At 44.4% G+C, this 143,367-nt stretch overlaps 1 protein-coding gene across 1 annotated transcript; it reads left to right on the top strand.

The window, feature by feature from the left end:
- The first annotated feature begins 41,684 nt into the window (after window positions 1-41,684).
- On the top strand, window positions 41,685-112,931 carry DNAAF9 (dynein axonemal assembly factor 9). Its single transcript, XM_084286500.1, has 37 exons — window positions 41,685-41,792; window positions 51,414-51,493; window positions 57,132-57,251; window positions 58,051-58,175; window positions 62,127-62,223; window positions 63,534-63,640; window positions 66,004-66,081; window positions 68,122-68,220; window positions 68,811-68,866; window positions 70,033-70,168; window positions 71,840-71,921; window positions 72,807-72,843; window positions 74,318-74,405; window positions 74,852-74,928; window positions 75,196-75,240; window positions 75,693-75,738; window positions 76,076-76,187; window positions 77,247-77,317; window positions 78,071-78,121; window positions 78,951-79,038; window positions 82,660-82,763; window positions 86,052-86,198; window positions 89,525-89,613; window positions 89,843-89,941; window positions 90,213-90,330; window positions 91,656-91,744; window positions 93,063-93,221; window positions 95,860-95,985; window positions 97,873-97,910; window positions 102,988-103,123; window positions 103,478-103,564; window positions 104,696-104,802; window positions 105,502-105,576; window positions 105,736-105,938; window positions 107,576-107,641; window positions 108,286-108,379; window positions 109,877-112,931. Exons 1-37 carry the CDS (start codon window positions 41,698-41,700, stop codon window positions 109,987-109,989), a joined length of 3,540 nt encoding a protein of 1,179 aa, XP_084142626.1. The 5' UTR covers window positions 41,685-41,697; the 3' UTR covers window positions 109,990-112,931.
- Window positions 112,932-143,367: the final 30,436 nt, after the last annotated feature.

Here is a 143,367-nt window from a genome sequence, read left to right as displayed (position 1 = left end):
CCTCCTTGGATGGGATCCCAAACCCTCCTCGTCCCCAAACCGAGCAGCCCCAGCTCTCTCGGCCTCTCCTCGCAGCAGAGGTGCCCCAGGCCCTGCTCAAGGGCCCGATGTTGGGTTCTTGTCACTATGTCCAAGTGTCTCTGGCACTGAGGAGCCTAAAACTGGGCACAGGGCTCCAGGTGTGGCCTCAGCAGCTGTGACGTGCAGCCCGGCTGCCTCTGACTCATGCTCCGGCCATGGGAACACCTTCCTTCCCTAATCAGCCCCCGGCACCACCTGGGGACAGGGGTGTCCCCGCACTGCCAGCCCCCGGGGGACCGCAGGGAGGTCAGGCTCCAAGTCCCAGTTCTCCTTTTTCCTCCCTCCAGCTCGCCATGGGGCTGACCCTGACTCTTGGGAAGGACACCTGGGCGTTCTTCACCCTTTGGGAGAAGGTGCTCATCTCATTTTCTCAGCTGCTTGAGGTCTTCACCCTCTTTTCCCCAAGGAATCACCAGTGGAAGGAGGCACCAGCCCTCCACAAGCTCCCCCTCAATGTGGCTCTGCAGGAAAACACCCTGCTGAAAGGCAGCCAGTGCAAGCCCTCTCCCCAGCCAGCTCCTCAATCTTCCTGAAAAAAACACCCCAAGCTTTTCTCCATCAGTGGCACACTTGTCTCAAAGCCTTCATATCTTTTTTTTTTTTATAATACCAACAGATTAGGGGTAATGCTCCTGAATTTGCTCTCTGCCATCCTGCAGCTTCTAGCTCCCATCTTTGCCCAGGCGGCTGCCGAGCAGCAGCAGTTTCACACCAGGCTGACCCCCAGCTCCGGCTGAGCTGCTTCCTTCTCATCATCCAAGCAAAAAGGAACCAGATCTGACCGGGGCTAGGCTGCTGCTTTCCTTGGGTGAAATTATGCTGGTTTAAACCAGCTTAATTATGGGCTGGGGGCGGTGTTTGCAGAAGGGACGTAAGCCCTGTCGTTCAACCACCTTGGGCTCATTTGGATGCAAAGGTCCTCTGGGATTTGGAGCTTAGTGTGTACACACATTTTATTAATTTACACTTCACCCCAACTTTTACAGGCGTGATTAACAGCGTAAATGAGCCGGCTGACTTCCGTGGGAGTGCCTGGACGTGTGGTTGAACTTCTGCCCGCAGCTTGACAAGAGTGAAACTTCCACATGGCCTTGCCCGTGCCCTGGTGAAACAGCACGCAAGGAACTTGGGTCCAGATTGCATCAACTCCTCCTGCTTCCTCCTATCGTGGCAGGCCAAACCAGTACGCAGCTACTGATTTTAAACCCAGGTTTGGAACCAGTTCTCCAAACGCCTCTCGCACCCCGGTGCAAAGATAGTTGTGCAAAGCATAATTGGTGTAATAAAGCCCGGGATAATAACAGCATGGGAGCAGGTGTTTCATTAGAAGCGGCATGAACATCACCGGAGAGTAGGAAATGACTAAAAGTTACAGGGGAGGAAGCACAATTATGTGCAGAGCACACAGGGTGTACGGGGATGTGTTTTACGCGTGGAGCAAACAGAAATGGGGAATCGCAGAAAAATTGAGGTTGGAAGGCATCGCCTGGTCCAACCCTGTCCCCTTCCTCCCAGCAGCTCAGAGCACCTTGGAGCAACGTTCAGGGCTTGAAAATAAATGGCCAGTCACCACCTCTGACCACTAAACCAAGATTAATAGTTTCATGCCACTTAACTCCAGCACAGCCGTGGATGCCTAAATATTACAGGGCTTAACTAAGGATTAAACCAATTTTATGAGTGAAAGAAACTTGGAAGGAAGAACACTCGCTCCTCGCTTGTTTCAGGCAGCGTAACTCTCTCGTGGGTTTGGGGAGGCATGGGCAGGAGGAATAAATTGGGGACAGACCCATGACAGTTTTCACTGAGGGGGGTTGGTCCTTGCAAAATTTGGGGTGAAAGGGTAAAGGAGTTGAGTGAGAAAAGAAAGGGAAGGTGAGAAGAATAGGGAATGGATGCGACCCCGGTGCTCTGTTCTGTCTGGGATTTATGGGCTCCAGTTCGTGGAGTTGGAGGCAAGAAGGGACTGTGGGATCATCGAGGCTGGCCCCGTGCCTCCATCCCAATGCCCCTGCCCTGTGCATGGTGCTCCCACCCCACTGTAGCCCCCGAGGGTCTCGCATCCCCGTGCCCTGGAGCTGCTGGAAAATCTCAGCGCCATGGCACAGTCTGGGGGGATTTCCACTGCGAGTGGAGCCCTGTGCAGCTGTGCAAGGAAGCAGAACGTTTGGCTCAAGAATATTGCTCTATAGTCCCTTGGGTTTCTTGGGAGGAAACAGTGCTTCATTACGATCCAAAAAGGTCGAGGGGGTGTTTTTTTTTTTTTTCTTTCAGTTTAATGTTGGTAAAATGCTTAATATTATTAAAGCTGTTGTGATTTTTACAAGAAATATAATATATTTCTGCTTTTCTTCTGCTCCTTTCAGCAGCACTATTGTAAGTGGCCAGTCTTAAGCAAAAGCAACAGAGGAGGAAAAGTGGAAGGGGCAGAGGAATGGGAAAATCCCAGCCCCGTTCAGCACGTCGAAGAACCGCTTTCCCCTGACGTACATCTGGGTGTTCGAGGCCTTTGGGAGGTGAGGAGACTCCTAATAAAATAGAAAAAGGTATTTTGGAAGGAGTGGAACTGCCTCGTGCCACAGCTCTGGGCTGTTTGGTGACAGCCTCTGCTCCGTGAGCACACGCGGGCGGCTGCTGCTGCCGCGGTGCTCGAGAATGTGACTGGGAAACAGCAGGCTCTCCAGCAACAAGATGCTCCCAAGAGGGGTCTTTAGAGCAGCGTTGTGTGTTTTAGAAACAAGGTTGGCTGGAAGCTTTATCCGGGGATCTGTGAGTCAGCTTATGCTTGGTGCTGGGAGATAAATATGCTATTTAGGTGCGTGCAATAATACCCAACTCAAAGGAACAGCTTAGAGCCTCAGACAATCGATACGACCAGCACGTTTGCTAACTGCATGCAGAGATCAGCGTTAAGAAGCTGTTGTGGTTAAGCCCTGAACAGTCAGGGAGAGCCAAGAAAATGCATTCCTTGGCTGAACTGTGTTCCAGCAATGAGTAGGCGGCGACAGCCTTTGCAAAGTCATGAACGCTGTCCTTGCTCCAGCCCAGAAGTGCTTGCTGCATCTGCTCCAGGTTATTTGATATTTTTTTCGATACTGCTGCCTCTGTCTCAGAGGCTGGGACTCATCTCCGCCGGCATGAGACGTCGGCAGCACAGATGCCTCCATCTGAGGTTTTCTCTGTGGTCGATAGGGAACCGTGGACTTTCCAGCGTGGGGTTTTCCCGAGCTGCTTTACACAGAGGTCTGTCTACGCTGCACCCCGTGGGGCTGGAGGGGCTGTTTGGATAATAAGCAGAGCTCCACGTGGCAGATAGCTGCTGGTGCCCGCATGGATCCCACTCATTCCTACATGAGGATGAGCTGTTACAGCTGCCCCATGGCACAGCCCGAGCTCCAGAGCTCCTGATTCGGATACCTCAGGCTGCTCTTGGTTATTCCTCTTTGGCCAGGGACTGTGCTCTTTGCAGTCCTCAGAGCTGTTCCTTCAAATTCCTTTTTGCCTGGATTTTGGCTCAGAAGCAGTTCACCAGATGCTTTATCAGTGCCATGTCTCACTTCTAAATTTGCTCACTTCTGAGCAACTCCAAGGTGCAATTATACAATTGTACGGATTTAAGGGGCCTTGGGAGGTCTCTAGGCCATCCCCTGTCCCATAACAAGCCTGTCGCACTGTTACACACCTGGGATCTGCTCAGTCAGTGGTCGCTGAGAGCTGGCATTGCCCACACTTTGAGCTGGAGTCAAGTCCTTAGTGGTGATGGTTTCATGGGCACCTTGTTCTGGTGTCCCTGCTGGAGCAGGGAGCAGGACCAGATGACCTCCAGAGGTCCCTTCCAAGCTCAGCCAGTCTGGGAGTCTGGGATTCTGTCCTACAAAAGCCAAAGGTGGCTCCTGAGAGCTTGTACGTGCCTGTGTGGGGCTGGGGAAGAGGGCTGGACTGCTGCTCCTAGGAAGAAGGTTTGGGAAAGCCCAGAGCAGCCCCACCAGCAGGCAGGGGTGGTCTCTCAGGCCAGGAGTGTTGATTTTCAGCATGTTCCAGACCCACAAACACGCCTATTATAATCCACCACATGCCAATATGCTCGTGACTGGTCCTTGAGCTGACCCGAAGCCCCCTACAGAAGGGCTCCCAACGAGAAGAAGCCAGCCCGACTTCTCTCAGATTGTCCCATATAACTGTCACTGATGGCCACGTGTTTCATTTAAAATGCTATCGAATCACAGCTCGTAATGAGAATGTGCACACTGCATCCTTCCATGAGTCGTGCGGGAGATCGATGTGTTTCTAGTGGCAATGTGTTGGCAAACACAGCGTTGAATTTTTCCATTATCAAGCGTAATCCAGCTGGTGGCCAAAACGCTCCCGTGCTCCCTTCTGCAGGGACACAAAATGTGCAGATTTTGCAGTGGAATTTCTATTTACATCCAGCTTTCCATACGGGCGCTTCTAAAGGTCCACTCAGCTTCGTTGTCACTCCCTAGTGGATTACTCGCTAAGTCCCAATTATTTTCCTCTGTCAATTAACTAATGCATTATGTAATTATTTAACCACAGGCGAGGACCAGAGGTTTGGTGCCGGAGATGCTAAAGCAGCACCAAGCACAGCAAAGCCTTTCTTCTGCAGCAAGCTGGTAGCCAAGTGGCAAGCAGGACTCAGCAGAAGGAGGAGGTGAGCAGGAGGACGAGCATAAAATTCAAAATCTACAAATTTCGGACTGTGGTTTATAATCTTCAGCAAGGGGTGGCCTTCCAGGCAATAGTGGGGAGAGAGTTAAGGAAAAAAAAAAAAAAAAAAACAGACCAAAATGCCAAACACTGCGGGTTGCAAGAGGATGCAGCTAAACGGGGAAAGGAATTAAAGCTGAAAAGAAGGAGCTGTTGTTTGGTAGGGGCTCAGACGGCGAGGCAGGGGATGAACGGAGTCACGAGGGCGATGTGTTTGGGGGATGAGCTGGAGGACAGCCCCAGCAGTGGTGTTTTGCAGAAGAGTCCCCATGTGCTGGCGGAGAGGGGCCATAAATAACCCAGCCCCTCCAGCCAGCGTGCGTCCCCTCGGCTTGCACGGAAATCTCGTGTAAAGTGGCTCCTTCTCATAATTATTTTTATCATCTTTTTTGCTCTCTCTTTGCTCAGGGATGAGAGGTCTACCTCTGGGGCAAATGTAGCAAAAAAAAATAATTAAATTAAAATTAAGAAAAAAAGAAAGAAATGATTCACCTCTAGGCAAATCTCAAGCTAAGGGATGAGGAACAGGAGGGGGAAATAACCAAGCTGGTGACACTGGGAGCTGGGGGTGGGAGCGAGGGGTTAAGAGCAGGGATTATTGCGCAGGAGTAATTTTAACGACGCACAACAAGCACCCTGCTAGAATTAAGTGCTGAAAACTAACAACCTACCACGAAGAGATGGCATTCTGGGCTCCACAGTGCTCGTACAGCAGTCTCAATAATGGTGTCAAACCGGGATGTTCACTGGGGGATTAATGAGGAGTTAGAGCACGAAAGCTCCCCACCAGAAGGTAATCTCCAGGAAATGTCTGCGAGCTCGATTGTTATTACTTAAATAAACAGCGAATGGCATTGTTGAATATAAAAATGTTTACATTGTCTTATAAAAATGTCAGACGAGAGGTGAAGGGGAAGTGTTTTACAGCACACATCCAGATGGCAACCTTTTTTTCCACATCCTTTGCCTTAGTTTTAGCACCCCAAGCTCCTTAATTTGCACAGGGATACCATGCCATGATCAGTGAGTGCCTGGTGTCTGCCCGAGAGAGTGGCTATTTCTGCAAGAGCTGTTCTGTGACAGCCACTAATACATCGTTCCCATTTCTCTATGCTCTGTCTCCTCGTGTGAAAACACCTTCTTCTTCTGCTTGAGCCCACAGAGCATGAAGATCTCCTGGCTGATGGTTGGAGAAGTTTCGGGAGCTGCTGGAGGACACAGGTTGGGACTGCTGAGTTGTCCCAGCCTGGTATCTTCAAGGTAGAGGCTTGAAGATTAAAAAGCCTGAGGGAAGGGAGCTCATCTTGTGTTGGGGTGAGCACCTCTGGTGATTAAATGCTCCGCTGCCCGTTTTTAGAGGATTTACCTTGTGTGAGATGATGCTGTACAAGTCACCTGCCTGCCTGATGGATGACAAAGGGGCATGCAAGTGCTCTCCCGTGTCAGTGAACTCTCTCCATAGCCACGGAGATAATGAACTTGTTTTAACCTCTGCTCCCCAGGGCTCGGTTCCGTTACGTGAGCCTGATATCCTCCGTGCCTCCCCAGGCATCCTGCTATGCCTGAAAAGCCTCTCAGCAGTGCCTGGGGTCTTCTCCAGCAGGTCTGCAAGGCAGCGCTGGAGAAGAGTGATGGTTTCTAACACCTGACCCTTGAGATCCTCAGCCCAGGACTTGTGGACTTGCCTCCTTATGCCAGGCCATAAGACTCCTTCTCTCTGTGCCTTGCACGCAGCCTTCCCCAGCTGACCCCAGTTCAAGCCATTTCTCCCTGTATCAGCTGCAGGAGGGGATTTCCATGCAGCACTCAAATCAAGTGCACTGTAGCATCACGTTTTTGGGAACAAAGCTTTCCGTGGCAGGAGATGCCTTCGAGAAGACCTCAGCTTCCACCAGCTCCCACCAGCAGCCTCCTGGAGAAACCGTTTTCTCCCCAAAAGCCACGCAGGAAGAGGAGGGGTTATAGGGAGGCCAGGTGGAAATTTGGTGTCATTCTGGCATAGCCAGAAGGAAAAAAAAGAAGGGAGTAGGAAGGAGAAGCTTATTGAATTCATGCTCTTTGCTTTCCAGCATGCAGCTGCTTAGCTCCTGACCTCTCTGCCCCTCTCATAGCGCTCACCCTGCTCCGGTCTCAGCTGTACCCAAACATCAAACATGCAACCACGGCCAGGGCAGCAGGCAGGGAACTTCAGGGCTTTATGTCTGGCTTTGGAGCCCTGTTACTTTCTCTGGTCCCCAGCTGGATCTATTTTTGGTGCCGTGGCTCCTGCACACCTCTGAGCACTGCTGATTGCCTGCTCGGGCTGTCGGAGGCAGAAGCACAGTGTGTCTGCCTCCAGCAGCTGAATTGGCCCGAGCTTTACAAAGCTAATCAGCCATGAAAATGCCCCTCCTTGCCATCCTGGAAGAATTGACTTTAATGATGAGAGACATTCCTTTTCCAGCCTGGTCAAAAGGGTAGGAGGCCTTCTGGGGAGATTTCAGCTGTCCTGAGCATCCCACAGCCAGAGAGCTCAGGCCTCCGAGCTTTCCCTTAACCCTCTCCTACTCTGGAGTCGGGAATTGCTGGAGTTTAACTGCTGGATTAACACAAGACCTGTGCACCTGGGGGCTGAGGTTGTCCTGTGTTGTAAAGTCCCCTGGCACCAAGGTGGCCAGAGGGGAGCAGTGGCATGAAGGCAAATGGCTGGAGAGGGATATTTCTTGCTTGAGGACGGCTTTATGTTATTAGTAATATTAATAATGATATTAACTGGCTTTGCAGCAGCATCCAAGGCTGTGACCATGAAGGGAAGGCGGGCCCAGGCTGGCTGTGCCCCTCTGCAGGAGGTAAGGGGCTGCCATCTGGGGTTGGCAAGGCAAGCTGCAGTTTTGGGGGTTTTGGGGGGTTGCTGTGGTCAGCTGTGACCTCCCGGCTTGGTTTGGAGGTGGCTCAAAGTGTAGGACCAGCAATCACATCCTCATGATCTCTTCCCGCTGACTATCCATCTTATAGATAGCAAGAACCCTGACCGAAGTACTCATATCTCAAGAGAGCAGGGAGGAAAGGACTGACATGTCTGCAAGCAGTGCTGGGGCATAAATCCTTGTGCTGCTCCTCCTTTTCCCTCTGCGCTCCTCAGGTACAGCAATTAACGCAGCGATGGGAGAAAAACGATGAATTCAGCACCACCCGAAGACAAATCTTTCCAATTCCTCTGCAAGTTCTGCCTGCCGGCCTGGCTCGAGCTAGCAGGGTCAGGAATTTATGGCACAGCCGAGCTCGCAGGGACTGCACGGAGGGATTGCTTCTCTGTGCTGGAGATCAGTCACCCGCTGCTGTGGGTCAGGAGGGAATATTCCCCATACAGATGAGTTTGTGTTACATACAGACGAGTCCCTGAAGGACTCAGCAGCAGAACAAGACTCTGTCCAAGCAGTTCATCCCACATCTAGTGTGGCATTTAACAGGAAGGGAGGGGTTCGATTTCCACCACCAAATCTTTCCGATATTGGCTGGAAAGGAGACAATTACTCACAACGACAGCTTTGTAATCTAGGGAGGCCGCTAAACTCATCACAAAGCTAACAGACACTGCATGGAAATGATGCTCGGCCGCTGCCCAGCCATTGTGGATTCGGGTCCATCCCCAGCCCCGATGATTTCTCGCAGTGATTTATTCAAGCCCATGTCGGGTTGCTCGAGAGTTAGGTCTGCACGCCAAATCCGTTGCTCCCGTGCCTCATTTTTTATCACAGGGCCATCCATCCTGCAGAGACGCCATCTCTTTATCCTGGCACAACGTTGCCTGGAGCATGTCGCCACTTGATTTTTCATTCGCGGGTCATCTGGCTTTGTTTATCGTTCGCTGGGAGGGAAGCATGTGTTCAGCCGTTTGGGTTAATTAATAGATGGTGTCGCTCCTCAGGGAGCGAGACGGGGGAACGCATGTCGGGAGGAGATGCATGGGTCAGAGGAGCACGCAGCAACATGTGCTCATAAATTTTGCATCCCTGCATCTCTCCGCCTGCAGCGCAGTGTTCTCGGCTCTCCAGGGCTTTAGGCAGTTCAACCAAGGAGACAAAAGCCTGCGTTTATCTCAAATTCCCCGTGTGAGCCCGTGTGCTGGCAGAAAATCAGTGCTAGAGAGTGGGAGGTAGCTGCACGTCCTCCTGCTCTAACCAGCAGCCTTTCTGTGTCTGGGCACAGCATCTTTCATCTGTTGGTGTCGGGGGAATATCTGCCACCTCCATGCTTCCCTTCGCTCCAGACGTTGTGGTGTTTTCCCCTGAAATACCAGCGATGGACCACAGAGCAATGGAAAACACCAAAGAGACCCTCAGGGAAAGCCCGGTGCCATCAGGCAGGAAACGAGAGCCTTTTCTAGAGAGCTTTTGGGGAAGCAGTTAGCAAAACAAGTGCTTCGCTAGCTGTAGGGAGCTTAAAGAAGGCTGCAGGGAGACTGGCCAAGCTTTGATCTGCTGGTGTGATGACCAGAAAGGTTGCAGCGTGGTCAGATGAAAGCGCTTTTCCCTTGAAAGCCCTGACACTACTCACCCCATCCCATGGAAGGACAAAATAGCTGAGGTATTTCTGGTCCAAGAGATAGAGAGCAGGGCCGACATCAAAGTTCAGGGTTAGATCAGGGTTAGGGCTTTGAGCATGAAGATGGTGACTGCACCAGCTCCTGCTCCTGTGTTTAAACACCCTCATGGTGCAATTTTTTTTTTTTCCTTATAGCCAGTTGGGTTTCCTTTTCCTGCACCTTGCAGCTTCTTCCTTTCCTGGGCACCTCCAGGATGACCTTCATCTGTCATCCTCCCCACCGCCAAGACAGTGGACGGCTTTCCAAGGGGGTTGACCAGAAGACCCCCAGAGGTCCTTTCCAACCACAGCAATTCCACGATCCCTCTAAAATTTATTTGTATTTGGTCAGTTCTAGAGATCTGTTAGCTATCACTGTCGTTGTGAGCCTATCTTCAATCCAGAGAGGTGAAAGCAAGGAATTGATGCATCAGCATATCCCTGACACCATGTCAGGGTGCAAAAACCGTCCCCATGCCCTTCAGCTCCCCCATGGAGCCATCCATCCCCCATACTTCTGCCCCGAACAGCACTGACAAATCACTCCTCCACCTTCCACCACCTTCTTGGTGGACACTTCACTGTGAAAGGACACATCCCTGGGTGATGTGAGCTCTGGAAGCTGAGCCACTGCTCCAGCTACCTGCTTTCATAAAGGCTCTTAGTAAATGCTAACAACCAGCCTCAAAGCAGGATTGGAGTTCCCATCCCATGCAGGCTGTGGTTGGAGAGGAATTTGTAGCTGTGCAGGCTTTGCCTCAGCTCTCCATGCTTTTAAGGTGGCCTGACTGGGAAATTGAGGGGTTTTAAGTCCAGTCTAGGACTGAGTGTCATAGAACCATAGAACCACAGAATCACAGAATTACAGAATCACAGAATCACAGAATGGTTTGGGTTGGAAAGGATCTTAAAGATTGTCTCATTCCAACCCCCCTGCCATGGACAGGGACCCCTCCCACTAGATCAGTATGGGATCAAGGCTCAAAGCCCCATACAGCCAGTCTTTGAACAGTTCCAGGGATGGGGCATCCACAGCTCCTCTGGGCAGCCTGTTCCAGGGCCTCACCACCCACATAGTAAAGAATTTCTTCCTTGTATCCAACCTAAATCTACCCTTTTTTCGTTTAAAACCATTACTTCTTGTCCTATCACTACACTGCCTGACAGAGTCCCTCCCCAGGATCCTCCTGCCCCACCCCAGGAGCATCTTTGGGCTTTTTAAGATTAAAAAATAAATAAATAAAAAATCAGAATTTGCCGGCAGGGCTCTGGCTGGCTCACTGAATTGGTTGGGAAGAGCATTGCCAGGTGAAGCCAACTGCTCATGGAAGCTTTTGGGCTCCATGAGCAATAAAAAATCCTCACGAGGACTCAGCCAGCAAGGGCTTTAGCAAAGGGAGAGAGCTCGCTTCCCCGAGGGGTATCACTGCTGGCAGCGAGGCCCGTGTGCGCCTCAGCAGCCCGATGTGACTTGAAGACGCAGAAGAAGGAGATCTGCTGGGAAAGAAGAAGCTATTTTCGTTTGGAGGTCACAAAAACAGCATTTGTGACCACAGCCGCCTTGCAAACAGAGGCCCCTTATTGTTTGCAGAGACACCCTTGGCAACCTTTCTTAGCAGCCTGGATAGGAACCAAGAAGGGCTTTGTGAAGCCTTATAAAGGGGCATTATGAGCTGGGGGGCCCCACGGGCAGCGGGATGTGCCGGGGAGCTTCTCCCTGAGGGATGCAGGATTCACCAGGAGATGTTTTATCCTGGAGCCAGCCCTTCCCCTATCTCCCATGTGCTGGGGATGGGTCTGTTGCTCCTACCTCTTTGCTCAGGACTTCCTCCTGGTCAGCAGAGAGGATCTTTGTGACGGCTGAGCAATTTATGAGGTGATTTGACCTGCAATTTGGCTGGAACCCACTGCAGCACGACCGTGCGAGTGCTGAAATGGGGGCGAAAGTTTCTGGGCTGCTCTGCTGCGGAGGATCTGGTGGTCGGATGGCCCAGCCCAAGAAAATCCCAACTTTCCTGTGAGAATGGCAAAACAAACAAAAACAGCTGGTGAAATCCAGTCTTTGTATCTTAATTTTCACAGAATTGTAGGGGTTGGAAGGGACCTCAAGAGATCATTGGGTCCAACCCCCAAATGGTGTACTAACGCTTATGCTCCAACCCCAGGTTACGTCTAGAAAGGATTTTTGTTCCCTTTGGTCACTCAATGCCAGGAGTAAGGACTAATAGCCAGGAATTGCTGTTCTTCAGGGAAGGACATCTCCAGGAGGGCATCCCAGGAGGGATGCTGTAAAGATCAGGGCTGTTTTCCTGTCTGTATCTAGGGGTGTCTCACTGAGCCAGGATCAGCATGAAGGAAGTGATGTTGTGGCAGCTCCCAAATCCTGTTTACGTGCTTGTCCCAGCACAAGGACACATCTCGTTAGCAGTGGTGTGAGCAAACAAACCTTTCAGGAGGAAGGGGTTGGTTTATGTGGCAGCCACAGCCAGCACTGCTGCTTCTGCAGGTGAACTTGGGGCAGAGATACTCCAGGTCAGCAACCAGGCATAAAAATTCAGCTGAGGTACTCTCTAACGGGTATTTTTGAGGGACAGAACAGCAGCAGGGAGCCTTCCAGCTGTGCTGGCCCACAAACCTTACAGAGTGAGGCCACAAACCCCGGTTCTGTTCCTCCTGCTCCCCTGGTGTCATGGCAAGGCCCAGCCTGATGCCAGCCCTCCTGGTACACAACGAGAAGGCCGTGACCATAGGAGGGACCCTCTCTGGTGGCACAAAAGAGCTGTGTGTCTGTCTTTTGGCTCAAATGTGCAGGCTGAGGAATCCATGACCTGCCAGGTGCCTGTCACACCATGACGGGGCCCGCATTTGGGTCCCCCGATGCACGTGGTGGTCAGGGGCGTGAGGCCTTGGAGAAGAGGAGCACATCGGTGGCTCTCTGCTCATATCGGGGGGCCCCTTGAGAAGATGGGGAGGTGGCACGAGCCCTTCTGCAGGTCCCTTGTGAAAGGACAGACACCCAGGGCCTCTTCACCCTCAGATCCCGGCTCTGCATGGCCTGGCAGGGTGAGATGCCCAGGGACTCCATCCCTGGTGCCCTGGATGTGGGCTCCATCTCCTGGCTGCTCTGCAAACCCCACCACCCTCCTCCCCAGCACTGCTGCTCTGCAGGGATCTCACCAGCAAGGACATCGCCACCTGGGCAATGCTGTCTCTACCCAGACTATTTACAAATTCAAAGCAATTTATTTTTTTTTGGCAGGAGAAACCCCTTCAGAATTAAATTTGGGATAGTAACTGGTGAAAAGCCCGGTTTCACTGGGGAAGTCACCAGCCTGCCCCAGGGACTGACCCTGCTGCTCTGCAGGATGCTTTCTACCCCAACCTACAATCAAAGGGAGCGGTTTTAGGGTCCCCTACAGTCCACGTGGAAGCACTTGAATTTAAACCACTTCTGCCTTGCCATAACAAGGCTGTTTGGTATCTTGACGTGGACCTCTCGTGGTCTGTCCTGATGAAGCCATTTGGCTGAGTGTGAGGCACTGAAGCATTCACCAAGGCAATACATGGAAAGAGCTTAAGCTGATACTGCCAGATGTTCACCCAGAAATGAGAAAATCAGGGCATCAGAGCATTTCTCTCTCATTACTCACAAAAAAAAGAGACCTATGTCCGCAGAGAGATGGAGCAGAGCATCCCTCAGCTCCGACCCCCCTGGGTGCTTCACAAGAGCGTGCCTGGTTTTGCTTCAAATGAAACATTCTTGTCCAGCCTAGACATACATGAGATTTTGATTTTGAGGAGTTATGATAAGAAATTAAAAACAAGAGCACGATTTTCTGTCTGGTGCTTGGAAAGCACGCAAGTGCTGCCAACAAGAAATCAGTGATGCAGGGGTCGCATAGATGAGAGAGCTGGGAGTAACGTGATTAATAGAAGGCTGGCAAAGAAGATGCCTTTTCTAACAGCCAGGAGCAACTCTCCAAGAAAAGGATGAGAGTCCCAGCATGGGGAAATTGCAGTTTTCAGTAGGCACAACTCCAGAAAGCCTCCTGCTGAGGATGGTCCCTGCAACCCACACCGGCAGGCAAAGCAGCCGCCGGAGCTCATCCGCCGCTTGCCGTCTGCAATTTCCCCAATTTTCACACATTCTCCAGACTTGTAAGACTGGCTCGGAAAGTGATGTGAAGTTGCAAGATTAATTGCTTTGAAAGCACAAAAGGAACAGAAAATGCCTGAAGGCACTGGGACAGATAATATGTTGTATTCATAAAGGTTTAAATAATTTATTACCAGCAGCTGTATAAAGTTATTCTGTCCCCTTCCACTACTTCTCTTCAAGGACGACTGGAGGCAGCTCGATTCCTGCTCAAGGAGTGCAAATCAAAGGATTCCTTGATTCCTTCTAGGTGGAGTCATATTTTATTAACCAAAGAAACCTGTTTGCTGCTGCGAAATTAAAACCTCTTCTACCAAGTTCAGGGCTCATGAAGAATTCCAGATTAATACCCCAGAAATTGAAGACTGCATTTGCCTTGGCTCTTGCAGGGCAAAGCAAGCCTGCTCAGGGGAAGGAGTTAAGCACGCCTTTAAAATTAAGCATGTGCCTAAGTGACCTCCTGAATCTGAGCCCGAAAGAGCAGGGATGCTGCAGGACTCACCTGTGCTACAGAGTCTCCTGTCATCTGAGAAGGAGGGATGTCTGTCTATGGTTATCCCTTTGAACATCGGTGCCTTACAGGCAATTCCTGCAACAGGGAATTTGGTGTCTTCCACAAAATCCTGTTCACATACAGCCCTAAATCTGCTGATCAGCCACAGAAAAAAATATCAGCATTCCTTAAAGGATGGAGGCATGGAAGGGAAGATTATTAGGTTGGAAAGGTGAGGAGAAAAATAGAAGCGCCCTACAAGTGAGCCTAGAGCAGTTTCTGTTTGCATTTTGTGTTTTATCGTGTTTAGAGGCATTTCTTTCAGAAATATCACCCTGGACGTGAAGCAGAGAGCTGGATATTGCTGTGGATGGTGTGGAGGAATGAAGTCAGCTGGAATGTGCCTGGGCCAAGGGCTTGTCCTTGCTTAATGGTTTTAATTTGAGCTCCGGTGATTTGCTCCTGTTTGACATCCGTGACTGCACTAAGGAGCGATGAGCACAGAGCAGGGATGGCCAGGGAAACAGGACCTTTTGTCCTTCTCTTTTTAAAAGAAAATGAATGAAATTAAAACTGATGAGAAGCAGGAAGAGGGATGAAGGCCAAGGGCTCAGGCAGGGATGTTGAGTGCACTGGGAGAAGACCAAGCTGAGCACCACTCCTGGGACCTGTCTCTGCATTCACTTTCAGGACATGCCACCAAGTTTTGCCCAGGTTGATCAAAGTTGAGGGGTGGGAGGTCCCTTGACCTGATGGGACCATGGATCAAGTGAGATTATGGATGCCTGGCACAAAATCAGCACAAGGGAGGGTTCAACAGCACAGCCCGTTGTTGTGGGGTGATGTGAAGGCCAACGCTTCCCATGGGTTCAAAAATTGGCTGGCCAACTCCACTAAACCCTACTAAACGCCACTAAAATTTAGGAGCTGGAGTCAATGATCCTTGTGGGTCCCTTCCAACTCGGGTGTGGATGTTCACAGGATCTTCCATTCTTAAACCTGGGAGCTCAAAGTGCATATCGGGTCAGCCAAATCCCGTGTCCCGATTTTTTTGGGGGGGTCCAGTTACACAAACACAATGATCCCTTTCAGCCTCAAAATCTGTGCCTAAAACTAACAAGAACCATCCTTTTAACTGTCAAAGATCTGGCCCACGGAGAATAATAACTGCTTTACACTGAGACTGCTTCAGCTCAGAGAAGCCAGAAATTATATGAATAATTTATGAAACCAGACAGGACACAGAGGGAAAAAAATGATATATATATATATATATATTTTTTTTTTTTTTCTGATTCTGCTTGACAGAGGAAGAGGCGAAGAGCAAGGCTTCCCTAAATTAAGGGAGGCTGAAGTCTCTGAAGCTGGGCTTGGGTCAGCGTGACTTACCATGACCATGTTACAAGTGACTCAAGAACTCAGCTGGCTGAGGGGAAATCCAGACGGATTAAATCAACAGAAGAATGAAAAAAATTAAAAAAAAAAAATCAATAGCATTCCTTTCACGGGCAGAAACCTGCAGGAAACACAATCCTTAGATATTGTACCCATGTATCAACCTGGTTTTGCATAGACTTGTCCAAGCTGATGCTCTTCATGTTGAGGGACAGACTGAAAGGTCACCCCTTCCTTCACCACCTGACCTTCAGACCAGGGAAAAAATACCTTTCTTGGTGCCAAACAGTGAGATTTAGGGGAAAAAAAAAGAAAAAGGGAGAGGGAAATTACCATCAAGAGTCAACTGGTGCAGCTGAGCTAACTCTGGAGGTGTCTCCACTGTGTCCCACAGGGGAGGATGGGCTTGGCTGTTAGGCTGAGCTCTGAAACTGCTCACTGTGCCAGTGAGCCGCCTCATTTCCATGGAAATAACGTGTTCATCACAATTTTTTCTGCTGTTGCTGCTTGTGGGCTCCTCGTGAGACGCTTCCCTGACCTCTCCAGGCCTCTTCTTTCTTTTGCTGCAATTACTATCCTCATTCATATCCTCGTGGTCTTGTAGGGCAGCATAAAGACCTTGGCATTAAATATTTCATTACCAGGCAGTGCAAGATATTAACAGGGACAGCTAATAGTAAATGTTCTCTTTGTGATGGAAAATGAACTAATCTATGACACACTGTCTTGCTTGTTTCCACGAGGGAAGGGAAAAGTCAGGGCGATAGCCCTCCAGCCTGCATTCAAATGCCCGGTACAAATAAAACTTAAATCCAGAGAGAAGGGCTTGCTCAAAGACTTTGTGTGTTATAGAAATGTCTGCATAAATAAAGATAGGCCACTGTGTCTATACAACAATGAGGATTTCTGATTACATCTTAACAAGTCCCATTTAAGCCCAGGCTGGCTGAAAAGGCATGGAGAACTAGATTCAGCATTGTCTAGGAAGAAGACACAAAATTTCTAGTCTCTTCTCTTCCCTTTCCCTTCATGCTACTTGCCTGCCTTGCAGTCATTTAATTAATTTGATTAATTAGTCCAATTCTGCACCGTGTCTAAACCTTTCATTAAAGAAGAGGTGGCTCCTGCTTAGTCTTTCTCTAAGCCTCCTTTTTTTTTTTTTTAATTGAGGTCTGAAAACTCTCTTAGCACTCACTATGCTGGTATAGGAACCATGGTGGAAGCCCTCCTGGACCAAGGAGGGGAAGGGATGGAGTAGGGACAGGGGGGTGGAATGGGGTCCTGTGGCCTCTCTGCTGCTGTGGCCCTGACCCCAGCAGCAAGGATGCTCCAGGAGCAGTGAGGATGCTCCACAGGCAAGAAGGATTGTCCAAGAGCATTGAGGATGCTCCATGAGCAACGAGGATGCTCCACATGCAGCAAGGATGCTCCACGGGCAGTGAGGATGCTCCACCAGCACCATCTCCAGATGCAGCTGAGGAGCCACATGGTGCTAGCAGTATTTGAGGTGGCTTTGCCTCCACATAGCAGCTTTATTGGCTTAAAAGAAATACAGACATTGAGTCAGGGACAGATCCTGCTGCTAGCATCCCACCCAGGCTGTCAAATTCCCCCAAAGAGGGGAAAGGAGCGAGCTTTATCTTTGCTAGGGGTGAGCATCTCGGATGGACCAGGGACATTTTTATATAAAATGCAACCAAACCCGAGATGTTCCTGGTTAAACCTCTGGATAAAAATCATCCTCCGGTCCCTAGCACTGAAAGGGAGTGGAGAACAGCTGGGCAGAACGGATGTGCCTTGAATTTCTCTCTTCTGATCTGCTCCCTCTCCGCTTTGGAGACACAGAGAGGTCAAAGCTGCAATCGCAGGGAACCTTTATTCTGTGCTAATTGAGAGCCACCACCTCGTTAGATCGAAGACACAAGCCTCTTTCTTCCCTTCTCCTCTTTTATGTCCCAGACCAGTTTTTCTGTCTCCGGGACTGGTGAAGTGCTAATTGCTCCAGAGGCACCAAGCAGTCTGCTCCTGGGAAAGCTCCTCGGCTTCAGCTCCAGAGGGCTCAGGTGCATCTATATGTTAATGTATTCGCAGCCCAGGAGACAAAACAGCTGGGAAGGGACTGAAGGGGAAAGAGGAATTTCATTTTCATTGATTTGGGAAGGCAAAACACTTAGCACGGAAAGACAAAGGTGGTGTTTGTTGCTTTTTGGTGTTTTTTTTTTTTTTTTTTTTTCTTCTTCTTTTTGAGTTAACAGCACTGAAAACCAGAGATAAAATATGCAATTACTGGGTTCAAATTCCATTTCAATCCCTTTTTTTTTCTCACCTAGAGAATGTCTGATGGCTGACATGCAGATAGGGATGGTTGCTGTGGTTTTCACCCAAATATGTCACCCGCCTCTGCAGCTCTTTGCTTCTTTGTTTGTCACTTCCAATATTTCTTCCTTCTCTTTCAGGGCCAAAGCTTTCAGGACTCCTTCTTCGCTGCCTGTCACTGCTCTCAGATCATCCCTCCTCCCATCTGGGTTGACGTGAACACTGCTGTGATGTCCAGGGGCTCTCCTCTGCGCTAAACCGAGTCCGGACAGAGTCCTGTCCGTGGCTGAAACCTCCTGGCTGCATCAGTGCAGAGGCAGAGAGGCTGGAAACGCTCGTGTCTGCTCACTGCCCCTGCTGCACAACATGTCGGGCGGCTGATAAGCAGCACCCGTAATGGGAAGGAATTGAATTTTCACTCGCATTGGCTGCAATCACCTCTGTAAGCAAATTCGACAGGCAGCTTTCAAGCCAGCCATCCTTCCTTGGGTGAGCAAGACGAGGAGGCTGCAAAAATGCTCATTTACCTTCTTTTAGCCTAGAAAACAGATTCAGACCTCTTGTGTTTTCCTTCCCCGACTCCTTTACAGTTCACAACCCCGTTGTTTTGGCCTCTTTGTAGACCACACATGTCAGAAAGGCCTTGTCCCTGGTGGCCAGGGAGCACAAAGCTGAAACATAAGAGATGAAGGTGAAGAGATGAAGGTGCCTGCTCACATCTGTCCTTATTTTCTTCTTGAGGAGCATCTCTGCAAGTACGGACTGTAATTCTCTGTATCAAGGATGCCACCAAGATTCTCTGTCATCCAAAGGCCCTTTGCCATCCGTTTTCCTCCCCACTGCGGCCTTCTCTGCTTCTCTCCCCTCCCGTTCACAACCCCACGGATTGCCATCCGCCTTCCCATCTGCTTCTTTTCCCCACAAACTTTGTACACTTCTGTATTCACTGATCAAAGGGGCTTTTGTGGGTTAATTTATTTCTTATTCACGGGGACTCTCTCCCATGCTTTTGGTACACCAACCAAGTATGTTGGGCCCTGTTCCCCTCCCTTCCCACCGGCGGTGACTCAGGCCGTCTGCGTGGCAGGGTCCTTTTCCATCCTGATGCTGCCTGTGTGTGTGTGTGCGAGCATCCACACCATTAATTTGCAGAACTGCAATGCAGGTAGGATTGAAATTGTTCAAAAAAAAAAAAAAATCAAGACTGTAGAATTGTTTTTTTCTTTCCAGCTCTTTCTAATAGGAAAGAAATAAAGAGGGGCTGCTGCAACAACAGCCCTAAGAGTATGCCCATGGGGAGAAGCCTTGCTGGTTGCTCTTTAACCAATTTGGGGATAACGAATTTTTTGCACTGTCACAGATGTCTGCTGAGCCCATACAGGGCCATCATGTTGGGGACATGGTGGGATGCATCGCTTCTGGATGAAGCCGAGGACTCCGCAGTCTCATGGCACTGAGAGCTCCCTGCATTGTTTCCAAAGGCTGGAGATCAGAAACCCAATTTTCCAGCCCCCTTCCCAGCCCATTGTTACATCTCAGATGAAATAAATGCAGGGTCTTGTTCCTCCTCAGCAAAATGCCTGTGGTGTTTTGCTCCAGCCCGATGTGTAAATCGGCTGTAATCACCAGTGGGTTATATGGGGGGGGACGGACATGATTCCCACACGAAGAGATGCCACGCTTCCAAATCAGGTTCTCTGAATCAGAGAAAACATTGCAACCTCTCCTGGAGAGCATCACTGAAAATCCCCCGAACCTTCTGGTCAATCAAAATGTTCTTCTTCTATTTTGACTCTTTTTTCTTTTTTCAGTCCATAAGATGCCGAAATAAAAAGCCCTTCTGAGATGAAAAATGAAAAGGCTTCACACTTGAATGTTAAAACGTTCTGGTTTGCTACCTTTAAAACAATTGTGTGGGTTTTTTATACTTTTTTTTTAAAGCTGGGATTTAATTAAATATTCAGTCTCGGGAAGCTTACCTCTTTGATTTGCCTCTGCAAGTTTTTCAAGCTCCTCTCTTAAGAACTGCTAACTGCAGAAAATATGGAGCTGAAGGATTTTCTTTGTGTTACGCACATACAGGCTGCATTTTATTCCTCAAAATTAAGGGCAAATCCACTGCAGGCAGAGGGACTGCACAACCCCTCGCACAGCCCCATCTTTCCACCAAACCCAGCAGGTCCAGGGGATGTTTGGGTGGGAAATGAGGAGACATTTCTGCTCAAAAAGAGCAGTCAGGGACGTGGGGCTGGGCACCCTGCTGGGGGGCCACATCCCGGGCTGTTTGGTGCTTGTAGGAGATGGAGGAGTCGTGAAATCCGGGCTGCTGCTGCTGCTGGGGCTGAGCATTTCTCTGTGCACAGCCAGCAGGTGACTCACTTCAAATTGCCCAATTTGCCCTTTTCGCAGCGAAACATCTCCTGGCTGATTTAAATATAAGGCAAATGGTTCGGGGCCTCAGAAACAGCCTTTGGGGCAGGGGAGGATTTGGTGCCATGCTGACAGATGCTAAAGATCACTTTCCGGTAATATTTACGGAGGGAATGAAGCAATTAAAATAACCAATCTGCGGCCGTTATCTCTCACTGGACAATGTCCCAGCAGCAAAAATCCCTTATTCCATGGGAAAAACCCCTTGGAAGATGCTGTCTGCTTGGGCCTCTGAGGCACTGCCTAACTGGAGCCTCTGGTTGCCCTCATGGTGCAGTGGGAACAAAATGCTCTTTTGAATCCTGGCTCTCTAGGGTTTTGAAACCTGAATCTGTTGTCCATGCATGCTCAGAGGGTGTGGGCATCCCCACACAGTGCTAGAGGCAAGGAGCTGCCCGGAGCCCTCGCAGAATCACAGAAGAGCTGAAGTTGGAAGGGGCCTCTGGAGGCCCAAATCCACCGCTCAGGCCGGGCCACCTAGAGCAGGGTGCCCAGAACCATGTCCAGGCTTCATTTCTTGTCAGATGGAGAAGCGATGGAGAATCTCTCCCTGTCTTGAGCTGTTCCTAACCATAATTCATGTTACTGACACGTGGTGGTCTACGAGTCAGGCAAATGGTGTGGCCGTCGGCCTACTCCACAACCGTAGGCAGCAGTACCCAGGTTGAAGTGTTGAAGGGGGGAAAATGAGATTGCAAAGGTGCTCCCAACCTGCTCACATGGGCAATGAGACACGAGATAAAGCTCGGATGGGTTGGAAACCAAAGGTGAGACCTCAGTGACAACAGGGGGGCTACATCCCACTTCACGGAGGGGCTGAGCAATAGCACAGGGAGAGCTCCGGTTAGCTGCATCAGAAATCTGCAGGAAGAAAACAGATTGGAAGTCGGCTGTCACGATGAATTTGCCTTATGTTGCACTTATCACACTGTTGACACTATATAAATAATAACGTTTTATGATTTATTTATGAACATGCCTGGAGGTGACCTCCAGCTGTAGACTTGCGAAGCCGTAATAATCAGACAGCCATTTAGATATCGATCTCTCGGAGAAAAAAAGAAATCTGTGGAGCTGGCACCAGAGGAAATTAAAAAGACTGGCTGATTTTCTTGGAGACACTACTGCATGGAGAAGAAGGCCGGGGATCTTCCATCATGACAGTCATGGGAAAATCAGTTTTGGGAAAGCATCTTGGGGCTGGGGAGGTGGTCAGGGATCTCTGGGTGTTACAGATTAAAGGAAGAAGATGCTGGTCTCTGTGGACAAAATACAGGCAGTAAGGGATAAATTATCATAGACTGGAAATTTCCAGCCAAGTGGTGCCTAAGAACCAAGGCCTAAGGGCATGGGAGAAGTGCTCACAGCTTGTGTGCACCCTTCTGCCTCCCTCCCTTGGAGCAATGGGAACCCCAAGATCTTCTGGCACCAGACCTCCCATCACTTTCCTCCAGCACCCTCAGAGAAGGCAAATGCAGTAGGTCTCCACTATAAAAAATAAAAAAGAATGGAGATTCAGATGTGGGGACCCGAAGAGAAATCCACCTCATTTTGCTTGGAATTAAGTGAAGACCCCACACACCTACGCAGAAGTCTCGAGGCTCCCAATTTGTTTCAGTTTCCCTGTCAGCGTGGTTGCAAATCAGGCTAAGCTGGGAAGCTGCCAATGTTTGTTTTCCTGTAGATCCACGAAACCGTCCTCGTGGGAAACCCTGGGACCTCCTGGAGATAAGACAGGAGCCACGAGGGCTGTAGGACTCACCCCTGTCCTTCCTGCCCGTGCACTCCTCACCCAAATCCACCTTGCAAAAAAATCTGCCCCTGGACAACAGCCAGGGATGGCATCTGCTGGGCCACCAGCCAGTGCCTCCTCCAGGCAGACCAGTCTCCCCAGTTCTCCCAGTTCCTCGCGTTGATGAGTACTGACAGCTCAGGTCTCCTCTCTGCTGCTCCCGCGGAGGTGGGGAAGCAAGACTTCCTGCAGATTATTTATAGGGCACGTCGTTATTTGTGTGCCACTTCTCTTGCTGCTGTCAGCGGCCTCACAGCATTTCGACATCACCAGTTGAGGGGTGGCTCCGTGATGGATCTTCCTGTGCATGTCCCTAGCAAGACGGCAGCTTTGTTTGGCCCGTGTGAGTGTAAAACAAAACAAAATGGAAAAAAAAAAAAAAGAGTTTCATTTCAGAGCTCCTTCACTGGCTTCCTGCATTGTTTTCTTTTTATAATCACAACCAGCGTTTATCCCAGAGTGTGAAATCTCCAGCTCCCCTGATCTCAGTGAGTTATTCTCCATCGAACTCATCTGTCCACGAGAAAATCTCAGCACACATAAATCAAAACAGATTTCACTCTGCCGTCAGTCCCTCTGTACCCAGCAGGTACTGGGGTTTTATTTCCCTTTATGTTTTATGCCCTGTTATTAATGGGAGAATAAAAAAAAATGCACTTTAGCTTTTGCAGATGCCAGCTAGTGAAGAGGCATAAAAACAGAAAATGAAAGATTAAGCATGCTTATTTATGTAACGTTATTTTCTGTCTGGGGGTTATTTACCAAAACAATAACTCTCTAAAACTATCACCCTAAAAGATACACAGAAGTTTATTTAATCACTAACTTAAACTTCCAGATGTTTTGCTGATGCATGCTTAAAATCTCCGCGAGTAACCCATGTTTTATTTTACTTCTAAGCAGAGAGGACAGGATTTCTAGTCCTCAGTGGTATCAGCAGGGCTATTATTTAGGACAATTTATTATTTAATGCTGCTTTAAAATTGCTCTTGTTCCTGCAAAATACACAGAATGACACGTTCCGAAATGCAACATAAAAGGCCACAAATTACCCTGACCGGAGGGTGGATTTGTCTGCGTTTTGTGAGAGCGAGGGGAATGACAAATAGCTGGTCCTCGGTAAATCTGCCCAGAACTGCACTCAATCTGCTTGGCCGCACTGAACGAGAGGCCCCAAACCCAGCAAAGCTGCAGGGAGGGCTCCCAGGGATAGGAAGGAGCAAAGGGAAGAAAAGGTGCCGGGGGAAAAGTTTTCCTTTAGGTTGGTAAGAAATAGGAGAGGGGGTGTTGTATGCAAGACCTTTGCGAGCACTTGTGAGCCTGACAAAGCCATTTTTTCCTCTCCGCTTCCCTCCCTCGTCCTCTGTTTGGGTTTATTTTTTGCACTGAGGTGCAAAAGGTCCTGGCTGTGCCGCTGCTGTCCCAGTTTACCAGGGCTTGTGGCTTCGTGAGAACTACAAAACAGGTCTCCAAAGCCACTGGAGCACCTCACAGAGCCGTAGGCGAGGCGAGGTGCATGGTTCGGGGTGGTGGGCTCCGTCCCCAGAGGGTCCAGGGCTGAGTCCCACCAACCAATCCATCTTTTTCCCCCTCTCCAAGCAACACGCTCTAAAAACTTCTCCAGCCTTCAAGGGAAATGCGATTCATTTCATTTCTTCTCTGGTCCTGCAGGACATTCGGTAAAGAGGCAGCTCCTCCAAAAATCCCTCGCTGCCCGTTCTCCATCCCCTCTTAGATCGGAGCATCAGGGAGTGCCCCTAGAAAGCACTGGAAGGGGAAAAACTCCATCTGGGGCCCCTTCCTCCAAAATTATTAGCCCCTGTAAAGCAACCATGTAGAATACCCTGTATTTTTCACAGGTGACATTACATAGCCCTTCCCAAGAAGGACTTGTGTGTATGGCTGTGTGTTCGTACCCATGCTTCCAGGACCAAGTGATCTCGTTATCTCTCTAGCTAATTAAGAGGCTGACTGTGGCAGCTTGCATCCAGCCACTGCACGCTCAGCACTACTTTTACGGATCGATTTTTCCCTCTTTGCTTCTGGGGTTGGTGAGCACAGCAGAGCTTCGAGCGGGTCAAACTCACGCTCCACATCCCCAGAGAGGCTAATGAAATTCGACCACGGGATATAGGCTGCCCAACATTAAGTATGGGGCATTGCAGCTCCTCCTGGTACAGTGCTAAACAAACAAGGAGGGAAAAGGCTTAGAAAGAAAGGAAAAGCCCTACCCAGACAGCACATTTCAGGTTCCCACTGCACACAGCCGGTGAATTCAGCCTGGTGTGCAGCTGGGTGTCGGCAGCGACCCCAAACTCTCCGTGTGAGGGTAAGAATCAAGCACAGAGCTCTGCGAGTGAGGTGCAGACACAGCACCAAACTGCAGCCGTGTGCTCAGTCCTGGTGTGTTTTGTGGTGGCTTTTTAAGGGCCTGAAGTGAGCCGGGTGCTTCCTGCTGGCTCTGCTCACATCAGAGGAGGTCGGGAGCTTTGTTGTAAGGAAACCAAAGCACGCCGCCTCCTATCATCAAGAATTTGGCACATGATGTTGGCATAGATGCTGTTATCTACCTATTTCTAGAAAAAAACAGACACCAATGACAGCATTAGTTCTCTGAAGACGGGGTGACGGGGAGAGCTGCAGAGATGTGCCTGCAGTAGGAACTTCATCTCTGTGCAGCAGGGAGTGATGAAGTTGCCTTAACCTTACAACTCCCCTGTTTCCTTCGATTCAAACAGACCAAGGAAAGCTCATCTAGCAGTGGAGGGGGGCACGTGGCCGTGATTTGCCACCTGTCAAGCATGCTGAGACTCTTGGATGGCTGATACTAGCGTGGCAACCATGATAGTTGATGGCTCTGTGCGGTTATTGGACCTCAGAAATGTGGATAACCCATTTCTTATCTGCACGGCTGGCCCCCTTCACATGCACTCCCATCTCTCCCGGGAGTGCTTCTCAGATTGCAAAGCTCTCAGCAGCTTCCAAGTGAGCCATTGTAAGGTATTAAATCTGGCAGTGCAACTCTTTTTTCTTCCTCCTCTAGAGACAGGCATCTAGTTCAGGTGAGAGCAGAATCCCTAAAAGACCGGGATTTATTTTGTTCAGTGCCGGGCTCCTGGGAGCCAAGGACTTTGCAGTCATTTGCAATTAGCTGCGGAGGGAAACGCTGGCTTTCTTCCCGTGGGAGCACAGTGATCCTAACAGGACCGGGCATCACTTTGTGTAGCACGTGCAGCCTCTGACCCTATTTGGGATCGTGATTTATAGGATCGTGCACGTCCCCTGATTTACAGAGCAGCTGTCTGGAAGCTCCTTACAGACAGTTCAGGGCTGTTTTTTTTTTTCCTCCCCTCGCATTTACACAGGATTTACTAGGCTGGGGGGAGCTGCCTCTAACAGACAGGGACACAGAGCCTTAAAATCATATTCAGACATAATTTGTACATGGATGGATGGATGGATGGATAGGTCAAGAGCATTAAACACACGCATGTGATATAAAGAAGTGTAATTATAACTTGCTGGAGTAAAGTGTACAATTCACTCACTGCCTCCCCTGGATTTTGTGGTTATCCCAAACTCCTGCCTTTAAGATAAACGCTCCTAAAATGTCAAACGGTGTCTGCATGTGGATATAATTAAAATCCAAGCATGAAAACACAATTATTTGAAACTTGTTTCTTCCAGCTTCCCAGCCTTCTGAGGCCAGGCTGCGGAGAGCCTAGTGAGATCTGATTTAAAATGCTTATTCACTGTATCATGAGCTCTTGGCAGGTTATTATTAATTTTAATGACTTTTGTTTTCCTAGAGGAAGCTTGCCTTGGTTTTGGCAGCTATGAGCCCTGCTCACAGCAGCCTGGGTGTAGTTGGGGTAGAGATCCCGGCAGCAGAGGAAAAAGGGAAATGCACGGGCAGGTTACAAAGGCCGAGTAGAAAATCTGTCTGAGCCCGCAGGAGGAAAAAGTATGGAGAATCCTTTCTCTGCCTGTCCAGCAGAGACCAGACCTTTCTTCAGGGTCCCGGTGTCTCCAGCAGATGACACGAGGCAAGGCTGAGGTTTCTGCACAAGCCTCCTGCCAAATTTCAAAGGGTGTGAGGGGTTTGGCAGGCACAGAATCACCGAATTGTAGGGGTTGGAAGGGACCCCAAGAGACCATTAGGTCTAACCCACCTGCCAAAGCAGTTCCCTAGAGCAGGCTGCCCAGGTAGGTGTCCAGACGGGCCTTGAATATCTCCAGAGAAGGAGACCCCACAACCTCCCTGGGCAGCCTGTCCCAGCGCTCCGTCACCCTCACCATGAAGCAGTTCTTTCCCATGTTGGTGCAGAACTGCCTGGGCTCCATCTTGTGGCCATTGCCCCTTGTCCTGTCCCCACAAACCACTGAGAAGAGGTTGGCCAAACCCGTCCATCTCCCACACTTCAGATATTGGTAAACATTGATGAGATCCCCTCTCAGTCTTCTCCAGGCTGAACAGCCCTAGGCCTCTCAGCCTTTCCTCACAGGAAAGATGCTCCAGGCCCCGTACCATTTTTGTGGCCCTCTGCTGGCCTCTTTCCAGGAGAAAAAGTCAGGAATTAGAGGTGATTGAGGATTACACGAGAGGCAAGGTAGCCCAGAAAGGTGTCTCATTAGCCACCAGGACAAGGCCAGAAACACAAGTCAGTGTGAGGACATGGCCTGTGGCAGCGTGAGGTGGGATTGCCCGACCTCATGTTGTGCTGAGGCCAGTTTAGGTTTCTGCCTGCTCCCACACAGGATTCAGCTTTCTGAAGGCAGCTGTGGGCTAAGATCTACCCCCAAAATCAGGTTGAGGACCCCGGACAAGCACTTTGCAGCCCCCTGTGCAGGTGCTGTGCTCCCTGACAGATCTGCGGGTAGAGCAGTTAGCACAGACAGGAGGAGATGATTTAGGTGTTCCTGCTCCAGCAGGGAGATTGGACTGGATGATCTTTCAAGGTCCCTTCCAACTCCAAATATTCTGTGATTATGTGAGATCTGAACCTCAGAAAATCAAGGCAGAGGGTTCCACTTTCACCATGCTAACTCAATGCAAGAGCAAAAATGGGTCGGCACCATTTAGTTGGGCCATGTGGACTTTGGGGGAAGTGGAAAACATCGGGGTTTTTTTGTTATGTTTTCATTCCAAACCAGAAACTTCTTGTCCTCTCCTTCCCCCTGGAAATTCAGGAACCTGAAAGCTCAGCAGCTGCTCCTAGAGCTGAAAACCCATGCAACCTGTGTCTGCTCTTACAGCACGGGTTATCCTGGAGCATCCCTGCCTCCTCCACATCCTGCAAGGGTGGCCGTGCCACAGCTTGCGACTCAAGGACAGGGAAAAGCCTCTTTAATCCTGAGGAAATCATGGGAGATCAATGCCAACAGCGAGTTTCTGAGTCTCTTTTGGCACGCAGTGCTCTGTGTCCTGTCAGACACGTACCTGATTACATTACCTTGTGGATTTATTTCTCCTGTCATGCCAATAGACATGATGAAGGTGTGTTGTTCTTGTTTTTCCTTTTTTTTTTTTTTTAGCTTGAATTTTGCAAGCATTAAAGGCTTCACAGTGGTTGAATAACTCAAAATTGGATTTTCATCCCCGCAAAGCCCCTGCAGAGGTACAACTCCGGCACAGGTGATTTCAGATTTCAGCCTCCAATTAGCCTGGTAGTGAAAGCTCAGCTCCCACCCAGCCACAGCTGGTCACTTGGGGCTAACCCCTTAAAGCATTTGAGTACAAAATTTCCAAGGGAAGCCGTGCATTGACAATTAAATAAAATCTGGTATTTATTTCTAACACCTCTGAGCCAGCTCGGTAAGGTGGGGATATGAGCATCTCTACCACAGCTGTGCCTCTTGAAGTGATTTATTCCATCAGGGCATTGTGCTTTGGAAAAAGGGCTGAAATACTTAAAAATAATAATAATAAAAAGTAGGTAATAGGCCTGGCAGCTTAGGTGCATATTAACTTTTTTCTCCTAGGTGCAATACCCAGCATCAGCATCAGGGCAGCCCCCTCCAGGTTGCTGGGTCTCTGCTCTCCTCCAGCCAGGCTGCACCACGGCTGTCACCCAGCGTGCTGAAATGAGTAAGATATAGGTGTCTTTATTCAGCACAGCATCCGTTTAGTCTGCAGATGATCTAAGACATTCATCAAGTTAGCGAAACTCGTCTTCTCCTGTGCTGCCAGGCTGAATTACGCAGCGGGAGAACTTGGGCAGAATCCTAAAGAGTTTGCGTGTTTCTGGCCCACTTCACTCCGGCTGTGGATTCAGCCACCCTGATGGGATCCCCGGAGCCCTGTCCAGCTCCTGGCTGGAGGATGATAATTTTTACAGGGATGAGAGAGGATATAAATTAGGAAGAAGAAAAAAAATGGGATTGGGTCCTCAGGGTTTTTGCAGGGGAGCGAGCGAGCATTATTCTGATCCTCCTGCTCGCAGCGAGACCCAACAGTAAGTAGAGGAATAACCAACACGTCATGGCACTGCTGTCCAGTTCATTTTGTGCTTTACTGAGTTGTTAGCTGTTAGGGTTCCTCCCTGCACCTCAAAATAAATGTAGGAGCCAAACTCGGTGTGGTGACCTCCTTTTGTACATCCTAGACTTCTCTGGAGGTTCAGCCCAATCGTGAAAATCAAGCTGAGCTCACAGCGATGCCCGTCTGCATGTAGGGAGTTCAGCCTCTAGGCTCTCCCTTATTTCTTTCCCTCACTGATGACAAGCATGTCGCCTCGACCGTTTCTGGAGAGGACAAGCACTGTGCCACCCTGCTGAATTTTGCTGTACAAGTTGTTTTCCTGTTGCATCTTGTGGCTTAGTTGTGGCTCTTGGTTCCCATACCCAATTTTAGGACTTGGTCTGTGTGCCATAGGAGCGCACTCGAGAATCTGCCTCCACGTTTCCAGCCCCAAGGTCTGCACAAGAGGGCACGCTGCAACACAGGGACACTGGGGAAGCAATAAAACCTTAAATACACTGGTGGTATCACATGGGGTATATCCCCCTCCTACCCCTCAGCAACACGTGCAGATAGAGAATCTCCTTCCCTGATGAAAAAATATATTAAAAGTCTTATTTATTTCCCATATAGATACTGCTTCATTAACTTCTCGCTACTGGGTGTCAATTTTATCTTTCTGTGCTCTGTAATATCCAAGATCTGCTGCGTAGGTAATTCCTACGTCCGACACGCCGCAGCATTTCTGCAGGGGCTACGTTGGCTGTGTCAAAACTTTGGAAGGGAGGAATTTTTGAAGCAAATTATCTGGTGGTGCAGCTGGGTTTGTGCTGCTGTCGGTGGGCATGCCCCGTCCGTGGTACTCTCTCTCGAGCCCCGTTGTGCTATCCTGGGTTAGATGAGCCCTTCGGGCTTTGTGCTGTGACTGCATAAATGTTTGGCACGGGGAGCAGGCAGGAAAAATGCTTTTCACCTTTAGCAAGGGGAATTAATCACTGAGGAGACAGATTCAGCATCCCCCAGGAATGACACCGCTGTGACTCCTTTACACCGAGTCTTTCTCCCCCAACATCTTTTGTGAGTTTCTCATCTGTGATTGCTCCCTTGACTACATTTGAGGATGGCATTGCTATTTTTCTTTCCAGCCAGTTCCCAAGCACTTGCTGTTGTGGGGTTTTAGGGCCAGGGCACTTTGTGTGTGCCTGGTACAGAGACGAGTACTGGCTAAAGGGATCTCCCCCCTCCACTGCAGCCACTCTTGCGCTCCTGGGAATAAATAGCTGACCACAAATTAAAACAGATTAAATTAAAACCGGCTTTTAAGACACCAAGTGACACAACAGCCACTGTTTGTAGAAAAGCCCCAGAAATGAGCATCCATGCAGAAGCCAGGAGGGTGATTATTGAAGTTTCCAGCTCCTGCCTCACGCTATGGGGCTCCCTTTGGGATCCCACGCGCTAACTTTAGGGGTCCAGAAGCTGCTGCCGTCAAACACAGGGCACATTTTGAGGATACAGAGAGGAAAACATCCCCAGCTCTGCAGTAGCCACAGGAGGCAAAGCACCACGCTATGTTTCACAGTCAGCTTTGCACCTTTATTGTGCATATGCTGCCTCCTGGTGCCTGCGGAGCGAGGCGCTGAGCAGCTTTCCTCCAAGAGGCACGAAGCCACCGGAGAGCCAAAAATGCCAGCTCCCACCTGGCATGCACCCAGCCCCAGAGGCTTTTGTGCTGTTTGGTAGCGATTTCGGGCCAGGCTCTGCTGTTTCTGCTCGCAGCAGACGGAACCAAACCCACCAATTCATGAACAGAGAGGTTTTTGCAAGGCCACCTCCTGGGAGGCGAAATCTTCCCCGTGCAAGTCCCAGTTTCCTACATGAACAAAGTTTTCTCGGATGTGTGAACACTTTGGAAGTGTTATTGAAGTTAACAGTAAGATATGTTGAAGTTAATCAAAATGTGATACTTTTAAATTAATAACCATGAAGCCTTTTGTAGCCCAAGCTGCCCCCAGTAGCATTTCGGGTGAAAACCCAGCACCAAGTGGGGTTTAGCACAGGCAGCTGGCGCTCGGGGCTCTTCCTCGTGAATCATTGTCTGCCCTGCTTATTGCTTTGCCTAAATCTTCTTCAGCTCAAGAAATGACCAGTCACCCACATCAAAACTCCTGATATTCACAGGCCACATCCTCCAGCTGTGTGATTTTGTGCCTGATGTTGGTGGCTGCGCGGCAGCGGCGCGGCTCCTGGCTCTGTGGATGAGCACGGACTTGTCAGGTTTGGCTGTAGAAAAATTAATAGAGCTGAAGGGAAGCTTCATGTGATGCAGAATGGGAAATTTAAATTAATAGAAAGAGCAATGCTGCCTCCTATTAAATGGAGAAAAAGCCAGCCCAGGGCAATCTGCTCCTGCAGAGCATCTGCTGGGGCTGCTGCCACGACGTGCCCTGTCGTGCGACCAGGCTGTCCTCACCTCTAGGCAACCCCCGTGAGCTCTTGGTATTTTCTCTTGGGACTTGCTAAGAAAAGGTTGGTTTCTTCCTAAGAAAAAGCTGTTGGTGGCTGATTGCAGGGTGATTTACAATGCAATCGCAGTGCTAGCAACCTGCCCTTGGATTGCTCTAAATCATCTGCGTCACCAGCTTTACAAAGGCTGCCACGCCACCCTTGCGCTGCATGAAGATAAGCGAGGGCTGGTGATTTCACGGTTTTTGCCTTGAAATAAAACGTCAGCAGTGAAATCCCAGCCCCTTGGCCCTGCTGTGCTGCCTGAGCTCGGCCCTGCTGTGGTGAAAGCAATGAGATCCGCCAAGGTGAAGCCGTGCGTGGTACGGTCCTGGCTCATCTCCTAAACCCATGACAGCAAAGTTGACTTGACCGCCGACTGCAGGGGCTGAGAGAGCAGAGGCAGAGCTCCAGACCTGAAAATTCAAAGGGTTTTAAAAGTCAGCGTGTGCTTTTATCCCAAACAACCTCACTTGCTGTAGCCAACTCATCCTAAAGCTCCTGTGGAGCCACAGACACCGTGCCTGCTCCCTCGTGACAAAGGCCAGGTGCAATGCCATGGTTGAAGTAGATCCTGCTTGGCTCTAGTTGTCACATTTGGGATGACATTAGAGCCCAGGGAGATGACACGGAGCTGGGTGTAAGGGCTGGTTAAAAAATAAAATGAGTTTCCAGGTGAATGTCCTCTTCCCCACGCTAAAGGTACGTTTTGTGGGTTTCCTGCTTCATAGCCAGCTTGGAGCTGTGGGGATTTCATGCGGAGCTGGGACATCAAACCCAGATCACCAAGGCACCGTCATCATTTTCATGGAAATGGAAATAATTTGCACTGAATATGAACACAAAATCTTGATGGAAACCAGGCAGAGACAGGTCTTCAGCACGGAGCGATGTGAACATTCATTCCCCTTGCTCACCCACCTGGCTGTGCCCAGCCCTCTGGCTGCTTCGCCAACAACAACCATCTCCAACGAGCCATCTGGTTGTAAAAAAAACACACACAAAAAATGTGATTTTTGGCCTTTGCAAGGTTTCTGTCGCTTGCCTTTCAGAGCAGCCCAGGGCCGTGCCTTGCAAGCGCCTGTGCTGCTGGAATTAGAGGCACGTTGCGGTTTCATGAGCTGCCCCAAAAGCACTTGGCTTGAAATTAGTGTTGCCAGGAGGCCGTCAGGCAAAACCCCAACTGAGCTCCTTTGTTTTGGGGGTAGGCGACAGCTATAAATTGCCCGTTTCACTCGACAGCTCGCTTCCCTTTTGTTCCCCGTTAAAGACCAAGCAAGGTGATGCCCCGGATGAAAAGCTCCGGGTGAAGGCAGATGAGGGGAATGTCAAGGTCAAAGACGGGCGATTCCTCACACCCCTTCTGCTGCCACTGGAAGAAGACATCTCCTTTTGGCAGGACATCGCTTTAATATCCACATTTTAGCTTCCTTTAGGCAGTAAATAGCGACTTGCTGTCCCCAATCACATCTTGAGCGTCCTGTTTTATGCAGGAAGACATCGGGTTTCCTTAATTTTGTTCTGTTTAGGAAAAAAATAAAATAAAAAAAGCTCTTCCTTTGTCTCCCAGAGAACAAAGAAACGTGAGCACGCTGTTGGAACAGGGAGGGCTGAGCCCATCCCCAGGGTAAAGGCGCTGCCTTAATAGGGTTACATGCAGCAGAAATTTGGCTCCGAGTGTGTAATCACCGCCTGAATTAATGAAAAAAGGGCTTCTTTGGAGCAGGCTGAATAGCGCAGCTGCGGCAATTATCTCGTCACTCATCAGCACGATGACAAAATTAGTTCCAGATATAAAAACCGGCCAATGGAGGCGAGACACCTAGGGTTTATTTATTTTCCCAGCTAATGACACTGGAGGTTGCCTTTCTGTCCCCATATGTTTCTCGCAGCCCCTGCCGCATGCTTGCGGCTCGGAGCAAAGCCTTCAGGGTTCACGCCAGGCAAGGCAGGGACCTGGGAAGGGGTTTTTTTGGTGTCAATTTGCTCCTTTTGGGGAAATCTGCCCTGGCTCTGCCTGGGCTCACCCGGCCAGCCCCCCAGCTGGGGATACGGGGGGCTGCACTGTCCCCCAAACTGCAGTGTGCATGGATATTTATCCCTCTCTGTGGACCCACAGCAATGTTGTGGCTTTTAGGGTAATTACCAGCTTCATGGTGCTGGTAATAACCAAGATGGGCAACGGTATTTTGGGGAGAAGCTATGCACAAAGGGCTCTTGTGAGTGAAAAAGAAGAAAAAAAAAACATTACTGTGCAATAAGACCAAGAAATTTTGTTGCCTGTTTCACAGGATTACAGACAATATCCCCCTCCTGCACTGCCCGATGAAGGCTATTGTTGAGAAGCGTTATTTCCAGGCAGATTGGCAGCAAAACTGCCCCAGGAGATGGAAAAAAATAATGATTTTGGTTCAGGGAAGAGAACCATAGGGGACCAAGAGTGAAATGCAGCACATCGGTTGCTCTTAGACCTCAAATCAGCCCCTTTGAGCATCTGGAGCATTTTGCACAGGAGCACCAAGACCCTCGGATCCCTGCTGTGCTCTCTTCATAGTGTGATGATGGATTTTGCTACCTGATGGTGTATCAGTGATGCTGCAAGCTGGCATCCTCCTGCTTGCCACCATCCCTTGGTGTGCACACATCATCTTGGCCAGCTTCTGCCCCAGGCTCAGTGTGGGGTGACCCCAGCGAGCTCTTTGACACCCTAAATGTCCCCTACGTGTTTCACAGGGGCAGCCCCAAACCCCAGACAGCTGGTTAAGGTTTTATTCTGGGTTTTGGGGGAATTTAGGTATTTAGGAATTTAAATTAGGAATTTAAATTACCTGCAGGACTGGAAGCTTCTATAGGAGGAAAGGTTGCAATAGCTGCTGCTGGATCACTGCACTCTCCTTTTGAAGGTTTGTAAGAAGCTGCATGGAAAAGTATGCGATTTATTATAAGACCTTTTTTTTTGTATTATTATAATTCAGAGGCATGCAGAGACGTGGCTTAAATGACATTTAAATCCCAGTTTTGCTTGTGTGCCCTGCTTCCTTGCGTGAGCAGCTCCCGGGGCCCATTCTGTGCATTGTATGGCCAGCTGACAAGCAGAGCCACAATAAATAACCCAGCTGCTGCTGGCGGGTGTCACGCATGACTGCCAGGAAAGGGCTGACAATGCCCCTTTTCCCCGAGGAAAGCTGGCGAGGGTGAGCCGAAGCGGTGGGAAAACCCTCGGGAAGAGGCTGCCCGGCCAGCTCCATGCTCCGTTTCTCGGGGAACGGGCAAAGCAGCCGCCAGTCAAAGCCGGTGACCTTGGGTGACGGCAAAAAAGCGCATTTGCCCCGTGGGATTTAGCCGCCCCGCCTGCGTCGCTGCTGGGCGATGGGGCGGCCGCTTTTTTGGGGCGAAATAGGAGAAAACATTGTCTCGCGTGTGAAGAACCCGTGGCGGCACAGCCCAGGGATGTGGTGCTGTTGGTAGCGCTGGCAATAAAGAAAGGAATGCCTCTGGGATTCCCAGCGGGGTTTTGCGCTGCGGCAGCCGGTGCTTCGCAAGCACCCGCTGGGAAATTCGGTTCCTGCTCCCGTTGCTGTCACCCAGGCTGGGCCAGCCCTCGGGTGGACGGCAGGCAGTAAATCACGGTCCTTTAAAGGAGGCTGGTGATGGTTTAGAGCAATGGGTTTGCACGCAGCAATCCTTTTGGTGGATAAAAGTGAAGCCTGAGACAAAGAAGAGTTGAAGCCCAGTCCTCTGGCCCTGCATGCTGCATCTCAGCGCTCCTCCCCAGCTCAGCAGTCTGCAAACCCCCATTTCTCACCTTTTTCTCCCCATACCCTTCCTCCTAAACCCTTTCTGCAAATATGCTGGTGGCCGGCAGCCTCTCCCCGAGCCCCAGCTGCTCTCAGAGCCGCACAAACCCCAGGAGCAGCACGGAGCAGCTGCTCTCCCCGGGGTCATTTGGGAAGGAAACGGATGCGAGCCGCTGGAAGAGGCTGGGGGTGATGCAAGACCTGGAGCAGCTTGAGTCATGAAATCAGCTCCAGCCCAACCCCTCCACACACAGTCCTGCGGCACAGAGCAGCCAAAAAACAGATTTGGGGGCCAAATGGCAGATTTCAGGCCTTTATTACCTACGACCCACATGCCTTGTCTTCCCCGTAGGCTCTTCACAGCTGGGTCTTCCTTCCAGATGCTCTCCCCCAGGACAGTTTAGCTCATGAAACGCAATAAAGATTGCTCACTAGGGTCTGAGCAGAGCTTCTCCGAAGCCTGCCCGCCAGCTCTGATTTCGGGTGATTTCTCAGCTTTTAAGCAACAGACTTCAGGGTTTCACTTTCCAGCTGTAACTGTCCTAGAGGTAGGGAGAGAGGAGTTTATTTGGAAACCAAGATTTACGGCTGGTTAAGCCCGTGTGCTGCGTATTTCACAAGAATAACTGGGACCAGGGGAGCTTTCCTTCCCAAGGCTGGATTTGAGGCTCTGTTTGGTGTTTCACTACTGCCTGGTTTCACTCTTCTTGCTCCCAGACACAAAAACTACGCCGAAGGGCAGCGCATTGACCAAATTTCTCCCCGCGCACCCCCTTCCAAACCTCCGTAATCACATAATTTGATTTCAAAGTACCCTTTTCCTGGCAGTTTCAGAGCGGATCTGGTGAAAGTGAGCTGTAAAACGAGCTCGGCCCTCTTCCCTGCGGACTGAGGCAGGATGGAAGAGGACAGAGTCAGAGACAGAGTGCTTCTGGCCTTCATCATCCCCTGTGTTTTCACGGATGATGTCCTGAGAGAATGAGTTTCATTTATCACAGGGGGTGAAGGCGATCGCCGCTCGGCGTTTGCCCATCAGACCCCTGGCTTCCCACGGAGCGAGCCGAATGGGAAAAAAATAGCTTTGCAAACGATGTCGGTGCTGGTTCCTGCCCCTGATCCCAGCTCCTGGCTCGCAGAGAGCTCGGGGCTGCTTCACTGGAAGCTGGGAAGCCGGAGGGGGACGTGGTCAGGAGCTGCATCTTGCCGTAAAAGAGGTCTGGAGGGAGGTGGCAAGGCAGTGGTGCCTCTGCAGGCTGGAAATTAGCAGCAGCAGAGCCTGAGGGTATAAAATCCCTCTTTGGGGAAGGCAAAGAAATGGTTCAGAGGGGTCAGATCCCCGTTCCCACTGTCTGTGGTCCGCGTAGGAGAGGGTCAGTGCCGGACCGAGCGTGGTGGTGGTCAGGAAGCTGTGGGAGATGTTGGCCTCAGCAGCAGGAATACATCACCCAGCTGAAATGCTGGCAAAAGGCGATGAAAAGCTGAGGTGGATTTTCCCTTCCTGCCATCCCCGGCCCTGCCAGCTCGCAGCCTCTCTGAGCCAGAAACTGTTACAAGAAACAGAGCCCAGGAGGGGGAAATTCCAGATAAAGAGAGCTGGATGTCTTCCGTGTTTAGCAGAGATGTGCACCGACACAGCACAGCTCTCTCAGATCTTTGCAGAGCCCCCAGCGAATTTCCAGTGTGATGCAACGGGGTCCAAGGCACGCTGGCACCTCGGCTTTCTTTAGGCACCTTTTGTGGGGTCTGCAGGAGCCCAGAGCCCTCCAGGACCACCGGCTGAGGAGCTCTGCCGGGCACAGGGAGGCTCAGAGATGCTCCTCGCCTACGCATGCAGCCTTTGAAGACGTTGCGTTGCCTGAAGTCGCAGCCTCTCCGGGTCTGATGGTTTGAGGCCGACAGGTAGAGACTTGAGAGCAAGCTGGAGAGCTGTATAACCTGCTGCTGCCGCCTTAAATCATGTTTTAAGAAGCATTTCTCCAGGCAGCGTTGAGAGGAGACTCCTGGAAGGGCGAAGCAGAGGGAGGGGAAGGATTTGAGCCCCGGAGGGAGCGGGGTGGGAGAGGTGGGAGGCTGGTCCTGGAGGTAACGAGATGCAGGGGAGGCCACACAGCAGGCACAGTAGGTCCTGGCTTCCTCGGTGCATCTGAGGCTGAAATGAGGACGTCAAAGAGGGGGAAAAGAGATGGATTTAGGGTTGGTTGCCTCCAGGAGCTGGTGGCCATCTAGAGGGAGGATGGCTGTAGTGCTGAGGGTGGGTAAGTGGAGGCTGTGGTCAAGCACTTGGAAAGGAGGAGGTCCAGGGAAACGTTTGAGGTTTGGGGTTGTAGGACCCGGGGAGGTTGTGCTGTCTCCGTCCTTGGGGGTTTTCAAGATGACATGCAATAAAACCCTAAGCAAGCTGTTCCAGCCTCATGGCTGACCCTGCTTGGAGCAGGAGGTTGGCGTAGAGACCTCCTGAGGTTCCTTCCAACCTGAATTTCCTTACAATCCTATGATCCTGAGACATACCCTGGCTGTTCTGCACTTGCAGAGCCTTTCCAGAGCATCCAGGGATTACAGAGGAGAAGCCAGCACATCATTCCAGACAATCATTTCATGTTTTTGATCAGACCAATCCCACACTGGCAAATCTGACATTCCCAAGCAGCTTTAGAAAATGCTACCTTTAACCTCCAGGGTCACGCTGTGAGCGAGCAGGTGAGACCTGAACTTGATTTCATGGAGCCAGACAGAATAACACCAGGGAACAGAAGCTGGGCGGATTGCAAAAATCCTATTTCTTTTTCATCAAGAAGTGTCGCAGCGTGGCACCCGGAGATGTCAAAGATCACGCTGGGATTAAGAAGCCTTGCCACTGAACTATTCTCAGGGACTATTCTCAGGGACAGTTCCCCCATCAGGCAGCAAACGCCTCCCTGCTCCCACCACCGCTGAAGAAGTCAATGACAACGTCAGCAGTTACCACCAACAGCCCCAAATTCAGATTTCCATACCCGCATGGGGTTAGCTACAGCAAACTGCATCTCATAAAGCTCTCCACAGTCACCCTCACACCTCTCTTAGCTGAACTAGCCACTTACAAAGAGCAGGGATATAAGAAACATCTGGTGGCAGTGCTGGTTTTGTGATACATTTCCTGTGCTCGCGGGATCTCGGTGTGTCATGTCTCCATCATCTCCTGTGCTCCGCTTGCTGAGAATGAACTTGCCTTTTTATTTTCCTTGACTCGAGGGTTGCCTTTTGCAATGAGAACAAAACAGTAATTTAAGGGTAGAGGAAATCTTAAAATCTTAGCATCTGCCTCCCCCAAATAACACCTGAGAAGAACTGAGATCTTTTAGCCCGGAGAACTTGGATAAATGGAGTAGGAAGTATTTATCGCCATCATCGGTTATTATTCAATTTTCCCTCCCAAGGTAAAAAGTGGGAAACTTTTGTTATGGTCTTGTTTTATCCTCAGCTGGTGCTGTTCATAAATGTTTCAGCAGGAGCTCTGTAGGCAGCACGCCTGTTCTTGGTACGAACACATCCGCTGCTCTGAGGACACTGCCTGGAGGGTGGGCTCTGCTGAAACATTTATGGGATCCCATAAACTCTACGGGATCCCATAAATCTGAACGGAAGGGAGGAAAAACAATTCGTACAAAGCCCAGCGGGTGACTACCTTGTTTGTTTACCACAGGAGTATGGCACGCTTCTTTTTTTTTTCTCTCTAAGAAGTCTGAATAATTTCCTTAAAAATGCTGTCACGGTGGGAAAATGGCTCCTTGTATTCCTCATGGATGAAAAATAAAACAAAATTGAGAGCCCTGAGAGATGTACCCATGGCTCACAGCAAGCTGGAAGCTGACTGTGAGATCTGTGTAAGCCATAAAGCTTTTCTGTTTGCTATTCCTAACAGTTGTGCTGTCCGTGCCACCGTGACCAGCAGCATCTCAGCTGTGCCTGGCACCACAGCAAGAACCAGAGCCAGAGCTCTGACCTCCAGTTTTATTTCTGTAGCTGCCTCTGCCTGGCCAAACACAAGGGCTGGAGAGACATCTCCTAACCAATAAATTCAATAAATTGGGGATCCACCATCCTGGAAAGTCCTCCAGGATGGCTCATGGACCAGGACATCAAAGCCTTCCCACAGCCACCAGCCTCCAAACCAACAAAATGAGCAGCCAACGCTTCTTGGTGGGAATTGTTTGGCATGGGACATCCCAGTAGCATGAAACTTACATATTTATTTTTGAATCAGATGCAGTCACCAGCCTGAGGGTGAAAAGCTTTGGTGTTCCCTACACGGAGGTTCTCCAGGTGCATGCCTTGGGGCAAACAACAGTTATTTTCAGCCTCTGTGTTTCTAGCATTGTTTTCCCCCTCGGTGCAGCAGGGATCTACTAAAAATAAAAAGGTATTTGTGGGAGAGGGTGCAAAGGCAGCTGTTTCCATAGGCAGGTGCCAACGATGAACTAGCCAAGCTGAAAGCACAATGTGAGAGAGCCCTATCAAGTCAAGCAGAGACTTTACCCAGGTTTTGTTAATATAGGACAAGATTTAGGCCAGGAGAACCCACAAAGGAACACCACCAGCAGGTTCCCCCTTTTCCATAGCACTCTGCTTTCCTCTTCCTTCCTTTGGCAGCTGTGATGGATTTCAATCAGTGTTTGCAGCCTCCAAAACATGCAACAATAGTGGGACAGTGAGGCTCAGGAAGCGGGGGAGCAGGAGCAGCTGACGTAGTGTCCGCTCCAGCCATGCTGCCAGGCACCCCTTCCCCTTCCACTTCACTCCTCCAGGAAACCTGACCTCTTTTGGGTGTTTTCCAGGCTGTTAATCTGCTTTAGCATCACAGGGAAAGGCAAGGCTGTGGATAACAACCCTGGGCATTACACCAGTGGTTTAAAATGCCTTGCCTTGTTGGCTTGAAGAAGGGACTTCAAGGCAAAACTGCAGTGAGCCGTGTCCCAGAAGGTTGTCCTTCACCTCTCCTCTCCTCTCTCTCCATGGCCTTGTTTAGTGTTTGGGGCTGAGGAGCTCCTGAAGGCCCTGGGCAGGCGGGTGAACACCCCCATGAGGCAAGACTGTGACCATTGGGGTCTTGCTTAGGTGGCAAGGAGAAGATGGAGCCAACATAACACCCACGTGCTGGATGAGGATGGGGCTTGCTGCAGGGAAAGGACGTCAGGACATGAGTTCTAGGACTCATTCCCTTCCCTGCATGAATGCTGAATGAGGAGGGAGCCTGGCTCTGGGCTTAAGGCTAGTGCTTGTAGCCTTGGAACAGAATCACAGAATCATAAGGGTTGGAAAAGCCCTCCAAGGTCACCTGGTCCAACCATCCCCTTACCACCAATGTCACCCACTGAACCATGTCCCCAAGCACCACGTCCAACCTTTCCTTGAACACCCCCAGGGATGGGGACACCACCACCACCTCTCTGGGCATCCCATCCCTACACCCGACACTCTTTCTGACAGAAATGTCTCCTCATTTCCCACCTGAACCTCCCCTGGCACAACTTGGGGCCATTCCCTCAGTCCTATCACTGTTACCTGTGAGCAGAGGCCGACCCCCAGCTCCCCACAGCTCCCTTCAGGCAGTAGCAGAGAGCAATGGGGTCTGCCCTGAGCCTCCTCCAGACCAACCTCCCCCAGTTCCCTCAGCCACTCCTCATATGTTTTGTGTCCCAGGCTCTTCACCAGCTTTGTAGCCCTACTCTGGACACGTTTCAGGGCTTTGGTGCTGCTGGTAGCACACCAGTAAGCTCATCTTGAAGCACATCCAGGGGCTCAAAAATCGAGAAGAGCTTGGGATGGACATGGGATGTACACCATCAGCGTAAGAGATAGGGCAGGGTGGCATGACACCTGGCTGCAGGACATTTGTATGTGGTGATATCAGGTCATGGTCCTGTGTATTTATCTGATCTCTGCCCCATGGCAGAGGGCAAAGTGCGATTTAGGTTTCAAGGACAGCACGGCTCTGGAGCAAGCTCCAAGCTGAAGAGAGGGGACGGTGAAGTCCACTGCTCCGGCAAAATATATAGGGGAATTAAAATACAGTGTAGAGAGGGGGTGTGGGATGAAGAGCTGGGCAGTGAGGGAAGAGGAGGATGCGCTCTGTGTGTTCCTTTTAAATTTTTTTACAAAAAACATGCCCAAGGGGGGAGCGAAACGACCCAATGATCCTTGTGGGTCCCGTCCACCTCAGGATGTTCTGACTGCACGATCCTCATGGCCTCAAGTTGCACCAGGGGAGGTTCAGGTGGGAAATGAGGCGACATTTCTGTCAGAAAACAGTCAGGGTTGGGGACGGGGTGACAGGGAGGTGGTGGCATCCCCATCCCTGGGGGTGTTCAAGGGAAAGTGCTTGGGGACATGGTTCAGTGGGTGACAGCGGTGGTAGGCGGGTGGTTAGACCAGAGGAGGTTGGAGGCATTTCCAAATTTAACGATTTTGTGATTCTGTGATTCCGCGGTTCTTTTATTTGATGATTCTGCGACCCCCACAGCTCAAAATGGGGCACGTATGGGGTAGGGAGGGGGGCTCAAGCCCACAGCCCTCAGGGGGCTCGGGCGAGCCCGTACCACAGCGGGCGGGGGGGGGGAGCGGGGCTGTGCCGGGGGCTGGACGCGCCCATGACAGGAGGCGGGGGGTGGGCTGGGCACTGCGCCGGGCGACAGGCGTTGGACGAGCCCATTCTCCCTAAATGGGGGGAGACATAAACAATACACTCCATTCACTTTATATATAATTATTGTCGGCGGGAAAAAAACTTTTTACCATCCTCTAAAATATTGAAGCTGAATGTCGGGCTGCCTTCTGCCCGCCGCCGAGGCGAGGAGAGCGGGCGTCATTGCGGCCCGTCGTCCTTTACCCCCCTTTCTCCTCAGAGGTGGCGCGGGCGGGGCGGGGCGGGGCGGGGCTGATGGCGGCCGTTGCTGCGGGCGCTGTGGTGCCGCGGCTCCCCCCTCACCGCCCCCCGCCGTCGCCATGGCGCTGTGCGGCCGCTCCGCGCTGCTCCGGCCGGCCCCGGCCCCGAGCCCCTCGCCCCGCCGCTCCCCTGCCGCCGCCGAAGCCTTCGTCAGGTAACGGTGGGGGGGTGGTGGGAAGGGGACCGGGATGGGTGTTGGGGGTGCTGAGGGGAGTGGGTGGGAGAGGGGGTTGGGGGGGGGATGTGGGGGCTGTGAGGGGGTTTGGGGCGCTGAGGGGGTGATATGGGGGGGATATGGGGGCTCTGAGGGGTGCGGGGAGGTCTGTAGGGGCTCTTAGGGGACGCTATGGAGGTGATAAGGGGGCTGTTAGGGGATTTGGGGCTCTGAGGGGACGATATAGGGGCTGTGAGGGGGTTTGGGGCGCTGAGAGGATGATATGGGGGCGATATGGGGACTGTGAGGGGTCCAGGGCAGTCTGTAGGGGCTCTTAGGGGACGCTATGGGGATGATACGGGGGCTCTGAGGGACGATGTGGGGGTTATGAGGGGATTTGGGGCGCTGAGGGGACGCTATGGGGGCTGTGAGGGGGCTTGGGGTTCTGAGGGGACGATATGGGGGCTGTGAGGGGTCTGTAGGGGCTCTGAGGGGACGCTATGGGGGCGATATGGGGGCTGTGAGGGGGCTTGGGGCTCTGAGGAGATGATATGGGGATGATATAGGGGCTGTGAGGGGTCCGGGGTGGTCTGTAGGGGCTCTTAGGGGATGGTATGGGGGCTGTGAGGGGGCGTGGGGCTTTGAGGGGATGATATGGGGGCTTTGAGGGGTCCGGGGGGTCTGTAGGTGCTCTGAGGGGACGCTATGGGGGCAATAAGGGGGCTATGAGGGGTGTGTGGGGGTCCATGGGGGCTCTTGGGGGACGTTATGGAGGCGATATGGGGTCTCTGAGGGGGCTCTGAAGGGTGAGAGGACTCTATTGGGGCGCTGGGGGGATGTTATGGGGGCTCTGAGGGGGTAGGGGGCTCGTTTGGGAGCTCTGAGCGGGTGGAGGGCGATATAGGGGCGCTTTGAGTGCCCTGAGGGGGAGCTGTGGGTACTCAGGCATGGCTGGGGACTCTAAGGGAGCGCTGAGGGGGCTGGGGGCGTTATAGGGGTGCTAAGGGGGCCACTGGGGAGCGTTTTGTGGAGTAAGGGTGTGCGGGGGTTGAGGGGTTCCCTTGGGGAACAGATGGGGTATTTCAAGAGCTGCGGGCACTGAAGGTGGTGCTTGAGGAGAAAAAGGGGGTGTAAGGGGCTTGGAGGGGGGGGCTTGGAGCACAGTGTGGGGCCGTGCCAGCCCCCTACCACCACTGTCACCCACTGAACCATGTCCCCAAGCACCACGTCCAACCTTGCCTTGAACACCCCCAGGGACGGGGACTCCACCACCTCCCTGGGCACCCCGTCCCAATGCCTGACCGCTCTGTCTGAGAAGAAACATCTCATTTCCAACCTGAAATTAGGGTGAAATTAAAGAAAGGAGACGAGCGTGGTGTGTTCGTGTGGGCAGCTGCTGGGGGGCTCCTGCTGAGCTTCAGGAACAGGGAGGGCGAAGCTGGAAGGAGGTGGGACATGGGGCCGTGTTAGGGGATAGCAGTGGCTCCCCGGGAGCTCAGGTGTCAGCTCAGGTATCTCTAGGTTGCTAGCTCTGTGCCTTTTTTCAAGGCTTAAGGTGTGTGTGTTGGGCTGTGGTCCATTATTTGAAGTGTTTTGAGTATCCTAGAGAACAACCCATGGAAATAACGACTGCAGGCAGTAAGCATTTTGCAGCACAATACGTGGAAGTACTCCCCAGTGTAAAATCAGATAATAGAATAACCGGGACGTTGCATATGAATTGCAAAATTGCTGCAAACAAACGGTTGGCCCAAGCTGTTTGGTATTAAAATGGCTGTGTATTTGCCACAAGCTTTCTTTTGTTCGGGGAGGGAATAAGAGCGTTGTCGCTTGTCAGACAATGTGCCTGTGAAATGAGAAATTCTGCAGGGAGAGGGGGAGAAATGGAGGTCGCTGTGTTCGCCTGGAATACACGAACATGGCTGGTCCTGGTGGTTGTGCTCCTCCTCAGCCAGCTGGTGGGAACTGAATTGATCCCAAGAGGGAAGGCAAAAAGAAGGGATCTTGTTCAAATATTTTCGTTTCTCACTGAATAAATTAACTGTATTTGCTTGAAAGGAGCTTGCCGTTTGTTTGTAGCTGGAGATTCTCTCTCAATTCATTCCTAAGAAAATACCAAGAAGGTAAAACAAAACAAAAAGGCAAAAACCACGCTGAAAGAGAAAATGGTTTCCTCTCAAGCCCCCTTTCTTTATGAGTGATTTCTGTAATTTGAGAGCCTGTTTCAGAGTTGTCATGAGAACATTCGGGCTGCGAACATCTGCAAGCTTTCGAGCTCCACCGGGAGATCCAGACAGCATCTGTAATTCGGCGTGTTTGTAGGAGGCATGTCATCCGTTAGGTTTTTTTTTCCCCTCTCCAACGTTCGTTCTTGTGCAGTTTTTTTTTCAGTCCAGATGGAGGAGGGAGGCCAGTGTTTGCCGTAAATTTCCCAAGCAGTCAGCAGATACAAGGCAGTTCATAAAAATAACTTAAAACAAAACAATCCGTTACCCTTCCCTCCCCCCTCCGCGTCCCAAACAGGAATGGAAAAATTCTTAAGACTATATAAAGAATAGAGAAACGGCCAGAGATAATTCTTGGAGTTCTTCCACATGCTTCAGAGATTTGGTCTTGCTGTGTGGTGCGCTGGGAGCCAGTGTTTGCCACAGGGACACGAAGCATTGCAATGGCAAAAGGAAGAAAGTTGTGCAAATAAAGAGGAAAAGTGCCTTGACTAAGAGATGAGCATTGTCCAAAAAAAGGGTGCTTCTTTTTAGAAGCTGATGTCATGCTTCATGTGTCTGTGGGACCGTGTGTTTTGAGTATAAGTGCTTTTTTGATCAAAATTCCTGTTAAACATCAGCATCTGAAACCGAGGTGAGCTCGTTCCGTTTGGTGGGGATTTGGACCCACCCAATTCCGCGTTACCCTGATGTAAAACAGCGTAGGCAAATCCTTGTCCTTATTTACCCACGTTTCTAGCAGGCACCCAGCGAGAGCTCATCTGCATTTTATGTGGGGAAATGCAAAGCGAGTACTGGGGTTTGTTTGACATTGTCTCTGCCTCTGTGCCTGACATTATTATCCTCTGCACCGTTCTGTTTTTAATCACCGAGTGGTTAAATATGTGGCTTTTTTCTTCCCCTACAGCTTCACAGATCCGTCGGTGGGGTGTTCGGGAGCATGGTGCTGCAGGGACAAAAGAGCTGTTGTGGTTTCCCAACCCATTCTAGCTGGGGACATACATATCTGTGTTGCAGGATTAACAGTTTGTATCCATGTGTTCCTCGGGTAATGATGCCGAGGGTCAGGGTTTTGTAATAGCAGTTTCACCTAATTTTTTTTAAGGAATGCTCTGCATTTGAGCTATGCAAAGAGGGACCTGAATTAACCATGCTGAAGGGGGGTAAAAGGAGAAAAACAAACCCTGTGTTCTGCATTTGGGGAGTTTTCTACCATGGTAGAGAAATAAGAGGCGTTGAGGTCTGTCAACTGCCTTTTTGGGGCCGAAGTTCAGAGGGATGTGGAAGTGGAAAGGCAGGGTGCCACTTTGTTAGGTGATAGGTTTTCCGAGGGGAGTAGTTGGCATCCTTACAGACATGCTGCAGTTTCAGAAGGTGAATAAACAGAGCTGGTGTTCACACATCAGGCTGTAAATTAATGCATCATGGCCACAGGTCTGGCTGGCATCTGTATGTGCACAGCTGGTGGGCAACCGTTTGGGTGCACCCGTGGAAGAACTTCACTTGGCTTCCAGCCCTTTAGCTGGTGGTGGGACTTCCAGCTGTCCTAAAACCATGTTGGTGTACATCTACGTGACACATTAAATTAAAGCAGGCCTTGTCTGTGAGCTGCTCACAGCAAAAAGTGTGCTGAAGGGCTGCGCTGGGTCCAAGTGTGGCTACGGGAAATACCAGCGTGAATATTGATGTGCAGTCTTAATAAATAGTGCTGCTGTTTGGGTGTGCTGGGTCCCAAACAAGCCTGGAGTTTGGAAATGGCACCAGGTAGTCCCAAAATCCAGTAAGGGTCTCTTCTGGTGTGCTATGAGATCTTCGAATTGTGGAATTGAATATTGCTCTCCAGTTACACTGAAGAAGCAAGGAATTTGGTCCTGCAAAATGCACACAGAGTTGAAGTTTCTTCCTCTGCATCCAGTCTTAATGTTCATTACTGAACGTTGCTAAACACCGAGTGTTTCTAAAGGTGCTGTAGGACTCCTGTTCCTAGTCAAGTCGCCTATGTTCTTTGTTAAGAAATCATGAAAATAGCTGGAAAATTGTGTGTAAGGTAGGAGCACACCATTGTCTGAGTGCCATGCAGTAAAACACAATTATTTTGGTGAATTAAGGAAGGGAAAAAAAAAAACAAACAGCAAAGAAAGACCCACCAACCAACCAGCCAAGAGCAAGCATGTTCTGGCTCAATATTAAATTTCAAATAAACTGCTTTTGAAATCCATGAATTTGAGAGCCTTTAACTCAGTTTGGCTTCTGGTTTCTGTTTTCATAAATACCTTAAGATGCCGACCATGTCAGAGTGTGGGAAATCCAGTGCTCTGCTGTATGCAGACAATAACAAGGGTTCTGGTAGAAATTGAGAGGTCAACAAAAAGCCTGCAAAGAATAAACTTCTTGTGTTTTTTGAGGGGTAGAGTGGAAACAGATGGTGGTAGCAGCCAGTTAACAAGGAGTGGAATCTGTGGGGGAAAAAAGAAGGCGTGAGCTGTTCTTTATCTTTCCAATTTCTTATTTTTAAATCAAGCACTTAAGGCAGATTCTGCCTTTAACATTAGGTAGACAGCACAAATCCCTCCAGGTCCTTCCCCTTGGATGAGCCTTGATAATGTGAAGATTTGCACGATCTTGCCAGGGGTGCCTCCGACGTTGCTTCCCCTTGTCGGCTGCGATCTGGTAAAGCTTTTACCACGTGTGGGTTTTTAAGGCTGCCTAGCCTTTGTGGGGGAGGAGTGTAACATCTGCCAATATGGAGCAAAACAGGCTCAGCTCGGCGCTCCCTACGGCAGCGGGATTGCATCCATCACGAGAGCTGCAGGGTGACCACAGCTGCGCCATCCCAGGCGTTGGGTGAGCCAGCCTGGGGGAAATCAGGGTAGGAATCAGTGGGGGATCGGTGCTGGTCCTGATCCTGCACGAAGCACTGCTTGACTGCAACAAGAATGAATGAATTCAGCTTCAGATGGTAACAAGGGGTGCAGAAAAACTACTACATTGTGGAAACATCAGTTAAATGAAAGTTAAAACACCGTCTGCCATTATTAAAAAAAAAAAAATATATATATATTTTTTTTTTTTTTCTGGCTGTGAAAGGCACAGTTGTTAATTCTCTGTTTGCTGCCAGGCACTGTGTGCAGCGCTCTGCCTGTTACCGAGCTGCGACAGGCTGGGCTGCTACAAAGCAAGGTACTTTGCATAATTAGCAGAAGACGTGTGAACAGATGAGCGCTAATTCTTAGAAGTTAATGACTGTTAATTTTCTTCCTCTTTTTTCTTTTTTTTTCATCTACTCCAAGGCTAGCAGAAGATCAAGAACTGAATCGAGAACCTCAACAGAGCATTTCTTAATTGGCCTAAATGCACTTTATTACCAGATGCTACCCCAAAACGTGGTTTGGCTTTCTGACCCTCCTTCCTTGGCAATCAGATTAGCTTGTGATGGCTGAAAGGTTTATATAAATGTGTGTTTTTTAATCCATGGTCTAGAGTTTGTGACTTGACACATGGCTTCAAGATTGTTGGTGAGATACGAAGGCAATGAGAAGGCCGAGACAGTCCCTTGGAACAGTGGGGTGCTTATACTGGTGTAAACCCATGTAGAAACTGGGGAGATTCTCACCGTACCTGCTTGTAAAGTAGCCTGGGTGTCTGTGCTCGTCTCGCTGGGCTGTTTGCAGCAGATCTAGTTCAAGTACCTCGCAGCTCAGGTCTCTTCCAAGGCTCACAGAAGCCCAGGACTTCGGGGTTTCCTCACAAAGGCTTCACATAATTGTGGTTTTGAACCCATGTAATGCCTGTTTTCAGCATCAAGCTACTGCAGAATGAAGCTGTGGTTACCTACGTGCAGGGATCCAGAGCCCCATCTTCCAGGAGAGCATCCTAAAGCCCGGAGGGTTGTGTGGCTCTGCAGAGATCCTTCATTGCCTCTGTTTGAAGTTGGGAGTGAAGTGGAAAGGAGTAAAATTCAGTGTCCTTGCCAGGGCACCCGCTTTGGAGGTGGGAAAAGTCGGGGATTTTTGTTCCCAGGGCCGTTTCTTTGTTTTTGTCAGATGAGTGTTTAATGTGAAACGCAAGAAAATGCCATTTTTTCCTCTGACTTGGTACACAGTCCAGCCTGCATTGTTTAAAAGCATGTAGTAAGAGTTCTAATTATTCTCTTCAGTTTTTCTGAATAACGTCTTTATTCAGGGACAGAACTCCTTGGTTTTTAATGTCAGCCTCTGAATGTAATGATTTATATACACTTGAAATGACGTTGAAAATATCTCCTGAAGAAGCTTTTTTCAAAGATTTCTTTCATAGAAACTGCCTCTTCAACTGAGGCAAGGAAAAATACTCTGCTGAAGGCTGCCCAGTGTTAGAGACTGAAATAAACATGTTTATGGTCATACCTTTCATTATGAAATAACATGATTTGACCTATGCTCTTTGATTTCATGTCAGGACTACCTCCCGAATGAGATGTAGACCTGACCAACTTGGCTTGGCAGGAATTAGCAGCTTAATCCGAGAGCTTTATGCAGTTTAAGGGGTTCACTGAAATTAATCGCTGTGGAAGATGCTGAACGTAACTATAAGAGTAATATTTTTAACCATTTATCAGACCATAAAGTAGGAAAAGACCAACCCAGAGCAAACATGGAAGTGTATCCCTCCCACCCTTTTTTTTTTTTTTTTTTTTTTTTTTTACCCCCTGAAATTTACTTGAACGGATAAGAAAATGCTTTTACCAAGCTCACAAAGACAAAAACTCTGTATTTTGCTCTTCTCTGCTCATTACGCAGGGCCATTTTGCTGGTTTGTCTTTACACACGATAAGCCTATTTGATCAGGTCTCCCTTTCATCAGGGATGTTAGTGTGAAATTGAGATTTGAACATCTCAGAGAGGAGCAACTTGTATCTTATAATAACGCTTTGGAATGAATGAATCTTCCCCAAGGAGTTTCCACGCTTGCTCTTTGTTCAAATTTAGCTCTGACCACTCCTTTCCTTTAGAAGTGATCCGGGGTGGGGTGGGGGAGATGGCAAAATCAAGGTATGTGCTCGTGCTGTGTTTGTAATGCCCAAGAGCTTTAAAAATAATTTTCAATCAAGACAAATCTGCCTTCGGAGAATTGGTTAAATTTGCCTTTGGAGTAAATTTGAACACTGGTAGTGGAGATGTTTTTGAATCTTCTTTCTGCGAGGAGTCAATAGAAAATCTGCCTCTTGTGCCTTTCGTTTGGGAGCATTCATATTTTTCCTGATGACAGTTTCTTTTCCTACTCTGAGCGAGAGCAGGAAGATGCATCCTTTGATATGGTAAGTTGTTTAATAAAAGGCAGTCTGCAAGCTGCTGATTGTGGAACTGCAGATGTCCTTGGGCATGCTTTGTCAGCCCTTCATATCTGTCCTTCAAATAGGCACGGGAAGCACGGGCTTCTCCTCAGCAGCCCTTCCCAGATAGGTAGAGCAGCAGTTTTGTTTTCCCGTGTGCTTTGTCTGCATGTGAAGCTTCTTCCACGTTGCAACGTTTGAGGGTTGCTCTAGCAATTTTACTTGGCCTGCAGCCGGTCCTTAAATATCTGCAGGCTTGGCTGCATGCTAACGAATGAAGTCAGTTCAATTTGTTTGTAGAGTCCAGGGGATTTTTCTACTTCTGCTCTTTTGACATGGAAAGTCCAAAAAAAAAAGGGTGCTGTATGGCTTGCCATCGGGGATCGTGTCACCCCTAGCTAGTCTGGGGTCCTGGTTAACAATGGACTGCAAGCTTCCCAAATAAGATACAAACCCTTAAGTTAATGAAGTTTTAGGTTAGGTTTAATCAATAATTAGGAGCTGTCTGTGCAGTGTGAAGCTTAGTGTTTTGTTCACAGAATTCATACCATCACCTCCATGGGCAACAACATCTGATATTAGTAGCGTCCGGCTAGATGTCATTTTGCTGTCATCAGTGCCTAATTTCTTTCTGTATCTCAGGCTGGATCAAAGTGCCAGTTCATATGTACCCTGGGCTATGATATGATGCAGCATTTAATACGAATTGGGAAGTTTCAGGCAAAAAGAGTAATTGAGGGGTTCACAGCTCAGGCAACTCAAGAGGGGAAGAAGTAAATCTGGAATGTGCATTTGTACAAATGGATCTCTATTTTTTTTTCTTCCCTCCTTCTTGTAGAAGTATCTTGATGTTGTCTGACCTTCACTCTTAGTGTGGACGTTCGGATTGCACTTCGATGGGCTGTGATACAGATCTTTCGTGTCTGTTCTGTCTTTCAGAGAAAGTAGAGCATGATAATCGTGGGATCGCTGCAAAGACCTGTCCACCTTTTACTTGGTTTAAGTAACTATGAAAATAGGAGTACTTGATGTGGCTTTGTTGTTTATTTGGGCGGATCATAAATTTAGCTCTGTTTGAGGGTTTCTGTAAGAGAAAGCTGTTTCCTAGAGCTGAGCAGCCTGGTTGTATAAACAAGAAAACATTCGGTGATACCAGCAGTGAAAATTCTTGCCTTTTATCTGCTTTGAAACAAGCTCACAAAAGGTTGGCTGGAAGTACAAACTGTGCTGCTCCCTGTGTGGCTGAGATCCTTGCGTAGCTTAGAAATGTGCATTGGCCAAGATCAAATTGATACGACAATTCATTTCGGTTCTGAGAATCTTGGCAAGACTTGGTAAGGCTTTAAATGTAGATTATCAAAGGGTTTGCTTTAGGTTTATAATTTTCTTGAGCTGTTTATTCTAGAAAAAAAGTCACAATCGCAATATAGAAGTCACGAGAAAGATACAGTGCAGGTTACCTCATGGAAATGCTCTAGATACCCCTCTGGATATAGAGGGGAATAAAGTTCCCTTTTAATTGCTTGCATTAAGCATTATTCACGAATATTGGGCTTCTCAATTTGGTTTTGTGGGGGATTTGGGGCATCTCTGCCATGTAGTTACACAGGGTAGAAGTTTTCTGGTGGTGCTGGGGTGCTCAAACTCTCGACTTTTGCAAATCCTTCCTGGGCTGTCAAAGCATTTGCAGTCCCTTCCCATCACCTCTCTACCTTGGTGTCACCTGCCCTGCGGTGCTTTGTGCTGTGCCCCTCTGGTAGAAGCTGGCTTGGGGAGAGGGGAGGGAAAGGAACAGAAATTCTTGCTAGAGATCAGAGATGAATGAGGCACTTGGTTAGAAGGAATTCTCACGGGTTGTGGTGTTCTCTCAGGGCCACTTGTGCATATTTTAGTGGACAAATATAAATAGTCGGGGGCTGGTTTGATAAGAGATTTAAAAGTATTTCAGAGAAATGATACATGTACCTAAGCTGAGCCGTGTCCAAGTAACTTCTATAACAAAGGAAAAGCGAAGGAAACCTTGCCCTACCAAATTTGAGCGTTTTAAAAGACTGACTTTAAAGACCAATTCTCTTTCTTTTGCAGCTGCAGCCGCCTCCGAAACATTCAGAGTATCCTGACACAGAGCAGCAAATCTCAGCCTGATGGAATCCTTTGCATTTTAGGTTAGTGTTACTTATTTTTTCCCCCTCTGCTCCTCTCATTGTATTAATGAAGATGCCACGAGTTTCAGAAAGATGAATATTATCTCCTCCTTCCTGTCCCATCCCTGTTTGGCAGCAAGAGGACAGCTCTCTGACTGTTGCACCCTTTTCTCTCTCAATATTTCTCAGGCCTAAGTTCAGGCAGACTTACTGCAATAAGAAGTGTTATTAACGTTCTTCCAAGCCTTAAGAAAATTGAGTGGCTGGAGGAAAAGACAAAATCTGCCTTAATGTCCAGATTGAAGGAAAGATAGGGAGAATTTAACCCATGCATATTTGGAGTAAACAGTCAGCTGTCCAGGCAGCATTTGTGATGGGATAGGAGCTGAAAACATACGTGTTGCAGCTGGTTTCCCCACAGAGGCAGGGATGTGGAAGAAACTAGAAGGAGCTGGAGAAGGCCCTAGGAGTGCCAGGGTTCGTAATCATCATCTGCAGCACGTTGGGGAGGGGTGGTTGAGAGCAGGCTCAGCTTGTAAGAGATGAAGAGGGGAAGAAGGGGGAATCAGGAGGCTGGCAGAGTTAATAAAACTGGATTTTAGCAGGAGGGTGGTCTTCCCTCAGGAGAAGTAATTCAAAATGCACTTGAAGAGTTGCTTGAGAAACCTGGGAAGCAGTTGAGAGTGAAATGGTGGTATTTAATCAATATGTGGTTTCCGTGCTTTATTTCTTCTGGGGGTAGGGGAAAAGAGCAATACTAAACAAAGCTGTATGCAGAGGTATGCTATAGGAAAGTTACATATTTTTTTTCTTAGTTTCATCATTTCTGTATGTAACATTGACTTCTGTTTCTTAATTTATAATTACTATTGGTACATTAAAGAAGTCAGGAATTATAATTGAAATTCCCTGCAGGATAGGTCTAGAGTAACTGTGCAAATAACGTATAACAGTTAAGGATGGAGAAATCGAGTGTAGCCCTAAAGAAGTTGTGTAGTAATGGATTTGCAATAAGAAACGATACAACAGATCGTTTCCTGCCATAGCCTGGTTTTGATTTTTTAATTTTTTTTTAATGGTGCAGCAAGAAAACTTGAAGCTCACTTAGTGGCTAACAAAAATGTTAAGGGTGCATAACCTAGTTTTCTTCTGATGTCGACTATCTAACAACCTTCCTAACCCACATTCTTCACAGCTGAAGACACCTTTGGTTAAGTAGTAACTTCACAGGTAGGTGATCTGTTAGGTGGCTCTGTCAACCTTGCATCGAAACTTACTGATACAAGATAAATCGCTTGGTTTGGCTTTTAATGCCAGTGAAGTTTCATAAGACACCCCAAGTTGTGCCATCTCTTAATTCTGGCCGTTGACTCTGCACTACTCGTGACTCTTAATTCTGAAGCTGCAGTAAGTCTCGAGCAAAAAAGTCACTCAAAACATTGTACAGCTTTAGGGAAAACATCAGAGGCAAAAGGAATTCCTTTGTGTAAGCCTCGGTGTGATGTGGAATGCTTAAGACCATGCATAAGGCTGCCTCTTAACGTGCGTTTCTGTTATGGAAATATAGGAAGCGTGTTTTGTCATTAAACTTGTGCTTTGCAGTAATCTTTCTGTACACACAATGGGGCTGCTGTTGTCGAAGCTGACCTGTCTAATGTAGCTGGCAGAATTTCTCACATAACTCTGGTTAAGCAGGAATGTCTCCGTTACGAATGCATTAAATCTGTCTTCAAATTCACACTTGCAGTGACAAAAATATCATCTTACATCTCGATTCCTCTTGTATATAAAGTAGCTAATCTTTTATACTTTTTTTTTTTTTTTTACAATCACTGCATTTTATATTTCACCTGGCTCTTTTTAATGACTTGCAGCTAATGTGTTTCCCTCCCCCCAGCTTTCATTTTACCCACTGCATGGTGAGGTGAAACAGCATCAAATTCACAGCTTCACTTCAGGTGGTGCAGCGTTTCTACTGAAATTGGGAAAATTCTAATGAGGTGCAGAACTGACCAGCTGTTGACACAATTATTTAAATGCAGTTCTGGCTAATTTTAAAGAATCCTGGGTCTTGTGTTTTAAAATGGTTGAGTGTTGGCATTTCTGCGTTCTTTGCTGGTGACAAAAGGCATCACAGCTGACAGGAGAAAGGCATCTGGAGGTCAGGAGAGAAGAGATGCATGTCAGACGTATCTTGAAGAAGCTGTGGTGTCTCAGCTGGAGTGCATTGCTGTTAAAGTTAAGAAAATATATTGAACTACCTAAATGATACTGTCAGCTTCTTTTTTTATAATGCTGCTCTTTCTCACAATTTACTTTGAGAGCGTATTTTTAGCTCATGTTTAAGTTGTGATTGCTGAGGATGTGTATTTAGTGGGCTGTCTGTAAATCTGACTGTAGGTTGTAGCTCTTCTGACCGTAGATCAAACTTTGTGTCACAGTTCAGCATAGCTAAGCTAAATTTTTCCAGACCTTGACATTTACCTTTTATACTCCCTGAAGAGGATAGGAGTACTTTCGAGCCTGTGCCAGTACATCTTCAAGTTATCTCCTTTTTTCTTATGTGTGACAACTTCTTTAGGATCTTATAAAATTATATCTGCGCTGCACGGGGCTCGTGCACTTAGGATGTGGGAGAAACCTCACCAAAATTTAGCACATTGAACTGGTTTTTCATCCCACCTCCTTTCTAAATGAAGACTATTTTAATAGTTAAGTGCCATTTCTTGTGGATGGCAGCTGTACAACCATGTGATGGCTTTTGGTACCACAGTCCATTCGCTCCAGCCTCACATTCCTGCTACCTCCCGGTGCCCTGAGAGCTCACGTGGGTGTTTGAGGTGCTAGGGAACAGGTATTGATTTTGGTGCACGGAGATCTGTCAGGAATGCATGGCTGGGAACAAGAAAGCGTGACTTTTCTCCTCCTGTAGAGTGCTTATGTCAGTTTATCAACTGAGAAGTTGCAAATGAGGTGGCTGAGCTGAATCCCTTTTTCGTTGAAGAACAGGGATTCAGCTCAGAAAGGGATTTCGGTTGCAGAAAAGGGATTCTCACCCTGTTCCCGGTCTTGTGGGCAGCAGCGAGCTGCTGGGCTGCCTCACTGCCTGGCTACACCCTCAGGAGGAGCTGGGACAGCCTGGGATTACTCAGTTTGTGGCTCTGCTGAGCCAGGCGTGGGGGTTTCCGAATTACCAGCCTTCCCCATTGTTCTCCTGAGGGCTCCAGACAGGCTTTCTGGAGGTATCTGATCTTTGCCTGTGTTTCATTTCCTGTTTGTTTTCCACTAACTGGAGCTGTGCCTTTAACTCCAGATGCTTTGGTATTAGGACCATTTTATCTTCTGATTTCCCATGCTTATTTCTCTCTCCTTTTCTCCTGGTTCTCTGTTACTCAGCCTGTCCCCTAGGCTCATCACCTTGGCTCTTCAGCCTTCGGAGACCTCTGTAATGAGCCTGATCGGATGAAAGTGGCCGTGACATTTGCACTTTCCCCTTTGTTTTGCCCGTAGTTGAGTGTCTCATTAGATTAACATCTGATCAGTGCTGTTTGCTTGTGAAACATTTAGCAATGCCTCTTGCAGAACAACTGATCCAACAGCTTGCTGCTGCTGAAAGGGACCATCCGAACTCCTTTGTGCTCCATTGATTGCTCATCAGATTGTCTTCAAAAGTTGCTTCAGTGAGGCTCAAGCAGCAAACCAGTTTATCTTCAGGACACCGTGGGCTAATTTTGTAATCTTACAGTGGAGTTCAGGCTGACCACTGATGTTTTGAGTTCCCAAGGGCAGAGGGGTGGTTGCTTGCTGGAAGGAGGGTCTCTGCACATTTGGCTCTAACTCAAGTCCTGCCTTGAGGTGGATGGGAGCTTTGGTACCACGATCATTGTGTCGAGTCCTGTTGAATTCTAGATTACACTGCTACAGCTGCTTTTGTGGGAATGGAAATTTAAATTAAAAAAAGAGAGAACTAGAGAGTGTTCTGCCTCACCTTGCTCATTCATTTACGGTCTGTCTTTAAGTTCCCAGATCCAGGGCAGTCTGGTTGTACAGATTATCAGCAAAGTGATGACAGAGCATTGCAGAAGAGAGGACAAATGAGCAGCTGGGAGTTATTTGGCTGAGCTGTACTGATGCTGTGACTGGAGTTAGAAATGAACTGCTAAGGCTCCCCGTTCTCAGGGACACCTAACCTCCAATATCCTGGTATCATGGAACGGTTTGGGTTGGAAGGGATAAAAAAGATCATCCAGTTCCACCCCCATGCTGTGAGCAGGGACACCTCCCCCTGGATTGTGGCTCACTTTCAGAAAAGCACATTCCAGTGCTGTGTGTAGGAATGGGAGGTCAGTGCTAGAAGCTAGATAGCAAAGGAATGAGGATTTCAAGATCCTGGCAGGGTTTTGAAGGCTGAAAAAGCCGGGGCTAGTGTGGTGTAGTTTCCCCCTTTCCCAGCAGCTACAAGCAGGGAGCAGTGTTAGTTTCATAGCTTCAGCACAACTTTAAGTGATTCTCTTCATCTCTTCTGTGTGCTTAAACCAAATATGGGATACTTGGGAATATGTGTGAGCTATCCAAAGAACTATCACTAGACAAAGGAGAGCTTATTAAGGTGTAGAATTCAGTAGCTGGAGGCAGACACTGCATCTGGTTAACACCTTAAAGTCTGAAGCACAGCTTAAAAAAAAGTATAGTTAGGAGAACCTAGTGTTTGTTCCAATTTCTGATGTGCTCACGTGACTTCAGTTTGATTTGTGATACAAGTCCCAAAGCCCAGACATCCAGGCTGGGCTATTACATTATCATCGTACTGATCTCGTTAGGATGACAGAAACAAATGACATGTTGACAACCATCCAGCTGTATCCTAATATAACTTGGTGGGAAAACGTGGCCTTAGTGTTTATGAGAGATTTTGTGTCATTCGAGACCCGTGATCTCTACCATGTATGGATGTTGAGGATGCTGTTTCTCGAATAGTTTCTACCTGTGGAGAAACCTTGATTTATTTCAGTAGAATTAGAATCTCTTTTCCAGAGATGAAGGCCTTCCCTAAATCTGTGGCTTGTTTCTTTTCTCTTGTATTTGTTCTTACCTCTTCATGTTACAGATCTTCAGTTTTCATTTTACTTTCCCAATGACCACAGAGCCTTTTTCTTTTTATGGAAGCTGTTTGTATACCATGTGTTATGTCCGAATGTCTTTTGACTTGTTAGAAGTCTGCAGTGGCTTTCTGGTGACTCAGGGATTACAATGTAATACTTGCGAGATAATGTTTAATCATGTATTCTAAAGCAGGAGATTTAGGTCACAGGATTAGTTTGTTAGGAAGCTTCTATCAAGAACATATTCATTGGAATGAACACTGCATCCAGACAGATGTCAAGTTTCAATTACTAGATAAAATTGAAACTCTATTGCTTCATAACGCCGCAGAAAACTAGACTATTTTTTATGCAGAACCTGTAGATTTAGGTCAAAAGAAGAATGTCAGCATGTAGCAATGAACTTGCAAAAGCTGCCTTGTCCCTCTCCTCCTTTCCCTGTGAAGGTGTTCAGGTAATGCTCCTGTTTAAATATTTTTCTTAGCTGGGAAGAACACAAACTTTACAGGTGCACTGTGTTGAGAGAGAACGTTTCACATCTGGCTTTGCTTTTGCAGGAATAGATAGCCGATACAACGAAGGTTGCAGGGAACTGGCAAACTACCTGCTTTTTGGCTTGTACAGTCAGAGTAACAATGACTTCGAGAGAACTGGTTTCCCTGAAGAAGTTCTTGATGGTAAGTAGTACACTCAGCGTTTTCATCAATTCTTCTCTCCCTTTGGAGAGAGGCTGGGCCAGGAAAAGTGATAGACAACGGGGAAAAAAGAAAAAGCCAGAAAACTTCTAATCACGTTTATAGACCTGAAAAACTGTTCTAAAAACGCTACTGAAGAACCCTTGTTCAAATTTCCTTCCCCCAATTCAGAACTTCCTCCAAATGTTCTAAACAAGGAGAAATACACCCAGTATCAGTGTCCTCGTTCAGTCATGGTGTGTATGTACATTTATTATCAATTATTATCTGATCAAACCGTTGGAGTTCTAAAAGACCAAAACTATATTTTTCCTTTACTTTAACATATTCCCCCTTATTTTCATGCAACTTTGAATGTCCGTCCTACATGTTGTAAGGCCAGTTTTCAGTAGAAGCAAGCTGATGTAACATCAGGCAAGAGCAGCTGTAGTTTACAGTTCTCGAAGTGCTCTGTGAGTCCTCATCACTGACACTCTTGGCCTGTCAAAGGACAGGCTGACGCAAGTTCTGTGCAAGACTTCTGAATAAACCCACAGTTGTTCTGGACAGCAAAAAGTATTATTGTACTTGGAGCAGTGCAGAGCTGCCAACTGTTCCATTAAAAAAAAAAAAAAAAGAAAAGTGGGGGATGATTGTTTATTCAAATAGTTAAATAATTTCTTTTAACGAGGCACGTTATAGGAAAAGTGTTTTCTGGTCAGTTCCTGTGCTCTTCTTGTGTTCGTGTAGTTCTATATATGGAGTCTTGATGCTAGAATAATGCTTGTTCTGCTTGTTGCAGATATAATCATATTAATAAAACCTGATAGTGTCCATCTGTACTGTAACCCTGTGAATTATAATCATCTTTTGCCATATGTGGCATTTTGGAGGAACTTGCATTTTCACTGTCTAACTGAAAATGAGGTAAGTGGAAAAATCAGTGCAGATAAGAATTGCCTTTCTGTAATATCTTTCTGATGAACTCATATTCAAAGTGGACATTTGTTTTTTATGTTCCTTGTGGAATCTTTATTTCATATTCAGTAGGGAGTGATCCCCATCTACATATGGGTATTAATTGCTTTGCCTAATGTGCGTGAGAAGAATGTTTTTAATAATTGGCAATTGCTGGAGCATTAAAACAAATTGCTTCCCTCCCCCACTAATTTATCACTGTTTTGATATGACTCAGTGATCTTTTAGTGAGGGAAAATGTGGGTTGTAAAAAATACAGAATCTGAATCAAATCAAATACTGAGATTTTGAATCCAAGCACTGAGATTTCCAGCAATTCATCTTGTTTGCTGTCAAAGCAGTGTTTTAATGCTTTGTATGCCAATAGTTTCAGAACATTAGAAAAGGTTGGCTTAGAAAGCCATTTAAAATGAATAAACTGTTATGTATTTTTATTTTAACTTTCAACTATTCCTTTGAAGAGCTATTAATTTCAGTAAGGAGAAAAGCTGGGTTATGTCACTCACTTTGATCAGAATATGGTTACTGGAACAGAGTTTCATCTTGTATTTCAAAAGTCAAGGTATTTTTACAGAAAGCTATCTTCATTGTAGTAAAGAGAAGGTGAGAGAAGTAGGAAATGAAAATAATTGTTTGCCATTCCAGTTCTCTGTGATGAATAACATAAACGAGGATGCTGGTGGACAATTAGTTGCTTGGCCGCCAAGGAGCGTGCCACTTGTGCATGCAGCATTACAAAGCAGCGTGCTGTTGTCTCAGTGTGCTGCTCTGCAGGCAGTTCTGGTGCTTAGGTGCAGAATAAGAACGTTTTTATTCCAATTGAGACTGGAAATTATGTTTAGTTAGTCCCATTAAAGCAAGCTTTTTTCCCAGTTAGGAAACTGTGTAGTTCCTTCTCTAAATTAGAGTGATATTGAAATCTGAGGGAAGTGGGGCAGGAGCCTTGATGTAAATGGGTGAAACTAGTGCAAGAAACGGAGAGGGAAGGGAGAGAACCATTTTGTTCCCTTGATCTTCCAGTGGTGGGGGTTATAGTGTTTTTGTGTGGCTGCTTTGTTTTATGTCACACAGTTATGAAATAATTTAGAAGGGACCTCCAGAGAACATCTTGTCCAGCCTCTAGGTTAAGGCAGGGTGAGCAAGGAGATCTGGTGACTTGAGGGTTTTTATGGCTGGGTGTTGAAAACCTCCAAGGACGATGACTGGGGAACTTCTGGCTACCTGACTCACCACTTGACTGTCCTAATGGTGAAAAGGCATTTCCTTTTTTCCAATCTGAAATTTGTTTCACATTTGTCATGTCCTTTGTCATGCATCCTGCTGGTGCACACCACTACAAAGATCCTGGCTTTGCCATCTCAGCAACAATTTTGTAGGTGTTGAAAGGCAGTTACGGGATGCAGCCACAGCATCTGAACAGTGCCAAGACCTCAGCCTTTCCTCCCTTGTACTGCTCCAACTCCATGATCATTTCAATGGCCCTCCAGTGAACTCAGTCCTCTTTGTTAGTGTCTTAGCTGATCGTGAGTCCCAAACTGCATGAAGTATTCTAGATGCGGTCCCCTGAGTGCTGCACAGAGGATGATAATTACTCTTTGTTTGGATGTGAACAACTGAACTATGGGTTAAAATGTGCCATAGCAAAATCCAAAGCCTTATAAGGCTTTTCTGTTGCTAAAAACCACATGGAAAGGGCAAAGCAGCATGCCTGAAGGTGGTCAAACAGGCATTTTGGAATGAGGAATGGAGCAGTTTTTACTACACCTTTGCTAGCACAGCTGTAATCTAAGCTACTGAATTTTAAGCTGTATCTGCTTATGGGCTTTTATATGATTTGTTACGGTAAGCAGTTACCTTAATCACACAGTACTGGCTTGAAATAATGGTGTAAGTGGAAAGGTAACCATAAAGAAACGAATGGAAGCATTTGAGACTTCTGATGTTGAAAACACAAAGTGCATTTCACCACCTCACTCAGCTCATTCACACAAAGCAGTGCTTCCAGTCACATTTCTTTTGTGTAAGACTGCCAATTTCCTAGATTACTTGTGAATTAAAATAGAATTAAAAAAAAAAAAAAAAGTTGTGTTAGCCTTTAGGTGCATCCTGTTTACAGGAGGACTTTCTGTAGTGGCTTTTAAGCAGGCTTTTTTCTTTTTTTTATTAATACAAATAAATGTTGCTGCTTTTCAAAAAGTGAAACAAATTGTTCTCAGTAGCTCTTGATGAGGCTGGCAAAACCTGTTGCCTCTCCTTGCTGTCTTCCTTTCTGTTTACCTTTAACAGGACTGTGGGCTTTTAAGTGAATATCCTAGTTAGTGGAGGAAAAAACCACATTATTGAAGAATGCACATTTTCAAAATGGCCAAGTAAGATAAAACACTGAAATTTGATGGATATTGTATAAGCTTTCTAGGTGTCATGACTGCACCAGTTATGAAAAGGTCTGTGTGTATATCTACAGTTACGGATAGTGAACAAACCTCTAGCCTGCTGTCCAAACCCAAGTTCTCCTTCTGATGGCATTTTCAGCTTTGAGAAGCTGGCAGCTGTTTAGTGCTTGGTTTTGAACTAAAGCTTTGATCTGGTTTCCTGGGATTCTAAAAAGAGCACATCATGGAAGAACTTGATATGCTTCTTATAATCAGGCTCGTCTCAAAAGAACTTGTTCTTAAAAGAAATTTCCTGTGTGCTGCCTGACGCTCACGAGAGCTGTAAGTAAAAAGTTTATAATCATGTACTTTACCTGTATGTTAAGTTTGGAGCAGTGTAAAATGAATAAAAAGAAGTCAACAAATCACTGCTTGCAGCCCAGAAGCTGATCATATCGGGGGCTGCACCAAAAGCAGCGTGGCAGCAGGGTGAGGGAGGGGATTGCCCCTCTCTGTTCTGCTGTCCTTGACCCCACCTGGAGCCCTGAATTCAGCTTTGGGTTCCCCAGCAAAAGAAGGACGTGGAACTGTTAGGAAAAAGTCCAGAGGAGAGCCACAGAGATGATCAAGGGGCTGGAGCACCTCTGCTATGAAGACAGGCTGAAGGATTTGGGGTTGTTCAGCCTGGGGAAGAGAAGGCTCTGGGAGAGAGCTCACAGCAGTCTACCTCTACCTAAAGGGGGCTGCAGGAAGGCTGGGGAGGGATGCTAAGTGTCTCTTGGAGCACCCAAAGGTGCTAAGCCTGTTCCAGAGGTGCTGCTACACTGTGTAAAAATGGTTTTTGTGTGTTGTCTCTTTAGTCTAATTTTCAACCTCCTCTGAGCCATAAGTATGGCGTTTGCACTTTGTTTCTGCTCTAGTGCTAGAAATATGGTGTGGAGTGAAAAAAATTGACTTCTGTTTGCTCCTCACGTGAAACAAGATGGTGTTGGCTGCTTTTCCTCTGCTTTTCTCCTGTTTTTCTTCCATAGACCCCTCCCTTAGATAGCAATTTGTTGTCATTGCCTGTTTGTGACCTGAGGCATATCTGGTTAGTCTGCTCTGCAGATTTAACACTGTTAAGCTGGTAATACTTTTTTCCTCAATGGCAAGTTTTCTTTGTGGCGTATCAGTTCGCATTCTCCCAATACTTTCCGTTGTTTAAAAGTTATACAGAATCTAGCAGGTGATGTTGAAGGACTTGACTAAAAGCTGGAAATGAAGCATGCATTTATGCCTTCATATGACCTTACGAAAACCTTGCTTCAAAGGTTTAAAAGGTTTAAAAAAGTCTCTGTTGGCTTGAGTGTATCCATGCTTTGATGTAGTTTCCAAAAGACAGATGCTAAAGAGGAGGTGCTTTGGTCTCTGTAGGTAATATTTCAGTGAATTACATGAAGTTACGTTTGCCATGGATTTAAAGCTATACAGTACATGTTTTCTTTAGTATAAAACTAACAGTCAAATAATTTTAAACGATTCCTTTCAGTATGAAGATGAAGAAGCTGCAGAGGAGTTCAAAATTTCCAGCTTCGTAGACATGGTTCGAGATTGCAGTCGCATTGGTATTCCATACAGCTGCCAAGGTAGGTTAGTTTGTGTTATGCTTACTGCAAATGTTCTGCAGCATGCAAGCCATTCAGTTCAGGGAGTGAAGTTTTCCTTGCCTTTAGGAAGCAATAAGGATTAATATGTCATTAGTTTGCTTCTAGACTTTTTTTTTTTTTACTTAGAGGTTGGGTTTCTTTCTGAAAAACGTAAGCCCTTAGACTTCAGCTGAAGAGTGAATGCTCACAGCGTGAGGAAAAGAAGTAATTTGCATTCAGAGGAGTATGTTCTGCTGCCACAGAAGTTCTCTGTTCAGATGGGAGCTTCAGATAAATGCTCCTTTATGTAAGGAAACAATAAAGATTTCGTTATGCAAGTTTCCTTTTTTAGCACTGAAAAAACTGGACTGTGCGGCTTCCTGTTATGATCTGTAGGCAGACATGCAGTCTGAGCAATGTAACCTTACATTGTTTAGTCAAGTGTACTTCACAGCATCCCGAACAGCAAATATTGCAAAAGCGATGCAATACGTGCTGCTTCACCCTGTAGCTTGGGGGTTTTTCATCCATAGTAAAGTAGGTGAGAGAAAAAATGTGTTATAATAAAAAATAGGCTTTTTTCAACTGTTTAGGTTCAAACCTAACTACTTCAGTTAGCTTTGCTTTCTCACTAATAGCACTGCGTTTCCCTTCCGTGTGTGTTTTCATAGTTAAAACAGCCGCGTCTGGAAACCCTTTTTCAGTTCTTCATTGCTTCCCTTGAGGAAAAGGTGATGTGCTCTCACTGCCTGGAAAATCCTTAATGTGTTGGGGCAGGGGGAAAAGTGGAGTCCCTCTGTTAGGAAGTCTCTACAGAAGGTGTTTAGCTTAAGGATAATGATCGTGCTTCAATTTAGATGGCTTCCAGCTTTACTGATTAGTACTGTTTTACCAGGCTAAATAGTTTTTCCTCTCCACCAACCTAAAATTTTGATTAAAATGGGGACAATGATGTCTCTAACTTAGGGACAGATAATTGAAGATTTTGAAATAAGCAACGCTTCTTGTGTTTTAGCTTGACTTTTAACGGACACAGTTTTTCTGATGTCCTTGGAAAGAAATTTGCATGAAAAAGTAATTATTTTTTTTTTCCCTGGTGGAAAAAGGGTACAAAATTTGGGTTGTAGAGAAAGTATTTTTCAAAAGTTTTTCTTCACCAAAAAGCACTTTTCAGTTACAGGTTTGAAGTTTTACAGGCAAATATGATAATCAAGAGCCTTTATTAGACTCTCAGAACCACTCTAACATCTTAGAGGAAATTAGTAAACTGATGGTATTTATGAGAGAATGTTTGTGCATTTTTTTTGCAGGTCACCTACAGATATTTGATATGTTCATTGTTGAAAAGTGGCCAATTGTGCAGGCTTTTGCACTGGAAGGAATCGGGGGTGATGGCTTCTTTACAATGAAATACGAAGTGAGTATTTGCTTTTCATCTTCTCGAGTCTTCCTTTTTGAAGCAGCAGTAAGTTCGTGGAATAATTGAAGCTGGAAAGTACCTTATGAGATCATCTAGTCCTGCCTTGCTACTCCTAGTAGGGTCAGCTTCTAAGTTGGATCAATTTTCTTGGGATTTTATTAAATCTGAAGGACGGAGACACTGTGGTCTTACTGAAAGGCTGCTAGGAGCTACCTAATGCTCTGCCCTGGATAAGTGATGACTCTTTGGTTCCACCCTGAGCCTCCTGCTGTGATTTACAACTTTTATGTTCTACAGCATCATCTGCTACTAGCAGACAAAGCTTCTTCAGCGCTGCTAGTTGGGAGTAGTTCTTCAGGAGTAGTGTAATAGAAGCTGGTTAGTAACAAATGCTGAATTTCCTAGGTCATTGGTTCTGACACAGGAAATGAATCTACTTTTCTCACCAGCACTGTATGTTCTTGGGTCATCATAGCCTCTTGAATAGGGCAGTAGACAAGACTTTGGATCACATTTCTAGTTTAAATAATAATTTGCTGTTCCACTTTGAGTAACTTGTCACTTGATTTGCTTATTAAATATACGCTAACAGCATCTTCAGAGGAAAGCTTCGCATTTAAGTACTTGTGCGTAGCTTCTTTTATTTCATTTTCTTGAACCTCTGCCAAAGAAATGCAGATGTTCTTTTTTTTTTGTCACTTTTTTTTTTTTTTACAGTCAGTGCTCTTTGTCTGATGATTGAAGCTGGGGGGGGGAATACAAAGAATTAATAGTGCCATTGTTAGTCTCATCACGTTATACTGTACGTGCTTGCTCAAATGGCTTGTGTTAGTTCCTGGGTGCCTTTTCCACCAATATCTACCTTGATGCTTTTCCTTTGTTCTGCTGCTAGCAGCATAACCACCTTGTGTGAACCTGTCAGAATTGTTAAAGGTCAAGTGCAGATAGCTGAGCATCTTTGTGAAGCTCTGACTGGGAGCAGTTGCCCTTCCTGATGTCAGAAATGAGTCAATAAAAATTTGGCTGTGGGAACTCAGAGGGAGTTGATTGGATCTTTAGTTACCCTCACCCAATTTACTTTACGAATCTGCAGAAGCTTTGGGAAGATGTATATAGTGTGGTGTTGGCTTTGTAAAGGCAGAGCCTTTTCTGTTTGATCGTGAGAGTTGATAATGTCCTTATGGCACTCTCGAAGCCTTAAAAGGAGCAATGCAAATCCTCACTATCTGAAGAGCAAGCACATTAACTCGCCTTTCAGCCACATTCCAGCATGGCTCCCTCCCTCCCTTCCTCCCTCCCTCAGAGTTATAAGGGGATTTAAGTGGGAATTAGCATTTTTAACTTCTTACCTGTTTGTGCATGGCTGCCTGTTAAACAACTTCTGTATGTCATAGACAAGGAGGAAAAAAAACAAGGTATGGGAGGAAATAGATTTTGGAAATTAAATAATTTTTCCCCTATTGTGTTCTTGATCCATTTCTAGCTCCTAAAGCTTAGCTTCCCCCTGGTGTGCATTCAGTGCTGCTAAATCTAAAAATCTGAAATCCAGTGATAACTTGTTAATCCTTTATTTGGTGTTTTAAGGATCCTTGTTTTCTTACATGACAGAACTCCAGCAGCTAAGAAATATTTCCTGTGTTTTGTGGTAGAATAAACGTATAATTTGTTCAAGGTGCTGTAATTCAGAGAATTTACTGTACCGATAATTGAATGGAAGTTAATGTCTGGGATATCATTATTGCCATATCTTATGATATGTATAGTTGGAATAGCTGTGTAAAGCAGTGGTTTAAGTAAATTACAGTCAGTGTTGCATTTTCAGTTACTGGAGTATATGGGGGAACACAGTAAATATAGATATTGTTCACATACAGGTGTCCCTCTAGGAATGTATTTTGGAATAGTGCTTTTGTACACATCATCTTAAAGCTTGGAAGAAGGTAATGCTAATTGCTAAGTTAAACTAGTTTTGCCTAAATTTCAATTTGGCATAGAGCAAGAATCAACTGTTGCCTAGGACTAGTAACTTTGGAATCTACTTGTCTGTCCCAGGAAACTGATCTTTCCCTTCTGGTTGCACCAGCTGATATTATTCTTCACTGTTAATTGAGTTTCCAAGAATATTTTGTGAAATTGTTTAAAAGATACAAGAAAAAGTCTTTGTGTACTTGAGGAGATGAGCATCCAGAATATTGGCATCATTTCTGGTCAATTCTTTTGTAAGCAGTAGTGGAAAAGCATTACTTATCCCAGAGGACTCTAGGCAGTATTCTGCAAGTCTGTTTCAGTGCATCTTAAACCTGTATGTGTGTTGTTCATCCTGGAATTTTTCACAGAAGTCCATTTAAAATATCTTGCAGCTAATGGATGTCAGCGTTGATTTGTGGAAAACATACAGCAAGATGGATCCAGTTTCCTTGGAGGACTTGGTATTTGAGGTAAGGCAGGTGTAATTTTCTGATCCAGTGACTATCTGTTACTCTGGCTGCAGAGCTAAGTTGTTGTGTGCCTTTATTCTTATTTTTTTTTTTTTTAATTTTAATAGTGCTTACAATCTACTGAATCCACATGGTGAGTTCAGGGTGTCTAAAATAGCTCATCTTGGATTCCTTAAAGTTCTTAAAATGCCTGAAGTTCCTACAGAAGATTCCCTGAATCTTGTGATATTATTCAGGTCACAGGACTATGAACAAAGTTGTATGTTTCTGTGTGTTAATCCTGCCTTTGTGGGAAGAAAGGGGAAGAAATCCATCCATACAGCCATTCTTCGGGGAAAAAACATTTTCACGGTTGCTTTGTAACTGCTTTGAGTGGGTAACAGTGACACACAGTGGCTACCCTGTAGCTTTGTGAAATACAAACAATACAATGTTAAGTGATTCCTTACTTTAAAGAGTTGATCTGATCTCCATGCTAGAAAAAGGAGGCGTATATAAGTATTAGCATATATAATTAGTCTTTACGTGAGTTCTCAAAACTGAATTTCTGCCTTTTCCTACTTACCTGTTGTACTTGTTCAGGTATTCAAAATAAGACATTATTTCTACCAGAACTGGTTACAGACCAACTTTTGCATTTGTGGCTATACCTTCCGTAAGTGTAGACTGAAGTTAATCAGTTAATAAGTATTTTACCCAGCTAGAAACTGAAGAATTAATGAACAACCACGTCTCCTGAATACCTGAGCTACATTTACAGAAGATATAGCCAGAAAACTGAAGTTAATGAATAGACATTTCAAACAACTCTGGTGTCATACAAATTGGCTATTTTAAAAATGACTTTCTCAGCAAGGAGGAAGTTGGGTGGCCTTGGAGCATTTGCAGTTGATAAATACTTTTTTTAGTTAACAGCTTTGATTTTAACTCTACTTGAGATTTAAGAAAAAGTTCTGTACAATATTGATGTGTTCCGAATAAGCTGACAAAAACATTTTAGTTCTTAATTTCTATGAAAAGCATACTTGAGGCTGAAATAACTCTGCAATAATAATACTCCCAGGATAGACACCTTGATTTTAAACTTCTAATAAAGCCTTGACTTTTATTTTAGAAGGCTTGTGAGAGTTTATCAACATCCACTGCGTAAACTGTGTGCATTGTTACGTTAATGAAGTGAAGTCAAATCCTATAAAATATTTGTACCTCTGCTAAAATCATATTTCTGGTTTTGCTTGTTATACTCCTGGAATGTTAGACTTCCTAAAATCGGGATGTCTCTTACCTTTCATGTTAGTGTATGACAATTAATTGAGTTATCCTGAGCATTTTTAAAATTGTATAGTTCTGTAAGGTTCCTGCTTTACCAGCATGATGCACTCCTCTCTTTACTGGTTCTCTTTTTAAAAAAAAAAATTAATCTGAATGATTTTTTTACCTAGGAGTCATCTTCATTTCCATTCTTTTGCTTCAGTGAGAAGCAACTGATATTTCCTCTTCTGTATACCACTTTTTTCTTCCAGATGCAGATAAATAAATTTTCTTGTATTGTTGCCATTTGCTGATCATGAGTTTCCCAAACTCCCTACCTTGTTCCTAACCTTCTGTATGTAAGCTCAACTTATGTCAGATACAAATCTATTTCGGAACATCTAGAGATTTAAAAACAGAAATTAAATCTATTCATGTATGTTTTGAAAGTCATATGGCAGACATGATGTCTGAGTTATGGGTGCTCAAAATAGTGTACTTCCTTAGATCAAGGAAAATCTCTCCTGTCTTTTCATCTCTTCCCCACCAGCAATCCCTAAAGTCCACACTCAAAGAAGTCCCTCCAACAAAAGGGAGTCCTTCATTTTTTAGAGAAGATGTAGGTTTTGTTTTTAAGGTTTCATCAGTCAGGCTGTGTTCTATACTGCATTGTGAAAAATGATTTGTTTTTCTAATGTAATTTGGGATTATTCAGTAATATCTGTGTCTTCCTTCTTTGGTGTAACTCTTGCCTTAATAATTAATGTTGTATATTTTTTTTTCTTCTAGGATTTAATGACTTTTGAGCATCAGTGGACCAACTTTTTTGCTAATTTTGATACTGAAATTCCCTTCATTCTGGAACTGTCAGAATCTCAGGCAGGGGAGGTATGCCTGCTTCAGTAACTCTTTGAAATGCCAGTGTCATCCATGCAGAAGTACTAATGCATGTTGAGCATTGTTGATTTTTATTCTTTACCCATGTCACCTTACCTGTTTCAGGAGTCAAAACCTACATTTTGTTGATAAGTTGCCCACCCCCCAGGGTGTGATGGCATAGGACTACATAATGTAATTCACAATTAAGTGTTTATTTGCTGGTTACTGAGCTTAGCTTTAGGTTTGCACTACAGATCCCTATTTGTAGGTGGACCAAACTTGATTTCAGTGGTAGCTCCTGTATATGTGCACTCACAAGTTGAGGTCACACATGTCAGATCTCAAACATAACTGGTGACGTTCAGGATGGATAAAAATACTACAGTGTGTTTGCTTCTAGTGCTTTTTGGAAGTATCTCTTCCTTTTTAAGCATATATGAGACTTAATGGTATTTGGGTTTGTTTATGGAGATAAGTAGTTTTTGAGGGTTGAGGACTTTTCTCCAAGAAGCTAACTCAAGTTTGTTCTTAATGATAGTGAGGGTAAATCACACCTTCCATTTATTTGCTTATTAATCATGATTTTTTTTTCCCCACAGCCTTTCAGAAGTTATTTCAGTCATGGAATGATCTCAAGCCATATAACAGACAACAGGTATTACTCATTATTTCCTGTGAAACGGTGTTTTTTTTAGTATGTGGATGAGTTATTTCTATAACTGCCATAAGAACACTTACAATGCTTCCTTTGGGGACCACCCTATTATATTATATCTTATCTTTGCACATTTAAAAACAAACAAACATGCAGAAGCAGTTCTATGAGGGATACTCCAAATTTCCATGGGTTTTAATTCTATAGGTATTGCATACACAATTTCAATATGTTTGAAACCATCCACATTGCGTTTTCGAGTGTGATCAATTTCTTCATGGCCAGATATCAAAATACTGCACAGGATAGTTCTGTTTGAAAATTTGGATCTTCTGTTTATGATAATCAAATCAACTAAAATATGAAGGTTGAAGGAGTCAGTATGCTTTTCTGAGTCACGAAGAACAAGAGCAGTGTTTTTTATTGGAAGCAAGGCAGTTAAAACCCAAATCTTAGCCTACGCAAGTTGTGGAATCCAGGTCAGCTTTATTTCATTTCAGCCCAGAATCTGAACTGAGAGAGGAGGGCTGTTTATTGTATGCTGCAAAACGAAGTGTTCTGCTATTTCGAGCTAAATAAAGGTTGCTTAGCTCCTCGGTGTCTCTGCAGATTCTTCTTTATTTGGAATTAAAGGACACTGAACTCCAACTCCACTGTTTATTGTCTCCAGCATCCTATGTTGTTTTGCATTTAAATGATGAAAAGAAAAGCCTTGACCTTAGCAGTGGAGTCTTGGGCCTGAAGCCAGAGCTAAAACCAAAATAGGTTTGTTCCAATATACTTATTTCAAGGTTTGCCGTGATGGTAAACTTTAAACGACTCAGTTTTTGAAGGCAATTTTCTTTTTTGAGGGGAAAAAAATTCTAATGGCCAAGTTTTAAATGCAGTCTGCTACTTAATGTTTAAGAAACAGCCTTGAGGTACAATATTGTATATGAAAGAAAATTATAGTCTTGTTAATTCAAGTCCTTTTTTCTTTGGAACTTGGTCTTTTCAATAGGAAGCTTTCTGTGGCTTTGATCTGTGCAGCTGTAGCAATTTTTTGTCCTGCTCTCCTAGTAAGAAATTGAATAGTTGGTCTATCATACTTGAAAGCCTTTTTCATTTGTTGTTATTCAAGTTTTCTTGCAGTGTTTTGGTGGTGATAGCTTTTTTTTTTTCCATAGTCCCAGCCGGCAGCCTTTTGTTCTGTTTGGTAGCCACTCAACTAGAGAAAACTTGAACTCTGGTAACTTCAATTTTCCATCAGAAGGACATCTTGTTCGAAACACTGGCCTTGGTGGAAGCACTGCTAAACATATGGTGAGGTTTTAAAGTAATTATCCAGCTCTTCTAGGCAGTGTATATTTCTGTTTTCTTTGTATATTTTTGTGCCCTTTAAGCACATGTTTCCCATTAGTTAAATACCCAATTCCTAATGTATAAAAACGTAAGTTACCTTAACAATCAATCAGTTTAAGGAGCAAATTTTTTTTTCTCTTTCCAAGTGAAAGTATACTGGCTATTTAATCATAGGCTGCTGAAAGCTGCCCTTTAAAGACTGCTTGTTTTTTTTTTTTTAACACTTGAGGTGCTGCAAATGTTTGGGTGGGGGAGAGGAAATGCCACTTGGGACACTTACCCTAGCTGTAAAGAAAAAAGCTTTGTAATGGTAGCACATGATCTGACACACAGGTTTTGGTTGAATCAGAGCTGTTAAGCTGCTTCTTTAAAAGAAACAGTAGGACACTTCTCTCTCTTTTTTTAATAATGGTTTTGTAGGTAGACACAGGATCCATACGTGCATCCAAATTTCAGTGTCTGCTTCAGCAACCAAACAGTTGCTTGAAAATTTTGACCTTTGCAAATCTTTCTGGTGTTCTTTGTTCTGGTGAACTTTGAAAATCTCTGTGGTGTTCAACGAATGTTACGCTCAAGTTGTAAGATTAACTTGTTTCCGTTTTCAAGTAAAAGCTTAGTTTTAAAACATATCATGAGGTCGATGGCTTGTTGCACTGCTGCGCAGGGGACGTAACTGGGGAAGCGACCCCAGGGAACTCAGATCCTCTGCCTGGCTGGGCTGGGTGCATCAAGAAGGTAACTCGCAGCGGAGGAGGAGAGGTAGCGTGCAGCTTGCGTTGTGTAGTGCTCCCTGCTGGCTGATCTCCACGGGCCCTGGGAGTGTCTGTCAGTTGTGCGAGTCCCAAGTCTGTGCTGTGGAGGAGATGGATGTGGCTGAGTACATACAGGTCATCGTGGAGTGAACGTATGATTGAGGGACTGACTTTATGATCTTGTCGTGACATTTCATGCATAAGCTGCCTGATGGATGGATGGATACGGGTACTCCTGACACATCACATGAGTCAGATGCCCGAGAAAGGATTGTATTGGCATTCCAGTGAAATCTCATTCACCGTTTGCTGTCCTAACCTTATTTCTGTGAAGACATCTCCGATTTTTATTTTTTCTTCCCATGTTAACATTCCAGTTGAGTTCGTGTGATATCTTTGAGAATGCAAGTGCAGTTTTTTTTTTTTCTGATGCAGTACCTGCTCCATCTGTTGTCTTCAATTCTGACGTTGTTCTTAAAAAGGTGGTTGGTTTATTTACAGGTACAGGTGATACTGTTTTAATAGGGTATCATGAAAACAGTAAATAAGGCCATGTGCGAGCATAGTTATTGGAACGTGACCCACTTCCCTTTTCATGAGAAGAGCAGTTGGCATAGGAAGTTGAAAATGCATTCTTAACACTTATGGAAGTCAGAGCTCATCTCCTTTCCAAAGCCTTTGAACCGTTCAGGTCAAGTCAAAAATGAAATATACCTTTGAAAACGTAAGTTGTTCTTTAAATCAGCCAACTCTCTTATACACCTTGTGTAGTATGTCAGTTGTTAGAATACTTAAGGGGAACTTAGTTTATTGTTAAATATTGCACTGATTTTTTTTTTTTACTAAGATCTTTCTGTATCTCATTACTACTGACCACCAGGTAGTGCAGTGTGTATCTCCAAAGGGACCTCTGGCTTGTTCCAGGACCTATTTTTTTGGAACCACTCACGTTCCTTTCCTGGGTAAGTATACTAAGCATGACAAGCAGCAATTTAAGGGAATTCTTCTCTTTAATCACTGCAAGTCTTAAATAATCAAAAGATGTTTTTGATTCCTTTATGAGCATTAGGCTGCACAGTGTTTTTGGTGGTAGGTTCTTGCATAATTCTGCAGTGGGTGCACGACACCTTAGCAGAACATTTTTCTGCTGCACATCCTACGCTACTGTGCAATACTGTACACTACTGTGTTGTGATTCTTGTTGTTTTGGGTGGTTTTTGTGATTGTGTCTTTGTTTTACATTTGTTTTTTGGGGGTGTCGGTAAACAAGCCAAAGATTTTTAAAAGGATAGAGAAAAGTCTTTGACTCATCCTCAGCCATCTTGCTTGGGTTGAACACAAGGTGTTTGAACAGTTATCTTCCCTAATAAAAAACAAATCAAATGAAAGTTTGAAAAACAAGTTTCTTAAATGACCATTCTAAGTGGTTTGGGGTCTGTGGATAAAGTCAGTCTCCTTAGGGTTACCATACATTTTCAAACTGTATCCAACTCAGATAAAAGAGAAAGTGGTCAGAGGCATGCAAGAGAGAAGGAATTGTAGCATGTATTTACTGTAGCTATGCTTTTTCCTGGGTATCCAGTAATAGCAGCTTTGGGATCTTTGTTCTGACTCAGTGAAGCTGTGCTTATGAGATGCAGATATTATTTTGGCAATTATGTACAGTCTGTAGTGTTACGAGTTGATCTGTGCTTTGCTCTTTCTTTAATTCATAAACAAGGTGAAGTTACATAAAATATTGGGTAAATATTGTCTAAGATAAGCAGCAGAACTGTTAAGCCAAATAAGTTCTGTGTGAAACGCTTCCAGAAGTGCTTAAAGGAAACTTTTTTTTTTTTTCTTTACAGGAAATGACAGCGAGATGCACAAGAAACCTGAACAAGTGTAAGTTGCCAACTTAGAGTCATAAAGTGGTTTGGGTTGGAAGGGACCGCAGAGCCCCCTCAAACCCCCTGCCATGGGCAGGGCCCCCTGCCCCCAGCCCAGGCTGCCTCCAGCTCCATCCAGCCTGGCCTTGAGCACTGCCAGGGATGGGCAGCCACAGTTCACAGAAACAGTTCATAAGCAATGCTCAGTCCAAATCTGGCTATATTTAGGAAGTAGAGTTGCAATCTACAATACAGAATGGCTGGAGTGCATAAACTGGCTGTGCGACTTCAGGTATCCCTGGGGTAAATTTTTTGAACAAACACCATTTGCTGTCTTGCATTGTTAACATTAACATTTTAAAATGGGTAGAGAAGTAAGAGAACTATAACACCTTACTTATATTGCAGCCCATCGTGAGATCATTTCTTGTAAATATATATGGGAATTTGAAAACAGGAACTGTTACAGAGTTAGGAAGAATTACACTAATGATGAGCACGTACTGAAAACCTAAATGAAATGCATGTATTAGTACATGCAATTATATGGATTAAACCTCATCAAATAAATAAGGTTAATTTTTAAACTACTTGCTGCTCTCAGGGATGACGTTAGAACAAAGCCTCTGTAGAGCTTGTTTGAATTGGCTGATGTCTGTCCAGGCAATCATCGGGGCGTTTTGAGATTCCTCCATATTGGGCCATGCTTGGGAGCTTCAAATGCTTTTTTCCGTCATTCGGGAATGCTTTGCATAGGCTTAAATGCTGTATTTTTGTCTGTCTTTCCCCCTGCATCCATCCCTCAAAATTTAGCTGTTGCAGAAGAGTTGGGGAAGAAGGAACGTTGGTCTATTTATCTTTCGGTTCCAGTTTAGTTGCAGGACAAAATGTCTTAGTTGGGCACAGGTTTTTTGTTTTCAATAGCTCTGGAGCTGTGAATGTGTCAGGAGCTGTAAATCACTTCTGGCTTCTCATCATCTTTGTTTAGTTCAGTAGTAGTCTTTCACTTCCCATTTATGAAGAGAATGGGACTAAGCTATGATGTAGATGTGATCTAAAGGTGGTGACTGCTTTGTTCTGGCTATTTTTTTGATTGACATTCTCCAGTAAAAGACAGTCTCAAAGCTGGTTCTAGCCTGGTTTTCTTTTTTCAGAACGTGGGGCTACCATTCCATTTCTGTGTGAATATTTAGGGGGTAATCCTTAACACAGCTCCAGTGAAAGTCAACAATAAAATGTGTATTTTCCTTGACTGATGAGAACAGGGTTACATTTCTGGCAAGAGATTTTTGTCAAGATACTCTGTAGTTTGAGCAATAGCAAATTAATCTTTTTTAAACTGATTTAAGCATAAAGCTACATCCACACTCATTTGAACAAGAACCCCTTCTGTATGAGGGAGTTAGTTCTGTGTTAACTGCTCCTTTTAAACCGTGGAGGAAACCAAACTCTATCTGTCTAGTAAATGTTGTGTTTGTGTTTCTCTTCAGTATGCTGTTGTCGCAAATATATACTGCTGTTGTAGAGGCTGTGCTTGCTGGCATTGAGTGCTATGCTAAAACTTCCACTGAATCCAAGGTAAATGAAGCACTGATTCTGTACATTCTCACTGTTGATTTGCTACCGTATAAACTTATATTAAATATATTTAAACACCCTTTACCTCACATGCCCACCCTCCAAAAAAAACACCTTTCATAAAACATTTCAGACAACTGCTTAACATTAATCAGGTTAACACTGTGGTTTCCAACCAGTATCTCTGAATTCTGTTAAAAAAAATATATATATATAAATAAATTCAGAGTATATCTAATCTTACCCTTTTACAGTAGTTCATCTTTTATGAATTTCCCTTACCTTACAGTAAGGAACACTAGAGAAGTAAAAGACAAATTTTAGCCGGGTGCATCAGTGTAATATTGTTTGGTGTATGGTCTCTGTGTATTTTATGGGTGCTCCTACGGTTGCTGGGATTTTGAAATATGGGAAAAGGTGTTTCATTCTTGATTTCCTTTTTTCAGGCAAAGGAGGGAGCAGAGCAGATGTTTATGTCTATGTTAGATACCCTACATTTAACACAGCTTAAAACGGTGTTAAGGTAACTACTTCCAAATAAATATTGATTTATTGCATCTTTTGGGGGAAAAAATGCACAAAATGTTAACTTCAAAGTTAACTTGTGGGAGTGTCAGTATTCCAAGACTTCATAATGTGTTCAAAAAGCTCTTACAATCACAGTAATTTTTTCCTGTTTATGTAATCGCTTCAAAAGTTACTTTGTTTAAAATGTGTTATTGCTGCTCTTTAAAAATGTGCAATAGAAGCGTACAACATGTTTTTCACCAGTACATTTTCTTTTCTGCAGCTCTAAAATTGCTTTTCAAATTCAGGCTGTGAACAATCATGGAAGGTTTGTATCGCTTCCTGTTATTAATTAGTGTTCTGTTACGTTAATGAATATATTGTCTCGGAGACTGAAAAAACATTTGATTATTTTGTACAAGATGCTCTAAATATTTTTATATTTGAGTCGGTTTAATGGATTCCTATTTGTAATTATGGAATCTTGAAAACATTCTAAAAAAAAAAAAAAGGAAAAGGAATACAACTGGGTAAACCATTTTTATTAACTCTGTTAATGAGTAGAAGCAGCACAAGCCCATTAAGAGTTTCCATTTAAAACAGTGCTTTTAACTTGGTTGACATCACGAGCTTGTGCTTTTTTAATCCCCATGTTGTCTAATTGACTGAAATGGCCTACACAAATCAGAGCTTGCTTTAAAATGAAATAGAGTTTTGACTGTTAAAAAGTCACTCAAAATGATCTAATCTTTAAATATTTAATTATCATTATTATTCCAGAATTACTCCATTAGATAATGAGGATAGCCTGAGTCTGATTAAAACGGTAAGTAAGCTGTTCAATATTCTGATTATATATTTTGTTAGAAAGTAGAGCTTGAGTGGCTGTTTTTATGGGGCATGCTGAGCATTTTATCTATGTGACTAGAAATGTAATGGCAGTGATTATTTCAGAGATAAGATTGAGATAAGATTGAGTTTTAATGTGAAGTAAGTGGAATTTGGAGCAAGACCTTAAAATATTGTTAAGGTTTCAGGCTTTTCGATTCAATGTAAAAGCATTGTGTTTTAGGAAGTTTAAAACACGCTGTTTGTTGCTTCACTTGAAATATTTCAAATTCTGCATTCTCTCCCTTTCCTGTCCAACTGTCTGATCGTTGTAGGCGTCTATGATGGTGTTTGACATTCCAGACTTGCTCACAGGAAGAGGATGCTTGGGATCTGTTGTCTTTTCAGAGTCCTTCCTAACATCACAGATATATCTAAAAGAAAAAGGTAATTATTTTGATTTCTAGTACCAATGTATCATTCTCTGAACTTTTTTGTGGTTGAATAGCAAATGGATTTCTGATGGTTGTTATTATTGCTGTTAATATTTTTAAGCCTTTTTGTTAAATATCTACATGTTTTAGCCTGTAGTGATCTACATGTTTTTGCCTGTAGTAAAGAATATCTTAAGTGTCAAGACAGTTTTTGTAAGCTAACTGAAAGGACTTAAGGTTTTATGGCTGCCTTGTCCCTAAGATTGGACTGAGGTGTCAAGAATTCCAGTATACTAGCAACCTACCCAAATTTTCTTTGGTCTTGGTGAATATTTTATATTGTAGCTCTCTTATATCACTTTTTAACACTTGTTTCATGTATTTGGAAGAGGTGAAATAAAACTAAAATGATACAACTTCTATAAAGCTTATTTTTAGAACAGGCTTTTATTTAAAATACAGAATATTGAGTAACATCTTTAAACAAGTGAATAGCTTTCAGATTGTTTATGTGTGGCAAGGAAGTGTAGTTGTTAGGGTTGTCTGGACAATATTTATGAATTCTTGTATGCAGACAGACTGCAAGATTTTTAACCATGGGAGTTGGAACACTTTTGGTGAGGAAGAGAGTAAAGGAAGAAGCCAATCACACATTCAACTGCTAGGATTATTTATATTAAAACTTCGTAGTCCCTCCTCAAAACTAGAAGTTTTGGGCTACCATTTGGGGCAAGTTGCAGGCAAGAATTGGAAGAAAGCTTAGGCCGTAGTGTGAGCCAGAAAGAAGCAATAAATAGCCAAGAAGCTACGATAAGGAGATGCAAGAGGCATACTGAGAACAAAATAAAAGCAGGGCTTCTTTGTTGTTTAGCAGTTCTGGGTACATTACAGCACAGGGAGACTAGAAGCTAGTCTGCTGGGAGAGCTTCACTTAAAAAATAATGAGTCCTTAAAATAATGAGCAATCTTTTCATATTTCCTAGAGAAATTTCCAGTCATTAAAGTAACATTAAATGGTCTGAAGTACATGGATGGTATTATACTTCTTTGCTTTCCATTTACTTCCCTGCAGATGGCAGTATTAATTCAGAAACCAGCCACATAATATTGACTGCAGCTATCCCAAGATACGCATCTTGGCTGGTTAGTACACAAAAATTTGTTCGATTTTATTCTGTGAATGCAGTTTCACAACTGGAAACGTGTCATAAATGTATGGATTTATGAAGAAGAAGTACAGAATCCAGTCATTAAAACAGAATTCTGTAATACTGTATTTTTTTTAAAATTTGGACAAGGAGTGTATAAATAATAAGAAGAAACAGGCTGATGGTTCCATTCATGACAAGTTTTAAATCATTTTCTTTTCACCATCATTTCAATTTTTAACTGTCTGAAGTCACGTTTGGTTTTTATTGTTTTTATTTCTAGGAAGTATACACTATAACATTTGAAAATTCTGTTTATTTTGGGGTCGCTTCAGTGTCTACCCCAACAGAGGTCTGTTTCCAGACCTCTAAGGTTGTAAACTGAGTTATAACTTCAATGAATGTTCAGAAGAAGGACAACATTATGCCAGTTGGCAGTCCATGCTTCTGAAGTACTTTAATAATGGTATTTTTTTGAAAGTTACACTCCTTTGTGTCTAATACAATACAGTTTTAGTCTACAAAAACAATTTAATGGGGAGTATCTCCTTGAATATATTTCAAAGAATTATTTCTGTCCCATGGTAGCACAGTATTGAAAAGCACAAAGCTGTCTTTGAAGCAGTCTGGTCAGGATTTTTAACTGTCTGTGGTCCATAAGGTTCTTGAACCTTCTTTAAAGATTTCTTGTTGAATTAACTTGCTTTATCTACTAACAGTACAAAGGGAAACTTTTTTTTGGCTACAGGTTGAAGATAGCGATGTGAAACTGTCTGAAAAGGCACAGCTAATATTAAAGGTAAAATTAAACTTTTTAGTTAAATTATAAAGGTTATTTTTTTCAAGAACCAATATCCTCAAGATCTTAGCTGCTAGTAAAACTGGCTTTTAGCATTTTTTTCCTCTTCTGTGAAAGTCTTATCTGTTCTATCTTGTCTTTTTTAAACTTGGACCTAAAAAAAAGAAATGCATTGTATGTAAAAGTTTGGTGTTTTCTTTCAGTCCAAGAATGGCAAAACCCAAGAGCAAAAAGTTCTAATAGGGCTTAGATTCCATGGAAGTCTCACTAAGCATTACCCATGGAGCACATGAGCTTAAAAAAAAAACCAACAAACCTCAATGCCACTTTACATGCAACTTTCTTTTAACTTAATTAGCATGCTAAATGTCTACAGGAAAACACTTCAAGCAGTATGAAAAAGAAAAGAATTTGGGATCTGGGAACGTCTTAAACCACATGAGTTTCACATTTGTGGCTTAGTTTGCGGTTCCCAGGAATCTTCATTACAAATAGTTTCATTTTCCTGTAGTACACTTTGAGTTCAGTCGATTGACAATCTAAAAACAAAAAGCTGTGCCTTGTGGCTGTGACAATAACTTGTAATTTAATAGCTGCTGGCAAAACCAGCCGGGGGGTGGAGGGGGTGCTTCTAAAAATTGGTCTCCTGACATAAGTGTCTTTCACTAGTTCTTCTGTATCCGTGCAGTTTAAATTCTTTTAAACAGCATCTGTCAGAACTTTTTAATTTCTTTATTCTTGTAGTAAAACCTCTTCTGATGAAAATGTTCTTGTCTAGACTACAGTCTTTGATGTGGTCTGTGATACTTTTGTTTTTTATCCTGTTTAGGAAGACAAATCTTTTCTGGGCACTTTACTTACTGGAGGTGATGGAGCATATATTTACTCCAGCAATCCACAGGCCATGCCTGCAGAAGGTGAGATGTGTTTTCAATTGTTTATTCAGTTAGTCCAGTTTCTGCACAGTTTCTGGGATTCACGAATCTGTACCATTATTCCAAGCTGCTTTCTTTCTACTTGCCTCTGTAAATCTCTTGTTAAACTCCACGTTTTCCTTCTTTGTTCCCAACCTCTGCTTGGAACTCGTAGGTGTAGAGGAAGAATTTATATCAGAGCTTTATGCTTGATTTTGACACGCATGCAGCTCCCGTTGCATGATTGAGAATTAATGTTTGTGAGCCTGGGAGAGTTCTCCCATAGTTAAAGTACAGAAGAATGCACAAACTGGGTTTTTCTCCCCTTAATGGGTAAAGTGGGCTTTGGCTTTTTCTATACCTGTGAGAACATCAGGTTAGAAAGACTGGGCGTTAAAGTAGTGACATTATGCTGTGGGCTCCCAGCATAGGAACTGAAGGCCAATACGTAAGTACCTTTTGAGCAGCATGATACACTGCCTCTGTGTTGTGATTTGTTTCTAAATTTACTTAAAGCCTTGTGCTCTTTGCTTCTACCAAAGCCTCTTCCCGGAGCTGACATGCTGTTCCAGCTTTTTTTTTCTGTTGTCATTTTCACTCAGGAACTTTATTAGCACAGAAGCTCCCTGTATAACAGAAAGATGGTCATTCTCAGTATTTTTCAGATTTGGTGAAGTTACTGTTTTCTGACACAAAATGACAAGCAATGGATAGACCACTCCTCTTGTCTTGGTGCATTTTAATTGAAGACCTTTAGTTATGTTACAGAGATGTTCGTGCTCCTTAATACAACTTAGGTGGACTGTTGGCAGGATCTTCCTTCACACTGCAGCATTGCATTAATGTGACTTGCTTTGCCTTGTGAAAACTCAAAGGTGAATGAATATTTTGCTAAATCAAAACATTTCTTAAGGCATATTGCTTCTCTATTCTTTTGTCCAGGGTAGGTACTCTTGTCACAGTATTGATGTACAGCAGCAGTGGTTGTTCAAATACTTATTATAAGCTGTTAATTTTTATGGGAAAATATTTAGCTTTTTTCTTTTGTAGTTACACAAAGAGAGTACTGAAGACAAATAATGATGTGCAAAGCAATAAAACAGCAAGTTTCACATACTGGATTTTTTTTTTTCACTCTAATTAAGAAGATTTTAAAGGAAAAGTTAATGCAGAACAACATGTTTAGCTATTTTGTTGTTTTGCAACACAGTTCTGTGGGTGCAGGCTCACTCGGTAAATAGTCAGGGAGAAGAAGAGTGGTTTCTTCAGCGTTGTGAAAAGTGACTGTCTCTGCCTCCGTGGAGCAGTGTGTTTTTTCCCCTTTTTTGGTAGATTTGCTAAGTTAAATGTTTCCATAACTCTCGGGATGGAGAGTTATAAGTAGGTGGTATAAGGGCCATTATGTAACACTTCAGCGAGTGAGATATTTTCTCAGGTGTCAAGTGAAAACGAACTTGATCTCGTTCCCTTTCATGTGTGCTGCAAGATGCTTTGCTGTGCTCCAATTTGGGCTCTACTGGGGCTTCAGCCATCTAGTCTGGCAAGGCGAGGTGAAAAAGATGCTGTCACACAGGCACTCCTCCTCTCTGTCATTTGTCTTGCTGTAATGAGCTTTGCATCCACGACTAAAGTTCATGGCAAAGAAGTTGAGCTGTTAAACCTTTTCCTCAGTATGCTAACGTGTCTAATGTTCTCTGGAATTTTATGGGGTGAACTTCACTGAGTCAATCACTCGTACCAATTAAATAGTCTCTGTTGTGATTAATGACTTGTGAAAAATATACAAGCGGTATATCAAGTTGTTCTTGATGTAATTCAGTGACTTTAATGTTGAAGGGGGCAATCTTGGTTTGGACTAATTACAATTCTTTTTGGATTCCTTTCCTGTTACAGAAGAATTAACATCTCCAGTTTTCCTGCTTTTTTCCCCCATTTCTCAGGATTTGTCAGTGGGATGCTCTGTGAAATTTGACAAACGTATTCCTAATGTTATATTTGGCCATATTTCTTCCTCAGTCAACAGAATACCACCTGTGTTGTGCGTTTGGAATTTTGTGAGCCCTGTGTCAGCAATGAAGTTCTTGTCTATGTAGACTGTTAAACTTCCACACCTGTTTTATTGTGTGAAGCTTTCTAGTGACTTGGAGGATTTGTTGACTCCTAGGTTGTCTCCATTTTACTTTGAATTTGGACCTCAAATTTGTGATTGCTTTGCTTACAACAGTAGTGCCTGTGTGTTATAATAGCAGTTGATTTTGCAGTACAGGTTTAGTGTTTGCTGGAAGCTTCACCCTACAACTATGGCATTTGTAGCTAACAGCCTTTTTTCAGCTAACTGTTGAAATCATTTACCTAGATACTGTGAATCTTATCAAGCTTCTTTTCAGTATTAGGATTTAAAAGTTTGAAGATCTTAATGAGTTGCCATTTCAAGAGGAAAATGTCTTAGTTCTTTGCCTTCATTCTTTATTTATTCAAAACATTATTTGATTGAGCTGGGTGTACAGTCATGTTTAGCTGGATTTTGTAGCTGTTCTGCTGCTGACCCTTGCTTTTTCTTAAAGCTCAGCTCTGAGTAAAGCTGCTTTTTTTTCCCTTTCCCTTTTCCTGTCTCACACACTTGCCTGGATGGGATGTGATCCTGCTTTTAGTGCTTGGTCTAGCACTGGTAGCAGAGCCCCTACTTCAGTCTTCTGTTTATGGCTTTCTTAGGACTGTCAGAAATTAGCTTTTTGCTAATGTCAGTCTGTAGAGCTTTGGAATATTCTTTGTTATACCAGTGAGCCTTGCTGCTTCCCCTGATCATCACATTTGCTAAGAGCCAGTGTCGAGGAAAAAAAAGGAGATAAAATGAACTTTGTCTCTCTCAGCTGTAAGTCAGGAGCTTCCAGGGAAATTGCTAGCCCAGAAACAGTTGCCTCTGAGAAATCCCAGTGCAGGGTGCCCAGCCCCACACCAGGGCGGCTGCTGAAGAAAAGAGCAAGTTGTCAGAAGTGGGATTCGAACCCACGCCTCCAGGGGAGACTGCGACCTGAACGCAGCGCCTTAGACCGCTCGGCCATCCTGACGGTGCTGCTGTGCTGGGGAAGCAGTGAGCAAGGATTTATGGCAGCATGTAGGGGATCTGTGTAAAGGGGGTGGTTCTGTGCCTGTGCAAGGACAGGAACCTCTGCTGATAAAGGGCTTGTCTGTTTTCAACTCCCTCTTGATGAGGGAGTGAAGGCAAACTGTTATCTGAGATTTTTTTGTATTGTCTGCGTGGTTTGTATTAATATGTTGGCTCTTTGCTGGAAGTCTCACCACCTTTTCCCCTTCCCCCCAACCCTAAAAAATGAAGCACAGGGTATTTTTATAGTAAGTGGGCTTCAGGGAGGGCTGAGATGAAAGCAAATGCAATCACAGTCATGATTCCTGCCCTTGATAGTGAGATCTGGTGAAGAGCAGATAACTGCACTCTGAATGCTGCCTAGAAGGTATTGCAAATCTTCACTCAAATGTGTTCTGTGTTAAGTATGACAAAATTCTGCAAGAGCATAGATTCTCCCTGAGAAAGAGGCATTCAACCATCATATGATGTTGAAATATTGGTACGCACCTCAGTGACTTTTTTCTTTCGCGTTCTAGGCAAATTGTACTTCTTCTCAGATGGTATCCTCTTTTCTGACCCCCACCATGGCAGCATTTCCATCTCAAAGGACCATATGAAGTCCCTTTCTCTCTACGATGGGGTGAGTGTTCTGTTTGTTCCTACTACCACAAACTTTTCATCACATTTTAGAATTACTTGTATGCGACTAATGCAAAGTGTTTAATTTCAGTTGCATTTTTATAAGGGTGTGTAAAACTAATACCTGATGCAAACATTTACTGTTTTTATATTGCTTAGCTAAACAAATTATTGATAAAATCCAAGGATATAATGTTCTTAATCTGTAAAATTGCTTTTTATAAGAAAAATTGCAGAACAAAGCTTTCGTAAAATGCCTAGTGGTCATAAGTGATGGGTAGAGAAAAGTTCAAGGCATTGTGAAGTCCTACAGAGTATTAGGCAGCAAAATGCTGCGTTCTGTTCAAAATATATTTAACCTTTAGCCAAACGTTCGTGGCAGTGTACTTCTTATCTCCGGGGAGGTCACGAGCAGTGTCTGTCTCGTGTCGTAGAGCACCGTGTAACTGACAGGGTGAAGGGAGTGCCTGGTTCGCCTTTTCCAGGCTGAGAGATGAGATGGAGAGGCATGCTGCTTGTAACTATACATATTCCAAATAATTTCAGTAAAAGCCAGTGTTAGGAATCACAAAAGTGTATGACTATGATCAGCTTAGTATCTCTTCACTCAACTTTGTGAAGTTGCTGTGCTAATAGTTTGGTTTTCTGGCTCAGTGGGAATTGAGCCAGGATGATGATGGCACTTCAGCTTTTTTTCTTCTTTTTCCTCTTCGAGGCAGGCACACTGGGTTAACTATCACTTTTTCGGGATGGAAAAGACATTATTTTGGTTATTGTTTCCTAAGCACACACACACAAAAAGTTCTTTCCTTTAGTTTCTATTTTGTTCAGGTACAGCATTACACATTTGCTTAGTGACCTCCAGAAAGCATTGTGTAGCTGTAATTTCATCATATAATGGAGGAAAACGGTAAAATACAATAAAAGTGCTATTCAATTGAGATGACTGAGGAGAATCTTACCTTAGCTGCCTTTTCTTCTATATCATATTAATTGCCCAGTGGTAGTTTAAGAAGCTATTTTAACGCTGACCTTCCTTCTATTGTTTGATTCAAGACACTCACTTTCGTAAAACTAGCTATTTATGGGACCTGGCTATCATTCTTGAACCGACGCCAGATTTTTGTGTAAAGCTAAACCTTGACAGGGAGCATTTTATTGTTTAACTGACTAGGCATAATACAAGGGTGGAGAGTTTAAACGTTAAGTGACAGGAGAAGAAGGCTAATTGTTATGCTTTTGCTGAAAGTTAGTGCAGCAACAATATTGATGGAAAGTAAAAGATAATGCTAGGATTAAAATGAAAAATAGAGACTGTAAGTGATGCAGAGTACGGATTCTTAGCAGCTGTCTCATGATGCCTGCTTGATGCTTCTCTTTTTGACTTGAAAATGTATTTCTGCTTCCAACACATGCTGCAAGCTTCTCTCTTCTGAGAATCGAGGTGCTTAACTGCCATCTAACCTCCTGAAGTCCTCGGGGCTCACAGGCATCCAGCGCATAGAGGAAAGGATAAATTGCTTATGAAATTGTGCCACGAACATCTAAAGCAATAACCATCCCATCCCAATCTGGGTACAACCAAAAATAAATCACCAGGGTGTAAGGCAGTATTGGTCTGCATTCTAGCTTAGTTCCAGCCAACCAAAGGGAGTAGTTGCCACCCAGTCTCTACACCCAGGTTTCTTTCTTTCTCTTTCGTAGCTGAAATTTTACCGAAGCATCTTTATTGTGTAAAGATTAGATGCTGACTGCTTGGTTATAGGGTCTTAAATTTAAGACTAAGGATTGAAGCTTGAAAGTATCTGAATCCAATATTCATTTTGGTCATTTATCATTACCTGAACAAATATTTAAGTGATATTTAGATTTCATAACAGAATTAACATCTTGTAAAACTTGGAAAATAATTCTTTTAACCTTAAGTCTGTGAGGAATATTGATGTTTATTTTCAGCCTTCTTCAATTTGTAGCACGCTAAACGTTTTCCAGGAGGAGGAACATGTTCTGTTGTGCTTTTCACGTGCAGATTGCAGCAAGTATGAGTTTTCATACTTCAGTCTTCATTAAATCTTCCAGTTATCCCACAGGACCTGGGGTCTGTGGGCCACGAGCTAAAAGTCATTTTCTCTTGAGAAATTGTTCTCTTAAAACATTTTTGTTCTTCAGTAACCTCAGTGACTTAAGGAGAAGATTACTTTTATAATTAATCCCTGAGTCAGCAAAGGGTAGAGATTTCATTTGCAAATGTTTCTTAATTGATACTGATTCTTATGTAAATGCTCCCCAGTTGGAGCTTTCCTCCAAAATCAGGAAGTAGGGATCTTCTTCATGTCCAAGGAGATGGATGTTACTCAAATTCCAACTTGTACACTGAGTAACAGAATCCCTACTTTCCAAGGATGTTTCACACTGTTGGGTTGTACCCTGTGTCCAAATACTTTGGTATGAAGAGAGTTGCAGGTTAAAGCTTGAGCATGAAACACTCAAGCGTCCTGACAAGTTGTACATAGATGGCTATCTCGAAATCCAGAAAGCAAGGGTCACATCTTGTTTTCTTAGAAGAAAAATTGGATAATCTCAGTTCAATTCTTCTGAGGGAGACTGGTTTTGAAGGCTTCAGCTTTCTGTTGGTGAAGAAACAACAGGTTCAGTGGAGTTTGTGCTCGCTGAAGAATATGAGAGAAATGGGACACTTGTAAGATGCAGGCAACCCACACTTCCAATTGCAGGCTTGACAGATGTACCTGTTGGCAGTGAGGACCCTTTCAGGTCAGAACCTGAAGAGAGTGGTATAAAAGTTTGCAGTAGCACCACACCATCCTTCTGATCCTTTTACTGACTCATTTAATTTGTTCTTCTAAGGAACCTGTGTCAGGAAATGCAAAGGTATAGATAAAGGTGGCTCTGTTGTGATGCATTAGCAGTTAGAAGAAGAGAGGCTGGTGGTGGAGGGAAAAGATGGGGCTACAAGAATAGGTATTAAAATTCAAATGTTTTTTATTTGTCTTTTGTTTTTTAAGGATCCAAATCATGTGAACAATCCCAGGTGTTTTCTTTAAAGTGTACAATATTGCTGATAGCTGCTAAATAGAAACTGAGAAGTAGAGCAGGTGATTTTTCTGCTCCATTCCAGTGACATGCAAGCTAATGAATGCTTAGATCATTATGCATGCCATGCTAAGTAGTATAGATCAGAAAAGAACTGTTACAGTCATACTACATTAAGCCTGTTTTTCACTTTCAATAACTGTTTTTTATAAATTGTCCTGTTTCTTCTTTTTTCTAGGATTCAACCAGTATTGTTGCTGCTCTCTTTATAGACTTCAAAAGCTCCTTGCTTGCTCATCTACCGATTGAATTCCATACCCAAGACAACTTTTTGATGATTGCACTTTTCCCCAAAACGAAGATTTATAAAGCTTTTTATTCACAGGTAAAGTAAATAAAGATAGCAATTTTTTAGCCCACTCCAAACTCTTACTCTTTGTGTTTCAGATGAGAGGCAAGGGTGAATGTTAATGTCTGTGTAAACTAATTATATTTGTGTTAATATATATATATACTATATATATATATTTTCCTTCTTATGTTAGATCAGCTGCTGAAGCTTGTCATCTGATAAGTAGGTTCTGAAAAGTTTGAAGTATGAGGTCTTTCTTGCTTCATTCTTCACAAGCAAAACAAAACCTTTTCCTGTATCTCAGTGCACCAGCATGGTTTGGAAAGGAGAAGAAGCAATTAGTTCTGAGGGAGCAACAGGTTAGGAAGTATGTTGAAACTAACTGGATGTTAGGAGGGTGATTTTCAGCAAGAGGTTGGTTGGTTCAGCACTGGAGCAGGCCACCCAGAAACTTAGTCTCCACTTTTGAAGATTTTGAAAACTTGACTGGGCAAATCCATTTTGCAAATCTGATCTGTACTGCCAGCAGTAGTCCTGCTAGGAGCAGAAGATTGGTCTGGAGACCTCCAGAGGCTCTTTTTCCTCTAGAAACTTTCTTTTTTATGTGACCGATAGCAGTTCCCTGTAGTCCTTCCTAGGAGCATGATTGCTTCTGATCTTAGGAACTTGCATGTGTGAGAAACTTTGTCATGTGTGTATTCGTAGTGATTGTGTTGCTTGTTATGTTTAATGGTCACCATGTGCTTTCATTCTGTATTCTGAAGTCAGCGATTGCTCTAAAAGCTTGTTTTCTAGTAGTTGCATTTTAAACGTAGTACTGGTGTATAATTGGCTGCAGCAATTGTATGCAGTGGCAGAGGTTCCATTGTGTTTTTTTTTTTGTGGTTAGACACATTTGGATCGTGATCCTTAGGGAAGTTTTGTTTCAGTCTTTAAGTATCCCATATGGCATTGTATTATTCTCTGAGTAGATTGGCTTCGTGTGTTGTAATGCAGAGGCTTTTAATAAGCGAAACTTTATAACAATAGCACTTTTGAGGAAATGAGCCTGGAGATTTTAGGACTTTGCAAGGGTTTTAGTATGTGATAGTAGCCCAGGACTGGAAAAGACCACCTAGCTCAGTGAGTACAGTCCCCACTGGTAGCATTAATGATTCCATACAATTTCTCCTTTTATCTTAAGTGTTTAGAGTCCTCCCACTGTTCAACTATTTTGAGTGGCTGTGATTATTTTGCTCTTGAATTTCTAGCCTATTTTATTAGGTCTACTTTTATACATGCTTGTGTTTTGTTTTCCCAATGGAAATGCTTGAGCTGTTCAGAGATTTCAGACCTATCCTTTCTGGCATACTTAGTCTGATAAACAAAAACCAGATCCTTTTTAGTCTATTATTATAAAATGTGCTCTTTTCCTCTGATCATTATAATAGTTCTTTTGTTTTTGGCTACAGATATCCAATACTGTGTGCAGTATTATATATGAGGGTATTTGTTTCTTATAGATGCAGTAACAATTATCTTCAGAAAAAGTTTAGTTATCCTTTATTTGCCTTTGCTTTGCCCTGCTGCCTTGAATTAACAGATCTTGGTGGTTTTTTTTTTTTGTTTTGTTTTGTTTTTTTTTTTTGTTTTGTTTTTTTTTGTTTTTTTTGTTTTTTTGAGAAACATCTTCAGGTCCTTCCCTTCTGATACCCACTGACTTTCCATCTGATTCCAGAAGTGTTTGTGTTTATTCTTACCTTCTTCATATTTTTCACTTTCTTCCGTTCTTTTTTGTTAGATTTTCTTGTAAGATATAGTGCTGTGCAACTGTCTCCCAACTTAATTTCCACACAATGCTGTCAATTCCCTTCAGCTCTTGCAAAATCCCTTACAGATGACGTTTTGGAGCATTCACTAAGCAGCTGAGTTGCAGTTTCTCATCTGGCTGGCACCATACCAGCTGCTTTGCTCACATTCAAGCAGATGAACCATGTCGTTTGTCTAGGAGCTGTTATCACGTAAATGAAGACTAGCCATAAGACCAAGTGTTCCTCGCTGTGTAAGCCATTCCAGTCAGGCATTTTATTTTGTTGGTAACTACAGGTATTTATTGTTTTCCTCCAAAATTTTATCTAAAACTCAGCATAACGCTGAAGTTGTATAGACTTAGCAGTTGCTTTACAGACCTGTAGCTGCAAAGATTGACTGAAATAATTACAGACAGTAGTTTTAGTCTTCTCCAGTCATATGCCACGATACCTCACTTAGCAGACTCGCTGGAACTATGACTTAATTATTTCAAGATTCCTTGAAATAGGAAGTGGCAATTACCCATCCCTCCAGATCTGAGTGTATCAAATTTTTTGTAACTGCAATGTCGATTGCAAGATCTTGAGCACACAGGAATAGAATCTGGTTTGAAGATCTTGCAAAGACAGGGCAGTGCCTTTCACATCTCCACTGTAATTGAAAGTTGAGGTGGCTTTGATTAGATTTTGGGACATACAGAGAGCATCTTTTTTCTTTTTTTTTTTTTCCTTGAAGTCATACACAAAGGACACTTCCCGGTTTTGTTGATTTTCCTTTTCAAGTTCTGTCTCAGTCTGACCTACGTTTTTGCTTTATCCCTAGCACTTTGACTTCTAAGTAATTTTTTTTTTTCTGTTTACCAGTCCTTCTTTCCATCCCTTGTAGGCATTTTCCTTAGTTTTGAAGTGGTTATTTGTTTGGTTGTGTGGTTCATTCTACATGAGCAATGCTGTCTTTGTTAATATCAAAAGTTTATTTTATTTTGATGTTTTTTTTATCTCAGTACCCTTGCATTTAGGATGCCGATTTGTTAATGGAAAGCAGTCTTGTCCCTCCTCGGTTGTTTTGTCTTGCAGAAAATAATTGTGAAAAATGACAATGGCTGTTGCCTTTACTTACTAAAAGAAGGGAAATACTGAACACTGAAATGACTGTGATTCATCTGAATCTGATTTCTAGGTTCAGAATGCCATTCATATTAATGGGACTTGGCTAGAGCAGCAGGATGTGAGCCAATGTTGTTCCCCAGAGAAGCGAATGCCTCCTTTTTCTCTTGCATAGAACCAGAATTTTTCTTAAATTTCTAAAAATGTGATTGTTGCAATATTACCTAATAAAAATTACAACAATACTTAGAGGAGTTGTAGAGCAGGAACTGCTCTGTGAAGAATTCTCTTTGGACAATTCTTCCACATTTTGAATATTTTCAGCAAAACTAGTATTGTGAAGTATTACTTTAATGACTGGCTAAGATGAATGTATGTTTAAGTGAATAAAAGTCATTCTTAAATTCAAAAAACAAATTTTGCAAAATAATGACATTTACGAGCAGGTCTGGTTTGTTCCAGGTTTTCTCTTCGTGGCAAAACCAGAGAAACTCAGGATTATGTTTAAGAGTTGTCCAAGAAGAATTCCTGTCAGTGGCACAAAAGAGACTGTAAGTTCATGCTGCTTAATTGCAATTCCATTTTAACTGTGCGCTACCATTAGAAAAATGCTGAGACTCAGTTTTTGATAATGATTTGAAAAGGAATTGCTGTGTTCTTAGTGCAGCGCTCCCCTTTTTTTTTTTTTTTGTGCTGGCTATGTAGACATCTGGCTTAAAGAAGGAAAACTTCTAGGCTTTTTGTTTCAACTAACAAATTGATTTTTTTGCTTCTTTTCAGACATTCCAGTGTTCAGAAGCTATTTAATTATTTGTCTTTTCCTTCTGGGGAAAGATGCAGTGAACTGAAAATATCCGCTGCCCTCCCAGAACTGGAGAGGTGAGAAATTATTTTTATTTCCAAGGGATTAGGTTTGACAGAAATGGTACAAAAATATTTTGTTGTATGTAATCATCATCTAAAAATTGCTTATTTAATAAGTCTGTGTTCACACTAGGTATTTTTACTCTGAGATGAATTATTTCCTTGCTAGGAAGCCTCTGTTTGACCTTTTAAACAATTTTATTTTAGTAATTTCCCAGCTATTTATATGAATGAAGTCTTGGTCCTTTATTTTTAAAAACACAACTTTTTTTTTTTTTTTTGAAAGGTTTGTGCAGCATTTTACTGTCAGCAGCGTCAGTCGCGAGCCAATAATGAGAGCACATCTTCCTGTTTTACTGCAACAGTCAGAAATCATTCCTGATAGCAAAGCAGAAAGTGATAAGGTAAGAAAGCAGTGCAACAATACTTCCTATCCCTAGCACGGAGTGTTTACCAAATATTCTGGCTGTTACTGGTTCCATTGCAGGTAATGCAATACTGACACGCAGCATGGTGTGTGTTTAGCTGTGCCTCCTGCTCCGGTTCATACTGAACATGTTTCAAGTCTGTTTCTTAGAATAAATTGCTCTGTCTTGTTTTCCTGTTTACGTTACTTAATTTTGTGTTTAAACAATCTTTTGGAAGTGCCAGTGGACCTTCAGTCTGGTGAAACAGGGACGGAAAATGAACAGTAGATCTTCACAACTGAGCAGTTTTCTCTAATGTCCAGACAGTTTAGCCCTGAAGCAGTAGTTTGTTTTTATGAATTTCTGAATAATTTAACCGAATTGTTCTCTGCAACATAAGACCTTTAAATAGCATGGAGGTAGCACATGATATTTAACATTTGCTGATATTATCTGTAGAACACTCTGTTCTTTATAGGGGCAACAACAATCATCAAACTTAAGGGGTGCTTTAAATAGCATTTTCAGAGAAATAATTTCCTTGGAAGTTTCCAGCATTTGAAGGCTGCTATAAGCAAGAAAACCAAAGCAGCAGAAATATGGTCTTTCTCTTCAAGTATTGCAATATGGTGGCAGCCTTATTTCCTAGGATCTATTTCAGAGACCGTACTGACACCTAAGTATTAATTAGTAAACCCTTAGTGTTTTTAAATCTTATTTTAAGCTTCACTTAAATGTCTTTAAAAATAAATAAATAAATAAATTCTATAATGTTATACTAGTTTCTATAAAACATGCAAACTTTGATTTTTTTTTTTGAGTTACTTCTCTATCTGTATTACTATGCCTACTCATTGTCTGTTAGCATCCAAAAGTGATTTTGAGGATAGGATACAAATAACCTGCAGATGGCTATCTTCAGCTATGCTCCAGGTAGAAACTGGGAGAGGTAAATTGTCCCTTAGTGATAGGATGATACACAGTGTGTGGGGTGGTTACCAGTGTGACATAATTTCTTTCTCTTTCAGCGCCACAGAGAATATACATAATGGCAACAGGGGTGCTTTGTGCAGAAAAGCTATTGGCATGTTCAAGCTGTTACTGTGCAGCCTCCTCCCAACCCTACTCAAAGCTGCAAGCACCTTTTGCTTAAATCTGTAATAAATTTTGGATATAACACACTGGGCTTAGTATCAGAAACTGTTTAGACTTAAGGTTTTATGGAGATAGAGAGCCTCATGTGCAGTGCTAAACCTTGTGTGCAGTGCTAACTCATTTCTTCTAGTTTTTTAAGTTGTCCCCTTCTGTTTCTTGTGTTTTAGGTTGTTATCACCATTATAACGGGTCTTCCAGGATGTCGCAGCAGTGATCTGTGTGCTTTTCTTGTAACTTTTAACAAGGAGCATGGAAGGTTTGTATAGTTCTGGTTTTACAGTCCAAAGCAGTGGTCTTACATACAATCAAAGAACTACTCAACATGAAGGAAATAAAAAAACAGATGTTATACTTTAAAAAAAGGATCCCGATTTCTGATTTGTAATCAGATGTATTATAAGAATACATTGAGTAAATATTATGAGGCACTTCAAATAATCCTACATAGCACAGCATAGGGTCTGTTTCCCATGGGGCATTAAATGAGCACAGTTCTATTATTTCAGGTATTTCAGTTAACTTTGTTATGCCAGACATATTTGATCTTAAATACTAGACATTCAGAGAAGAAAAAAAAAGAGATTTCTTCTTGATATTCCATATTAAAAATACCAGAGGTATCATTACAGAGCTATGACAAGTCTGGAACTACCACTCATGCTACAGACAGTTGAGAATAATTTTAGAAGGGCCAAGTGAATCTTTGATTAAGCATGGGAAAGGTCTTGTCAAAACTTGAAGGAAACAGTTGAACAGTTTCCATTTATTAACTTGTGTGGTAGTGAGTCTAAAATACATTTTTCTTCTTGGGGAAAACACTGTACTAATGGTCCTTACTACAATATTTTAAAGTCTGATCTAGTTTCTATTCTACAGTTGCAGGAGATATATTCAGGACACGTATTGAATGGCAATAAGATAAATCCACTGTAGGAATTTATTATTGTGTGTGTTGATACAGCTCTTTGTTCTGAGAAAATCAAAATTCTTAGTCTTTCAAATCTTACAGCCAGACACCTTAGAGTTTAATCTTAGTAAGGTTCTGGACTGTTCTGTTGTATTATTTTTTAACTTGATGTCTTGATATTGGCAAGTTGATTTGGAATATCTTAGTGGCTCTCTTCAGGGCAAATGTAAGGTGGTTTTTGAATGAGATGTAGTATTACAGAACATTACGTTTTCCCATAAATGTCATCATTACTTTTATTTTTGCAGTGAAACAGTTTCATGCCCAGTCTTAAATTATATGAATCTGAGTTTTGTTTACTGCATCACCAACAAAGATTAGAATTACTCATATGATGTGCTGCTTTGAAGAAGCTGTTGAACATTGTTTTATTAAAAAAAAAAAAAAAAAGGCAACAAAAAACCACAAGCCCTTTTGGCAGTAGTCTGAGGAATGTGCTTATGCTGAAATGATAGAAAGCCAAGTAAATTTCTCTCTCCCACGTGGTATGAGAAATGTGGAGTCTTGGGGCTTGTCATTGTTGGGTTTGGTCGCTGGTTCAAAACAAGAAGTAAATAGTGTTCTATTACATAATAATTCTAACTTTTTTCCTTGTGTTCTGTTGAAGGTGGATAGTTTATCGGCAGACTATGGATAGTCCTGAATGTTTCAGTGCAGCACACTTCCAGCGTTATCTCTCCAGTGTCCTGGAGGCTCAGCAAAACCACAGCGTCCGTCAGTCCACTTATGCTAGAAAGAACAAGCGGCTCTTAGTGGTCTTGCAAGGGTAAATGTTACAACTCTGAACTGTTGAATGGAATAGGGGATTTTCTGTTCCTCGTGTTTCCAAGGCGTTTTTAAACTTCTTGTCACTCTGAAGCAGTCAAGTTTCTGTGCTAAAGTGTGGTTCTCTGTTAATTCTATTTTATGTACGTACTAAACTCAACTTTCCTGCTACCTATTAATTTTATTGCTTGCTACTCTTAAAAAAAAAAAAAAAAAGTGTCCAAAGAATTTGGTCTGTCTCCTCAGTTTAGGAGGTTGCTTTTGAGAGGCCTCAAAATCACATTCAGTTTCTTTGCCTTTTCCAGCTGTAACGTAGACTGCTGTCTAGGGGAGTTTTTTGCTGTCTTGCGCCAGGGGAGTTTTAGGTTGGATGTTAGGAAGAACTTCTTTACCGAAAGGGTTGTTAGACCTTGGAACAGGCTGCCCAGGGAAGTGGTGGAGTCACCATCCCTGGAAGTCTTTAAAAGAAGTTTAGATGTAGAGCTTAGGGATATGGTTTAGTGGGGACTGCTAGCGTTAGGTCAGAGGTTGGACTCGATGATCTTGAGGTCTCTTCCAACCTAGAAATTCTGTGATTCTATAGAATTTTATTGGAACAGCTGTTTCCCCTCTATACACACTTGCCCAGACATCCTAGATAGAGAGGTAATTGTCCTTCAAAGCCTGGTTCATATTCATGAGTATCTTCTTCATTTTCATATTCTCCTATCTCCTGCAGACTTGCACTTCAGTGGTAAGCTTGCATGTTGTTGTCCCTGATGGTACACGTATTACTGCCACTTTTTCACAACAGACCTATGTTTTGCATTGAACAAAGCAATAAAATATACAATAAATACACAAATCACTGCAGAATAGGCTTAGCTAACTTCATTGGCCCCTTCCAACCTAAGCTGTCCTGTAATTCTATGATGATTCATATTTTACCTTTCATGTATAATCTTCCTTGAAAGGTTGGAAAAATATTGAAATTATTTAATGGAAAGTGGGGGTAGAACACCTTCCTGTTTTTTTGTTTTTTTTTTTTTTTTTTTAGAGGAAGATCTATTGTGTTTAAGGTATTAGATGACTGAGGACACTTTGACTTTTAATTTCTGGAGCTTCAGAATAGAATGGAAGTGTGATATGGTATGGCATAGACTGTAGCTATATCTCTGAAGTTCTTACAGCCTTTAAACTTCTGAAAGATCAGCAAATGCTAGGCAATCACTATATTAATAGATTTATATTTTTCAGAAGTAAATGGCCCATTCAGTTTGCAATGTTTTTTTCTCCAAATAGAAACTTAAAAGCCTAAGCTAAACAGAATGAGCATTCTACAGTAAGCGTAAGAGTTGATCTTTGTGGTTTTTCCCCACGTATTTAGCATCTTGGTGTGTTTTTCTTTCTCTTTGCATTTCCAGTAGTCCTTGCTTTAATTCTTCGAAAGCTTTAGCTACAAAAAAACAACATGAATTTTCGAAGTTCTACTTGATAAAAGATGTGAAGACAGTTGCATGCATGTGATTTAACATACATTTTTGTGCAGTTTTTGCACAGCATCCTCGTGGTATGTCCACAGTGTTTGTGCTTCAGAAGAATGGCTCCCTAAACTTAAAGCAAGCTGTCTAAAACATGTCATTCACTTGACACGACAGGAAATATTTAAGTACGACGGATTAAAACATTTTTGATAAATGCCAGTTGTCTTCTTCAAATGAAGGTGAAGACTGAGGCATATTTGCCCACTCTGTTTCTGTATGAGACGTTAGCAGGTACCACAACTAGCTTGAGCAAAGTACTACTCTAACCTGACTGGTTTTAGTTCCCAGGCTACCAACCATTCATCTGTTTTGCAAAGGACGTGTACATGGCGTTTTCTTCACTATAGTCTCTTCTCTTACTGATAAACAGAGTTGTTTTTTTTTTTTTCCACTTGAGTGAGATACTTTTCATGAAGTCAGTAGCTATAGTGTCCAGTGATGTGCAAAAATAACTGACACTCTGGTAGCAGCACTAGCTTCAAGAATAGTTAATTACAGCTTTTCCATTCTTTTCTGAGCAGTTGAGTGGTGTTTAGACAACTTTAACAAGTATAATTCTTACGTTATAATTGATTAATGTGATAATTCTCAATACAGTTTTGAGAGAGATTGTCACTTAGCGAGAAATAAGCTCCAGTTCACGTAAATTTTGCTATCCTACAGAAGTGCAATACAGCGATGTCAAGAGTAATGATTCAAAAATGAACTTGTTAATTATAATAGCACACTTAAATTGGGAATGCTGATAAAAGCGCATGTTATTTTTTAATATTTCTTTTTCACTTGAGTCAGACAATGCTAAAATGTTCTACAGAAAGCATAGGGTGCATCTATTTCCACTATACAATTTTGGGCCTCCAGAAAGTCAAGTTTAAAGTTGTTCAGTGTGAAGTTTGTACAGGTTTTTCTCTGAAGCTGGCATTAGTGTATTTCTAGTGTTACTCACTTTACTCAGTTTGCTTAATCGTTTCAATTGCGAAGTTTTGAAATGCTTTATAACTATCTTTGCAGGCTTTTTTAGAACATTAACCTTCCAAGTAACTGATTTTTTTCTTGCTATATGTTGAAAGGTGTTACTGTTTCTCTGAAGCCTTCTTTCATTTTGTTTTCTTACAGATACACTGATGTGATTGATGTTGTACAAGCTCTACAAACTCATCCTGACCCGGATGTGAAGTCTTCTTTCATCATTGGAGCAGTTAACACTTGTGTAGAGCCACTGAGTTGCTATATAGAGCATAGGTATACTTGAAAATATTTTTAGTGGTCTGAAAATAGATTATGTATATATTTGAGATCACTTTTATGATAACTTAGGCTATGCAGTAGCTAAATGCCATTGAACTGTCTTAAATCTCACAAAATTGCTAGGTAGTCAGTCTTGGATGAAGTTTTTAAGTGTTGTTTGGTTTATAATGAAACTTGGTTTCCAATGGGTATATAATTAGTTACATATAATATTAGTAAAGCTTATTTTGTAGAAGAATGAAGCATTAGCTTACTAAAATTATGTATACTCTGGATAGGTGTTTTGTGAAAACTGGACAGTTGGCCTCTTGGAGGTTTCTTCAGTCATTCTTCACGATTTGTTAAATGTGGCTGAGTATTGGGACGTGCATCTCGATTTGGATTATTGATTATATCAACACTTTGTGGTGTTAAACAAAGAGTTTCCATATTTAAAGTATGGAATTTACGGGAAGCTGTCCCAAATCAAAGACAAAGCACGGAAGCAAAAGCATTGCAAGTATTAAAATCTGATATCCTGGGTTACTGCAGAGGCAGGCTGGGGAGGAAATGATAGCAAAGCCAAGTCAATAACATAAGTTAGTATTTATAACACTAACATTATGAAGTAGTGTGGTATAGTTGCTGTTTCCTAGTATACGTTTGTGTTCCACACTTCAACAAACGTGGAATAGAACTCATTGAATTTCATAGACTATCAGTAAACTGTAATCTATATATTTTGCAACTATGCCTTGCTGCTGATTTGATAAAAATAAGTCAAAGCAGTTCAAATCTTCAGTTCTTAGTGTTACTGCTATTTTTTTTTTTTAAAACTGTGCATCAGAGTTCAGAGGTGAGCTGCCCAATCATTTTATAAAAAGATTCCTTAAACGTACTGGCTGTTTTTGGAACATGAACCAATAACTTGTGCTTTGTACTAGTCAATAGTAGATGCTCCCTTGCCGCTGCTTTTGGTCTCTGTAGCCAAGATTGTAAATAAATATAACAGACAACAGAAAATATTGGTGAATTGATGCTGGAGTGCTGTTTAAACTTCTTTCCATAACTATAGTAAAGACAAATTCCTCCCGTAGGTGCATATTTTTTTTCCCAAACTTCATGTGTAACTGGTCATGGCGCTGAGTAGTATTTATAGCAGCAGTAGCCTGCAATCCTTTGCCTAACATTGTTTGTCTACTGAATTGCAGTAGCAATTGAAGGAAGAGGCTTAGCTGATGCTGTAGATTATTTCTGTCTCACTTTGAAGTTTCTTCTGATAAGAGCTTACAAAGTAGCCGTGTACAGCCAATGACAAATCTTTCAGTTGGGAAACTTTGGCAGTTTCACTGAGTGTTGAGTGATTTTGATGTTTGTCTTGCAACATTTTCAGTCAAGAAAAGCAAAACCTTTTCCCATCCCAGAAAGTTTATTGCTGTGGAGATCTAGCTTTTTCATGTGTTAGGGTGAAGCTCTTCCTAGTACTGAACAGCAGGGCAGGACAAGGGATAGGTAGCTGAATGTGAACAGATAAGATTTTGTCTTTTGTATGGAGCTTTTTATGTGTGTCTGATAAAGCTCATAAAAAAATGATTGTTGCTTGTCTGACACAATAGGATATGCAAAGTGATATGTTCTGAAAGTATTATGTACATAGTGTGTTTCTATGAAGAATTCAGAAGGAATAAAAACCTTAGAAAACCAAGTTTTGGGGAAGAACTCTTCAAAATCATAACCTCTAGAGATATTCCAGTTACATGGATTTAGGAAAAGATGCGTGAAAATGGGTTGGAAAGCAAGACTCTGGCTGTCGGTGTCTAAATGAATGGAAACATTTTAATTGAAGGGACCTGTATAAATAATACCAATTATTAATATATAAACTTTTTTCTTCTATTCTAGGCTTCTTTTTCCCAAGTTTTTGGACCAGTGCTCACAAGGTACGTGTCATTTTTCTTGACCGTATGCTATACAGAACAAGTAGCTGAGCCATGTGGCCAAATAACTAGACTGTAAATGCATATAGTCAAAGGTCATGATAAACTTTTGGAGGTAAGACTCACCTGTGCAGAACAGACAATTTCTCTCTGCCTATATTATTAAAAAACCACGGGTGCATGGAGAAAATGTAAGAATGTATAGCTTGATATATTCTGGCTGTCATCACCTGGAGGATGGGATTCAGACAGCCAGGAATTAAGCTGTTTACCTTAAGCTGCTCTAACTTGTGCAGTGTTGCTAATCGAGTTGCCAAATGGTTTGCATTTGATAGGAGAGCTATGTTTCCTCATCCCTCCCATCCTTTCTTTGGGGAAATATGAGTAAATGGAGCTCTCCTTCCATTTCTTCTGTTTTAGAAAGGAAAAGATGAGCTAGTTAGCTTGTTTCCCATATCCAGCTCTTCTGCAGCATTGGAGGATCCTTGCACGTTTCATGTGACAGCTCTTTTGCGAATGCTTGCCTGCTGGTTCTGAGCTGTGTATTCAGTTTTATGTCCTCACTCTGAAATGAATCATTTACTGCATTGTCTTCCTTGTCAGAGTAGAGCAGCTGTTAGTGTCGGTGGGTTACCATCTTTCCTGACCTACCATCAAATAAGTAATTTAAGTTTCAGTAGCAAAATCCTTCAGCGGTAGCACCTTTATAGTTTTCAACAGTTGTCCAGCTGTTTCATGATATAATAAACAGTAAATGTGGTTGGTGTGTGTGTGTAAGAACATGCATCTCCAGTCAGATAATTCTTATTTAGGAGGACCGTGAGCTCAACCTAAAGTTGGTTAGGCCAGCGATGGTGGGGATTTCTTTATGCCACTGTCAGACCGCAGTTACTGTGACATGACTTCCTGATCTTACACTTGTGTCTTCTCAAGTGAACTGCAGGACTGTAAATTTTTGTTTGTTTTGTTAAGTGCTGTTGTCAAAGTAGGATGCTGCACTCTCCTCTTATGGCTGTTTAGAGTCTAGTGCTCTGTTTTGCTGCCTGAATTATTATTTGTGTATGAAGAGAGCCCAAAAGAATTAAACTCCTGAAATTTAAGTCATAAACGGGCTGGAAAGTTTGTAGGTGCTATTATATAAATCAGTGTTTTGTTCCCATTTGGAAAAAACTGGTGAACTGACCAGTAAATAACTGGTATGATTAAAGCCAAATTCCTCTTTGAAAGGAGCAGGAGAATGTTAAGAAGGTACCAAAATACCAATTGCCTTTTGCTTTTATAGCAATTTTAAAAGTGTATGTATGGAGACATGACAGGGTAAGAACATGTCATGGTTTGAAGAGTAACTAGAAAATGCATAGGACAAGGATAGCTGCTCTTCCTATGGTCCAAAAGCTGAAGGAACTAAAAACGTTGGGGGTTAGAAGAATGTTCTGGCAGCAAATTACTTCTGCATGTTGCAAGGTTTTTGTAATCTAGTTCCCAGATACAGACTGTGACATCAGATAGCCCAGAGGTCTGTTCATGTAAAGCAAATGGGTTCACGTGAATAGAGGCTGTTTTAAAAGTTGTTTAAAAGTTTTAGGAGCAAAACTACACTTTGAACTGAGTGGTAGTACACTTCCAAACTTTCCAGGCAAGTGTATCACATGCATAATGGAAGAAACGTAAACTGTCTTGTAATGTACAAAGCCTTTTTATTCCCCACCACCACCTTGTCCAAAAAAATGAAGGCTTTTATAGGATGTAGAAGTCCAAATGCTTTGGGGCAGTTTAGCACCAACCATCCTATGCGCCTGTCACTGCAGAGCAGGTGGGAAAAGCCAGAGGGAATGAAAAATGCAGCTTTATACAGCCCAGGGAGTCCACATCTGCCTGTTGAAGAACTGAAGCAGTAGCAATATTTAATGAGACATTCACTTTGAGAGAGATTTGTCCCTTTTTTGGTCTCATGCACCCCAGTATTGTGTTACTGCAGTGTCTGTGGGCCAACATTTTGTACTGGGCGTTGTGTAAGTGCAAAGTCAAGAAGTCCATGGGTACAGGTGCTTAAGGATTAATAAGAGCTTTGGGTATCTATCTTCTACCTCATCCTCATAATTATCTTGCAAAAATTTTGGAAGTGAGGTTAGCTTTTTGTGCAGTTTTCTGGGTCTGTTCAGTTCTGACAGGGTACCTATGCATGTTCTCAACATGACATCGCTTTATGTGAGTGACACGCTCTGCTTGGAAAGCCACAAGACTAGCAAAAATGGATGAGAATCCCAGAGAACTGATAAAGCCTTGAGCAGAGTCATTTGTCAGCAGCATTAGCAGTTCTTTTTTCTCTCCCTTGCGTGCTTGTTCAAACTTTTCCAAAAGATAACTGCTACCATCTGTGCACTGTAGTTTACTTTTGTCTACTTGCAAATGTGCCTCTTGCACAGAAGCTCTGAGATGACACCTCGCTAGTCTAGGGGCACGTTGACATCTCGTGGTATATATGAAGTTGTCTTACAGATGAAGACATCACTGTTGTTAAATATACCCATTGTATACTGGTAAGTGAAAGGGACGTGTTATTTTTGTATGGTTTTAATCTGTCCCTGCTTCTTTGTTGTTTCTCTCCAACGTGCTATTCCCCAGGCTGCAAAGATTTTTCTGTAGATGGGTGCACAGATAGAGAATTCAACGAAACTAGGTCATCTTAAAAAAGCACCAGGTACAGAGATAGCAGTGACAATTCAAACAGAAAAGTCCAAATTATTAGTTACTAAAGCTGTGTGGGCATCTTCCAGCTCTCAAACAGCTATTTTTCGTCTGGATTACACCACCTGTCTGTCAATTCAGTTCTGTGGACTGCAGCCAGCTAACACGGGGCCAATTTCTGTGGGATGCTGGCACCTACAAAACTTTTGCATAGGTGTGTGCCGAGCCGAAGCCTGCAGGTTCCACAGCCTTTTGTTTCTTGCAAGGTTGCGTGGGAGTTTACAGCGAGAATGACAGCTAGTGCCTGAAAGCTGTTCCCCTTAGACAAGCGCAAAGGAAGCGGGGAGTGATGGAGAAACAGCATGGGCGAGGAGGATGAGACAAGATGCTTTGGTTTCTGATTTGCTCGGGATCTTATTCCTTGAGTCTTTTTCTTCTCAACTTCAGGCTCTGCCAGCTTAGCCCTTGACAATTACCTGTTCTCTCCAAGGCACAGCAATTCTAACTAATGTATTCTACACAGCATCTGTATTGTACAGCCTATTTATTGTTCTGTGCTAGCTTTGCAGAAATTATAACAACGTTTTTGATTAAACTTGACTTTTAAATCAATACTAAGTTTGGGGATATTAATAGGAAAAAAAAGCACACTACATTTAGCATACCCACAGTGTGGTGGTTGTTGATTAGCTTATTCAGACTTTTCCATCTTAATTGTATGATCTACATAATAATTTCAAGAACTCATGCAACTTTTAAATTCCTAAGCATGCTTGTTCCTCCTGAAAGAGGAGATGGGGGGAGAGAACAACTGCATATTGCATAAATATAGGTGTTTCTGAAACTGGACTGGGAACATCTGTGGGGGATTAAGAAACAAAATAATGATGGGAATTTGCACAGGTTATTAAAATCCTCTCTTGAAAGGGTCAGTGATGCCTGTAACAGAGTGGGATCATATGGTGTAAAGGAACCCAGAACACTTGGCATAGATACATCCATTTAATGTAAGGAAGCCTCTGCTGGGATGAGTGTACTCTAAAGACCTCTGTAAAGCTCAGGAATAACTTCAGGCAGCAGATGATGCTGAGAAGTTCATTATATATTCCTCTTTAAGTAGTGGTGGGGATGGGGTGGACTGTCCTGGCTCAGTTGCTCATGGATAGCCAAGAGTTTACTGTTGTCTTGCACCGTACTTGTAGATGCAGGATCTGAAACAAGCTGCACACCTTGAGCAGAGAAACAGCGTTCCTCCTGTGTTGTGGACAGCCCTGATATCCCAGGGAGACCTGAAAAAGCAGCACTTCTTCTTGCTGAGGAACTGGGCTGTAATTCCTTCTGCTATGGCACCACCTTGATACAATTGGGAAGTGGAGATCCGCTAATGCTGAAATTAACTGGACGATAATCCTCACCTGGCAATTTTTCCTTAAAGATCTTCTCCAGTGCCCAAGGCTTGACAAGTGTGATGGTTGCTGCATTACTGCTCAAGACAAATATATATGTACGGCACATCATTTTTTCGTTACTTCTTTTTTTGCTGGCCTGTGGATTCAGACTTGCTGTCTGAAAACCATTTCAGGGCTTGCCTTTATTTTTTGCTTTAATTTTGAAACCCAACCCTTGTCTTGTATTTTGAAAGTAACAACTGTCAGGGTATAAAACACTGATTTTTTTTTTTTTTAATCAAGATGTTTAACCTATCTTCTTACACATCAGTATTTAAAGCCTCTTGGAAAATTCAGTAATTTTTTATTAAACTGTCCCTTCTCAAACTGCTTCTAGCATAATTTAATTCTTTTGATTAGTTGATTCTTTTGATTAATTGATTCTAAATTACTTCTGTTACACCATCTGTCTAATAAAAAAGAAAAATATCTTGACCTGGTGTAGCTGTGTTCTGGCAAAGCAGGACTTCATCGTTAGTCAAGTCATCTTCAGTGACTAGTGTTATATTGGTAGGATCATATTGTTCTGTTTTGTTTTTTTTTTTTGTAAGATTGTTTTCACTGAAATGTAAGAACCCCCAGAGTGTAACAGCCTGCCTCTTCCCCCTTGAGTCATATCAGTGTCTGAAAACGGTTGCCTCCTTCAGGAGCTACTGTTCCTGCACGTCTACAGGTTGTGATAAAATGGGCTTCTGAGCTGGCTGCTGCAAAATAGTTAATGGTTCTGTGTGGTTGTTCATATCTGAAGTTAGATGGGCTTCTGGGTTTTTGTTGGGCAGGAAAGAGAAGAAAGACTCTGCTTTTTTTTTTTTTTTTTTTTCCTTAATACCTTTAATGCAGTGAGGTAGGGGCAAAATAAGAACAGCTGTTAAATCACTTAATTATTCGTTAGTTATTGTTGCATACCTGATGTCTGTAAACTATCCTCTGTTTTTCTTACACAGGACTGGTGAGTAATGTGATCTTCACAAGTCACGCTACGGAGCAGAAGCATCCACTCCTTATGCAACTGCAGAGCCTCATCCGAGCGGCAAATCCTGCTGTTTCGTTCATCTTGGCAGAAAACGGAGTTGTGACTAGGTAATGTTCATCGCCATCCCGTATTTGTCACTTTTGGTGCATGGGGCACATGCATTTGGAAATTACCAGAGCAAAACAAGAGAATACCATATAAACAGGAGATACTTGTTTTTCTTAATTGCCTCTCATGTGAAAGGCATCTTACCTTTACATTTTTGGTCATAAGTAGGGACTAGGATATGTAAGTTCTTGTTTGAAGAATGTGATTACTGTTAGTGTCATACTGAGGGGATACTGGGGAATACTCTAATTTTACCGTAGCTAACACATTCTGTTTTATTTAAGCAGCTTACAGATAGCGGCCATTTTATTGAGGCCATAAATTAAAAATCTTCATTTTTTATCTCTCTGTAGGAACGAGGATATTGAATTAATTCTCTCAGAAGGCAGTTTCTCAAATCCTCAGATGATGAGAGCTCGATATTTAATGTATCCTGGCTGGCAAGTATCTAGACTGAGAAATATTAAAACTATTTTTCTAATTAACTTGAAGATTAAAAAGTCTTACTAACTTAATTTAGATTTTTTTTTCCAGACCACTCATTTGGAACAGGCAATAGCTTTGTAAATCATTTTTGAAAGAGAGCTGATGAGTATTCGTAGTAGATACACAACTGCTTTCCTTTTAAGGGGAAAAGGATCCTTTCTGGACCCCATTTAAATCAATGGCAAGATTACTGTTGCTTTTCAGAAGAATAGAAAAGAACCCTCTGGGAATAAGCTGGGAAGGATTGGGATGGGTGAGGTCAATAATGATGAGAGTAATTTCATTCTGACAGCTATTCAGCCTTACTGGAATGAACTTGCTATGTCAGTCTAGCTATTAGCAGAACAATTATTCATAAAAAAGAATCAGCAGTCTTATTGACAGTCTTGGCAGAGGCTAAGGGCCCCAATAATAAGTGGTACCAAGCTTTTCCTTTAATACTTGGTGATATTTTTCATTGCTCAGGGTGCTTTGCACGTCTTGTTGCAGTTATCTGTGTTGCTGTACCTATTTGGCAGAAAATGTAAACCTGACAGCCATTATAAGTCCTGGCTGGCTGTTTCCTACTTAGATTTATAGTGTTGGAAGCATGATTTATCTGCAGTGCCCTGCAATATGCATGTGTAGTTCTTGGTTGGAATTTTAACTCGAAATTGGGTTACGAGTAAGGCTCCTAAAATAAATTGGCACAAAGCTTGGAGTGTCAGGGTTGTTGGCAAATTGCATGGTGCTGAAGGAAGAGAGAAAAAAAAACAGTATTTAAAACTTTTGGACAGCAGTTACTGCATTTGGTAGTATGCAAATATAGTAAGTAGATAGTGTATAGGGAAAAAAAAAAAAAAAGCCTAGAAGCAGGAAGAACATCAAAATGAATCCCAAGCTCTTTGAACAACCTCAGACCTTAATATTGCACTTTCATGAATTTCTTCGTAGAGGGGGAAAAAAAAGCTTCGTGGTTTTCTTCCTGTGAGGAAAGCGTACCTGTAGTGAAATAATGGATGTTCTTTTTAAGAAGTCTGTTAGATGAAAAGTGCAAGTGTGTGTGTTCTCTTTGTTGAAAGTGTGTGTTTGTTTTTTGCCTTAAGGTATGAAGGCAAATATGGAGCTGGGTCTGTGTTTCCTCCAATGGTTCAGATCTGTGTGTGGTTTAATCGTCCTCTAGAAAAAACACGATTTGTGACCAAATGTAAAGGTACAAATGAACTTTGACTCACTTGATTTAAATCCAGGTGTAAAAGGCTGAGGAACAGAAGGGAAGGAAGACACTGACGTAGCACAGTTCTTTAATTACTGTTGAAGTAAACGTTTAATTGAAAATTCAGCTTTCCTTCCTCAAAGTACAGTAAATGACCTTTAGAATCTGCTCTGGAAAACTGACCTATGATTGTGTTCAGATGAAAATCTCATTTCAGTTAGAGTTTCTAGAAGCCGAGACAGCTATCTTCATATGTTTGTTTTTTGGTTTAATTTTATTTACTAGTGTTGAAACACAGTTTGTAAGCGAGCATCACCTTTTACTATCAATGCCAAACAATTCCTTGTAGTTACTAGAAAATAGGCTCAACTGTGTGTCAGGCTGCTAGAGTAGATCTATAATCATGCCTTTCCTTCTTTCCATAGCAAAACAATGTTAAGGAGCACCATTTTACTTGCCACACACAGTGTAAGCGTTCAGTATGCCAAGCACGTGTTATTTCCAACCTAACCCCTAGAGAAGAAATGAGAGCGTATAGAAATGTTTTGTAGTGGGAGCTATGGGGGACACTGCAGCTTTTTCCCCCCAAAGCACTAGGATGTGGATTAGAGACCTGTAGCGTAGGTCTGATGAGAAGCTACACAGAGGAGAAGCAAAATAAGTGAGATAATGTTGTCTGTCTTCCATTTCAAACAGCAATCAAGTCATTGCTCAAGCCAAGTCCTTTTTCTGGAAACATTTATCACATCATGGGCAAAGTTAAGTTTTCAGGTAAGAGGAAAACGCTTCTGCAGTTCCTTGTGCTTGTGTTGTGTGTGGTATTTGAAAACTTAATTTTTACGTACTGTAGTCTGTCTACACCGTTGTGTTGGTGTTAAATTAGATTAGCAATTATCAAGACATTCTTTTCTTCTGTCTTCTCCTTGTTAGATTCTGATAAACTGATTGAAGTCTGTCACAACACATCGTCTAACTCACTAAGCCTTGTGCCTGTTCAGGAGGGGCCAACTCCTCCTGATGCAAGAAACGATAGCAGAGATTGCAGCAGTCAACAGGAGTGCTTCCTTGTGTTCATTGGCTGCTCTCTTAAGGAAGAGGATATAAAAGATTGGCTCAGAGAAACTGCAAAACAGGTTTGTGGACGTGTTTGCTTCTATTTAGCGTGATCTGTTTGGCATTTCCTAACAACAAGAGGAGAAATAGGAGTATCGTGATGAAACATTTTTTGTTAATCTCCTTTCTCTTCTACCAAGGTATTAGCATTCCAGAGTGTAAATGTATTTCAAACAGAGGACTAACAGCTTGTAAATGTGTATTGTTTTAATACCTGCTACAGCATATTCATGGATTGATCTGCTTTGGACTGAGCACTGGGGCAAATGGAATATGTCCAGAATAAACACAAGATGATTAAGCTGAGACGTGATTGCCCGAAGCTAAAATGTAGTATGAAATAAATCTTCTTGAAGTACCTGAATGCTATAATGCTGAAAACTTGTTTTGATTCACTAAATTAAACCTCCTTGAGAGTAACCAACTGAAATGGAGGGTATAGCTTTTTCATTTTTTATGCTTAATTTGTCAAGCGTACAGCTGTGTAAGACTTCATATATTCCTGCATGGTTAGCATACACATGCAGCAGAGGTAGGGAACAGAGTATGCCCATAAGAAGTCTAGAAGGCACGTCCTGCAGCTGTTGTGCCTTGCTAACTTAACACAAAGACTGGCACAGCCTGACCAGGAGTGTGGGACAAGCTGGTTTTCTTCTACACATCCAAATAATACCAGCAGTTTTGCCAGGCTCTTGGGGTTGTGATTCAGAAATATACTTGGACAGGAACTGTTAAGCCATACAAGTTATTTATTTTGGCACTTCGGTTGGATTCTGAGCCTATGGTTCCAACTCTGCCCTTTTATGATGCCCATTTTGGAATATTAGTTAATTGGAGATGCTTATAATTACTTTTTTATGGCTTAGGATTTGCATAGTGTCTCTAGCAAATTGTGTAGAAAGGGAAATAATTTATGTGCAGATGAGTGTTGGAGTTGTTTGTAAGGATCTTCAAGTTTTCATCTCTGTGTTAAGTTGTGCAAGTTGTGTTCTATGGGTAGTATATGGAGACAAATGCTTTTTGCATGTAAGAAAGCACTACACAGAATACTATTTTAATTTTATGATAATAGTATTTTAATTTTATGATAAGGAACACTATTTTAATTTTATGAAAACTTGCAACTTGAAATTGTGTATCTCAAATGTGAAGTTTCTTCTTTGACCAGGTCAGGACTGCAAGTAGTCTTCCTTAAGTCTCTCTGGTCATGGCTAATTTCATGAAAGAAATGAAGTATAAAACCTTTCAGACTAAAAACTAGATGGTTTTTCTGTTTGTGTGCTTTTTTTTTTTTTTTTTTTTTTTTTGCATTAGAGTTGTATTTAAATTGCATTGTTTAAAATACTTCTAGAATTTGTCATCTCTAGTGGTGCCTTATGTAAGATCACGTAGTTTGTACTTATGTTTTCAGCACACATTTGTGAGTGCTGTAGTATAATACAATCAGTCAGTCTAGAAATTAATGTTTAAAATATATGCTTCTAAAAGGTTTACTTCTTTGCTGGGCTTGAGCATGGTAGCATGTGATCGTAATTTCACTGTCTTTTTCCACATTTCCCAGGAAGAACTTCTCTGTATTTATTTTTTAACATAACTAGACTGTAATGGCACATCGTCACCCAGTAGATACATAACTGGGCTCTAATTCTTTCTACAGAAACCTCAGAGGAAAGCCCTGAAGACCAGGGGAATGCTAACCCTTCAGGAAATAAAAAACATTCACGTAAGTAGAAACTATTAATAGCAAAGAAAATTTCAGCTAATTTTCTTAAATATCCATTTGTATGATAGAGCACTTACCATATCTGCCATGACAAGTGTGCTGAGCACTAAATTATAACACTTAACTGTCTCTTCATATTCCCAAAACACAACTAAGGCTGTCCAGGAGGAATTTACGACATAAATCTTGGTGTTGTATAGGCATTTATACTGGGATGTTAAGTGAGCTTTGAAAAGCGGGGGATGTTGACCATGCATGCTATTTTGGTTGGTTTAATGGTCGTCTTTCCCCATCTTTTATCCTTGCTCTGTACTGTGCAGGTTGTCGTTTACAGACTAGGATCCCAACTGTTTAATTGTGCCCCAATCAACTGGCTGTGGGTTGTAAAAGTTGGGGTACTGAGTTTTTTGTGCCTCTGAGTGTTGCTGTACATAACTCCCTTAGTCTGTATAGATCTTTGTCATATGTAGATTGGTCATACTGGCTTTTTGGAGTGCTCCTTTTTAGCCACGTGCCATAAATTCCTGCCTGCTGAAGGTGTTTTTTCTTTTTTTTTTGTATTTGTTTAAGCTTGTTAGGACTGTGTCTAAGCAGTTTTGCATTGTAAATGCTTATTGTGTGGTATATATCCTTTCTTAATTTAGGTAAAACGCCATTTGGATCCGCTTCCAGCTGGTTATTTTTACAATGGGACTCAATTTGTGAATTTTTTTGGTGACAAAATGGATTACCATCCATGTATCCTTTGAAATGCATTTTTTGGTGCAGGATTGGGTAGGCTACAGGCTATGCAGATCAGAAATGTATACTGTCAAAGCAGATGATACACTAAAGAGACAGTTTGATTGTCAGGTAGTAATATGAAGTGAAAACTTTTGTTGCTTGAATCTTTTCATGGTTACTTGCCATTTAAAGCTTACTATTAAAACAATTTTTCGGAGGTATGATCTAAGAAGTGGTGTAGAACCAACAAAACAACCCTAAAATCGCTGTACATGATCTCATGCGAAGAACAATTTACGGACCACAGCTTGTCAAAGAAATATTTTTCAAACCCAATAGTTATATAATGTTGCCTAATTCTTGGTTATGACTGATAAAATTTCCAAATGGATGTAATTTAGTGTGAATGCATGTGCGTACACACTGAAATAAAAGCAGTCAGGGTCGGTTTGTTTTGCTACGGTATACTTCTTTCTGTTGTCTATCTTTGTGGTGCAGCTCAAGTTAAATGATTGCTCTCATTTTGTAACTTAGTATGATAAAAAAAAAAAAAACAACAAAACACAAGCTTATTTGACGCAAAGTAGGAATGTGAACAGTGTCCAGAAGTAGTGGAGGTACAGTTCTTGTAACTGCTTTTTAAACTTATTTCAGTAAAACCTTACTTTAAAACTCTGTCAGCTGAGCAAGCAAAATGATTTACTCATCTAATTGTGCTATGTATTTGTTCGTAAATGCTCTGTCCTTACTGGTCTTGTTTAGTATCAATTACAAAAGTGAGCTAGGGCCAACACATCCCTCTAGTTTTCTTTCCAGAACCATATTGATTTTATACAAATATATATGTTACTTAAACCTGAATGTGTTTTTGTCTCTGGCACAAACGCCAGAGTAATACTAATGATCCAGTTTACTCCTGTTCTTTCCATACCTTTCTGTGTCTTTTTTTTTTTGCCTTTGTTTTATCACTGAAATTTTAAATTTGGTTTGGTATTCTCAATTCACTTTTTACTTAAACTTAACAAAAATTGGAGTGTGTTCTGTTCTGGAATAAGAACAGATTTTCACTGCTCTATAGGACAATGTTAATTTTAAACCTGGCTTCTGGCTGCTGGGTAAACTCCTAGTTACAAACACCAGAATCCTGGTGTTTGGAAGTAAAAGACTTCTGTAAAGGTGCTTCTGGCTGTTTTGTGTTGGGCAAGTAAATTTTTTCAGACTTGCACTTACCAAAATAGCTATAAATATCTGCAAACCTGCTGTAGTTTTATTGTTCTTACATTCTTCCTTATGGGAAGCTCTTTTATTCCCCAGTAATAAAAAGTAGCTGTGGTTGGGTCCAACTCACAATCTCAGAAGGTAACACATTGAATTTCTATGAATTTCTATGAAGCCATGAATTTCTGCTTTCAGTAAGTGTTCCTGAACTGGCAGATCCTTCAGACCTGTTTGTTCTTTTTGTAATGAATGTTATCTGCACAAATGTTTTCTTCCTTAGCTTTCCAAAATCAGTAATGGACCAATTCATGAATGATTACTTGGAAGAAGCCAACCGGGAAATAGAGAAGTACAACAGGGAATTAGAAGAACAAGAGTATCATGATCTCTTTGAGCAGAAGACATAAGCACATGTATTCTGTGGATTTCTGAGCTACCTACTGTCAGTAACCAAAAATGCTGTTGTCCTTGCTGGTTAACTAGAAAATTAAGTGAAATGTCAGTTTTCAGCACTCCTTTTAAAACTAAGAGATCATTCCTGTAAGGTTGGCATTTTTAATATGGTAACTGCTTAGTTGTTTGTATTGTCAGGTTTGCTTCCACTTCACCTTAATTCCAGACTGTAAAAAGTGTCACCTGGAATCTCTGGCTAGCAGTGGAAATTTTGTTAAAAGAAGAAAAGCTGGAAAGGTGTTCTTTCCTAGCAGGTCAAAACGCAAGCATGGATTTGGTCCATTGTGCGGATGGTCAAACAATTTCAGTCTCTTCATGTCCCCTGAAACGTGTTGCACAGAAGCATAAATGAGCAGTGGTATACTTCAGCTTGTGGGACTGGGGGATGTTCCTAAAGCGAGAAATGGGGGAATGTCCCAAAAGCTCTGAAGAGTGCCTAACGCTCCTGCTGTTAGGGTGTTCCCAAAGCGAGAAATGGGGGAACGCTTCAAGAACTCTGAAGAGTACCTGATCCTGCTGCTGTAAGGGTGTTCCTAAAGTGAGAAATGGGGGAATACATAAACCTCTGCTCTTTTTCTGAGGGGACAGCGTGTCTCAAACCTCTGCACAGTTTGAATCTGCGGTCAAAGTTTTGACATTTTAAAGAAAAAGACATTTATGCATTTCAGGGTGAAATGAGAGGTGGAGATATCTCTCTTCCCAGTGGTGTTATAGCAATTCAGGTCATATTTTCTAGAATCTGTAACTTGTGATTCTTTAAAGGATTATCTCTGAAGGATTCTTACTTCAGTAGTAAAAACTAAGCAGAGCAAGAAACAGGGAAGAGTATGAAAAGCCAGGATTCTTTAGCTAAAAAGAATTGCTCTTCGTGAAGAAGACTCACTTCCAAAGGTAAAAAATATCAAAAGGTGAACTTGTAATAGGAAAGAAGTTGTTTGGGAAACTTTCAGAAAAATTTGCACCCAGTAACATCTCACTAAACTGATGCACTAGGTTTTAATTACTTGCACCAAAACCTTTACAGTTATTAAATGATACTGTAATAGGGATTTGGGCAATTTGTCCTGTAACTTAATTCAGTGCAATTTTAAGTGAGACATCATAGATCACTGACTGAAGGATTACGTGGTACCCCAGCAGCTACTTAAACAAAATTATTGAAGGCTTATTGAGTAAGCAGATTATTGTAGCATGCTATGTGTTCAGAACTTAGTCAGGTGAAAAAAGTCCAAGAGGGATTTTGATTTTCATATTCCTTTGCTTTAGGAATAGTTCAGTCTTTTAATACAACTGCTGCCTTCCTTTTTGGTGAGATGTGTACGATGCAGTAAGAAATCAAATGAATTATTTCTTAGAGCATACTTAAAGCACATAACGTGTCCACTCAGTCTCTTTTTGTGGGAGGAAAATGAGATTTAAATCCTGCCGTGAAACCTAAGGCTACATACCATTTTACGCCTTATTTAAGAAAGATATTTTTTACCTTTGGAATCTGAAATGGCTGAAACTTCAGTAAGGCTGTCAAAAACTGCAACGCCTTGTAGGTAGAGTTTCAGTTCGTGTTGCTACTAGCTGGCTCGGTGCCTGCGCTGCGATGGTGACGCAGCACAGATGTGGAATTCCAGGTGCTGCAGACTGGGATATAGGTGTTGATAAGGTTTCGTTAATAGCTTTCCTACTAGATTTAAAAAAAACTGTCTGAACTTTTTTTTTGCACACCACGAGACTTTATAAACTACTTGTATCCTGTTCAATTTCATTAAAAGCCAGCGGTTAGTTTGTGTGTCTAGGCTTTTCGGGGTAACCCTTATTACAGGTATAGAGCATCATGATAAGGCTCGTGAGTTTATCTATGCATGGCTATACTTTAGTCTTAATATACTGTAGTGCCTGGTAGAGAAATGTAGCTAGCAGTGGATTTGGGGGGCAAGCAGGTGTTTACAAGCTAAGTACAGTTGGCTGCATGAAACTATAAATACCAGACCAGGATTATCAGAGTGCAGAATTCTGGAGGTAACATTGCAAGAAAAGGGGCATTAAGAAATAAACTTTGCCAATAAACTTAGTGTAAACCCCGCGTGCTCCTTCGCAGTACACGTTAATCTAATCTGCAAAGCCATATTTCTAGGATAGCGGTGTGACAACGTGATGGCAGGAGAAACACCATTTTTGCAGAGCTGACGGGCACTCCCTTGATGCTTTGTCTCAGCTTGCAAGTCAGTAACAGTGTAGTTAAGTGCAATTGAACGATAGATGAAGATACTGTAGCTGATTTTGCTCTGCTGAACTCTTTTTAAGAACTCCAATTTGTGCAGCTCTTGGAAACAGCTGTTGATGGGGCTAATTCAGCTGGGGCTGGCGTAGCAGCTTGCAGTTCCAAACGCAGTGCCTCATGAACAAAAAAAAAAGGAAATAAGCATATCCAATTGGCGTGCTGCTGTGCAAATTGAGGTGTTCTCTAAAAACTGCATCAGAAGAGCTCCGAACAAAGGCCTAGTATACTTATATACTGTACTGCATGCTATATGGTAATAGCTGTGTATTTTGAAGACCTTTCACCATACTGGTACTATTTCAATTAATCTATTTTGGTATTGAAATGATTTGATTACCTCAATTTTTTTTTTTTAGTTTTTAACTGTGACTTTAAAACTGAAAAATTACTGAAATAGTGAAACTGTGACAATGGTATCCTTTAAACATAGTAGTGCCTTGCAGACGATGCCTTTTATGCACGAAGCGTAGCATAAACGGCCATCGTGGGTTGTATTGCTTGCACCCTCTTTTTTTAAAGGAAAAAAAAAACGGTTTTGGTGAAAGGACTTAAAATTAACCTAGCGGAGAATATTAGCACAAATGGTTAAACTGTTAAAAGAAAACTCTTTGAGGACTAAAACGTATAAATGCCTGATGCTGCTGATAGTTTGATAGCAGTTGCTGATTCTTTTGGAGTTACTTCTAACAGTCAGCAGCACTTTTTTTTCTTTCTTTAGAAGAGCATAACTTTTGTACTCTGGTCAGAGAGATTTATACTGTGTCAAACCCCATCTGTAGGGCAAGCTGCTTTCCTCGCTGTTTTGAAGACGAGGTAAGGATTGAATTAAAGATCTAGTTTTGAAAATTTTTTAGCTACTGTAATAATAATTAAAAATAAAAAAAAAAAAGCACCATTTCTAAACCACAAATGTTTGGATACAGAAAAAGTGCCATTACGCTGTTCCATTATGTTTTACTGTATTTTGACAATTGGTAACAGTAACTTTGTGTCCAGGCATTTCTGAAATTGGGAAGAAATGCTGAGAGTCCTCAAGGGGTTTACGTGCTTTGCTGACCCTCATGGTAGCAGGTTGTGGTGTTTTTTTATTTTCCCCTCGTGGAGAATGAGTGTGATCAGAAGTTACTGAAGTTATAGGGAGAAAAATGTGATAAACTTAAGAGAGGAACACTTGCAACTTGGACTGCGCTGCAATCTCGGAGTATTTTATAGTAAGCTGTGCAATTTGGTCTTAGTCCGATTTTACACTTTGCAATTAAGGACTGATTGCAGGGAGCGTTTAAGTTGCATGAAGTTCCCTAATAAGTTTTTTTTTTTATTATTATTTTTTAATTGAAACTTTTCTGAATTTGCACAGATTTAAGCTCGGGAATACTTTGGTATTCTTAAAAGGGAAAAAAAACGTAACTAGTATAGTGAATTGTGAACTGTGAGTTGTTAGAACTGCATCCTTGATCTAATTTTAGATTGTTTAAAAATGTACCTCAGAAAGCTAGTGAGAAATTGCTTCATTTTCACACACGTTAGATACTAATGTAACACTTCTCACTTTACAATGTGCCAAAATTCACTTTTATACTAGTTCTCAATGCTTTAATATTTGCAATTTTAAGTTAAAAACTTGTATTTACAAACACTACTGTAACTTCAGTTAAACTGAATTGTGTGATTGAAGCTTTTTGCCTATTGTATTTATTACACAACTTGATTCAATAAATATAAAATTACCTTTCCATTTATTTTTGTATTGTTTTACATGTTTATACCTGCAGTTTGTGTGACTTTTACACTTGTAACTCAGATGTGATGGAAAGAACCAATAAACCGTCTCCATCTGCTGTCTGTCTTTGACTTCTTTAATAAGCTCATTAAGCTTGAATTTTTAATCATTGAATTTTCCTTTCAAAGTAATTAGTTTTCTGAGAAGAGAAATGCAGAAGATCAGAAAGGTGACTGGTTCATATTTAAACTAAAATCGAAAGATTTAAAGAAATTGTTGTGTTTTCTTTTTTTTTTTTTTTCCTAAGCTGCTATTTTATCTTTAGATGTTCTTACATGGAATTTTAATGGGGTAAAATTTAAAAGCAGTTGTAGGATGAAGGAAGTTATTCAGCTTCATTCCTGCCATCCAGTCCTTCAGCAACTGTACGTCACTGTAAGTAGATAGTTGTGTGTACATGAATGCAAGAGCTGAATCCTGCTCCCAGTACTCATAAATGAGGGAGCTGCTTCAAGACCAGCTGCTGTTGATGTAAAAATCAAGCTGCCATTGAGAGGGCAATCCCACCTTACCCTCCTTTTTCTGCTTCAGTCTCTGAGTGGGAGGCTGTGCACAGGTCAGGTCACTTTGCTGATTAAAACGAGTCTGCAATGATTTGTCTCAGGTTGTCAATGCTTTCTTGTTTTTATTTTTTAGGATAGTTTTGTGTTATCTTTTTTATAATCAGTTCTAAAAAAACATGTTAAATTCAGCCTGTTTTGCTTACTGCAGGCATGCATGCAAGAAACGGCAGCTTCTGCTGCATGTTTTAGGGCGACGAAGCTGGTGAGGGGCCTGGAGAACAAGTCCTACGAGGAGCGGCTGAGGGAGCTGGGCTTGTTCAGCCTGGAGAAGAGGAGGCTCAGGGGCGACCTTATCGCTCTTTTTAGGTACCTCAAGGGAGGCTGTAGCGAGGTGGGGGTTGGCCTGTTCTCCCATGTGCCTGGTGACAGGACGAGGGGGAATGGGCTTAAGTTGAGCCAGGGGAGTTTTAGGTTAGATGTTAGGAAGAACTTCTTCACTGAAAGGGTCGTGAGGCATTGGAACAGGCTGCCCAGGGAAGTGGTGGAGTCACCATCCCTGGAAGTCTTCAAAAGACGTTTAGATGTAGAGCTTAGGGATATGGTTTAGTGGAGGGCTGTTAGCGTTAGGTTGGAGGTTGGACTCGATGACCTTGAGGTCTCTTCCAACCTAGAAAATTCTGTGATTCTGTGATTCCTTTGACTAAAATCCAGCAATTTTCCCTTGCTTTGCAGCTGGTTTGGGGAAGCATGAACTCTTCCACTTCCAAACGCAGTTGGACTGCATCCACTGCTTTTCAACTGCCGAGTCCATTCCCTTGACTTGCGGTGCATGCTGTCAGCACAGCAGTGAACAATTTCCCCGTCATATATTGATGGTCTGAGAGAGGCAGCGGTTAACAATTCAGTATCAGACTGCGGACCCCACAAGATCATTCCTGTGTTACTTTTAGAGTGGTTGGGCCCTGTTCTTAACTAGTTGTGGTCATAAGCTTTCATCACAAGCCTTTGGGCTATGTCTTCGTGCTGGCCAAGCAACTAGGAGAGTTTCCACCATGCCTTACAGTGCCATTGCTCCGAAGACATTCCCCAAATGCAGGCGCAGTTGCTGAAGGTCAGTGCTTCCTTTATTACTTTTCTCAAGTATCTTGAGCATAAAATGGAGCTCTGGGACAAGTGATGAGGTGTTTGTTGATGGGGAATTTCTGGAGATGACCATCCCGATACCAAAGTATTTGGCTTTTTCCCTAGAGAAAGCACATCCCTTACTAGATCCACTGAAACCGCTGGTGGTGGAGACCGCTGGCTTACCTGTGGTCCCATCCATGAACATACAGAAATAGAAACATTTGATCAAATGTTCAAATAGAGGAAAATCTCTATCCCAAGAACCTTTAGCTTAAAACTTTCAGAAAATGGTGGTGACAATGGTTTCTGAGTCAAGCAATACCCCAGTGGTGCTTTCCTGGGGGGAGAGGCTGGGGTTTCAGTCTGCTCCTTTGGCCATCAAACTCCTAAACATTTACCAATACAGCTCTGCAACCCTGAGAGATTTGGGGTTTCTGTTAAAGTACTAAGTTATATCACCAAATATTACAAGGAGGAGAATTCCTGGTAATTCAGCTTGGGAATTGAGGTAATCTAACTTGGGAATCATCCTTTCTGTTCTTGTGTTACAGGATCAGAGGAGGATCAGAGGAGATATCCTGACATCTGTGCCCTCGCAAAAAATAAAGTGCAATAATAGCTTTGAGGAGGGGAGTACACATGGCACAATTGTTTTATCTGCTCCAGTTTTTGAAAGCTTTTGTCATCCTCTGGGGAAACTGGCTGTGGTGAGTTAATGCAGGATCTCACCCCTTGCAGTTTCCACTCGCTGCCCAGCCCCTTTTTACCCTCGTGTTAGGACCTAATCTTCATCTCTCTTCTTCAGGCTGCGATGGTTGAAATGTCTAGTTATTTACAGCCAAAACTTCAGAGGGGGAATATGCAACACATATAAAACGTGTCCTCTTATGAGCCTGTAACTTCTGCTGTCTCCTTTTTGTAGGAATGAAATACAGAGGTCAAAGCCTGTCCCTTCTCTGACCTAACTCCTGTAAGAGGCCATGTAGGTGCATCATTTTTTACCTATTATAAGTGACTTCTTCTTCTTCTCGACTTCTTTCACTTTATTCTCTACTTACCCTGGAGCAGAATCAAACCTGAAGTCTAATGTATATTTACTCTTCTCATGCTGCTGTTTAGCTTCAAGGATGTGGTTCGGATCCTTGTTCCAGTCCCCCTAACTGAAGGACTGTCTGCTTTCCTGCCCTCCTGGTGAAAGGAGGATCTGTGAGCACTGCTGTGCATCTCCCTGCTTGAGAACGGGGCTTTAAGAATGATTAATGAAATTTATGAATGATTAAGAAATCATGATGATACAGTAAATTTACTAAGGAAGTAGAGAGGAGAGTTATGTAGAGAGGATGGTCAAGAAACGCTGGAGGATGAAGTGGAAAACCTAAAGGTAACGCTGAAAACTGAGGTATGGATAGAGGGACTTGAGCTCCTGTCAGATGAGCAAGAAAAGCTGAACGTGAGGTTGGTGCAAAGCATCTCTGACAAATCCTTGTAGCTCACTGGGATAGCCTGGGCTCTTCTGGTGACTTCTGCTCCCAAAAGAAAGGCTCCAGAAATGTTTGAGACTGATCTGGGTGGGTGAAGCAGGAACATTGCGTTCCTTTCCTAGTAGGTGAAGAGCAAATCCCTCACGTAAAGCTTGAAATGCTTTGATAGGGTATAGTTAATGGGGTGCCTGCTACATGAATTTCTTTTCCTAGAAGAGATGAGCTGGGTTTCCTTAGCTGAGTCTAATCACATCCCTTGAGTCATGGATTTTGCTGCTGTTCTTGGCTCCCTTTCACGTTTTGGTGAGCCTGGTTGACTTCGGTGAGCATCCACAGAGGTTTCCAGTTCTCCTTGGCTTTTTATGAGCTCATCCACCATCCAAGGTGCATGGATTTGGAATTTCATAGCCTACGTGTCTGCGGACAAATGGTGCCTTGTTAGCTTCGCAAATTGCCAGCCGAATTAAAGTAATGAATTCACAACAGGAATTGCATGAAAATGGAGCTCTTGTTGATTGAATAACCCTGGGCTCGGCTCCTATTGTACACTTTCAACAAGGTGCTTGTGGGATCCCTCCTATTGAATTTGCTTAAAATAAACCTTCAGGCTAGTTTGATGTCTTGGTAGGAAAGAAAACACCCAGTGGGCAAGGCCTGGAGGATTTCAATAGCTTTATTGCTCCAGGACAGACAAAAAAAAAAAAAAAAAAAAAAAAAAGAAAAGGCATGGAAAGTAAAATCTGAGTGACCCATTCATGGCTAGGAAATCATTAGGCACACAATGTATTGTATAGATCACTGTAAAACCGCCCGACACGAGTAAAACAGGAAATTTATAATAGTTAAAATTGAGCCTTCGGTTAACCCCACCAAAAATCTCCTATTTTTCTGTGTTATCAAAGTTAGTTCAATATTTGCTTTATATACATCCTGTTCCGGACTTTGATTCCTCTATATAGCACACCTTCCTGCCTTCTAATATCTGATTTATTACATAACCCTTTTTCTTCTGAAGCTTTTGCTTTGCCTGCTTTAACTCTTTATCTTGTCAGCCCGAGAGCTGCTTCTGGTCCTTGCCCCCCTCTGCTTGCTGTGTGAAGCCCTGGGGAAGGAATAATCGAGGAGCTGGCAAAGAGTGGAGGCTGGAGGGGATGAGGTAAGGCTGGGCAGCGGGGTCTTCTGGAGAGGGAGACAGAATAATTGGGGTGACTTGGGGATAATTTAAGGGGGCAAAAAGTCAGAAATTGGGTGGGTTTGTCCTGAAGCCAAGGGACAGCAAACGTGCAGGGTGTGCTCAGCGTCGTGCTGCCAATGATCGGTGCCTCATATCATAATAACAGGAGAGACAGCAGGTCCGTCAGCCTCTTCTTTCCTAAAACCTGATGTAGGGTAGCGAGGCTTTGCACCCTTTCCTTACCCTAATGCTGGGTTTGGCACTGCTGCCCTAAGGCTATTTGCAGGCTTCACCACGCCGCGGGGAAACGGGGAGGAAGCGCTTTGCTCAGGGTCAGAGGGGATGTCACCAGCAGACGGGGAAGGTCCCAGAGGCAGGTTTGATGCCGAAAACTATTGAAAGATGTGTTTCCTGTGCAACAATAGAGAATTTTGTCGTATTTCCCCATGGAACCTCTTGAGATAAGGGCTGAAGTTCATCCTGTACCAGCAGACACATCCCTTCTCCCTTTGTTGGCACGAAGAAGGACACAAAGAGAATTTACAAATTGCGGTGCCTCCCCTATGCCTTGTGCTGTCAGAGGTGACCTGCCCCTACTCAGCCTATTCTGTTCCAAATGTGCCACCAGGATGATGTGCATCTGCCTAACACGCATCCTCACGTGCACCAGCGATTACCGATGCTATTAGATGTTGCCTTGGTGGGAACAGAAGATTTCTGCTTTGTCTTTTTGGAAGAAAATGAAGAACGCTGTTGCTGGGAGAGGATGGTCCTGAGTAAGCCAGAAAGAGGAGTCAGCAGCAAGGAAGCATCTTGCCCCAGCTCAAGTTGGCCAGGAGCTTCCTGCGGTCACTGCAGATTTGCATCTTCAGGAGTTAAATAACTCTTTGAATTATGCCAGTTTTCTTTTTCTCCCCTCACTCCCCCCCCCAAAAAAAAAAAAAAAAAATCTGCCAAAAGGTTATGTTGTCCCCCTGATCAAAGGTTTGCCCCTGGCAGCAGGAGGTGGTGATGACACAGCAGGGCTGATAAGAGAAACATCTTCTCAAAGCAATGATTTACAGCTTTCTTCTCTCTGGCTGCAAGAGTAAAGAAATCGTTTTAGAGGAAAAGTTCCCTGAAATAGGCAATGTAATGGCTCAGAGAAAGGTCAAAGCAAAGGAACAAGCCAACACCAGTCTGGGGATGGGATGCTGTGGGGAATGTGGGAGAACAAGGTGAGCACAAGAAGTGGGGTGTTCCCCGTCCCATCACCCTGTGTGTTGTCTGTCATCTTCACCTTCCTGCGACTGTCCTTGCAGGCAGCATTGGCATTGCTTTGGCTCTTGAGTCCTCTCAGATTCCTCTCCCTAGCAAATTAGAGGGTTTAAAGCAGTGTGGAGGGAGAGAAGGAATGCAGGGAAGGATGAAAAAGCATCTTGTTCATCCCCATTGCCCCCATGGGAGGTCTCTGCTCCCCTGAGCATCCTTCAGCCTGCTCCCTGGGGCATCCAGCCATGGAGATTTCCACCTGATAGCTGAGTTTTGCCTTCTTCCTCCCAGTACAAAGCTTTGTGTGTTGTCTGACTCACATCTTTCTTGTATGACAGAGCTGAACAGGGACTCTAAGAGGGGCTGGGTGCCTTTTGGTACACCCAAGCAGCTTGATGCTTACCAATGTCTCTTATCAATGTCTACAAATGTTGGGGGGCTCCTCCTGGGGGAGCTGCAGCAGCCGCCAGGACGCAGGGCTGGGCACCTTGCTTGGGTCCTACTTGCCTCAGCCAGTCTGTGGCTCTCAGTCCCCACCACAAACAGCAGCCACACACAAGCAGCACAACTCCTGTCCACTAATAACAATCCCACCATTTCTACTGCTTGCAAATTACTCATAGAGTAGCCCTGGAATGACATCACCCATGGAGATGTGGGAAAGGTGGTGTGATCCCTCTAAGCCCTGGTGATGGGGCAGTGCATCGGGTTTTGATGTCCTTGCTGGGGGCCTTGAGGAGCACCGTGGACCGGCTTCCCTCCACCTTCAGCGTGAACAAGCAAGCTATTGTTCGATTCACTAACGAAGTGGAAATGTGCTCCAGATGTGAGGACGTGGTTGGTAGAGATCTGACACAAAGATGAGAGCAGCATCCCTGGAGCGAAGAGGGGCAGATTGTCCACAGCGAGTGAGGTATGGCTGATTTCTAGGGGTCATTGATGAGGAAGTCACCTTCCTCATCACGTATACATTCGTTCCTCTTGTAGGAATTAGGGCCTAAAACAGCAAACCCAGTGGGGCTGCTTTGCTCGTATTGAGAAAGAAAGGTGATGGGATTCACTGCCAGCAGCACTGCAGTGTGCAGCGTCAGTCTGGTGGGAGCATCCCCTTGGTGGGGCTTTGTTGGGGTGGATGGGATGTCCCAATGCAGTGCTGAAGGGCAGAGCTTATCTCCAACAGGAGGAAGGGACACCAAAAACGTGGCAAGGCCAGGAGTCTGATATCTAGGAAGGGTTTAGGGCATTGGGAAGCAGGATGAGCCTATTTCACATGGTTAGAGTTATGGGTTTTCTTTATTCCCACTTCAACAAGACTCAAACTGCAACTTTCCTTCCTCACAGGTCTAGGTGGCAGCCTGCTACCCAACACCATGGGACACAGTAGCAGAGGAGGGCCACATCAGTGTCATCCAGAATATGTTAAACTCTGTCCTGAACTTGCCAGTCCCTCTGGGACACACGGAGGAGTTCACATCTCGGAGAGCTTCTGATTCAGCTGGCTTGCAGACAGCGCTGAGTTCACCCATCTGCCGCTTTCTTGGCAGCCGGTGAGGAGAGGAAAATAACGATCGTTTTCAATCAAAGTTTAATGTGTGCAAAAAGCAGCCCGGAGGATTCCTTTGGCAAAGCCTGCCGCGGGGGAAGACAGCCACCAGAGTGGGCCAGAAAGGCATTCTCCCCCTGCCCTGGGTCAACCTCTTTGCCGTGAGCCAACATTTGGGATTATCTGCAGCAAATCTGCCGTGGCTGAGCTCTTCTTAGCACAGAGGAGCTCTCATCCCTTTTCTGCCTTCAGTAGTCCTGCCTGAGCTCTCATCTGATATTTCAAGCGGTTTGTGCACTGCTGCAGACAGCCTCCAAAGGGCTGCCCCAGCTTGGGTCATGAACCTGGTTGTGGGGTGCACGGTCTTGTGCTGGCCCAGCAGCTCCCACATTGCTTTCCAGGCCAGCAATCTACACTGCTATCCTTCTTACAGCATGCTGAGGAGCAAATCTGTATTTTCTTTGTGATCTGGATATTTGAGAGGTTTTATATTTATTAACTTCCCCTGTTTTTCTGTTCTAGACATGCAGTTCTCCACGCGATGCTGTCGCTACCCACATTCTCCATCTAATCCTTCTCCCCAGAGTCCCCTCCCACAAAATGGTTTCTGGAAGTTTCCATGCTTGTAGGTGAAAGGGAAGCTCGTTGATCTGAGGGATGCTCTTAGGTTCATAAGGGAAATATTCACTTTCATAGTGCATTGCCTTGAGGCAGCCCTTGAAGGGTTAACTAGTACTCGTGAAAGATTTTAGCCTGCAGAAAGCTGGTTTCAACCCATCAACCAGAGATTAATATTTTGCCTTAATTGAACTTATTATTTTTTTAAGTATCTGTAAATTGGAGTCTTTCAATTCGTTACATATCATATGTAACCAGCTTTCCTCTTTCATTTATAATGGAAGACAAGGGACCTGTTTGGAAAGAAAAGCCACTGAGGCTGTGGAAATTATGGCCAGAGATTCGGTGTACAGCCTGCTGCCACCTTCCCTTCACCAACAGCTTTTGCTGCCTGGTGGGACCGGGGCTGCAGGAGGTTGCCCTGAGCTCCTCCCTGGGGATCTTGTCCCAGTGCCCGACCACCTCTGGGTGCAGACCCTTTCCCTAGCACCCAGCCTGACCCTCCCCTGTCCCAGCTCCATGCCGTCCCCTTTGGTCCTGTTGCTGTCCCCAGAGAGCAGAGCTCAGTGCCTGCCCCTCCGCTCCCCTGTGAGGGAGCTGCAGGCCGCCATGAGGCCTCCCCTCAGCTTGGGTTGAACAAACCAAGGCAGCCTCCATCTTAACCTTTCAAGGCGGTCAAAGAGAAAGCAGTGAGGTTGCCGAGGATAAATCTGCTCTCAGGAGCAGAAAGTGAAGCCTCCAAGGCAGCTTTCCCCCCTCTGCAGTGCATGTGAAGACTCCTAGCCCAAATGTTGTTGCCTCCCGCAGGAGGAAAGCAAAATCACGGGGAAAAGATCTTAAGTGAGGTTTCCTGAAGGGAAAGTTCAGCTGAAGGAGACCCCAGCTTGGCTGTACGTCTGCTGTGGGGCACAGGGTGGCTTCACATCGGCCTGTGAGGATATTTGACAGGCACTTTGGATATCAGTCACCTGTAGCCTTCCACACACAGCCAGGTCTGGAAGCATGGCCTCTGCTCAGAGTGGGGGAACCACGCTGCCTGCCCCTTGTTTCAGGCTGCCATTTATGTTCCAGCCATATGGTGGCTGTCACAGCAAAGATCTCAGAGCTTTCCCCCCGGATGATGTCCACCAGCTCAAGGAAGGACTGTGACAGGGTGCAGCTATTCCCCAAACCCAGCAGGACCACCCTCAGGGCAGGATGAGCCCCTCTTGTGGGGTGTCCCTCCAGGAATCTTCATTTACCCCCCTGAGCTGTGGGTGCTTTCGCAGCAGGGCTGGGTGAGCAGGGATGCCCTCCAGAATTCATCAAACCTGCAGCACTGCCTGAAAACACACCAGGTTTTCTGAGGACAATACCCCTTTTATCGGATCCCACGCTCGAGCTGACCCTATGGAGGATGAAAAGATGGGGACAGCCTTAATTCAGTGTGATAATCCAGGTCAAATCTCTTGAGAAACCCCAAAATGTGTCTGAAGTCATATGCGGCTGCAGATCCCTGCATGGAGCCCTTCTCCGCATTAGCAGAGCATAACCAGGCCAGGAGCAGAGGTTACTCTCTGTTCTCCTCCCAAAGGAAGATAAAAAGAAGGTAGGAGAAAGAAAACAAAGGGCAAAAGCACAGCTGTTTCCTTGCTTCTGTTTTTCTTCTTTGACAGCAGCTATTTTTGGGATCTGAGCTATGTTTTATTCCCATTTTGAGCTACCTGAAATGTTCAATTCAGACTGTCTTTGGACATGGCTTCAGGGAAAAAAAAAAAATAAATAAATAAAAATAAAAAGGAAAAAAGACCCAGCTGATTAAGCACATTTCTAGAAAAGAGGGAAATATAAACTGAATTTATATGTTATACAGGAGCTAAGACTGTGATACTAACATGACAGCCATCCTGGCAATCCCATTTTGTGATACCACAGGGGACCAAGTTTCCAAGGAAAAAACATTGCTGGGGAAGAGAAACCTAACAACAGCAATACAAAATGTCCTTTCTGCTGTGTTCTGCTGCCTTGTTAGCTCAGTTCTTGGTAAGGGGAAAATAAAAATATACTTGTGTGTCCTTGGACTTTAAGGCTGGGGTTATCCAGCCTAATGAGGAGGCTTGTTCACTACTGGCCCCTTTGTTGCTGCTTGAGGTCTTCCAGCCCCTTTCCATGAGGTTCATGGGTGCTCGGCTGAGCAAAGCCAAGAGCTGTTACTGAATTTGTCCTTGTGCCAAAGAACAAGGATGCACGTGTTCTTCTCCAGCCAGCTAGTCAGCTTTGCTCTTAATCCATCAGTGGCTATGAGGAACCTCTTTAGGATCTCCTTTGTGCAATCTGCAGTTCAGCTCAGGAACTCCTCGCTGTGTTCTCTTGGGGGTGAAGCCATCCATGTAAATGTGTCCAGAACGGCCAGTTCGTAGAAGAAATGTTCTATCAAGAGCCATTAAGCAGAATAATGAGGAGTCAAAATTTGCACGAGGCATGGCAGAGACTTCAGATTGCTGGAATCACAGAATCATCTAGTCCAACTGTCCCCCTACCACCCATACTGGCCACTAAAACACATCCCTAAGTGCCACATCTACCCTTTCATTAAACACCTCCAAGGATGGTGACTCCACTTCTTACTTCCCTGGGCAAACCTGTTCCAGTGCCTAATTACTCTTTTTGAGATTTTTTTTCCCCCCTAATATCCAACCTAAGCCAGAAGAGTAAAACAAGGTGACCATCACTGCACGGTTGTAGTCTTTCCACCAGCACTTCTTCTGGCTCCTGCCTGATCTTGGTGGACCCTTGGTGTGATCCAAGGGAGCTGTTGCATCAAAAAAAATCCTTATGACAAAAAATCTAATTAACAATACGGCTGTAACAGCCCAGGTGGCCTGGAAATAGAAGTCCTGGAATGAATCAAGAGGAGTTTCCCAGGGCTGGGTCACCATTCCCAGAGATGTTGCAGCAGGGCCTGGAGGAAGGCTGGGACAACACAGCTTGTCCTAGGAGATGCTGCCTCCACAGGCACTGTACGAAGGCTGCCATCCCCTGCAACACCTCACCCCAAGGTACCTGCTTGTTTTTGTTCCTTGTAGAGGCCACAAAGTCTGTCGAGAGGGACCCATCTTCAAGGTTGAGCACAATGGAGTCCTGCTTCATCTGAGGAGCCAATGCACCGCCAAAGGGGGAGGGGGAATATTGCTTTCTTTGGGAACAAAAAAAGCCCAACACAACACAGGAGCAAAACCCAAGTAACCTTGGTTACCAGAGTTTTATTTGTGGTAAGCAGAACGGCTGATAGCAGAAGTCCCTTTCTTATGTCTGTACTGAGTACACACTGTACCCAGGGCTGGAGAACAGCAGAGCCAGGGCAATGAAGACTTTGGTACAGCAAGTAAAAGTGTTGGAAATGTGATGTCATGGTTTTAGCATCACTCCAGTGCTCTTGGCAACTCTCTGCTAAGGGGTTTGTCTCTTAGGTACAATAGGAAGTTGTTCCTTCTCTCCTTTGTTCTTGTCCAACTCGTGCCCCGTGACAATTTGTTTTTGCAGCCCTAGAGATGAAACGTCTTTGGCTACAGTCACGAAAATGCTAACAAGGTGTCCATGGTTGGATAGCTTTGTAAAATGGGTTCGTAGCTTAAATCCTTAATAATGTGGGATTTGGGAGATATGTTTGCCTGGTGCTTAGCCTACCCAGTAGCTAATCTCTCAGTCCTGTTGTTATAGAAATGCCCTTTGCAGCTTTCCCACCAGCTTTCAGTTCTGGAAGTCCTCCCTCCTGCTGGGTAAAAAAAATGCCTGCTCATCACTTCCTCCCTTTTTCTGCAGGAAGGGGAGCTTCACAACCAGAGTAATTTGTGCAATTTCCTTGGTCTTCAGAGATTTTCCAGATTCATCTTTTCCACTTAGCTCTGTGTTATCAGTGTTGTATTGACAGTCTGGAGAGGACAGCACCTCTAGCAGGGGGTAGTTTACCTCCCGTCCCTCTTGTACCCCAGCCTGCAGAGGCACAGGACACAGCTGAGCTTGCTCTGCAAAATATTTTTAACCCTCCCTCCTCCCAGGCAGGTCTCCAGGGACTTGCTGAACAAGGATGATCTCACTTAAATGTCTCAGGTGGCTGCATGAAAGAGCTTAGCTCTGCTTTGAGACGCACCCTTCTTACATACATTCTTCTTGTCTGTACCCATTTTTTTTTCTTGCACTTTTGCCATGAAATCCCAGTTGTCAGACCAAAGAGGAAAAGTTTGCAATTACCCTTGAAAGTGGATAATGTTTCATCTTGCTAGGTTTTGAAGACACTTGGGCAATGCAAGGACTGTTTTACCAGCCACGTTCTCTGACCTGATGGATCAAAATACAGCAGTTCTTACGTTGTTATCATACTCACTGTGGGACTTCTCTGATCACAAGCAGCCATTTCATCTGGTCTGGTCTTTCGAAGCCAGTGAATCCTACCCCAGTACACATATACTGATATCCCCACAGATTATCTTACCCTCAATACATAAGCTGTAAAAGTAACACAGGACAAAAGGGCATCCAGGCTGCAGATGGGCCAGGCTGGTTCATGGTGTGCATGAACACGCAGAGCACACGTGGTGCATGTGTACAGCCATGACCTGCTCCAAGGGTGGCAGAAGCTTCATTATATTGTCATGCTGACTTGTTGTACTACAGCCTCAGCATGATTTTGTGGTGTAGGAAGCTCATGGATGCTAATGGATACTGAGGATACAACTCATTCCAACTACAGCATGCACTTAGGAAGACTTTAGCTCCTACCCCAGTGTCCTGATGTTCGTTTGCTGCAGTCTGGCAGCTAGCTACACATTCACATACATTTCTGGAAATTCCTACACCTTCATTCTCCCCAAACAAAGTCACTGAAGGCCAAACACAGGTTGGAAAGAATGGTCATCTCAGGCTTTAATAGCACCAAAGCAAAGAAGCACAACAAGGAGCCAAAGAAAACACAGCTTGTATAGCCACTTCAATGATACAGACTCGCTGGATAAACTAAATAAATATGAACACAATTCACACTAATGACAATCTTAACAGGGATATAGCACAGGGAAATATGTAAAGCCAAAGAATTTGGACACAGTGTTTAGTTGACATCACGTACAGCTCCATAGAGGAAGACAAAAGCTCACTCCAGGCTCACGGGATCCCAGAATGGCTGGGGGCAGAAAGATCTCCATAGGTGATCTGCTCCAAGTCCCTATCACACAGGGACACCACGAGCAGGTTGCCCAGAAATGCTGCTCGGGTTGGTGACTGCTGCCTTACCTTGCTCAGGAAGGTTTTAGTCTGGGGGGGGTTCAGGTTCAGCTCTTCCTGCTCTTACCTGCCTTGATTTTGGTTGTAAAGAAGCCTCTCAGCCAAGAAGGCTCGTAGAGCTGGGTGCAGCCTCCTGGTTTTGGCTGTCCACAGCTCCGTGCATGCCTGGAGGCCTCCCAATGACTTTTTGAACCAAGTTAGCTCAGAACTAGGTGTGTTTTGTAGCTCCAGGTATGTGTTGTAATCTATCTTTACCTAATTTAATCCTGATGGGCAGAGGGAGTGAGAGGAGGAGAGACATACGGGTTTGTTCTTTCGCTTATCATTGTGTTTTCATGAGTGATGCTTGCTCCAGGGCTGTTATTTTTGGAGAGGTGGTGCTCGTGTTTATTGTGAAGGCACTTAGAGCTGGGGGTGCAGGCTTTGAGGTATGTAAATCTAAATAAGAATGACATTTAAAATAGGTTGCATGCTATACCCAAGCATGCATAGAGAGGAAATATGAGTAGATTGACTTCAGATCCTTGAAGTGAAAAATTCCCTGTGGGAGTATCATTAAAGTTCTCAGCACCTCCAGGTAATTATATGCTGACATAAATTGTTTGGACCCCAAATCAAGGTAACTCTAATCTGGACCTCATTATGATGGATAAAGAGGAGTTAATCACTGGGCTGGAAGCTGGATTTTCCCTGGGGGCTCACGATCATGACCTGCCTGCTTAAATCAGGCAAAGATGGGACAGTTTCAGCTCGCAGTGTTTGTGCACGCACAGATACGTAGAGTGGCTCAACAGGGTTAGAGGGGCACAGCTGAGGAGAGTTAGCAAGAAAGCTGGCTGAAAAGGAAAAAGAAGACATGGAAAGGAAGATGGCAATGGGAACTGAGATTTGTGTCTCTTGTCAGTCATTTTCGTTTGCCAAGCCAAAATTCTGCCACAAAGTTATAAAAAAAAAAAAAAGGCCTTAGGGATTGAGCTCTGCAGATTAAAATTTCATGGCCAGTGCTATCCATGGGCAATGCAGCTTGGAGGAGCTCTGGGAAATTGCCCAGCAGCATCCCCACTGCTCAGGGAGCACAACGTGGTCAGAAGACTATTGCTCATGAAGTAGGGGTAAGTCTGGAGGACAACCCCGAGTGCCAGCAGCTTTTGGGGCTCTGACCCTTGGGGCTGGGCTCTGGGTTGTCTGCTCAGCCTCACAGGGAACAGGATTTTTTGTTGTGTTTATTCTGAAATAATAAACAGGGGGGAGCTGAGGCACATTGCACGTCTCCTTCCCTTATCCATCCGAGTGGATGGCCCAATGTGGACTACCAAAATATGGGGCAGAACAGGAGAATCCAGGGATCTGTACTTCTTAAATTGCTTTTTTAAGTTCACAGGCAAGAGTTTAGCCTGTGTCTGCTGTAGGTGCTTCCCTTCGTTCAAAGCAGTCCTTGTGCTTTGTTCTTCAGGGGACTCTTCCAGCACATCAGCGTGGTTCCAGTGAGTTTGTTGTCAAATGCAGACCTTGACACAATATCTACATTGTCTGATTTCCAGGCCCTGAAAAGTTTCAAATCTATTTGAATTTTTGCTACAGGTGAAATTTAAATTGCTAGACCTGAAGAAAGCAAACGACCCCCTCCCCTATCTCTTGTGCAGCATCCAAAAATAACCCACGGTTCTTCCGTATTGCAACCAGAATCCCCATTTCAAGCATCACTCCACTGCAGGCACGGAGAACTATTTCCACTGTATATCTTCCAGCCCATGGCCTCTAAATTTATCCCAACAGTGGCACCACTTCGTGCATCAGATGATGCAATTGCAGTTTTTGCCTTTTTCTTTAGATTCTCACAGCGTGTTTTCTTCCAACAAGAAGTGTCATCTGTTCTCCTGGATGCTGCGAGGGCCCTGCCCGGCGTTGCCGTCTCCTGTTTATGGTGCCTTGCAGCATCTGCCAAAGTTTAAGAGCAGTTGTCTGCGCTTTCCACTCTGCGGTTAGAAGCTTTGGCTACAGAGCCACTTCCTTGCCTGTTCCCTCTCTTAATTTCAAACCCTCGGAGCGCTTAAATGTGTATCTACTTGTCATCTTTGATAAAGAAGACCTGGAAGATGTTTTAAAGACATGGCTGATAAAATGCAGCATCTCTTTCCTTCCTTTCCCCTCTCCTCTGCCCAAGCACAGGTTTCCTCTGCGAGGAGGTCTTGGTTGCTTTACTATATATTTACATTTTTGAAATCTTGCTACCATCTGATGCTCTTGGCTCCAGCTTGGGCTCTTTTCTGTTGTTGTTGTTATCCTCTCAAGAGAAAGAAACTATGCGGGTTTCCAAGTTCTTGAATAAATGTCAAATGAAACATTCCAAACAATTATTCAAGCTGGTAATAAGCAGTGAGACATCCTTCCTGTAGAGAAGCTGAACAATGGTTTCCTCTAACAGAAGCAAAATATGAGGAGCCTTCCATATGTTGGTACTGATTTGAGCGGCGGCGAGATCTCCGAGTGGGATAGGAGGCCCCAGCAAGTATCTGGATATCCTGCGGGAAGAAAAGCTCCGCGTGTAACACCCAGACTCCCCCCTGACATGCCATAAAGTTCTGGGAGATTTCTCCACGTCTCCTCAACATCCTTCAGTTTTAAGAGCTTGTGCTTCCTTCCCTGGCTTTTCAAACCCTTCCCGGCGCGTTACCCCGAACACCCCAGTGGGGCAGGTGGGCCACCTCCCACCTCAAACCCCAGGAGCACCTCCAGGGAGGAGCAGTGCTGGCTGAAGCTGGCCGCCAGTCTGATCGTTGTCCCCGCAGCCCCGCTGAACACGTCCCCTTCCCAAACGGCGCTGGGGGCGAGCTGCAGCACCGTCTTCTCTTGCCCAAGGACGACAGCTTTGTGGGCTTTTGGCACCTTCACCCTGAACCGCACCCAGCTCTGCTCCTGCAGCACGCCCGTGCGCGGCTCCAGCAGCACGCACCCTCTCCTCCATAGGCTGTAGACCTTGGGGAAAGGAGGCCAGCAGGGCTCGGAGAAGCAGCGTATGATATAGTCACAAATATGGGAGAACTCCTCGTTGTCCTTGTTTCTCCCAAAAAGCCCCACTTTGTACACGCCCGGCTCGGGGAGCACGACGCACACGCTGATTTTGGACTTGAGGTGGGTCACCAGCACGTACCTCTCCAGGGGGTACTCGCTGCTGGCGGTGACCTTGTCCTTGCTCAAGCTGGCCGTCACCTCGACGTCGGCGGGCGCGTGGAAGGTGATGTTGCACTTCCCCAGCTTGGTGGTGATGATGGGGGCTGAGTGGCTGGGGTTGGAGAGGCCGTGGCTGCTGGAGCTGAGCCCGCTCCCACAGTGCAGGCTCAGCCCCGAGGGGAAGAGCTCGTTCTGGTTGACGGGTCCCGAGCAGTGGAGGAGGAAATTGGCCGCGTTCCTGAAGGTGGTGGTGCCCCCCACGTCTTTCACGAACACGGAGAGTCGGTAGTAGCCCTGGAAAGGGCAGAGCACGTGGCAACTCAGTTTCTCCTCCTCAGCTTGAGTGGCCAGGCATTTCTTGCTCAGAGCAGCGTCTAGATCCTTATGAACCAGCTCATACGTGGCAAGCAAGGCTCGGGATGTCTGCAGGGTCAAAAGCAAAGTCCCCTGGGGGGCAACGAGCAGCTCCCCTTTGTAGCTGCTGTCCTCAATGCCAAAGTCTCTCACCTTTTGGTGGAGGCCCCAGAAATGAAAAGGGTTTTCAGGCAGGGTCTCCCCATTGCACGGCTCCGGGCACTGAATCTGATAGGAGCACACCCAGTTGTAAGGGCCCTGGGAGTCGGCGTGGCGTGCGAAGACCATGAGGTCGAACAAGCCCTTGGTCGGGGGAGTCACCTTGATGGTCACGCTGTTCTCAGACACCACCATCATCCCGTGCGCTGCTCCCACGGCCTCTCCGGTCGCGGTGCCCTGAGCTTTGGAGAGCTGGTAGGTGAACTCTGTTGGGTGGGTGCTCCCCAGCGTCACTGCTGCCTCCCCACGGGCTGTAGGAAAGTGAACAAAACGCCTTTTACAATCCTTTCATCAGCAGTGCAACACATTCATTTCTCAGCACAAGATCTGCAGTGTGGACCCAGCATGGACCTCATCTGTGCAGGTGATGAAGACCCAATTTTCCCTCTTACTTTCCCTGTGGACAGACCTCAGTGAGATCCTTCCTCACCTTCTACCATTTTTTTACCCATTTCTGAGTAAATTGATGATACCACTAGATCTAGAGAGGAAGAGGATAGGTACACATAATTATTCTTTGGGTCTCAAGACACCCAAAACTCAGTCAATGTCCCATATGGAGGTGATTATTCCATGGTTTCTTGAGCTGCAGCCATTCCTCTAAGCTGCAGGTCTTGTACTGTGGTGTCAAACCAGCAAAGCAGCTGGGAGGATCAAAATTTTCCAGCCTTGCTGGTAGGAGATCCCACAACGCTGCCACATTTTAGGAATGAGTTTAATTTTTTCCATAATTATTACTATAATATTTTTCTAAAATTTGGCCTCGCCATAAATCACAAACATCCACGAGCTTCTGGTTTGGCACGTGCCCTAGCTGGGCAGGAGGGGAGAAGAGAAAGTGCAGAGAAAAGATGCTTTGGCACTGGTACCTGCTGGTGGTACCAGGGTTGGTGGATAAGCTTGGGGGCTCTTTCCTTGGGATTTTTGCTCTCTGGGGGAGGACTCAAGCAGGTTTGTCCTTAGGGCCACCATGCAGCTCTCAATATCTCCTTGGTAGCCAACTCACTGCCCCAGGCAAGGCATAGGAGATGGCTTTAAGCCAGTCTGAACCCTGCTTTTTACCCAAAAATGAAGCACGGCCACGGGAGGTCACTATGGAGGAGCAGAGTCACTGCAGTCCTGGTGTCACCACTCCCTCCGTGCCACATCTTGCTGCTTGTAAACCCCTACCCCAGTCAGGGAGAGCATTTTTGGTGCAACAAACCCTCCCCAGGGCTCTCTGTCTGCTCCTGGGCAGCAGGGGTGGTTGGTTAATCCTGCAGTGGGGAAGGGACAAGGTTTCACAAGCCTTGGTCCTGAAGAAGACAGAACCATCTCACCAGCAGGCTGCTATCAGCACATGTAGCCACAGGTCCTGGGGCAGCCTGGCTGTAAAACCCACGTTTAAAGGTATTTTTTACCCTTTTTCTCTAGGTGTAAATGAAAGCATGAAGAAAAAGAGCCACGAGAAGGAGACTTGGAGTCCTTTTGCCCTTGGAGGATCTCAGCGTGCTTCCCAGCCCCTGCCACTGGCACGCAGACCTACTGAGATGCATGCTCAAACCCACCAGCATCAAGGTCTGTGCAAATCGAGCCTGCTCTTCATTACACAGGGACCCCGAGTGCCCGAGGGGGACTCATCTCCTGTCCCGAGCGTGGCTGCTCCGCGCCGTCCCGTCCTCACCACAACATTTTTGCTGGAGAGAGGCGAGCCCCGTACCAAGTGCTGGCACCCCGCGGGAGCCCACGGCTGGTATCGGCACCGGCGCTGTGCACAATGTTCATTTGTTTGGGGTGCTAACACAAAATGACAAAAGCCTCCAGTTTCATGCTGAAAAAAAAAAAAAATCGTCTCTTGCTAATTATTAGATTACGAAACATGTTTCATAATCTAATGAATAATGGGGGGGGGGGGGGGCTTTTTCTTTTTTTTTTTTTTTCTTTCCCTGTTTGAATCTGGATTTTTTCATTGTTTGCCCCAGAGTTCTTTTTTGGTAGGTCGAAACAGAGATGTGAAAAGAATGGGAAGGCTGGGTTTTATTTGTGCCTTGCCTGTTAAAGCTGTGACTTGGCTCACACAGTAAGTGCAAACAATTCTCTCCTGGCAAGTGTTCAGTGGAGACATTACTGATGACAGACTTTATTAACTGCAGGTTTGCTTGTTATTAAATTCTCTCTATGCTAGTTTCCGAAGCTGCTGGCCTGGCCGGCTGCATCGTATTAGGATCTTTAGGAAGAAAGAAAAGAACAGAACATTGTATGCAGCGGAGCCAGCGATGATGAGATAGGGAAGCCAGCAATGCGTTTTGCTTTGGGAAGAGGACCCAAAGAGATAATTAATGGCTACATTTAAAACAAACATTTGCTTGTTTTATTGAGTTAATTCAAGCCATGAGATTCCTGGTTTTCGGGGAGGCCAGGTGAAGCTGGGGATAGGTTCCCACGTCAGCGCACTCAATGCTGCAGGAGGTCAATGTATGTTGCATTAATTGTTTGGGGGAAAAAAGCCACCATTAAAGTACAGGCATGTTTCTAATTTCTCAAAGCCTTGTCTAAAAGTCTTCTCTTCCCGTCTCCCACCCTAGCTATTGTATCTACAGCATGCCACCAATGTGTATGCTTTTCCATACACAAAAGTCTTACAAAGTCCTAATTCCATAGGACTGAATGCCTTCCATCACTGCGGGCACCAACCCTGATGGCCCAGGACACCTTACCAATTAAAAATGATGAGTTTTCAGAAAACGGCTGCCAGGTATTTCCTGAAAATCAGGTCCCTTTGCAAGGTGTCCCACCTTCAGCTCTCATCAGATAGTGATTTGTGGAAGGAATCTTGGCTGAAAGCTCGTAAGCATTTTAGACAGACGGGAGCTACTCAGATGCAAGAGAGCAGGAATCGATCCACAGTAGCCAAAAAGGAAAAAGAGATTTTGCACCAAGGATCTTGAGCATTTTTGCCCTAGGATTGTCTGAGATGTTTAAGATGCTGGCTTCCTCCCGCTGACCTAGATCAATACAATCGTAATTTTGCGTCAATGAAAGCAGACATCTGGTTTGGTTCACAATCTGGGTTTGCAATTTGGTGTTTTAAGCACACTCCTCTCTCTATATGGCGCTGGCTGTTGAGGCTAATGGCAGTAGTTAAACTGTTCAAGCTAAGCCCAAGAATACAGTTCTTTCCCTCCGCAAGATGAGACATTCACTGGGAGGGGAGAAAAAAGTTGTCCTTTTTTTTTTTTTTTTTTTTTTTTTTTTTTTTTTGTCCTAATAGGAAAATCTCCTTTCATCTCAGTTTTGGAGGAAACAAAAGCAAGCTGTGCTTGTAGCCCAGGTCACCCAGTGATTTTTGTGGCTGAGGGAGAGGCGTTCATCCAGCCAAGGGGTGCAGAACAGCGATGTGGCTGGGATGTGCCAGCAATTTTGCTCCCCTAACTTCTCTCCCCAGGTATGTTTTGGCTCACAGCAGCCAGTGGCCCACAGGGACCCAAAGCCCCGAGCTGCTGTTGGGCTCCATTTCTTCGTCTTTTGGCTATCAAAAACTGGGGAAAGGGAGGAAAGAGGATAACAAAATACTTGTTTTTCCTCATTCTTCCCTTTGGGCTTTTGTACCACAGCTAATGATGTTTGGTGGGAGTCCATGTTTTGCAATTTATCACTTTGGCATGCAGATAAAGGGACTGCTGGTGCTATTGATCTCCTGCTTTTCCTTTGAGGCTGCAAACTCTGTGTTATTTGGTTGTGTGCCTTGGGGGCCTCCCTGGTGGCTGGGGCCTGAAAGGACTTAATCAGTCTCCACCCCTCTATTTGCTATATAGGTGCTGTATGGCCTGTGCTATGGTTAAAGAGCCCTCCTTGGTGTGCTCCTCTTGGTGTCCTCCTGCAGAGGAGAAGCACCACGAGATCCCTGCATAACAGCACCGACCTTTCAGCTGTTCCCAATTTCATTTGATTTTCCCAGGCTGCTTGCTGCTCAAAAGGTGAGCGACAGCTTGTCTTGGCAATACCCTAGCATCCTGGAAATACTGGAGGATTTCCTTTTCTATGTAAGTAAGAAAATCTCTCAGTTAAAAGCTTTCTGCTGGGCCTTGTTGTACATTCATTTTCTGTAAGTCTGACAAGTGCCCTCAATAGGATGTTGCTTTATCTTCTATCTTGCTCTCCTGATAAAATAAACTGCAGGAGAAATCTGTATACACTTAGAACCATGCAAAGGAACAGATGTGTAACGGGTATCCAGGTTAAAAAAATAATAATAATAAAAGAAAATCATTTTATATCTGGCCTGAAAAATTGTCAGAAAAAAATACAATCAAGGAAAAAACAGCTCCACCCCCATTCGTTTTCAGAACCTGAGACGTGACCATTTCAGGCCATGTTTTGTCTGGGAGTCTCCTTCCCCAGCCTGTGAGCACAATGAGGATTGTGTCTCAGGTATCTTGAAACTATTTTGCTACTGTTGGTGAATTTAGATGGGAAAAGCCAGGCACAAAGGGACTTAAGTGATTTGGCTCAATTAGCTATAATTTATGAATCCTAATTCCCAGTTGACTAATCACAGTATCACACAATGGCTGTGATTCCAGAAATTGCTTAAATATGTGCCTCTGCTCTACTGGATGTTAAACATGTGCTTAAAAATAGACAGATGGGCCACTTTTGAATGAGAAATATTATCCTCAATTCAGACTTGTTTCTTAAAAGCAAGAGAGCCTGGACGTCACTTGGATTTAGCCCTTGCTTTGTATTTACCTGTTCTGAGGAGGGAAGTGTTTGGAGAAAGGAGGGAGAGCTGAAGTCTGAAAAACTCTGAGGTTTTAAAAACCCTCTGCTCAAAGTCTTCCCGCGAGATGGGGTTCTGCAGGAGCTGCCATTCGGGGTCCTCCGGCCAGTGGGTCTCGATGAAGTGCTCAGGGTCAGTAAGGAAGAAGAAATCATCGTGCCTGCAGGGCGAGAGGAGAGGACACCGTGGAGGGTACAAGAAAGTCTTTAGCATATGGGAAGGGAGCTTCCCCCACCCCAACAGAGCTGCACCAGCTTCAGTAAGGGAGGACTGAGCTCTCACTGAGCATTTCACTCCTATGCTCACATCCCACTCCAGGAATATGCTACCAAACCTCTGACCGTGTTGGCTTTGCTTCTTCTGAGAGCTGCAGCTTTGCTGGGGGCCTGAGCAGAGCCCTTCTGCTCTGCTCTGCCCTTGTTTTCCTTCCCTTTTCTTTTCTTTCATGGATCTTAGGGGTGTGGAGAGGATCCCTCTCTCAGCAGGTCAAATGCAAGGTTTGATTGCCCACAAAAAATGGTCCAGCACCTTGTCCAGCTTGCCAACGCTGGGAGGGATCCTCCAGCACTTCTTTCCAGCCTCGATGCACCCATTTTTCCTGGAAAATGTCTTTATAGACAGCTCTCCACACCCCGAATCCTGTGACCTCTTCCAAGAATGTACTCAGGACTTTTTAGAAAAGTACATCTTGGTTCCAGTTTGAACGTGCCCAGCCTGACTTTCTGAACACTGCCTTTGCTGAGGGGTCAACCTGCAGCCTTGTACTGGGGAGCCCTGTTACATCTGTCAACCTGAGGATTTTGAGGACTTTGACAGCACCTTGCAGGTAAAGCTCCCTCAGCCTGCCCAGCCTGGAGCAGATACCCTGGGGGACTCCACAAGGACCAACAAGAAGCTGTTATCTCTGCCTGTTGCCATAGGTGATGGTTCTTCTGCTCTTTTTTTTTCCCCCATGCTCAGCTAAAAACAACCCGTGCTCACTGGTGTTATAAACTGTTTGCAGCAAGATAATTACCTATTAGAAATTCCACAATTATTTCATTACACATTATTAGAGAGAGAGAAAAAAAAAAATTAAAAATGTCAGTCCCATAATATAGTTAATGGAAATTATTAAATTGTACAAATAACTTCCATGAGAGTCATTATTTGCTTAACATGGGCTGAGAAATCTGAAGTAATTATGTGTGGAGCCACATAAGAGTGAAGTTGCTGTGAAAACAAGGGTTTGTTTTGTCACCACGGATTAAAACAAATTTGGAAGAGGGAGAGGGACACAATGGGGGAGTTGTCACCTGAAAAGTTGCCCCCCTGGATCAGGGAGTAAGGAACTTGCAGGTAGGTGTTTAGACCCTATAGAGGGTCTCTTTTTGCATGAGGTTCCCGAGGACCCACCGTGGCTAAGGGTGAGCATATTGGGGTGAATTTGAAATGTGGGCTCAAGGTCTGGCAAACCTGGTCTTTATGGGGTCTATCAGAAGGTTTGGGATGACCATCTCCAAGGCCATGTTGAACCTTGTCAGTTTGCGTTGAGGGACGTGTTTCCAGCCATGGTGTGGGGTGGTGGTGTGTCTCACCTGGGCACGAACAACCTCCTCTCTGGATCCACGGTCCCCGCACCCCAGCAGGCATCCAGGAGGCACCACTGTCCTTCCAGCTCCACCGCGTTCCACATGTGGCCGGTCTTCTGCTGCTGGCACCACTGGCCTCCATGGGCACCAAGACCCCGGCCGAAACCCGGGACCTCCACGCAGCTCAAACCTGCCTCCCTGCCCAGAGGAGACAACCACTCAACAACCACTGCTTTCCGCCTGCTTCTTGCAAACCAACCCAAACTGCATGGCAAATTTCGTAGAATCATACAACCATCGAATATCCCAACTTGGAAGGGACTCATAAGGATCATCGAGTCCAACTCCTGGCTCCAATTTGACATCCCCAAATCCAAATTCCCATGTTTGTGGCAGCTGTTGGCCAAATCCAGCTTTCAGCCAGCCTCCTGCTCACCCAGCCTACTCCCAAACATCAGTCCTCGTATCTCAGATCCTGGTTTCTCCATCAAACCCATCCCTACTCCTCCATCCAAGCAGGCAAGGAGGAAGGGATGCAGTGGGTAAGTGATGCCGGTTGCGTGCCAGCTGTAGGTCTCCCACTCGGATCTTTGATGGAGCAGGAGGAGAAAGCCCAAGGTGAGTTTTTACCTGCACATTTCCCGGCACAAATGGGCATAACCAGAACACACAGCTTTCCCCGTCTGCAGAACCTGCTCTGGCACGTGGATCTTCTGAGACAGCCCCAGGAAGCCATCCACATCGTATTCTAGGAAAGGGAGAATACCACCCAACTTCAGGCCAACGTATGGGCTTATTATTTCCAAACCGATCCCATTCCTTCTCCTGCCCAACCCTGTTTCTCTGCCTACCCACCCTGGAAGCCATGACAGCTCTTCTCTCCGTAGTTATTCAAGAGCTTGACAATTCCCCATATGCGCAAAGAATTGCTAACGCCTTGGGGGAATTGGATCCTCAGCGCATGTAAACAGCGGTTGCGCCATTCAAGTGAGGTACAGTGACAATCACATTGTCTCGCACACATGGATGTAGTAGGGTAAAGTAGCACGAAGCGGCTGCATTGTGCTGAGATTCCTGTGTCCCCAGATGACTGCTGCCAGGCATAGCTCGGCTTCCTCGGGCTCGCACCACGCACGCATTATCAGGGAGATGCCCTCGGGTGTGTTAGAGCTGAGAGCACCGGAGGTGGGTGGGCTCAGCTCGTGTCTCTGTGGGTCTGGTACCCAGCAGGTGTCGTTTTCAGGATGAAGGGACCCAGTTTGCGACTATTTCCCACCCCGGGCTCTTTCCCAAAGTCAGGAGGGGATTATTTCAATTTGTGATTGCCGTAGGAACACCGTAGAGACTGTTCTCCAGGACACGGAGAGCCTAAATCCAGGAGGTGGCATCCAAAGAAAGGGCTCTCAGCTCCATCACACCACTACAAAACAGCAGGACCAGACTTACCGATGTTATGGCAGAGCCAGAACCATATTGCCCGCACCATCTCCAGCTTGCTCTGGGATTTGGCAGTGATGAGGGGAACGATGGCCTCGACAGACATCCTGCTGTGCCCAGATTTCAGCTGCAATGGAGAGAACAGGTGAGATTGAGGCACTCTTGGTGTCACCACCACACAGCTGGGTGACTGCTGATATGATGGGCTTGCTGGAAAGAAAAGCTACATCATGAAAACCCCAAAGCGGCATTTCCCACCCCAGAATTTAAAATGCAAAAATCTGGTTTGTGGTAGAACAGGGTATTTTCCCCATTTTCCTTGCATGGTTTTATGAAAGCCTAAGGTCTGGAGTTGCAAGCTGGAGGAAATGAAGGTGGTGTTTCCCATTCCTTTGGTGGGAGGCACAGTGCCACTGCTCCAGTGTCCTCTCTGCCTGGTTTAAGTGGCCCAGAGGGTCTTTTCCTGGAGGTGAGTCTGCCACATTTCTGAGACATTGGGTTTCCAGCCCCACACCGATTAATTTCTCAGTGTATTAACTCCGAAGAGGAGCATCCTTGTGGCTCAGATCCTCTTCTCGAGACTGTGAAACTTCAGCCAAATCCATACCCCAAAATGGGTGGGGAAAAGATTTTTGCCCCTAATACTAAAAATTCCTTAATTTCTTAAAAGCCTTTCTGCCCCATTCCTCCCATTCACTCATTGACATTTCTGTGCTCTTCCCTTCTTTGTGCTAGCACAAGCATTTTTAGCAACAGGCTTTTCTTTCACCGGGTTAAATTTAGTCCAGCTGATTTCTCCAACCTCCTGCCCCTGCTATTTTACTCCTAAATGACTTTCCTGCCCCAACCATGTAAGATATTTTCACACAGATGGAAATTTCTTTCTTTTAACATATGGGAAGTGTTGCATTTGTAATTGCTAAAGATTTGCTTTGGGATGCTGAGCTTGGGATGCTGTTAGATATCTAGCTACCTGCTTCCCTCTTTGCACATCGTGGTGCAAATTCATCCCAAATCTATTCTCTGTTTCAGCCAGAGATGGTAGAATTAGGTCCTAGATTGAGAGTTGCCCCATTCCCACGTAATCCTGGCCCTGAATAAACCCGAGGACCCTGAAGAATTGGGGCAGAGCTTCTTGGTTCATATGTAACTGCTTGATCCACAGAGGTATTTGGAGTTAACAGATGGGTCCGTTTTCCCCCAAACCACCCAGAAAGTGATCTGGGTGCATGCAGACAGTCCCCAGGATGCTCCTAGATGGCCAGAGATGTGATACCCAACTGGTGGGCAGCCAGCGAGCTCTGCCCATGCTCTTGGCACTCATAATTCCCATCCAAGGAGAAGAGACCAAATCCACCAGGTTTTAGTGAGGCTTGCACCTCAAATAAACAGCAAAACATGCTGTTCCCATCACTCCCCATTGCCTTGGAAGTATTTTTGGTAGTTTATTACCTTCTTTCTCCTCCCTTCCAACTCCCTCCCCCTCTCCTCTCTTTTTTAATAGACCAGGTAGACTGTGAAGTACTGCTGCATCCTTCTTCCCAAGGGATATCAGCCTCAGGCTAGGTAGAAATTACAGGTTTCAGCTATAACGGAGAGCACAGCTATTCCTTGATAATGAGTTGATGTGTACGCTGCGAGCTCGCTGCTTAGACAAATTGTACTAGCCCTGGGGGAGAAATTATTACAGCAGCACCGGGTTTGGGGTAAGAGGAAGGAATTACATAATTTGGTGTTCTCCTTCTGGGCTCCCACGCACCTGGAAAAGGGGAGCATGATATAACAGACCCCTTGCACCCTTCTAGAAAGGTCTTCAGGATTCCTTTACCCAAATACAATCCTGCCTGGGGTCCTGTGAAGCCTGTGCCATGATGGAACCAGCCCTAATGCCCAGGTTTGGCCACCACCTTGCCACTGCTGTCATCAGCTTGTGGTAAAAGCTGAAGGTGAGGACATGGACCTGCGGAGGGACACCAGGACCTACCTGCTGGCTCACGTGTAGGACATGGGAGTCCACATGGCTGAAAACCTTTGAGTCAGAGAAGAGATCCCTCCTGGTCTTTCTTGGGGGATTTTTTGCTGATTTCTCTTCTTCTGAGCTGCTAGGCCCTTCCTTGGGAAGGAGAGCTGGAGAGACACTTCCCGAGGTCATGGATGACTTTTGCAACACCTTGTGGAAGGTGGCCCCTTGGTCACTGCTGTTCACTTTTTTTTCCCAAAACAGGAAAACATCCCTGGAGGGGGAATCCTTGGGCTCATCCCTTACTTTCTGCACAGTTGAGATGTTCTTTAGCACCCCATCCTTGTTCCTGTTCCTTTTGGTGTCTCGGCGAGGGAGTTTCTCTGGGGTCTCGGGGTTGATCTCTTGAGAAACATGTCCCAGGGACAAGTTACCATTACAGACATCTGATGTCTGAGCCCCCCTCTGACCAGGCACGTTGTCTCCTGCCGGCGGTGGCATCTCATTTTCTTTCTGGCTCCTGGGATGGGTCCATCTCCCTGGGCTTCGGGTGGGTTGTTTTTCATGGTGGCTGCCGTTCCTGGAGTGAGGGGAAAGAACTGGCTCACTTGCTTTGGCGGTGTGGGATTTGGATGACTTGTCTTTGTTGTGGCTGGTCTTCATCCCTGCAGTAGGTAACAGGGTGGAAAAACCACCGAGGTCTGGGGATGGAAAGGGAGATGAGTTTTTTTTACAAAAGAAGAATATACTCTGAAATGATTCCTTCTGAGCCTGCCTGTCTGCATGAGTAAATGGAGCAAATCAGGATTTGGTCAGCAGAATTTAACTGAAAGTACTGTTTTTTCCCTAATTCCAGCAGAAAGGTAGGATAAAAATGCCACAGAGAAGCCCTTGACTGGTTTCCAAGTGCAGATATTTTTAAATTATTATTATTTTTTTTTAATTGATAGATCCAAACTCACTGGTTGACCATCAGTCATTGCATCTCTGCACAGGAAGGAAATGGATAAATCAGGGTTATTTCTTTTGCAAACAAACGGCCAGGAGGCATCTGTGTGTGTTGGAAGTGTCTGTGTTTGGGCATGTGCCTCAGTTTCCCTGCATGAAACTTGGACTGATCACATAAAATTTTTCCTCGCCTCTAGAGCTAAGAATCAAGATAATAAAGAGTTAATAAAATTAGTGTTTAGGTGCTCCAAAGGGGTCGATTTTTCATCAAATCTTTCCTTCAGGAGGACCCTCACATTCCACCCCAAATATTTATGCTCAGACTTGCTTCTTCTTTTCAGGTTCTGCAGAAAAAGAAAATGTCATTTTTTGTTTCCCTGCTTTGCATTTGAAATGTAGCTGGGCTGAGCAACAAGGCTGTGGGGGAAAATAGGTGAAAAAGCAGAAGGAAAGGTGCAATCCAGGACTGGTGGGGTTGTTGGGTTAAAGCTGCGGGCAGAGCCAGCTCTCGCGTGCCCTCGGCATCTGCACAGCACCCGCTGTTTTTATCTTGGTTTAGCTTCTATTTGCTGTTGTTGTTTTTAATCACGAAATGACTGTTTGTGCCATGCAAACAGCAGAGCCTGCTGTGAGGCACTCGGCGTCGCCCAGAAATGTCACTCCCGGCCTCTCCCAGGCAGGCTGGCTTTCAACAGCTGCGCCGGGGCGCTGGCCCCAATCTTCCAGGAAAGAGGGATGTCGCTCGTCCCTCCCGGTGCTGCCCAGATTGTCCCCACTCTGCTTGGGATGAGCCTTGCCGAGCTGGGACGGCCTCATCCAGAAGGGATGACAGAGGTCGTGACTCCCAGGCTTGCCAAAATTAACATGTGAATGCACGCCCCGACGGCGTGCAAACGGCACCCGTGGGTTAATCCAGCATTGGGTGCTCAGATAACCGGAGAACTTCCTCTAGGTAGGTTTGTTGGTGGGATGCTCATCTTTGCAGGGCTCCTGCAGAGTTTCTGCAGGGCCTGCTGAAACTGTACATTCCCTATTTCCTCCCGGACCACATCTGAGCCCAAGGAGACGAATTGTTGGTGCCCAGCTGTTGACACGTTGGAGCTGTCCCCGCGTGTGGGAGCTGCTGGGCTCCCCAGGGCACAGCCACCCGCTGTCAGAGGCAGAGAGGCGTTTTGCCTGCCACTTTCTAAGTGAGCAACAAGAGGCCACTTCTGGGCCCTTCACAGTCGTTACCTGACATGAACCGGGGCTCGGTGACTCAAAAAAGGATTACCGAGAGTTTTCCCAGCAGGTCCCAGGAAGCACAGGCTCAGAAAGAGTGGAACAGCCCAAATGATGGAAAACGTGGAAATCCCCACTTTCTTAGCCTTATTTTGTTAATCTGAACACTTTTGCTTAGGTTGAAACTGAATATTTTGTTTCCATTCCGTGTCACTCATGTGTTTATGGCTTTAAAAGAAATTTAAGCAAAAACTCTGCTTTAACATCTCTAAATGGTTTTCTCTCCCTGTGCCTTAAACTCGATCCTCCAGACACAACCCCTAGCTCAGAAGCCCCTAAATCATTACTTGTAGTCCTAGAAGAGGAGAAGGAAGATTGCTGCTTTATTATTTTTCCCCTCGAATTTCATCCATGGTTGCATGAGAGCACTGACCCCAGAGAGCACTGTGCCACCTCCCCTTGCACCCGCTGATGTCCCTGAGGTGCCACCACGTTAACCCGCAAAATGACAGCTCCAGAGGAGGAATTTCAGCCCCAAGGGGGGCTGTTTCAGCTCCAAGGGGATGCTGCAGAGAGAGGAGAGGTGGAGAAGGACAGGCTGCTGGTGAGGTTTGAATGGGATAAGCACCCCGTGCCTCCCCAGGGACGGTTGGGCTATCAGCGAGCCACTATCGTGTTCCCAG

Source organism: Netta rufina, assembly GCF_964035555.1.
Source record: "Netta rufina genome assembly, chromosome: 4".
Lineage (NCBI taxonomy): Eukaryota > Metazoa > Chordata > Aves > Anseriformes > Anatidae > Netta > Netta rufina.
This window is presented reverse-complemented; position numbering and strand designations above follow the sequence as displayed.

Excerpts from the sequence above, each read along its gene's own strand:
- DNAAF9 (XM_084286500.1), top strand. The coding sequence starts at position 41,698 with ATGGCGCTGTGCGGCCGCTCCGCGCTGCTCCGGCCGGCCCCGGCCCCG. Across the intron at positions 91,745-93,062 it reads TTTAACAAGGAGCATGGAAG|GTGGATAGTTTATCGGCAGA; the intron begins GTTTGTATAGTT and ends GTTCTGTTGAAG. Across the intron at positions 93,222-95,859 it reads CTCTTAGTGGTCTTGCAAGG|ATACACTGATGTGATTGATG; the intron begins GTAAATGTTACA and ends GTTTTCTTACAG.